The 120,829-nt window shown below is 43.6% G+C and overlaps 1 protein-coding gene across 3 annotated transcripts; it reads left to right on the plus strand.

Moving 5' to 3' along the window:
- Nucleotides 1-24,509: 24,509 nt before the first annotated feature.
- Nucleotides 24,510-120,077, plus strand: LOC129705894 (astacin-like metalloendopeptidase). Of its 3 annotated transcripts, XM_055649789.1 has the most exons (14): nt 24,510-24,575; nt 26,288-26,442; nt 26,519-26,546; nt 34,674-34,742; nt 47,774-47,929; nt 50,738-50,858; nt 66,948-67,126; nt 71,302-71,383; nt 76,947-77,071; nt 82,796-82,914; nt 100,679-100,901; nt 101,004-101,113; nt 114,297-114,516; nt 116,774-120,077. In XM_055649789.1, exons 2-14 carry the CDS (start codon nt 26,383-26,385, stop codon nt 116,875-116,877), a joined length of 1,596 nt encoding a protein of 531 aa, XP_055505764.1. In that variant the 5' UTR covers nt 24,510-24,575; nt 26,288-26,382; the 3' UTR covers nt 116,878-120,077. The 3 variants fall into 3 exon arrangements, with proteins under 3 accessions (XP_055505764.1, XP_055505763.1, XP_055505765.1); XM_055649788.1 differs by lacking the exon at nt 116,774-120,077 and having other exon boundaries at nt 114,297-116,224; XM_055649790.1 differs by lacking the exons at nt 24,510-24,575; nt 26,519-26,546; nt 116,774-120,077 and having other exon boundaries at nt 24,747-26,442; nt 114,297-116,224.
- Nucleotides 120,078-120,829: the final 752 nt, after the last annotated feature.

Below are 120,829 nucleotides of genomic sequence, written 5' to 3' on the forward strand. Positions count from 1 at the left end.
TGCCAGAGTGAGCAACACCGGAAATTGGAGGAACAGCACCTCATATTCCGCCTGGGCAGTTTGCATCCTGATGGCATTAACGTTGAATTCTCCCAATTTTGCTAGCTTTTGCTGTCTCCTCCCCTTCCTTAACCCTCGAGCTGTCTCCTCCCATCCCCCCGCCCTCGGGCTCCTCCTCCTCCCTTTTTCCTTCCTTCTCCCCCACACCCCCCATCAGTCTGAAGAAGGGTTTCGGCCCGAAACATCGCCTATTTCCTTCGCTCCATAGATGCTGCTGCACCCGCTGAGTTTCTCCAGCAATTTTGTGTACCTTCGATCTTCCAGCATCTGCAGTTCCTTCTTGAACAAGTTTGAGGAGTTGTTGCCTGCTGCTTACTAATATGTTCCCATATTTGTATGTATCTCTAATATTAATAAGTTTCATCTCAATTACCTTTGCACCTTTACTGCCACAGCATTTCAGCTGCTCATCCATTTCCATGTCTCTTTTACACATTCATCTAATGCAATTTTGTGATTAATTTCTCACTTTGTTCTGTAAATACGCTCATCTAAAACTTATTCCCCCCCCCCCCCCCCCACCCCAGTCTAGTTCAGTCCAAGAACCACTGAGTCAAGCACTGGAACAACTAAACTTTATTTTTAGATTGAACAGCAATTTCCCCAATACGATACCTAAACCATGGGTTCAATCCTTTTATCTGCCTGGCCAAGCCCTTCAGCCTCGTGCAAGCAGAAACACTCCAAAAGGTCACGTAGCCCAATCGCTCCTCCAGAAGACTGACACCAATCTAAGATGGCGTCACCTTTTATAGGTCCACGAATCTTGAGGGGCTGAACTACATAGGGGTGGTCTCTTTAAAATCCAATCAAACATATTAATTACATTAATACATTATTGACAGTTCCCCAACCCAATAACAGAGTCTCCCATACATTATTTCTAGGAGAAGCTTCTAGAAGGAAGTTAGCTTAACTGAATAATGCAACATTTACCCTGGAATTCAAACCAACCTTCCAGGGCTTAACACTTCTGACCAATCAAGAAATAACTGGGTACCTGTCTCGCAACATTATTTACATGATTTACAATTCGGTTGCAGTAATCCAATCAACTTCATGCATTTATAATTCTTTGGAGGTCCTATGCAGAAATCACATTCATTCTGTCAATTGAAGAAATACTCATACATTTCTTATCTGCAACATTGATTGGGACCAAGACTTACTGGCACCATTCAGCAGCTTGTCTTTTTACATACTGAAACAAAGACTTGACTAAAATAGCTGAGCAATGCATGAATCCTTTACTAAATTTTGGTTCTATTCCTACTCCTTTTTGGCCAGGATTTACAGTTCCTATTATCAACTTCAACTGATCCAAACTCTGTTGCACTAATGCTTATTTCCATTGTCTGCTGACCGGGTTCCTATCTGATTACTGACCCTCAAGATTTCAGCTGTAAAAATGTTCCAAAGAATATCATCCTCTTTGTATTCCGGTTCTTTACATAAAAGCTAATCTTTCATTTACTTTCTGATTTTTATAACTTTACATAGATTGTTTCAATTTCAACTTAATTTATGACATATCTGACATTTGCTAGGTGTCAGTTCTTATTTACATATAAATCAGTTCATGTTTAAAGTGAAATAAAGTAATTGCATAACATCCAGGGAACAATTTTGTTCAGACTTCTTTATTTGCTGCCAGAGGAACACATACATGAACTCTTTGGAAGGATGTTAATACCAGCCCTGATCATGGTCTCACACTGATCAATGCCATGATACATCATACAACTCTCCCCCACCCACTCCCAGAAAATGTTTCAATAGTTAGTCAAGACAGGCACCATGAAAGGGCATTATCTTGTACTATGCCGGCATCCGGCATAGCTTTCGGGATATATGATTGAGGAGATTCAATTTGTGAGATTTGTAGCTGCAGTTCAGATTATTGCACCTTTTGTTTGGATAGCATTGACAGTTTATAGTACCGCAAGAGTTCTGCATTTCAAAATAATTTCGGGCTCAGCCACCGCAATTGCAAGGCCCGGCTCTTACACATGGACGGCCTCGGCGATCGTAAGCCGTTGATGTTAATGAACGAGATGCTGCCGCTCATGGATGCCACCAAGACTTGTCTCCTGTTCGAGCAGGCTTTCCTGGAGCAGATGCCCGACAGCATCCGCCTGCTCCTCGCTGGTTGCGACTTCGCCGATCCCCTGCAGCTTGCCGAATGGGCGGACGAGCTGTGGCTCGCCAAGCAGCAGGAAGGTGTTTCCAACAGCCGGGTGTCCGTGGCTCCACATGCCACGATCCCTGCTCGCATCCTGGAAATGCCTCGGCCGAACGCCAGTAGAGGCTATCGTGGTCAGCCAGAAACATTGCATCTACGTCTTGGACCGCCATTCCGGGCTCCGATTTCTTGTGGACACTGGGGCGGAGCTCAGCATCTTACCTCCGTCTGGGGTTGATACCCGTTCTGGTAAGCGAGGCCCCACCCTGACCACCGTCAAAGACAACCCCATCCGCACGTATGGTACTCGCAACATTCCCCCCCTGTTCTCAACTCTCGCCGTTACTCGTGGCCGTTTACTATCACGGATGTCTTGCAGCCACTGCTAGGCGCCAATTATTTTACGGGCCTTTTCCCTCCTGGTTGACGTCCAGGGCCAGCGCCTCGCTCATCCCGAGTCCCTCCAGCATGCGTCACAGCAGCCCACGGTTTCTTCCGACCCGCATGTTGGATTGATGTCTGATGCAGTCGGCGTATATGTTATGATTCTGGCTGAGTTCCTGGAGATCCTGCCCCTCAGTTTCACTCGGCCGCCCCTAAGCATGGTGTCGTCCATCACATCCTCACCACCGGCCCTCCACTTCACACACGGGCATGCATGTTGCCGCCCGATAATCTGCGTTTGGCTAAGGAGGAGTTTCAGCGGATGGAGGATATGAGTATTGTGCGGCGCTCCGAAATCCCATGGGCTTCCCCACTCCATTTGGTTCTCATGTTGTCCAGCAGGTGGAGACTTTGTGGGGACTACCGCCGCTTTAAAACCGTCATAACCGCTATCGAGTCCTGCACATCCAGGACTTCACGGCCCATTTGGAGGGGCTAAAATATTCTCCAAGGTTGATCTGGTGCGCGGATACCACCAGATCCCGTCCACCCCGATGATGTGCACAAGACCGCCATCATTACACCGTTCGGCCTGTTTTAAGTGGTTGTGGATGCCGTTTGGCCTCAAGAATGCCGCGCAAGCTTTTCAGTGCCTTATGGACATGGTTGGCCGGGGGTTGAACTTTGTTTTCATTTGCCTGAATGACATTCCAGGAGCACTGTGTGCACCTCCGGGTGCTGTTCCAGTGCCTCCGGGACTACAGTCACGTCATTAACGTAGTCCGCCTGCCAACAGCAGCACCTGGCGTTCGTCTCCGAGTTTACTACCAATTTCCAGCACATGGCGGATAAGCTTAACCAGGTTGCCGACACCTTATCTTGCCCTGCGGTTCATGCCGTGCTGTCCGTGGCCCCGGGCATTGATTATTCTGGATTGGCTGTTGCGCAACGAGATGGAGACGAGATGCTTTCCAATCACGCTGCTGTTTCGGGGTTGGTGTTGGAGGATGTTCCTCTTGGACCCTCGAGTGTGACAGTCCTTTGTGATGTCTCCACCGGGCAGCTGCGGCCCATCGTCCCTGCGGTTTTCAACACCATCCACAGTCTGGCCCATCTTTCCATCCGTACGACTACTGCGTTGGTGGCGGCCAAGTTCGTCTGGCATGGCCTCTGCAAGCAGGTTGGGGTCTGCATTCCTTGCCAGACGTCCAAGATCCAGTGGCATGTACGTGCGCTGTTCCAGGATCTTGTTGACCCTCAACACCGGTTCGAGCATATTCACGTTGACCTGGTGGGTCCTCTGCCGCTATCTCGAGGTGTCACCCACCTGCTCACTATTGTGGACCGTTTCACACGGTCGCCCGAGGCCATTCCACTCCCAGACTTGTGCTCGGGCCGCACGTTTTGATGTTCCCGCCGACATCTCTTCAGACCGTGGTGCTCAGTTCACCTCTGCCTTGTGGTTGGCCATGGCACAACTGTACGGCGCTGAGCTGCATCATACTACTACGTACCATCCTCAGGACACCGGTTTGGTTGAGTGGTTGAGGCGGATTTTGACACGTCATCTGTTAGCAATGTTACAAAATTTTGAGATTTAAAAACTCAAGTCTGCAATTTATCCCATCAGATAAAGCATAACAATAAGTTTAATTTGACACCTAATTCACTTTCATATCTCAAGTAATAAAAAAGTTATGGCCATTTTCATACTCGGAAATTAGCATCTTGTTCCCTATTGATTTTCTATGGACATAACAAAAAAGCTGTGATCGTGGACAGTCAAAAGCCCATAACCTTCTTAAAAATTAAGAGAACTGAATGACATTTTCAGTTATCATGGATTGAAGCATTCTGAAACAAATATAAAATAATCTTACTTGGATGACCTGAAATTAAAGCATATAATTAGTTAGTTACCCAATTGTAGCTAATTTCAAACTTCAATTACTAGTCTAAACATCTATCCATTTCTTAATAAATGATTAACATTTTTAAATAGCCTAAGTGTCCAAATAATATTCACAAATAATTCACAATAAAACATGATTTTTAAATCTCATTTACATCAATTTATAGGCCAAATGGAAGGAATTTAGTGTTCAATTGCGGTAAATTAAAGTCAATTTAAATCGGCTTTCTAGTGGGTTCCTGTGAACGCGCTGGTTTAGAACGTTTCACATTGCGCTGGATTTGTGCCCTCAAATGCCCAGAAAAATACTGCGGGATATAAAGAGCCCAAAATGAGCTACTCGCTATAGAAAACTTTATATACAGGGTTATATACAAGCCCCATTTAATGTAAAAATAAGGTACATACCTTTAATTGTTTGCTTTATAAAACCCTGGGGCTGCGAGAGGTTGCGGAGTGAGAGAGTGATTTTTAAACTACTATAAATATTATACAAGGCCATAAAAACTAATAATACCTTTTGCGACAGGGTCTTTCAGCGATTTTCCGTTAATGATTTACTAGGCTGAACACTTTCGATTGGAACAGCCTAGTAAAAATCGTGTTTTAAACCCGCCCCCTCTAAACAGCGCCAAAATCACACACAAGGGGTGGGGCAGATGCTCAGCCACGATTCAGGTACGTTTTGTAACATACCTACATCTGTTGAACTGGTTTACGGCTCCCCTCTGAAGATGCCTGGTGATTTCCTTCCTGCGGCTTGGTGGCAGCAGGAACCCTCTTCGTCTGTGCTGGCGCACCTACACGGGAGAGTAGGTTGACTGGTCCCTGTTCCGACCGCTCGCCACGGTGTTGCTCCTTCCTATGTTCCGACTGCACTCTGTTTTCCTCCACAGGGACTCGCACCAGACTCCGTTGCAACGGCTTTATGAGGGTTCCTTCTGGGTGTTGCGGCCCGGCGTCGCAACTTTTGTTGTGGGTGTTGGGGGCCAAGAGGAGATCGTTTCGGTGGCCCGCCCATCTGGATTTCGACAGCCTGCTGTTGGTGGCCCAACCTCATCTTAACGGTTATCCACTGGCCATCCCGCTATCTCCGGTTGCACCTGTTGTGCCTGTTTCGCCTGCTGTGACTGTTCTGCCTGTTGTAACTGTTCCGCCTGTCCCTCCCGTCTTCATTCGGTCTGGCCAACTGTTTCCTTTCCTCTGGTTCTGGGGGTGGGGGGGTCCTGTAGCGGTACCTAGTGGTGGGGCTGGGAAGTCAGAACCCTCGTCATTGGTTGGCACGGTCACGTGACCGCAGGGGTTTATTCGGGGGCTTTTAGTTATCAGTGCTCCTCCCAGCAACAGGAGCTGTGTTCTTAAGCTCTACTAGGCACACGGTTTTACAAGTTTCTGTTTGTTTTTTGCAAATAAAAAACGATTTCACTCAACCTGCCTGGTCTCGCTTCAAAGGCTACACAATTGTCCTGCAAGAGGAAATAGCGCCTTTCTTCTTGGACAGTTTCTCAGGTTTGAAAATAGCTTGGCTCCACTGCTGTTATGAATGTCTTATGCTAATGTGGGACCAGTAGCCTTGTTAATCCTGGCTAAATTGTACCAGCTAGGACTTCAAAATGGGGTTAAGTTTCAGGGTTGCTCGGAAATTTGGTCAAATTGGAATTGCTCTCTGCAGAGCTGGGACAGGCTGCGAGAGGTGCCAGGGAGCCTGGAACCTATGTACAATTTGCAAGCAAAGAATGGGAAGCCTTGCAAACGCTGTAAATCTGGTGCTAATTGCATAGAATGGATTGGATGGCTGCAAACCAGACATACACCTTGTAAATAGTTTGTAAATAATGTTGCAGAGTCTGACTCCGCTAAGTGTTGATTGGATGGGGTGTTGAGCCTTGTCTGAGATTTCTGTTAATCAGGTTGAATGTTTCCAAGTTTACTTCATCTCTAAGTCCGTTGTGAATACAATGTATTGAACTGTTGTATCACTGGGTTAGGGAAATGTCTGTTACGTATGGGATTAATCGACATCTGTAATTGGGTGATTAAGAGACAACCTCCGTGTGGTTCGGCCTCTCAAGTTCCCGGAACATATAAAAGTCCATGGTCACGAGGCTCAGGGTCGATCTTCTGGAAGAGCGCTCAGGACCACGTACCCTTCTGGAGTTCCTCTGTCTGAGCGAGGCCGAAAGGGCTTGAACAGATAGACGCAAGGATCAAACCCACGGTGGGATAAGTAGTGTGTGATCTGTGAAGCGCTATTGGTAAAATAAAATTTTGTTAATTCAGTGTTTTTACTGAAACTAGACTGGGGGGAAACTTAGAAACGAGCAATTATCAGCCTCTACCGCAGAAGGGACAAATAGCAATGGAGGGGGTGGACAGGTGTGTGGTGTATAAAGTGATAATGCTGTTTCCATTGCATATGCTTTTATGAACTGATGAATGGACACATGACAGGAATTAAGTAGGGATACAGCATTTTTCAAAGAAGGCTTTAAAATCATTCTTGCTATTTTTCCTCTACCCATCCAGTGAACTGTTTTGGTTTCAGTGCTTGGAACAGAGTGCCTATTGTAGGAGCTGGTGTTAGGCATGGAAACTGCCCAGCGGAGCCCTAGTATAAATAGAACCACAGTTCTGGTGATGATTTCCTGACCAGAAAACTGCTGTCAGTTCATTACTCTGCCAGTGGATTTGAAGGATTTTGTGGAGACAGCATTGCTGAAATAACCCCTGCTGTAGGTTGTTGTAGGTAGCCCGTCTCCAAATCACTTGCACGGGTAGGGATCACTGCAAGTAAACCATGCACATTTTTCTATATTTGTGGTTTCTAAGGCCTCACTAGACTCCAGGATTGCGAATCAAGAACCAGAGGAAATCGGTTTGTTAGGGTGGGGGGGAGATTTAATAGGAACCTGAGGGGGCAACTTATTTTTTTGATAGGTATATGGAATGCGCTGCCAGAGGAAGTTGTTGAGGCAAGTACTATCACAACATTTAAAAAACATTTGGGCAGGTACATGCATAGAATAGGTTTAGGGATATATGGGCCAAACCTAAGTAGGTAGGACTGAAGGCTGAAGGCAAGGACCATTACAATTCAGGAGGCCTCACTAAAGACTACATTGGAACAACGTACCAAAGACTAAAAGTACATGCATGTTGACATACTTAGGGAGTTGTTCAGCCTAAGTTTCTGTAGGATGTTTAAAGGCAAATCCAACTGTAACCTTGCACATAATCTCATTTGGATCATGAAGCCCTAACTTTCCAACACAGAATTGGTAGCCAGCTACAAGTCAAAACTCAGGAAATGCCCACAGTGCAATACCTAATGGCAGATGCCACAACCTTCATTCTAGTATACACAGAAGTCTCTGAACATCTATGCTGCACTGAAGTTCTGACATAAACCATGCACGCTCAGACTATTACCATCACAGCTTTGGATCCCACTATTGGTATTGGCAGCAGCAGATTGCTAGGCCAAGTGAGGCTGAAGGTTGTGGTTAAAATAAACTTGTTTGCTGAATATTGACAGATATTCTGCTTTCCTTGGTGACTTCCTCTCCTGTTGCTCCAATTACATATTGTTGCAGCAGAAGCTATTTGCATCATAAGGAACTCAGCACACAATGCATTTTTGTTAAAATGGGGACTCTAACCCCAGCCAAATGTATTACCCAATATCCTCCCTTCATAATAGATCTTTGGTTGAACACCTGTTCATGCCTGTGCCCTTGTAGTTAGATTGCATTGCTGCAAGGTTACACTCCAATACGTTTCAAGTTTCATCTTCAGGATTGAGCACAATAAAGTCAACATCGTAAATCTCCACTGAACCCTTTCCAGCTTGACATCTTTCCTATAACATGGTGACCAGAACTGAACACAATACTCTAAATGCGGCCTCACCAACGTCTTATACAACTGCAACATGACCTCTCAACTTCTATGCTCACACATTGTCACCCATGTTAACTGGATACCCAGAGATGTTGATGATGTGGAAACTTAGTGGGTGAGGCAGCATCTATGGAGCGAAGGAAATAGGCAACGTTCTGGGCTGAAACCCTTCTTCAGACATTTTGTTTCGGCCCGAAAAGTTGCCTATTTCCTTTGCTCCATAGATGCTGCCTCACCCGCTGAGTTTCTGCAGCATTTTTGTTTACCTTCGATTTTTCAGCATCTGTAGTTCGTTCTTAAGCAAGATGTTGATGATGTGTGAGGATCTGTTTTCCAGGTTCCTGCCGTCAAAATATTGTTCAATGAAGAGACAGAAAAAATATATTATATCATTTTGGAAGAACCTCAATGTCACTCAGCTTTTTTAAATTAGATCACCAGATCTTTTGGTCAAGGTTATCCTTGAATGTCTTGAAGCTGAAGCATTTTTCTTTAATTCTTCCTGATGAATGTGCATGAGGGCATCCTCTTCCAAAATACACAGTCTCATCATCCATGTTATAGTTATTTAGAAGAGAAGCCCCCTGCATTGAAGGCAGTGTGTAGAGTCAACAAAAAATTATGACAGAAAACTCATGCTTGACAAATCTACTAGAGTTCTTTGAATATGTGATTGATAGGTTCGATGAAACCAGCGGATGTGGTGTAGGCTTTTGGTCCCACCGAGTCCACTCTGGCCACTGATTACACATTCACACTAGTCCTATGTTATCCCATTTACTAATCCAGACCCTACATTTCACAGACAGCAGCTTCCATTGGCGACGAGGATGCAACCGCAAGAACATTGCTAGAAAACTGTGCTTTCTGATGCCCGGGGCAACGAGGGGCGCGTGGGGGTTGGAGGCCGCTGCGAGGCAACGATGCAGGCGGGGGGAGGGGGGGCGCGAGGCTGCGGACCGGCGCCTCCCAGCGCCTCGCGCGCGGCCGGGTGTCGAGTGTAGGCGGCTACCGGGCGATCTTCTTCGGGCCGCGGCAGGTACGTTTCCCCAGACTGGCGGCTCGGCTCGGCCCGGCCCGGCCCCTCGGTTTGTTCAGGTGGTGCCGTGGACCTCTCCGCACTCGGGAGCGGCTTCAGTGCCGACCCGCCTCTCGGATGTGGGCGTTTTTCAGCGCTGCTGAAGATGGCGGGATTGGGCGTGGGGTGGGGATAAATAAGGAAGGGCACTCGATGACGTCGATGCCTCGTCCTCCACCTCCACCCTCGGAGTTGGTCAATATATTTTTATGTAGAGAGCAAAGATACTAAAGATGCTCCTGGAGTATCTTCGGTAGAATGGGACGTGGGATCTGTCTGTAGGTGCGGGTCGCCCATGACCTTTGGAAATAATGGAGCTGGCGCAAGGGCATTGATCAACTACTTTCCACGTCCAAGACCAAATAAATAGGCCGCCTGAACACTCTTACCATTCATTCCCCGTCCTTAGGTTCTGGAATTTGAACCAGATCCAGTCATCTAATCTTTCAGAATTTGCCAACTAGAAGTAGAAGCTATGTGCTACTCCCATATTCAAAAAGAGAGGAAGGCAGGGAAGTATTGGACCATTTAGTTTAATATCTGTTGCTGGCAAGGTGTTAGAGAGGGGTTGCACGTAAGGTCATCAGTCAAAGGGCGTGATGCATGGAGTAGCGCAATTCTGGAGTACAAGGCAGCCTCCGGCATACACTAGTAACTCACGCAACACATACGTTCTTACCTGTTAATAACCGTCAAAATTGTAAAGTTTTGCGCTGTAAAAAAATTGTTGAAATAGGGGTAACCTAATTGTGGAAATAGGGGTAATAGTGAAAACCACCAAAATCACTGCTGCAAACTGACTTGCGAAAAAGAGCAACGTGCCGATTGAAGGCAAGTCCCGGCCCACAATAGCCCGGGGCTGGAGGGTGACTGAGCGCGCTGAACCAAATGTTCTAGTATTTTTGCTCTGATCCAAAACACCAAGGTGTAAGCGGCCGAAGGGACCCTCGGGACAGCCCCCACTCTCCCCCCTGGGGTCAGCGCTGTCCGGCCACGGCCACACCCCGCCCCATCTCCCCCGTACGGCTGCTCTGTCACTGGCTGTGGGTCGGCAGCGTCCACACAAGGGGCCGGGTGGAGCGGGGCCGTATGGGGACGAAAACCCAGCAACGTCCCCGTCAGCTATAGCAGAGTCTCTCCGCCCACCCAGAGTCATTGACTGCACTGGCACCAGCACCCCGACCGCCTGGCAACATGCCCGTCAACTGTAGCAGAGTTGGGGACAGTCTGGTCCTTCCGCTCACCCAGAGTCACTGCACGTGCACCCTGACCCCCCGAAAACCACCCTAACCACACCGCCCCCTCCCCCTGACCCGGGATCCGCGAGTGTGGAACCAGTCAGCGTGGAGTCCGGATGCTGGACCCGCTGCACTGGCAGCCATAGTAATAGGCCTTTTTCACTGGGCGACTTGACGCAAGATGTAGCCAGAGTGAGGTGGTCGTGGTCTAGCACGATATCACACGATATAACGGGAGGGTAGACAAAGAGTTCCCACGGTACTCGGCATTTCTGTTATTTGTGCGAGTGACTTGTCCGTCTCCCGAGCTTTCCCGTTAAATCTTGAATGACATTGTAACTGTCAAGTGTAATTAAATCATCACGTGGCACAAATGATGTCACTTTTTTTTCACACACTATAAATATCCTCCCTTGGTTGAATTGGTATATACACACACAAAGCAGAGTTTTACTGTGTATGTAGGAGACACAGATGGAGTGAGCACAGTTACTGAGGCAGAGTCTCTCAGCCTGTGTGAGAGGGAGGGAGGGAGGGAGAGAGAGAGAGGCACACACAAGGTGGATATGAAATCTCACCTGCCTGTTTCAGTGACAGACACCCGCCGCCAGTAAATGAAGCCACCCCCATCTGTCTCCCCCTCCTCTCCCTCGACTCCCCCACCTTTCCATCCCAACTCCAGTCCCGTCCCGACCCCCTGGGAAACTGAAGGGAGCAACAATTAACTGCTGCCTGCCCGCTGAGTTAAAGAGTTCCCACGGTAAGACGATGTTAGTTGCGCCCAAGTTTAAATTTCCAACGTGTGTTTCAGAGTAAATCAAAAACTGTCTGAATCAGCAAGTTAGACACAAAATGCTGGAGTAACTCAGCGGGCCAAGCAGCATCTCTGGAGAAAAGGAATAGATTCCATTTTTGGTCGGGATCCTTCTTTGGGATGATTGTAGGGGGATCTGGAAGCAAGAAAAGACTGGGACAAATCAGGGCCAACAACAGATGACCTCGGCAGGGTATTTTGAAGAAGGGTCCTGACCCGAAATGTCGCCTAACCCTTTCCTCCAAAGATGCTGCCTGACCCACTGAATCACTCCAGCACTTTATGTCTATATTTGGTTCCCTGATAGGCCAATTGTTGGCTAGGGATAGTGTGATCCCAAGAGGGAACCAGCGTTGTAAACCTTGGACTGGTTAACCGACAATTACTGCATGGGGGAGGGGGGGCAGGAGGGGGTGGGCGGGGGAGAGAGAGAGAGAGTGTAAGTTACCTAAAATTAAATAATTCAACGTTCATAGTGTACACGGACACAAAATGTTGGTGTAACTCAGCAGGTAAGCCAGATCTGGGAAGAAAAACATAAAAAGCTGGAGTAAGTCAGCGTGTCAGGCAGCATCTCTAGAGAAAATGGAACCAATTCGAATCGGAACCCTTCTTCAGACATCCTAATCGGAATTGAGTCTGAAGATGTGTCTCGTCCCGAAACATCACCTATTTTTCTCCAGAGATGCTGCTTGACTCGCTGAGTTGCTCCAGCTTTTTGTGTCTGTCTTCGTTTTAAACCAGCATGTGCAGTTCACTCCTTTACACGGGTCTCTGGAGAACATTGATTGGTAGCGTTCCGGACCCTGCTTCGGAAAGGCATCGATCGCTGGTTGGCGAGGACTCCGAGCTGTATCTCTCAAAGAAGTACATGTGAAAAATTTCTCACAGACCATAAAAATGCGGGACCTTTCAGTAAAGTCCCTTTTAAAGATTATAGTTATTTTCTTGAATCTCATTAACATAACTCATGAATAAGTTGATGTCCATATGCGGATGCAAATCTTTATTTTTTAAATTTAATCCCACAGAAGACAATTTTTACTCGCCTTCTGTCCCCTCTGTCCAGCTTCCGGGTTCACCGTTCGCAGGAGTTCCCACGGTACACGCAAGAGTCAGTATGGATATTGCACTGGCCACTACGTGCATATAATGTTGCAATGTTCAACCACAAGTGTACAAGTCACTCTTGGAGAAATTCAAGCTTGTTTGAATTTTCTCCCGAGTCACCAAGTTACACGAGTACCTGCCGTTAGCACCATGGTGGTCCACGAATGCCGTATGGTTATCGTAAGAGGTTCCCACGATGTTCAACTCTGGTTAACTCTTGCGTCAAGTCGCCCCGTGAAAAAGGGGTTTAAGTGCTTACCTGACGATTGCCGCTTATGCTCCAGAAGGTTTGCGTGGCAACAATGCGGCTCACAGGTCGTGCAACCTCGTTGTAATCAGTAATCAGTGAATTAAAAAAAATTAGTGAAATAAAAATAATAAAACAATTATAATCAGTAATCAGTGAGGAAATAATCAGTTTGGAAAGCTGAATACAGGCCCTCCTCAAATTATGACAGGAATTTGGTGCCTGTGAACTGTACGGACCCCAAACAGTTGGCAAATAGGAGATGTCAGTTCCACATGGCAATTTCATCCCACCGGTCTCCCAAATGTATGGGCAGTATATAAACATGCATTCATTAATTGGGGAGGACCCATGGAAGCAAACCTAATCAACATGGTTGATTATGTGTAAGAAGGTGTGTAAGAAGTCTTAGAATAAAGGGGAGGCCATTTAAGACAGGTGAGAACAAACTTTTTCACCCAGAGAGTTGTGAATTTGTGGAATTCCCTGCCACAGTGGGCAGTGGAGGCCAAATCACTGGATGGATTTAAGAGAGAGTTAGATAGAGCTCTAGGGCTAGGAGAATCAAGGGATATGGGGAGAAGGCAGGCACGGGTTATTGATTGGGGGCGATCAGCCATGATCACAATGAATGGCGGTACTGGCTTGAAGGGCCGAATGGCCTCCTCCTGCACCTATTTTCTTTGTTTCTAAGGAACATTCAGATGCTGGTGTAAACAAAAGTAGCCACAAAAAGCTGGAGTAACTCAGCGGGACAGGCAGCATCTCTGGACAGAAGGAATGGGTGACGTTTTGGGTCGAGACCTTTGCAAAAAAGTAACGATGAAAAAGGAAACAGGCCATTATAAGCTGTTTGTAGGGTGTAAATGAGAATCAAGTGCGACTTGGGTGGGGGAGGGATAGAGAGAGAGGGAATGCTGGGGCTACCTGAAGTGAGAGAATTACAGCCACTAGGCTTTAAGCTGCCCAAGCAAAATATGAGATGCTGTTCCTCCAATTTGCGTTTAGCCTCACTCTGACAATGGGGGAGACTTAGGACAGAAAGGTCTGTGTCGGAATGGGAAGCAGAATTAAAGTGTCCAGCAACCGGGAGATCAGGTTGGTTCACGCGGGCTGAGCGAAGGTGTTCCGCGAAACGATCACCTAGTCTGCGTTTGGTCTCGCCGATGTACGAGTCCACATCTTGGAGGAACAGCATCTCATATTTTGCTTGGGAAGCTTATGGCCCAGTGGTATGAATATTGATTTCTCTCACTTCAGGTAGCTCTCTCTATCCCTCCCCCACCCAAGTCGCTCTAACTTCTCATTTTCACCCTACAAACAGCTTGTGTTGGCCTGTTTCCTTTATCATCGTTACTTTTTTGCATATATTTCATTCAATGTACTTTATCTCTCCACATCACTGTCTATATCTCTTGTTTCCCTTATCCCTAACCAGTCTGAAGGAGGGTCTCGACCAAAAAAAGAAACCCATTCCTTCTCTCCAGAAATGCTGCCTATCCTGCTGAGTTACTCCACCTTTTTGTGTATATGGTTTTATAAATCACTAGACTAAGTGGGACCTGTTGGATCCCATGTTCACACGGGAGGGCTGGTCCCCCGACGCAATGTTCCACCTCTCCACCAATTCCAATATTGGTGACAAGTAGGGGGGCTTTCTGGAGTGCTGGTATGGGTTCTTGGTGTGGCTGCTCAGTCCCTCAAGCCTGATCTGCTGGCAGCTCACTCACGGCTGGTGGGCTGGCAGTTGACTCATGACTATTCCGTGGAATTCCTTTTCAAGCAAGGTGCAAGGCCACCAAAATCAAATCCATGTTCCTACCATTTTAAGCAGGGTACAAGGCCACCAAATTCAAGTGCAGTTTCCTACCACTTCAAGCAGGGCACAAGGCCACCAAATTCAAGTGCAGTTTCCTACAGCTTCAAGCAGGGTGCAAGGCCACCGAATTCAAGTGCAGTTTCATACCACTTCAAGCTGGATCCAAGGCCACCAAATTCAAGTGCAGTTTCATACCACTTTCAGCAGGGTGCAAGGCCACCAAATTCAGTGCAGTTTCATACCACTTCAAGCAGGATGCAATGCCGCCAAATTCAAGTGCAGTTTCATTCCACTTTAAGCAGAGTGCAAGGCCACCAAATTCAAATACAGCTTCATACCATTTCATGCAGGGTGAAACCACCATAAAACCACACAAAACACCAAACTCACCCTTCAGTAGACATTCAGTGTGTTCAGTTGATTCACAGCTCAGACAGAGTTGTGACCTCCCCCCCCCCCCCCCCCATCCCCATCATGCAGAGACTGAGCCACACCCACACTTCCGGGTTTTATAACCCCCCACTGGAAAAGGTGTGGCTTTCATGGAGTGATTGACAGGAGAGAGATTCTCAACATTTTTGAAACACTAATAACACTTTTATTTTTCAATGATGGGAAGAATTCAAAAATCACAGCATTAAGTGGTAGCGTTTTATCTAAAATTAATATACAGTGCAAACAGGAAGTAAGTGCATTTGCAGTAGTGCCATTTAATTTCAAGCCAAAGCACCCAAGCCACCATTTGCAGTAAGTAGTGCCTTTCAACTTCATGCCACCATTTGCAGTAAGTAGTGCCTTTCAACTTCATGCCACCATTTGCAGTAAGTGGTGCCTTTCAACTTCAAGCCAATGCACCCAAGCCACCATTTGCAGTAAGTAGTACCTGTCAACCTCATGCCACCATTTGCAGTAAGTAGTGCCTTTCAACTTCAAGCCAAAGCACCCAAGCCACCATTTGCAGTAAGTAGTGCCTTTTCTACTTCAAGCCAAAGCTCCCAAGCCACCATTTGCAGTAAGTAGTGCCTTTCAACTTCAAGCCAAAGCAACCAAGCCACCATTTGCAGTAAATAGTGCCTTTCAACTTCAAGCCAAAGCTCCCAAGCCACCATTTGCAGTAAGTAGTGCCTTTCAACTTCAAGCCAAAGCAACCAAGCCACCATTTGCAGTAAGTAGCGCCTTTCAACTTCAAGCCACATCCAAGCCACCATTAGCAGTAAGAGGTGCCTTTCAACTTTGTCAAAACTCCCAAGCCACCATTTGCAGTAAGTAGTGCCTTTCAACTTCAAGCCAAAGCAACCAAGCCACCATTTGCAGTAATAGTGCCTTTCAACTTCATTCTACCATTAGCAGTAAATAGTGCCTTTCAACTTCAAGCCAATGCTCCCAAGCCACCATTTGCAGTAAGTAGTCCCTGTCAACCTCATGCCACCTCATGCAGTAAGTAGTGCCTTTCAACTTCAAACCAAAGCTCCCAAGCCACCACTTGCAGCAAGTAGTGCCTTTCAACTTCATGCCACCATTTGCAGTGTCTTTCAACTTATTGCCAAAGCACCCAAGCTACAATTTGCAGTAAGTAGTGCCTTTCAACTTAAAGCCAAAGCACCCAAGCCACCATTTGCAGTAAGTAGTACCTGTCAACCTCATGCCAAAACAACCAAGCCACCATTTGCAGTAAGTAGTGCCTTTCAACTTCAAGCCACAATTTGCAGTAAGTAGTGCCTTTCAACTTCAAACCAAAGCTCCCAACTCACCATTTTCAGTAAGTAGTGCCTTTCAACTTCAAGCCACAATTTGCAGTAAGTAGTGCCTTTCAACTTCAAACCAATGCACCCAGGCCCCCATTTGCAGTAAGTAATGCCTTTTAACTTCAAGCCATTGCACCCATGCCACCATTTGCAGTAAGTAGTGCCTTTCAACTTCAAGCCACATCCAAGCCACACCCAAGCCATCATTTGCAAGAAATGTTCAAGAAGGAACTGCAGATGCTGGAAGATCGAAGGTACACTAAAATGCTGGAGAAACTCAGCAGGTGTAGCAGCATCTATGGAGCGAAGGAAATAGGCGACGTTTCGGGCCGAAACCCTTCTTCAGACTTCTTCAGAAGTGGTGCCTTTCAACTTCATGCCACCATTTGCAGTAAGTGGTGTCTTTCAACTGCAAGCCACACCCAAGCCACCATTTGCAGTAAGTAGTGCCTTTCAACTTCAAGCCAAAGCAACCAAGCCACCATTTGCAGTAATAGTGCCTTTCAACTTCAAGCCAAAGCTCCCAAGCCACCATTTGCAGTAAGTAGTGCCTTTCAACTTCATGCCACCATTTGCAGTAAGTGGTGTCTTTCAACTTCAAGCCACACCCAAGCCACCATTTGCAGTAAGTAGTGCCTTTCAACTTCAAGCCACACCCAAGCCACCATTTGCAGTAAGTGGTGTCTTTCAACTTCAAGCCACCATTTGCAGTAAGTAATGCCTTTTAACTTCAAGCCATTGCACCCAAGCCACCATTTGCAGTATGTAGTGCCTTTCAACTTCAAGCCAAAGCAACCAAGCCACCATTTGCAGTTAGTAGTGCCTTTCATGCCACCATTTGCAGTAATGGTGTCTTTCAACTTCAAGCCACATCCAAGCCACCATTGGCAATAAGTAGTGCCTTTCAACTTCAAGCCAAAGCAACCAAGCCACCATTTGTAGTAATAGTGCCTTTCAACTTCAAGCCAAAGCTCCCAAGCCACCATTTGCAGTAAGTAGTGCCTTTCAACTTCATGCCACCATTTGCAGTAAGTAGTGCCTTTCAATTTCAAGCCACACCCAAGCCACCATTTGCAGTAAGAAGTGCCTTTCAACTTCAAGCCAAAGCTCCCAAGCCACCATTTGCAGTAAGTAGTGCATTTCAATTTCAAGCCAAAGCACCCAAGCCACCATTTGCAGTAAGTAATGCCTTTTAACTTCAAGCCAAAGCACCCAAACAACCATTTGCAGGCAGTGCCTTTTTACTTCAAACAAACCATATTTTCATTTTCAAACCACATTAAGGGGACTCACAGTTATGTAGACATTTGTTCAGTGTTATTCAGAGCTCAGAGAGACGTGACCCTTGGCTTGATCCATATTGAAGAGACTGAGTGAGGCACACCACTTCCTGGTTTTATAGTCCCTCTCCCTCCCTCCAGCAGGGGCAGCAGAGAGAATGGTGATTTTTTTTAAAAACATTAATATCTCTCTGATTTGTCATCGTTGGGAAAAATCCTCTGCTCCTTTAAGGCGGATGGGGGCTCTGAGAGGGGTGGACAAAAATGACGGCCGTAGGTGGCGGCGTTCTGTCGGAAATCGCAGCACAGTGGGCCAAAAGCGGCCAAGATCAGAGTTTTATAGTAATATATAAGATAGATAGATGTTTGACAAATTTGCTCAAATTCTTCCAAGATTGTATGACTGCATTTGAAACAGAAAATTGATAGAGGGAAACTGGTAGATGTAGTGCATTTTCCAAAAAGCATTTGATAGGAAACTATAAAATAAGCTGGTGCATATTGGAGGAAGTGTGTTAGCATGGATTAAAACCTGGCTGTCAGTGAGTTGGAATTTATAGACCTTTTTGAGGGTGGTTGGATGTAACTAAGGGAGTGCATCAGTCAACTATTCTTGGCTCTCAATTGATTACTATTTGCATTAATGACCTGGAAGAGGGAACAGAATGTAAAGTTTCCCAATTCAAATCAAGTCAAGAGAGTTTATTGTCATGTTTCCCAGATAGGACAATGAAATTCTTGCTTGCTGCAGCACAACAGAATATAGTAAGCATAAATACAGAACAGTTCAGTGTGTCCTCTTTGACATACCGACTCTCCATAGTCTTCTCAGAAGTAGAGGTGCTGATGTGCTTTCTTTATAATTGCATCAGTATGCTGGGACCAGGAAAGATCTTCGGAAATAAGCACGCCCAGGAATTTAAAGTTCTTGACCCTTTCCACCATTGTCCTGTTGATATAAACGGGATTGTGGGTCCCTATCCTACCCCTTCCAACGTCCACAATCAGTTCCTTGGTTTTACTGTTGTTGAAAGCCAGGTTATTGTGATGGCACCAAATGGTCAATCGGTCGAACTCACTTCTATACTCTGACTCGTCACCATCAGTGATTCGTCCCACAACAGTGGTGTCGTCGACGAACTTGATGATGAAGTTCGCGCTATGACCGGCTACGCAGTCATGAGTATAGAGTGAGTAAAGCAGGGGGTGAGCACGCAGCCTTGAGGTGCTCCCGTGCTGATTGTTATCGAGGATGACACATTTCCACCAATACGGACAGACTGTGGTCTGTGGATGAGGAAGTCGAGGATCCAATTGCAGAGGGATGCGCAGAGACCCAGTTCTGAGAGCTTGGTAACCAGCTTGGAGGGGATGATCGTATTAAACTCCGAGCTGTTGTCAATTTTTTTTTTTAATTTCAAAATATACTTTATTCAATTGATAAATATATACAATTCCTGAACCATTCAAACAAACAAAATTCATCCGACATTTTCGGAGACTACAGATTTTTTCAGTACAATTTTTTGAGCTGTTGTCAATGAATAACAGCCTCTCATATGAGTTTTTGTTGTCCAAGTGGTCCTGAGCAGAGTGGAGAGGCAGTGAGATCGCATCCACCTTTGATCTGTTGTGGTAGTAAGCGAACTGCAGTGGGTCGAGGTTCTTGTCGAGGTAGGGTTGATATGCACCATAATCAACCACTCAAAGCACTTCATCACCACAGAAGTTAGTGCCGCTGGTCGATAGTAATTGAGTTCAAGTTCAAGAGAGTTTATTGTCATGTGTCCCTGATAGGACAATGAGATTCTTCCTTTGCTTTAGCACACCAAAACATAGTAGGCACGAATACAGAACAGATCAGTGTGTCCATATACCATTGTATAAATATATACACACATGAATAAATAAACTGATAAAGTGCAAATGAACAGATAATGGGCTATTAATTAATGTGGGTCTGAAGAAGGGTTTTGGCCCGAAACGTTGCCTATTTCCTTCGCTCCATAGATGCTGCTGCACCCGCTGAGTTTCTCCAGCATTTTTATGTACCTTTGATTTTCCAGCATCTGCAGTTCCTTCTTAAACACAATGGGCTATTAATGTTGCACGTCACCTTGCTCTTCTTGTGCACCGGTATTGTTGATGCCCTTTTAAAGCAGGTGGGAACCTCAGACCTCGGAAATGTCTGTAAAAACACCAGCCAGTTGGTCCGCACAGGTTTTTAGAACACGACCGGATATGCCATCAGGTCCGGGCGCTTTCCGAGGGTTCACCCCCCTGAAGGATATTCTGACGTCGGCCTCTGTGACTGTGACTGAAATACCATCACGGCGAATGGGGGCTCAGGAAGGCACACCAGTGTTTTCCCTATCAAAGCATGCGTAAAACGCATTGAGTTCGTCAGGTGATGCTTTGCTGACCATTAAGCTGCCTCCTGATTTCACCTTGTAGGAGGTGATGGCATTCAAGCCCTGCCACAGTTGCCGAACATCCGTCTCATCCTCCAGCTTGGAGCAGAAGTCCCTTTTGGCTTTTTGATGGCCTTACCAAGGTCGTATCTGAACTTCTTGTAAACTTCTGTATCTCTACACCGGAATGCCCGGGATCTGGACTTCAGAAGAGTGCGGATTTCATGGTTCATCCAAGGCTTCTGGTTAGGAAACACTCGGAAGGTTTTTTTGGGATGCATTCCTCAACACATTTCTTGTAAGCCGTCTGGTGCTTGTTGACCATGGGTGCAGCTCCCCCAGCGCCAGATGAACATCAGTCTGGGGTGGGATGTAGACCATGTTCAGGATGGTGGAGGTGAATTCGCTCGGTACGTAGAAGAGATGGCACTTCACAGCCAGGTGTTCCAGGTGTGGAGAGCAGGAGTTGGATAGGACTGCCAAGTCTGAGTACCATGCCTTTCTTCTATCAATTTGCCAATGATACAAAAACATGTGGAAGGATGTATTGTGATGAGGGCAATGTGGTTCTGCAACAGGATGTAGATAGAATGAACATTTGGGCAAAAACCTGGCAAATAGAGTTTATTGTGGGGAAAGGATTTTTTTTTAAAAGGCGGGTTTATCTAAATTATCTAAATATGTTATCTAAATGTAGAGAGACAGAAAATGAATGAAGGCCAATGGGATCTCGGTGGGTGCATGAATTGAAAGGTTCAGGCAGGCCCAACTAGTTGTTAAGAAAGCAGGTTCGCCTTTATTGGAAGACCGTTGGAGTTTAAGAATAGGGAGGTTTTGTTAAAGTTGTGTAGTTTCGGGTTGAGTGCCTTCTGATTGTGGGCGGGGGAAGGCAGAAGAAAGCTCAAAAAAGGGGAGAGAAGAACGTTGGGAGAAGAAAGTTGGCCTATCAAGATTGGCCAGACAGTTTGTCTTTGTATTCCTTGGAGTTTGGAGGAATGAGGGTCATCTTATTCAACGATATAATATCCTAAATGGGCGTAAAAGTGTAGATGTTGAGATGTTTCCACAAGGGGACATAGCTACAACATAAGGGACCAGTCATTTAAACCTGAGGTGTGTAGAAATTTCTTCTCCCAGGGTAGTGAATCTCAGGAATTCACTGCCCCCGAGGGTAGTGGTGGCCAGAGCATTGGATATACTTATGGTGGATATAGATAAGTACAGTTATCTATATCTGATTTGAAACCATTATATTGAATGACAGAGCAGGGTTGAGGAGCCAAGTGGCCTATGCTTGTTCATATTTTCGTGTGTTCACTGGGGTCTGAACCATACCTCCTTTCAGCAGGAATTTCATTTGGTGCTCATCCTACGCAGGTTGACACAGTCACAGGGAGAACAGGCGAACTCAATGCTAGCACATCAGAATTCAGGTTGTTGAAACTGATAGTGCAGTAAAGCTTTGGACAAATTTCATGTTATGGAGAATAAAATTTGGGAGCCAGTCATGCATATGTTATCTATATAATTAATAGTCTAAACTTGACCACTTCCTGCATGCACTGTATATTGATTTTAGATAAAACGCGACCACTTACGGCTGTGATTTTTGGCCACCTTACTCAGAGTCCCCCACTAGCCAGAGGATTTTTCCCATCGATTAAAAATAAAAGACGTATTAACGTTTAAAAAATGTTGAGATTCTCTTTCCTGTCAATCACGCCATGAAGACCATGCCCCTTCCGGTGGGAGGAGGAGGAGCTATAAAACCCAGAAGTGTGGGCGTAGCTCAGTCTCTGCAAGTTAGGGGAGGGAGAGGGTCACGACTCTCAGTCTGAGCTGGAAATCTACAGAACAATGAGAATACTGACCTGTGTGTGCCCTTTATGTGTTTTTAAACTGTGCCTTTTGCAACTGTGTGGCTATTGAAATGTGTGCCTTTTGCAACTGTGTGCCTTTTGCAACTTTGTGCCTTTTGCAACTGTAAAAAAAGATGAAAATGTCTAAAATTGATTGTCCACCCTCTCCCCCTTCTCTCTCACACTCTCACCTGATTCTCTGTTGGGGGACCAGCCCTCCCGTGTGAAGCTGGGACCCAATGGGCCCCACTTAGTCTAGTAATCGTTAAATTGCAAGATACAATGGAATGATCAAGGGTTTTACCAGTTGATGAACTGAGGCAGGGAAGGCTCTGACAGTTTGATGGAACTGGAACAATTAATTAACTTGGAAGTGATTGATAATCCCTTTCAATACCGTCCACTGCAGACTTGAACATTCTACAAATTGCATACAATTCACTTTTAGTTCCTGCAAGGAGAAATGCATCTGATCAGTGCCACTTTGTGTACATCGTAGGTATAAACCAGCTTCTGCAGTTCTTTTCTGCACCTATCTATTTGGCAAGTAATGTTCACACTATTAAATTTTCAGTCATAGCAGCATTCTCCTAACTTCCACCCCTCCCTATAAGAGTTATGGGGGTCATCATTGACTGGAAACTCAAGTGGCAACTGGTACAAAAGCATGTTAGAGTTTTAATACCTTGTGGTGAATTTATCAATCCTCACACCATAATAAGACCATAAGACATAGGAACCGAATTAGGCTATTCAGCCCATCGAGTTGTCTACACCATTTAATCATTGCTGATCTATATTTCCATCTCATCCCCATTCTTCTGCCTTCTCATCATTCACACCCATCCATTCACCAACCATAACTCCAACAACACTCGAGAAACTCAACAACATTCAGGTTAAAGCAGCCTATTGGTTTAGCATCCGTGCATAGCCATTACACCTATGATAACTAAGATCACACTGTAAGTGATAGGAGCAGAATTAGGCCATTTGGCCCATCAAGTCTAATCCACCATTCAATCATGGCTAATCTATCCCTCCCTCCTAACCCCATTCTCTTGCCTTCTCCCCAGAACCCCTGCACCCATACAAATCAAGAATCTGTCTATCTCTGATTTAAAAATATCCATGGTATATCCAAAATATCCATCCAACTGTTTATATTACAGCCATTTGTTTAGGCTACACTGACAAACCCATACCCATCACGCCTTAGAGTGAAAAGCACAGGCACATGGCACTATTACCTGCAGCTGCTCCTTCAAGATGCGCACCATCCTTATTTGGAAACAAATCAATCTTCCTTGCTTGTCGACAAAGGTAAATCCTGGAACCCCATAGCCGATAGTATTGAGGCGCCCAGAAAGACAGCATAAGTGTACTGTGGATAACATCACTTCAAAGGTAATATGGCAAGCATAATAGATGGATTTTGCATTGATTTCTATTCACTTGTGCATTTTGAAGATAGACTATTAGTAAGATTGTGTAAGAAAGAACTGGAGATGCTGGTTTAAATCGAAGATAGACGCAAAATGCTGGAGTAACTCAGTGGGGCAGGCAGCATCTCTGGAGAGAAGGAATGGGTGACTGTCTGAAGAAGGGTCTCGACCCAAAACGTCACCCATTCCTTCTCTCCAGACATCCTGCCTGTCCCGCTGAGTTATTCCAGCATTTTGCGCTTATTAGTAAGTGTTAAACTCTTGTACCGAACTGTTGCATGTAATTAATATTACTCTGATGGCAATATTTTTTTGTTAACAGATGTTTAAAGTGAACTTATGTGCTCATTAATATGGTGGACGCATTTTGTGCCATACCTAAATCAGTCATCACTTTGGTACAAATTTAGCAAGTTTCAAGGAACCAAATATTGCAAGTAACAAATTGATGTAATGCATGTAACATATCTGACCTAACAGATGATTCTAGAAGTGGGTAAGTTTCCCTGTTTAGTTTTCTGGGATTCATGAGCTCGATGCTGCATAAGGATGTTGATAGAAACATAGAAAAATAGGTGCAGGAGGTGGCCATTCGGCCCTTTGAGCCAGCACCGCCAATCAATATTATCATGGCTGATCACCTAAAATCAGTACCCTGTTCCTGATTTTTCCCCATATCCCTTGATTCCTTTAGCCCTAAAAGCTAAATCTAACCCTCTCTTGAAAACATCCAGTGAATTGGCCTCCACTGCCTTCTGTGGCAGAGAATTCTCTGGGTGAAGATGTTTTTCCTCATCCCAATCCTAAATGGTCGACCCCTTATACTTAAACTGTGACCCCTGGTTCTGGACTCCCCCAATATCGGGAACATTGGCGTCAGACAACTCATGGCACAAGTCTGACTTTATAATAATTGAATTTATGACTAAGTAGTTTTCTGTCCAGCATCTGTTATAGAATTTTACACTCACTGTTGCCTTGCCAAACCTAGTTAAAATGTTCCCTGTTTCTATATTAGGTGTTGCCAAGAAAAACACATTTTATAATATGATGGGGTGCGTTGTCTTTTGGATCAATATAAAAAGCTGAAGGTATTTGAACACTAATTGATTTGAGAAGATAATTTGCCAGTTTAACTTTTGAATTTATTTCTACTGTGTTGTCCAGAATCAACAAATGGACAGCCTGATCATTCGTCATTTGTGCCAACATTTTGGTGTCTTTTTCAAAATATTTATTTTTTTGTTTTTCTTTAAGGTTTTAATTTACTTCTCTTGAAAAGTAACAGTTAAGTCATCTTTCTCTCCAACACTCAATCAGATCAAAACAAGACAATAGAATTAAAGTGCCTTCATGCGAGCAGTTCCACACAATGTAAATCCATACATGTGTGATTTAGAAAATGGAAGATTGAAAGAGCTATCACAAGAATAGTTAAGAAGATAATAAGTAGTGGATTAGATATGTAATGAGTGCAAAGCTGGTATTGTCCCATACGTATCAGAGAAGGACTATGAGTATTAGATTGTGATAGTGGATTGATATTGGATGTGTGTACTTAGAAAGAGTAGGCATCTCTTGACTTCAACTCTAGCATAACAACAACAATGTTAATAATGCAAATTGGGTCCAACTAATGTAATGTATTATAAGAGGCCTCGTATTCATCAGCAAACACACTTTCCCCCACCCATGCCATTTAAAGAAATCCTAATGACTTTTAAATATATTGCTAATTGAATTGGAAATCAAAATAACCGTTTTCTTTATTGGGATGTGGAACAGGAGAATTGAAATCATGACAACCAGTCAGAAGAGTCAAAAAGAGGTGGAAAGGTATCTGCCCAGTAGGACTTGTCTATAGACTTCATCAACAGGCATAAGAGAGTAGTAACTCAGTGAATGTATGACTGAAGAGCAATATCTTGAGAAACTGCTCTACAAAGAGGTAGTGACAATGACGTTCCATATCTTGCTATCCCAGCAACTGCAGAGCCGTTAGCCAGGAATATTCTTATGAAAGTAAAGGCCACAATTATCCAAATTCTTTTCACCTCAGGATCATTCCACATAATGCAAGTAATTCCAGCAATATGCCAAAGACCCGAAAGACACATGATCAGCTTTATGATAAGTGTAGAACACAAAGCGATGGAGTAACTCAACAAAGGAGGAAGATGACTGAACTTTATTGCCTTCCATCACAGTGAGGAATGTTGATTCCACTGTGATGGATGTTTATGTTAAATTTATTTTATGTGTGTATCGTGTTCTTTTCACTTAGTATGGCTGTATATAAATCACATTTCACTGTACCTTAATTGGTTAAGTGACAATAAATGCAAACTTGAACTTGATCAGGCAGCATCTCTGGAGGACATGGACAGGTGACGTTTTGAGTCAGGACCCTCTTGTGTTTACTCAATGTGACTGCAGCGAGGTGCATATAACCTCTCTCAATCTTGATTTGGTAATTCTGTTCCCAATTTTTCCCTCCTGAAACAGTTATAGAGTTAATATTTTGCTTTTTGATGTTGCAGTGTGAATTATTTTTTATCGTTAAGCTTTTGACAACTTTGTACAGATGACAGCTGCTTCGATAATTTCTCATAATAATTTTGCTTAAGAGTGGGATGGTGTAATTCATTCCATTTCCTCTGTGTGAAGGAAATTGCATTTTGGAATGTGAAGTTAAAGTGTACTTCAACTGATAATTAATCTTTGGTAACTGTTGTTCCATGCTTTGGCAATTTTATATGTTTTCTAGAGCTAATGCTAACTGATTATTTCTATTTTAATAAAGCTACTACACACTTTATTGCCTACAACATTTAACAAATGACATCTTTCACTCCATTCAACTGAGGCATCCTGCCTTAATAGCACGGAGGGGAGAAGATGGATTTAACAATTGCAGTGCTATTAACTTTAGCCCTGAGATGCATTCATTCTGCATTGGTAAGAGATGAACACGTTAAAATATTTAGTTCAAAGTATTTACTTGCACTTCTAACACAAATTTCTTTTAATGCAGATGGACTACAAGAATTCAACTTTAAAAGGTCTGGTTCTCGTGTTAATTATTCCGACTGTCAAATTTGAAAGCAGAACTAACACTATATTTACATTAATTCAAAAATGAAGGCAAAAGAAGATGTAGAGTTACAATTAATTAGACATTGGCCACTTGACATCTACAATCTAGGAATGTTTATTTTTATCTGGTTGCTGCTTAATCCACATACTCTGCAGAATGTTCTATGCCTTCTAAAGTTACCAACAAAATAAGCATTCTTATTGGCAGAAGCTCAGCTTGCTAAGAAGGTGGGGTTTGTATATTGGGGGTGCTAGTTTACATAGTGAGCGGAAGATTGTCTTCTCATACTCATACTTACTTTATTAGCCAAGTATGTTTTGCAACATACGAGGAATGTGATTTGCCATACAGCCGTACTAATAAAAAGCAACAGAACACACAAAATACATTTTAACATAAACATCCATCACAGTCTCAGATCAGAGTTGAAACGTGTTGACAAAATAAGTTTAAATTAAATTAATTAATTTAATTAGAGTTTGCTGTAGAATGAAAGACTCAAAATGCTGAAGTAACTCAGTGGGACAAGCAGCATCTGTGGAGAACATGGATAGGTGACAGGGACCCTTGTTCAGACTGATTGTAGGGGAGATTTAGAAAGAAAGCCAGAAGAGAGAAGGGGCCTGACAAATCACAGCCGGAAATAGATGACCTCAGGAATGGTGGTTCCCTGATAGCTGATTGTGAAGGCTAGAGATAGAAATAGGCGAGACAAAAGATATGCATGGTTGTAAATTGTGAAGCTAGATGAAGGACTACTGATGGAAGGGGTGGGAGGGTAGGGAGAAATCAATGCAAGAGCAGCCAGGGGAAGGGAGTGGGTGGGAAAAGCAAGTGGGAAGGGGTGTGGCACATGGAGGTGAATGGGTGTTTGTAGGTTACCTAAAATTGGAAACTTCAGTGTTCATACTATTAGGTTGTAAGCTACCCAAGTGGAATTGGAGGTGCTGTTCCTCTAATTTGCGTATAGCCTCACTCTGGCAATGGGGGAGCCCCAGAACAGAAAGGACAGTATGAGACAGACACAAAATGCTGGAGTAACTCAGCGGGACAGGCAACATCTCTGGGTAGAAGGAATGAGTGATGTTTCGGGTCGAGACTCTTCTTCAGACTGAAAGTCAGGGGTGAGAGAGACACAAATATATGGGAGGATCAGGTGTGAAAACGAGCCATCAAAGGGGACGAAGTTCAAGGAAAATGTAGAGTAGATTATTGTTAGCTAGGATAGACACAAAATGCTGGAGTAACTCAGCGGGACAGGCAACATCTCTGGATAGAAGGAATGGGTGATGTTTCGGGTCGAGACCCTTCTTCAGACTGAAAGTCAGGGGTGAGAGAGACACAAATATATGGGAGGGTAAGGTGTGAAAACGAGCCATCAACGGGGACGAAGTTCAAGGAAAATGTAGAGTAGATTATTGTTAGCTAGGATAGACACAAAATGCTGGAGTAACTCAGCGGGACAGGCAGCAACTTTGGAGAGAGGAATAGGTGACGTTTTGGGTCGAGACCCTTCTTCAGAGTGAAGAAGGGTCTCGACCCGAAACATCACCCATTCCTTCCAGTTAGCTAGGGGAAGGTGACTACAAAGCATACAATGATAAAGTTTTGTATCTGTATCAATATGGGAATGGGAAGGAGAATTAAAATCGTTAGCAACCAGGCGATCCCACAGCCCTTGGCGGATCGAACGTAAGTGGTCGACAAAGCAATCACCTAGTCTACACTTGGTCCCACCGATTTGCCTGAGGCCACAACGGGAACAATTGATGCAGTGGATGAAGTTGAAGGTGCATGTGAACCTCTGTCTCAAAGAATTGCTGTAGACCTTGGATAGTGGTAAAGGAACAGCTATTGGGTTAGGTGTTGCAACTCCAACGGCACTTTCCCCTGCAGCCAAATCTAGCACATTCAAGCCCAGCGATTACAGTTTTGTAACTTTTTAAATAAATAATTCAGAAGAATTATTGATGTTAAGGCAGTTGCCTAAAGGCTGGGCACAAATAAAGCTTTAAGGAGCATCCAAAGCAAGACCAAAGAGGCTGATGTGTTTTGGGATGGGTTCCAGAGTTTAAAGCCAAGAAGCTAAAGACTTGACTACTAATATGGTGCAGATAATAAAATACCTTAATTGGTGAGCATGGATATTAGACAGTTGCAGGGGTGGAGGAATTCAAAAAGAAAAATAATATTTTTAAAGCCAAGACACATTTTCAGAAGACACTGCGATTTGGTGAAAAGGGCCCAGCTAGGCAAATGAGGGTGATATTAGAGTTTTGAATTATGTTACAAATGCCTAGGAGATCAGGAAATATCTGTGGAGACAGATACAATACTTCTGATCATTGACCTTTAATTAGAACTGGTTTATCAGTATAGTTTGATGAACGGTTATCAACCTGAAACATTTGCTCTGGCGCTCTACTGAGGTGCATGACCTGATGAGCATCTCCTGGGTGTTCTCTTGTTATTTCTGATTTTCAGCATCTGCAGTTTAGTTTAGCCTTTAGTCCTACCATTAATCATTCAATATAAACAAGAGCTTTTTCAAAACTCCAAACAAAAGGCTAAACTAAACTGCAGATGCTGAAAATCAGAAATAAAAAGAGAACACCCAGGAGATGCTCATCAGATCATGCACCTCAGTAGAGCGCCAGAGCAAATGTTTCAGGTTGATAACCGTTCTGCTTATTGCACAGCACTACACCAAAAATGTAGTGTCGGGAACCAAAGCTGTGTCCAGAGTTGGTGTTGGAGTTCCAACATTTGGAATTAATTGTTCTCTGATAATTGTTCTCCAAATGTTACAAAAGCCTGGATAAGGGCCTTATGCATTAGTTAATACATATTTATATTTTTGGTTGTGTAATGTGTTTATTCCAAGAATGAATGAATGTGTTGGTGAGAATTACAGTTTTAAAATGTGCAGTTGTATATCATTACACAAAAGTATTACATTGAGGGTTTTACAACCTAACTCTTTGTTATTTGTAGAGGCTGGAAGAAGCTGCGTAAAATCCAAAAACAAGACTTCCATAACTCTTTCGGCTTCCTCGGGTTCTGGGCATTGCGACATGATTATGACCATTTTTAAATTTTCATAATTCTTTCGAAATTCAACCAGACATTTCCTCGAATGAGTCATACTTAAATATATGATACAATATGATATGACTCCAGACTCGGGCCTGCCTCAATTACCATCATGTTAATTTCCGTCTCTTTAGAGTAATGTGGATGAAAATGTGTCTACCTTGTCTCTGGAACACCCACTGTTGATTAATGCTTTTCGACTGGGACTTCACTGTTTAACTATTACTTGTTTTTGCCTGTTGATATCCCGCACAACCTCACTGATGACTCTGATCTCCACTACTATCCTTTTACCAGTAAAGGGCCTGTCCCATTTTCACAACCTAATTCACAACCTTTTTTACTCGTGGACATTTTTCATCAGGCTAGAAAAACGCACCGACCTACTGTATGCCACGAGTACCTACGACTAGCATCATGATTTCCTACAACCTTGTAAGAACCATGCTGCGAGTATGAGTCAAGGGAAAACTTGGCAGAGGTCGTGAATTATGTCGTGAAAGTAGGACAGGCCCTTAAAGTACCATTCACTGATCACTAGCTGACGAACCTTCCCTACAGAATCCCTGATCAGATCTGTTATAGACGTTTACACCATCACCCGTCTCCCTACTCTCTCTGCTCTCACCTCATCTCAACTCTGGACACAGCTTTGGTTCCCAACACTACATTTTTGGTGTAGTGCTGTGCAATAAGCAGAAGAAAAATAATAATAGGACTTCAGTAGCACTTGTGGTTTTAACACCACACATTAGTTTATAGGCATTGGGTTTGAAGTGCGGTTCTTTGTAAATTGAAACAGCTACTTTTCAGGTAAGTGGAGAGCACCAAATGGAGGGAATGAATCTTAGAAAATGTATTCAATAATTATTTTGTTTGGTTCCTGATATAGAGAAATGGGAATTGGAAATTGTGAAATTGTATTGTTTTTTCACTGCAGCATCCAGGATCAATGCACAACACTATTTTCATGTGCAGAACTACAGATGGTTCTCAGGCTCTGTCCTGTACACTGCTACCCCCTCCAGATTATACCAACAATCCAGGAAACCCCCCTTTTTTTTTTGTTCTTTGCTTCATTTGTAAAGGGATTAATATAGAAATACTTAATGAAAGAATTGTCCTGTTAAGGCTCCATCCATAACTCATTTTCTTCAAAGAAGCTAAATCATGATATACATATACAATATTATTTCTGATGTGAATCACTTAAACATAATTTATGTTTTTTGTACTGTGCCCTTGGGTAGGGACATACAGGTTGCAGAATTCTACTGTTGGGGAATTCCATTGGAGGGAACACAACTCCTATCTTATTGAGAATAGGAAGGAGATGAGTGTTGCAATCAATTGAGTAGAGGTTATCATTATGAAATATAAAATTATTCGCACAACTGATCACTGTGCCACAAATAATGATACAGTGGTTTTGGCAAATTATATGGAGATGGCAATCAATTAATCAACCTTTATTGTCATCTTGCAAAGCAGCAGTTGTACAGTGCAAAATGGGAAGACGTTTCCCAGGGAATACCGGAGCATCGCACATGAAACTTAAAACATTTCACACATACTAACAATAAAAACAATCCAGTCACTGATGAAACAGTATAAATAGTTAAAAGCAGGTAAAACAGCAATATTAAAATGTCCAGGGCAGCTGATTTGAGTGGCCAGTGCCAGAGTTATTAAAATGTCAGTGCAAGACCGCAGAATCAGGTGATTGTGAGTACAGAGTGACTGTTTAGCAGCCTCACAGCCTGTGGCAGGAAGCTGTTTAGCAGTCTTGTAGTTGGGCTTTGATGCTACGGTATCTCTTGCCTGATGGCAGGAGATCCAGGTGTGTGTGGAGGGGGTGCAGTTTGTCCTTAGCTATTCTCAGCATTTTTCAGACAGCGGCTCTGGAACAGTTCTTGTACTGAGGGTAGGGAGACGCCAATGATCCTCTCTGCTCCCCTCACTACCCTCTGCAGAGCCTTCCTGTCTCAGCAGTTGCAGTTGGAGTACCACGTGTTTATGCAGTACGTGAGTACAGACTCCACCGTGCCCCTGTAGAAAGTCCTGAGGATGTTGGTGGGGAGTGAGGCCTGTCTGAGTTTCCTCAGGAAGTGCAGTCGCTGATGGGCCCGTTTGACAATCCCAGTGTTGTTCCTGGACCAGGTGAGACTGTCTGTAATTTGCACTCCGAGGAACTTAATACTCTCCACTCTCTTCACTGTGGTGCCACTGATGTTGAGGGGTGGGTGTTTTGGCTGCGCCCTCCTGATGTCGACAATCATCCCCTTTGTTTTGTCGACATTTAATGCTAGATTGTTGTTGCCGCACCAGTCCACTAGTTGTTTTAATTCCTCCCTGTACATTGATTTGTCATCTCCGCTGATGAGTCCCACCACTGTTGTGCCATCCGCAAATTTTATGATCTTATTGTCCCTGTATCTGGCAGCACAGTCATGTGTGAGCAGTGTGAACAACAGCGGGCTGAGCACACAGCCTTGAGGAGAGCCGGTGCTCAGCATGATCGAGCCTGAGGTTCTTGCCACCACGGACTGACTGCGGTCTCTCTGTCAGAAAGTCCAAGATCCAGTGGCAGTTGATAGAGGTCGCACTTTAGTTCAAAACAGGGTACAACCCTGCCAACCACAGTTTAAAATCTATATATATTACTAAATCTCTGATCTTGACCGCTTTTGGCCCACTGTGCTGCGATTTCCGACGGAACGCCGCCATCTACGGCCGTCATTTTTAGCCACCTCGCTCAGAGCCCCCCTCCGCCTTACGGGTGCAGAGGATTTTTCCCATCAATGACAAATCAGAGAGATATTAATGTTTTTTAAAAATTCACCATTCTCTCTGCAGCCCCTGCTGGAGGGAGGGGGAGGGACTATAAAAACAGGAAGTGGTGTGCCTCACTCACTCTCTGCAAGATGGATGAAGCCAAGGGTCACGTCTCTCTGAGCTCTGAATGGCACTGAACAAATGTCTACACAACTATGAGTACCCTTAATGTGGTTTGTTTGAAGTAAACTGTCTGCAAATGTTGGCTTGGGTGCTTTGGCTTGAGGTTGAAAGGCACTACTTACTGCCAATGGAGGCTTGGGTGCTTTGGCTTGAAGTTGAAAGGCATTACTTACTGCAAATGGTGGCTTGGGTGCTTTGCTTGAAGTTGAAAGGCACTACTTACTGTAAATGGTGGCTTTGGTGCTTTGGCTTGAAATTGAAAGGCACTACTTACTGCAAATGGTGGCTTGGGTGCTTTGGCTTGAAGTTGAAAGGCACTTCTTACTGCAAATGGGTGCTTTGGCTTGAGGTTGAAAGGCACTACTTACACTGAACAAATGTCTACACAACTGTGAGTACCCTTAATGTGGTTTGAAAATGAAAATATGGTTTGTTTGAAGTAAAAAGGCACTGTCTGCAAATGGTTGTTTGGATGCTTTGGCTTGAAGTTGAAAGGCACTACGTACTGCAAATTGTGGCATGAAGTTGAAAGGCACTACTTACTGCAAATGGTGACGGGTGCTTTGGCTTGAAGTTGAAAGGCACTACTTAATGCAATTGGTCGCTTGGGTCCTTTGGCTTGCAGTTGAAAGACACTACTTACTGCAAATGGTGGCATGAAGTTGAAAGGCACTACTTACTGCAAATGGTGGCTTGGGTGCTTTGGCTTGAAGTTGAAATGCACTATTTACTGCAAATGGTGGCTTGGGAGCTTTGGCTTGAAGTTTAAACAAATTACCATTCTCTCTGCTGCACCTGCTGGAGGGAGGGGGAGGACTATAAAACCAGGAAGTGGTGTGCCTCACTCACTCTCTGCAAGATGGATGAACCCAAGGGTCACGCCTCTCTGAGCTCTGAATGCCACTGAACAAATTTCTACACAACTGTGAGTACCCTTAATGTGGTTTGAAAATGAAAATATCGTTTGTTTGAAGTAAAAAAGCACTGCCTGCAAATGGTGGCTTGGGAACTTTGGTTTAAAGTTGAAAGGCACTACTTATTGCAAATGGTGGCTTGGGAGCTTTGGCTTGAAGTTGAAAGGCACTACTTACTGCAAATGGTGGCTTGGGAGCTTTGGCTTGAAGTTGAAAGGCACTACTTACTGCAAATGGTGGCTTGGGTGTTTTGCTTGAAGTTGAAAGGCTACTCACTGCACATGGTGGCGGGTGATTTGGCTTGAAGTTGAAAGGCACTACTTGCTGCAAATGGTGGCTTGGGTGCTTTGGCTTGAAGTTGAAAAGCACTACTTACTGCAAATGGTGGCTTGGGTGCTTTGGCTTGAAGTTGAAAGGCACTACTTGCTGCAAATGGTGGCGGGAGCTTTGGCTTGAAGTTGAAAGGCACTACTTACTGCAAATGGTGGCTTGGGAGCTTTGGCTTGAAGTTGAAAGGCACTACTTATTGCAACTGATGGCTTGGGTGATTTGGCTTATAGTTGAAAGGCACTGCTTACTGCAAATGGTGGCTTGGGTGTTTTGGCTTGAAGTTGGAAGGCACTATTTACTGCAAATGGTGGCCTGGGTGTTTTGGCTTGAAGTTTAAAAAAATCACCATTCTCTCTGATGCCCCTGCTGGAGGGAGGGGGAGGGACTATAAAACCAGGAAGTGGTGTGCCTCACTCATTCTCTACAAGATGGAATTTCAAAGAGTAGTCATGAGTCAACTGCCAGCCCACCAGCCGTGAGTTAGCTGCCAGCAGATCAGGCTTGAGGGACTGAGCTGCCACCCCAATAACCCATACCAGCACTCCAGAAAGCCCCCCCACTGGCCACCAATATTGGAATTGGTGGAGAGGTGGAATATTGCGTCGGGGGACCAGCCCTCCCGTGTGAACATGGGACCCAACGGGTCCCACTTAGTCTAGTATTATATAAAATCCAACTGTTAAAAATTAGAAGAGTGCCGAAATACCCCTCACCAAGGGCCAAGGAGTCCATTTGTGTAAACATTTCAAAATATGATTATAAAATTAATTACATTTTAACCTTTGATTCATTTTCAGATGGCATGAAAAGCGAAGAAACTGAACAAGATGTGTTTCGTATAATTTTAAAACAGAACAAAGAACTATGTAAGATATTTTGGATTAAAGTTTGAAAAGAAAATAGATCTTTAAATGATATTAATGTCACACTTGATGGATTGAAGATAAAAAGCTAGTTATTAAGGGAAATGAAATGCTGGGGTGGTTTCCACAAGGCTGAGGTTTTATAGATTTTTGTGAATTCAAAAATTCTGACGCATTTAATAATGTAACTGGTCAAATAATATTGCCCTGTGAATCAGTATCAAGAAGGCATATTAAGAAATAATTGAAAGGAAAATATTACAGTTTTTTAAATGTAGAAGGATATTTAGTGATGGAATATCCTGCTTAAACAATGTTAAGGTTGTAATGGTTTATGAAAAGTAATGAGTGAATGTTGAAATTTATTGAGACATTTTGGAGGAGCCAAATGGGACAAAATGGTTTCTCAGAAATAAAAGCAGAAAATATGAGAACAGGTTTGATAGCATCAGTGGAAAAAGAGAGATCATGTTTCAGGCTGAAGACCCTTCATCTACAATCTGAAATATTAATTTTTTATTTTTTTTTCATCTATACTGCCTGAACTGAAAACTGTTTCAAGACTTTTTCAGAATTCCCTTCATCCGCTTTTTGATTTTCATCAAGTTATTTGGAGAACTATCTTATGACACAAGATGACCTATTTTTGTACTGGATAATTCACACAAGAATTATAAAATTAATTAAGTTAAACATTGATTATAACAATTAAAAAATATATGAGCAGTATTTATTCATGGAAAGCACAGCAATGATTAATTGTTTCGCATCTCATTTTAAACCCCTCACTCCGTTCTTCTGCTACATTACTATTGGTTTGACATTGACTTTGAGCCAAATGGCTAAAACTGGTAAAGGAATAAAATAGAAATAGTGCAGTTTAAGAATGCCATCATGGCCATCAGTTACCCTTTGGAATCAAATTTTCAGAAGACTTCTGAACTGCTCGTTTCAGGTCCTTATTTACCGTGCCCATGGCTTCCATTGGGATTGTACTTCATTGAGCAGTAGATTATGCAAGATCACTAACAGATAGTCACTAAAATTAAATACGACAATGAACAGTTTAAAATATATATTGTTGGAAATGCCATGAACAGGAAACTACCAAAGTCATCACTAGAAGATCCTGGTAGGAGATGGCTCAAGATGTTTCCTGCAAGATTCAAAATCTGCATACAAACAACCTACAGCCTGAAGAGACTTGGATAACTACAATTGGGATATTTTCATGAACAAGCTGATAGTTTGTTCTTTGTCAGGTCTGTCAGTCCAAGAGGCAGAAGATATCAGGGGCTTTGGAGGATTCTCATGCCCCTGGAAAGGGCTGCATGGCGCATGATCTTAACAGTGGCGATGCATCTCTCAAGAAAGTGGAGGACTTCAAGTACCTGGGAGCGACGATGATGAGCTCGGAGAATGACATCAAGGTCCGGAAAGTGCTCGCATGAAAAGCCCTCAATAATATGGACGTCTCGGATGTCTACCACATCACCAACGCCCACCTCTGACCGAGAAGGTCAGGTCGAGAAGGATGAGGCTCGTTGGTCACTGTCACTGCCACCCAAGAAATGCCAGCAAGCAAGGTTGTGTTGTGGGAACAGCCCACATGACCCGGTATGGCCAATCAAGACGATGTTGAAGACGTTGATGGAAGACGCATGTGCAGAGACAAAAGAGCTTACCAGCTGCATGGAGGACAAGGATGTGTGGTGCGTCCGGTACTGTGCCCGTCAGAAACCAGCACCACAAGGGAGCTCATTGCTACCTTCATCGAACAGCAAGATACTATTTGTAAACATTTAGCAATTTACAATGGGCGCAGATACCATCCATGAACACTTCAAAGGAACAGAAGAGTGCTACTTATAAAGAACTCCACTGCTACAACAATGTTGGACATGAGCAGATTGCTATTCTGCATGAGTTATGCATATCTGCGTGTCAACTATAAATTTACTGAATGACAGAGCAAACTTGAGATGCCACATTGCCAAATCCTGCTCACAGTCATTTTGTTATTTTATTATGTATCACATCTAGTGGGAACAATGATAATATTGGCCATTTTAGTGTGTGACAAAATGGAGGAATTTTGCTTTTACAAAACCTGCATGTTTTTGCAAAGGCTGCAAAGACCATGAGATTTATGGCTCCAGAATGTCTGGGTCCTGGGAGGAAGCCAAGCACTGATGTCCAGATGTCCCCTCAATTGTTAATATGTATGAGGATTTTGCAGAAAGTGCTGAGCTTTGCTGTAAATGCATGATCAGGATTGGTTGGGGAATGGTATGTTATAATAGCACTGGTATCTATGTTGCTTGGTCTTTGCATTGTTATCTTGTGATCTTGTGATTGGTCAAGGCAAGGGGCCTTTCCCGAATTGTTTATATTACCTGATAAAACGTTTCTTTACTTAGGGGAACTGTCTTCCATTAGAAACTTTATGTAGAAACAAGTAATGGGGTATTTTGTGATTGGGTTAGGGAACTGTCAATTAATGTATTGTATGATCTTTATTTATGATTGGTTTGTACGGGTTGCCCTTCCCATGTATTTCGCGCCAGGGGTCCGATGCAATATATAAGAGGTGACAGCACATGAGTCTGCGTCGATTTTCTGTTGGAGCACTTGGGACCTTGCTGACCTGCTCGAGGTGTCTATTCGCGCGAGGCTGAAGGGCTTGGATGAGTAGAGACAAGGATCGGGCCCGCGGTGTTGGTTAGGTATCGTATAGGAAGTGTGCTTGTGTTGGAGAAATAAAAAAGTTTAGTTGATCCAGTGCCTGACTCAGTGGTTTACTGAACCAGACTAACGGGGTGAGAATAGGAGCAGAATTACATTGGGGGCTCGGCCGGGATCTCAACAGCGTGCCAAGCATAAATGTGCGATCAGGGAGTTGAGTCCTTCCAGATTGCAAGAGGAGAAATCGGTGCCACGGTGCGGTTTTTGCATCGATTTTCCCCGCTTCGCTGATCGGGACAAATCGATCATTCGCACGCTTGTGTTAGGACTCCCGACGAGAACAGAGAATTATTAGTCTGGCAAGTACTGAGGGTGAGAGTTCGAGTCCTTGCCTCGGTTGTATGGTGGGGGTTAGGCTCACAAGGCTTTTCTCTAGTGGGTTCAAGTCCCACAGCTTAGTTAAGACGATAGCTGTTGTGGTCAGGTACCATTGAGTTAGCCTGACACCAGAGAGCTTTAGGGGTTGGAGCCCCCGGCTCAGACTGGGATGCCAGAATTGCCTGGGGTATCGTAAGAGACAGGGCTGAGTAGGAGACAGTGCTAAGAGAGTAAGTACTGTGTCGGTGCTGAGGGTGTAATTGGAAGGACACTTTTAAAAATCGGCATTGAAAACCAGCATGAAGCGGAAGACGTGCTGAAGCCCAGGTACTTAGCTGGTTGTAGGAAGAAGCCTAGCGGTGTTGGAGTCCCCGCCTGCGTGAGTAATATAAAAACTTTGGATAGGTTTGAAGACTTCGAAACAGTACTGGGAACTGTGTGTAGTAGAATTGGCTGAAAATACTTCCAAATAACACTGAGAGGATTTGAAGCCTCATCTGTTATTAGTACCTGGATAAGGGGGGGAAAGGAATTAAAGTAGTGGAAAGTTATTTATGGGAGTGTAAAGGTCTAAATTCTTCGATCCAAATTTAACTAAATTCAGGGCTTCATATTGAAGGACTGGCTATTGTATAGAGATCCTTTATTGATCTATTCCGGACTTTCATATTTAGGGCACTGGCTACTATCTATCTTCTATCTATATTTAAAACTGTGTGTGTGTGTGTGTGTGTGTGTGTGTGTGTCTGCCTGACTTGTGGGTGCCAGCGTTTAATTCGTTGCTACGCCAACACCAGACGCAGAATCGCCGAGATTTTTTTCCATTTCGGTAGAGATTTCACTTTTCATTCCAAGTATCCACTCCTGATTAAATTTCGTCGTGTTTATGTACACATTTTTAATCAAATCCTTCTTTCCCCCCCCCCACCAAAATAAAAAAAAAAACTACTTCTCATCCATAGAATGTTAGTGAAGGTTCCATCGTGTGATGTCACAATGCCCAATGCTCACAGATGTCCAATCGGAATGGATCTATTTACATATGCCTTTGCACCAGCCCCAGCCCCAGCCCCATCCCCGCAGCCTGTGTCGAAGCGTGTCATCATGTGTGTGGGAATAGAGAAAGAGGATTGGGGGTGAAAGGGAAGGGGGAACAGATGGACTGTCCCTACCCCTCCCCCTTCCACTCTCCCTCCCCACTATTTCCCCTCTCTCCCCCCCCCCCCCTCTCTCCCTCCCCTCCACACTCTTACCCCTCCCTCCCCTATCCCATCCCTTTCCCCCCGTCCCCCATCCCACCCTCTCCTCCCCCATACCTCTCTCCCACACCCCATTCCCTCTCTCCCCCACCCCCCCCCCTCCCCCCCACTCTTCCCCCTCCATCCACACTCTGCCCCCTCTACCACCTACCCCATCTCCTCGCCTCTCTCCCCCTCCCCCCCACCCCTCTCCTCTCTCCCCCCCCATCCCCATCCCCTCTCTCCCCCTCCCCCATTCCTCTCTCCTCCCCCCATCTCCCTCTCCAACTCCTCGCCCTCCTCCTCCCACCCCCATCTCTCTCCCCCACCCCCCCCACCCCCCTTGCTCCCCCCCTTCTCTCCCCCACCCCCTTCCCTCTCCCCCCCCCCCCCTTCCCCCCTCACCCCTTTCCCTCCCTCACCCCTTTCCCTCCTCCACCCCCCCCCCTTTTCCCCTCCCCCCATCTTCTTCCCCCTACATCCACACTCTTCCCCTCTACTACCACCCAGCCCATCTCCCCCCTCCCCCACACCTCTCCCCATCCCTCTCTCTCTCCCCGCTCCCCCCCCCCATCTCTCCTCCCCATCCCTCTCTTACCCCCTCTCCATCTCCCTCTCCTCCCCGCCTCCTCCCACCCCCCCACCCCCTCTCCTCCCCCCCCTCTTCCCTCTCCCCCCTCCCCCCTTCCCTCACACACACCCACTTCCTCTCTCCCCCCCCCCCCACCCCCCCGTCCCCCACCCCCTTCCCTCTCTCCCCTTCCCTCTCCTCCCCCACTCTCTTCCCCCCTCCCACCCTCCCCCCTCCCACTCTTCCCCTCTCTACCCCCGCCCCATCTCCCCTCCTCCCCCTCTCTCCCCTCTCCCCCACACCCCCTCTCCCCATCCCTCTCTACTTCCCTCCCCCACCCCCCTCTCCTCCCCCCCTCCTCCTCCCCACTCCTCTCCCCCTCCCCCCCCTCCTCCTCCTCCCCCTCCCCCCTCCCTCCTCTCCCCCCCATCCCTCCCTCCCCCTTTCCCTCTCTCCCCCCCCCCCCCCCTTCCCCACCCCTCTGTCCCTCTTCCACCACTCCCCCTACCCCTCCCTCCCCATTCTTCCACTTCTCTCCCCCCTCCCCCTCCCACTCTCCCTCCCCACTCTTTCCCCACTCTCCCCCCACACCCCCCATCCATCCCAATCCACAATCTACCCCCTCTCTCCCCTACCCCATCTCCCTCCTCCCCTCCCCACCCCCCCCCCCCCACACCTCTCCCCCTCTCCTCCCCTCCTCCTCCCACCCCCATCCCTCTCCCCCACCCCCCTTCTCCCTCCCCACTCTTCCCCTCCTTCCACACTCTTACCCCTCTCCCCTACCACATCTCCCTCCTCCCCTCCCCTCCTCCCACCCCCACACCTCTCTCCCCCCCTCCCCTCTCTCTTCCCCTCCCCCAGTCCAATCTCCTCCCCTCTCTCCATCTCCCTTGCCAATAACATTCTTGCCATAGAGGGAGTACAGAGAAGGTTAACCAGACTGATTCCTGGAATGTCAGGACTTTCATATGAAGAAAGACTGGATAGACTCGGCTTGTACTCGCTAGAATTTAGAAGATTGAGGGGAATTCTTATAGAAACTTACAAAATTCTTAAGGGGTTGGACAGGCTAGATGCAGGAAGACTGTTCCCGATGTTGGGGAAGTCCAGAACAAGGGTTCACAGTTTAAGGATAAGGGGGAAATCTTTTAGGACCGAGATGAGAAAAACATTTTTCACACAGAGAGTGGTGAATCTCTGGAATTCTCTGCTACAGAAGGTAGTTGAGGCCAGTTCATTGGCTATATTTAAGAGGGAGTTAGATGTGGCCCTTGTGGCTAAAGGGATCAGGGGGGTATGGAGAAAAGGCAGGTACAGGATAATAAGTTGGATGATCAGCCATGATCATATTGAATGGCGGTGCAGGCTCGAAGGGCCGGATGGCCTACTCCTGCACCTAATTTCTATGTTTTTGTGTTTCCCTCTCCCTCTCATCCCCCTCCTCCGTTCCCCCATACTGCTCTGTCCCTCTTCCACCACTCCCCCTACACCTCTCCCTCTCCCTCCCCATTCTTCCACTTATCTGTCCTTCCTCAGATTTGGAGACCAAAACTGTACGCAATACTCCAGGTGTAGTCTCACCAAGACCCTGTACAACTGCAGTAGAACCTCCCTGCTCCTATACTCAAATTATTTTGCTATGAAAGCTAACATACCATTCGCTTTCTTCACTGCCTGCTGCACCTGCATGCCTACTTTCAATGACTGGTGTACCATGACACCCAGGTCTCGCTGCATCTCCCCTTTTCCTATTCGGCCACCATTTAGATAATAGTCTGCTTTCCTGTTTTTACCACAAAAATGGATAACCTCACATTTATCCACATTATACTGCATCTGCCAAACATTTGCCGACTCACCCAGCCTATCCAAGTCACCTTGCAGTCTCCTAACATCCTCCTCACAGCTAACACTGCCCCCCAGCTTAGTGTCATCCGCAAACTTGGAGATATTGCCTTCAATTCCCTCATCCAGATCATTAATATATATTGCAAATAGCTGGGGTCCCAGCACTGAGCCTTGCAGTACCCCACTAGTCACTGCCCACCATTGTGAAAAGGACCCGTTTACTCCTACTCTTTGCTTCCTGTTTGCCAGTAAATAAGAAATTAGGAGATGATTTATGGCCCGAGGGAGGTGTTGGAAGATTGAAGGGAGTTGAATACATAGAGAAGATTATTTGGTAGTGCAGTAACAGTGATGCAGCAAAGGCACTGATAGGATTATGGCGAAAGTATTATGAAGAAGTAAAAGCACGTAGAGAGGCTGCAACCAAGGCTAAATGGAAGGAGGCAGCTTTGAAGCTTGGAATAGAGTTAGACGATAATGAAGGAAACAGACCTCCAGATACCTTGAGGAAGGAATGTGGGTGTATTAAGGAACAAAAGGAACGGGAGAAAAAGAACAATCTTGAAGGGAAACCGACGTTTGGAGATTTAGAGTTCAGGGACCCGTTGGTTGGCTTTGGCTTTGAAGGGGGAGACGATGAATATTTGGAAGATTGTGAAAGGCCGTGTGCGCGATTTTGGCGCCTTTGAGGGGGGGGGGGGGGCAGGGTTAAAGCGCGTTTTTTTCCTACCTTGATTATATTTGGTTGGAGCGCAAGATTTTGCTGAAGAATCCTTCCGACGGGCGTTCTGTGTATTTATTTTTTTAATCGCCCGACAAGTTCAGCGCTGAAGCCATTTTAAAATCAGCTTCTAAAGCCGTCAACGCCAACAACGAGGACGGATTTCAGGTACAGGACAGGTAGATGAAAGCAGTTAATTTTATGTATAAAAGTGGTCCTTAAGGTGCCTTTAGTTCACATTTTAAGTTGCGAAACGGTGCCAATATGGGGGTCTAAATTCACCGCAAACCGTAACGTTTCAAATGATCGCGTTCCAGAAAAACCCACTCGCAAGATGATTTAAATGGACACCCAACTCATGAAGCACTGGCTTTGAGTATAGAAGTTGGGTTGAGTATAGAAGTTGGGATGTAATGTTAAAATTGTACAAGGCATTGGTGAGGCCAATTCTGGAGTATGGTGTACAATTTTGGTCGCCTAATTATAGGAAGGATGTCAACAAAATAGAGAGAGTACAGAGGAGATTTACTAGAATGTTGCCTGGGTTTCAACAACTAAGTTACAGAGAAAGGTTGAACAAGTTAGGGCTTTATTCTTTGGAGCGCAGAAGATTAAGGGGGGACTTGATAGAGGTTTTTAAAACGATGAGAGGGATAGACAGAGTTGACGTGGAAAAGCTTTTCCCACTGAGAGTAGGGAAGATTCAAACAAGGGTGCATGACATGAGAATTAAGGGACTGAAGTTTAGGGGTAACATGAGGGGGAACTTCTTTACTCAGAGAGTGGTAGCTGTGTGGAATGAGCTTCCAGTGAGGGTGGTGGAGGCAGGTTCGTTTTTATCATTTAAAAATAAATTGGATAGTTATATGGATGGGAAGGGAATGGAGGGTTATGGTCTGAGCGCAGGTATATGGGACTAGGGGAGATTATGTGTTCGGCACGGACTAGAAGGGTTGAGATGGCCTGTTTCCGTGCTGTAATTGTTATATGGTTATATGGTAATGTGATCACTGATAATAATGTAAGAGAAGGTGCAGTTTTAACTGCCCTTGCTAATACTTTACAAAAGCTGATAGATATTGCTAGGATTCTGGATGTAAGACAAAAGAAAGGAGAGGGAACATATGAGTTTTTAGAAAGATTCTCGGAGTTGTATATGGACCAGTCAGGAGATCTACATTTTCGGTATGGGGCAAATTCTCCTCAGTATTGCGCAATATTGTTGAACTGCCAACTAACTAATGTGGCCGAAGCAATTAAAACAAACAACATGGACTTTTCAGATGGCTCGTGCAGTGAGGTATCAAAGGATATTAAAAAGCAGGAAAGTCAGGACCAGACCATCTTGTTTGTATGGAAAGATATTAAAAAGCAGGAAAGTCAGCCTGCAGTAAAAGCAAAAACAAAGTATATGGTAAAGAAGGAGGCACCAAGGCCGGACTTAGAATTATGCAGTCCTAAAACCAGAGCAAGGCATGGGGTGACAGAATGGCCAAGGGTATCAGAATATCCAGATCACTATTATGATAACATGCTTGCTTTAGAACCAATTTCCCCAAGACCGAGCAGGAGAGGCACTAGAATACCGGGACCAGACCAATGATACACTTGTGGAGGGTTAAGTCATTGTAGTAGGGCGTGCCCAAACAGGGAACGAAATGAAGGAGGGGGTCAGCGAAGAGATTTCAGAGATCAGGGGGATCAGAGATTTCAGAGATCAAAGAGATCATAGAGAGCAACGTGGGAACTGCCAGGGAAATCAGGGGCAGCGAAGACAAACACCCTTCTCGCAAACCAATCCATTTTCACAGTCCTAACCAGCCCAGAGCCGTTGGACAAAATTGCTTGACCCCTCCCCCTGGACTGATCAAAATAATGTACCAGTATAAGGAAAACAAACAGACCATTACAATACTTACCAAAAATTGGCCAAGAAAAGGAATGAAAAGCACTCCCAAATCATGGGAAAATAACGGTCAACTCCATTCTCCTCAGATGCTTGCTTTAATTGTGGTCAGCAGGGCCATTGGAGCAGGGAATGCCTATCGCGAAGACAGAGGAAGAGAGATTGTAACAAGACCAAAGGGGGGGCTACAGAGAAACTGCAAAGGGAAACAAAGTAACTGCTATTAACATGAAGGAAAAGATCTGACAGTAAAAATTTTGGCACTAGTGACAGGAAAATAAGAAACTGCAGAATACGCTGAAATACCTGTAAACCTATGGAAACGAACTGCAGAGGTTGCTCCGCTAATTACCAGAAAAGTAAACTTTCCAGCAATTGCAAAAGTGCAGGACGCGTGCCATGTCCGGCAGAGGCACCACCCCCTGTGGAATTGCGCATTGGCCGAGGAGGTCGATAGCCGTCACCCCAAAAAGGCACTTGGACGAGTTGATGGACAAACCAAAATCGCTGAGATGCTGACACAGCCGACGGAGGTGAATGCAGTGCTCCTGCCGCGAGCAACTGGCCACAAGTATGTCATCCAAGTACATGAATACGAAGTCAAGGCCATGGCACACACAGTCCATAAGCCGCTGAAAGACCTGTGCAGCATTCTTAAACCAAATGGCATCCGTTCAAATTCAAACAATCCAAATGGTGTTATAATGGCTGTCTTTGGGATATCGTCGGGGTGGACCGGAATTTGGTTGTACCCTCGCAGGAGGTCTATCTTGGAGAACACCGATGCTCCGGCCAGATGGGCATTGAAGTCTTGAATGTGCGGGACCGGGTACCTGTCGGCGACGGTTGCATCATTCAGGCGACGGTAATCCCCACATGGGCGCCAGCCCCTCCCGCTTTAGGGACCAAGTGGAGCGGTGATGCCCATGGGCTATTGGAGGGGCACGCGATGCCCATCGCCTCCATCAGGCGGAACTCCTCCCGAGCCAGACGAAGTTTGTCTGGCGCGAGACGACGCGCCGGGGCATGCACCAGCGGGCTGTAGTAGGAATATGGTGCTCCACCCCGTGCTTGGGGGTGAAGGAGCGGGAGTGGGGTTCGAGGATGTCCGGAAAATCCGCCAGGATGCGTGCGAAAGTCGCATCCACGGACGACGGGGCCATCAGGGCATGATACGGGATCACCAATGCAGAGGAAGACCGGCTCCAGCGTGACGGAGTTCTCCATGCACCGCGGCTTGACACCCACGAGCAGTGAATGGGCTCGAAGGAAATCGAAGCGGCTGGGAAACGTCGGCGATGACAAAATCCCACAAAAAGCAGCTGCGGCCAAAGTAGAGGGAGATGGTGCGAACCCCGTAGGTACGAATAGCACTCCCGTTCGCCGCGGTGAAAAGGGAGCCCCGTTTGCTTGCACGGATGTCAGCGATGGAGGGAGGCAGAACACTCACTTCCGCACCAGTTGGAATCGACCCCCAGTGCGGCGATCCCAGGCGAAGCGGCGATGAATATTTCCGGCTGCCGAAGGAATCACTGACGACCAGCCCCTTCGTTTCCCAGGAACGAACAAGGTGGGCAACATTGTCTTGCTGCAGCTCCCCAGCGACGATGATAATAGCAGCAACCCCCTCTACTGGCGTCTGGTGGAACTGCAGGTGAATTTGGCTGGGTTAAACACCAGAGACCTCTGCAGGCATTGGGTGGAACTGCAGGCGGGCCGTGCTGAAAAGGCGTGCTTGCAGTGGAATGCCCGATGGCGGCCGGATTTTGCCATGGGGGCCGACTGGGAGCAGCGGAGACGGGGTGGATAGCGGCCCCGACCTGCTCCGAGCCTTCCGACGCCGCGGGAAGGACGGCCTACGCTTCCAGGTCCTGCCTTGCGGGACATCCACAGCTCGTCGGCATGCTTGGCCAGCGCCTGCATGTCGGTAAAAGGATCCCTGGCGAGCTGCAGGCGGATGTCGGGCAGGAGCTGTTAGAGGTAAGCGAATTTAAATAGGAAACAAGGTTCGTGGTCCCCCATTAGGGCGAGCATGTCCTCCAGGAGGGTAGACGGCCAGCGGTCGGCCAGGCCGTCCATTCGGAGAATCCGAGCTGCCCGCTCAGATTCACCAAGGCCAAATGTCCTGATAAGGAATTCCTTAAGGCCCCTATATTTGTTAGTTAACGGGGGGGGGTCTAAGGGTCACCAGTTGTAGTGGCCTGGATGAGGTCAGGAAAAGGCCAGATGCCAGGCAGGTTCAAACAGTAGTCTTTAATAACACAGCGTGAGCACTCACACACACACACCCGAGAGGGACCTCGGGAAACCAACGTGATAAACCAACGCCCCTGTCCGTCAATAGCTGAGGGGGATGATCCAAGGAGTGGCCTAACCCCCAAGGACCGCCACAGCACTGTTAAATATGTTACATGGTCTTTGCACTGTTATCTTGTGATTGGTCAAGGCAAGGGGCCTTGCCCGAATCATTTATATTACCTGGTGAAATATTTCTTTACTTAGGGGACCTATCTTCCATTAGTAACTTTATGTAGAAACAATGTAATTTTGGTACTTTGTGATTGGGTTAGGGATCTGTCAATTGATGTATTGTATGATCTTTATTTATGATTGGCTTGTAGGGGTTGCCCTCCCCATTTATTTTGCGCCACGTGTCCGATACAGTATATAAGAGGAGACAGCACATGAGTCTGCGTCGATCTTCTGGGGGAGCACTTAGGACCGTGCTGACCTACTGGTGGTGTCTATTCGCACGAGGCTGAAGGGCTTGGATGAGTAGAGATAAGGATTGGACCTACAGTGTTGGTTAGGTATTGTACAGGAACTGTGTTCGTGTTTGAGAAATAAAGAAGTTTAGTTGATCCAGTGCTTGACTCAGTGTTTTACTGAACCAGACTAACGGAGCAGAATTACAACACCACAGTGGAAACACTACGATAACATCCAAAGAGTTAATACATGGGGAAGCTCTTTCAAAGTAGTTTTTGGACATTGCCTCTCTCTATCCATGGGGTCTGCAAGTGTCAAATTTCTTTGCAGTGGATGAAATAACTTCAATAAATTGGTGAGTAGCTTTTGAAAAATCATGTGCTTGCTTGAAATAGACATTTGCAGCTCAAGGGATCAGTTGGCCCAATCCTGCTCCTGATTCTTTGCCAGGATTTCACTAGATAAGATACCGGTGTATGGGGGTGCCTTCACATGCGTCTTCGGTCTGTGTACACTCAGTTGGAATAGCCTTCTCAGAGGAATTCTTGGTAATAAAGCACTGGGCCAGCTTGATGAGGTACAGCTTTCCAATGCTTGACATTAAGGGAAGATAGTTCTGATGGAATCATGGGAAATTAAAAGTTTGAAATACACTCATTTTTAATTAACACTGAAATGAGTATTAGGTGATTGGTTTTGAAAATGTCGATCTAAGTAAAAGTTAATCTTCAATCCCTCAATCATTCTGCAGAATTCTTGCAAAGTTCAGTCATGAGGACTGTAGAGATGCTGCTTATTATCAGTACTTTATGTTCTCTTCAATTTGGAGACAATCGGAAGTGATAGTTTTGACTTTTAATTGGCATTTATAAGATTGGATCAACTTGCATAACAGATATGGTGATTTTTTTACTACAGCTTGGATAAAAAGTATTTAATGTTTAACGTGCAATTTACAGCTTTTTTCTCTTTTTGCAGTAAAGCAGACAGGAAATAAAAAAATTCATTTTGGCGATGTTCTAGTTGATAAATCCAGAAATGCTATGGTCTGTAATTGGGAACCAAGAAGTTGCTTATGGCCCGCTTCAGAGGATGGGAATGTTTATGTACCATATAAAGTATCTAGCGATTACAGTAAGTTATTCTATTAATATTTGTTTCTAAAGTGACAATTAAGCCAGTGACTAATTATGCTATTCAGACCAATTTCAGACTTGTCTGTATGGATTAGATATTTGTACATAGAGTTTTAGCAGTGGTTGTGAATTACTTTTTACATATTTGCTTCAAAAAAGAGAGCTGACAAGGAATTATATTTTGTAAGATACAGGAGATTGATCAGTGTTCCTGAATGTATACTGTAGCTAAGAATCATATTTTAAGAATTTTACTGAGCTAGTTTTGGGGGTAGTTGTTTGTATGAAAAGGGAATGAGTAGACTGGGACTGGAAGTGAAAATCACATTAAAAATATAACATTCTTACAGGGATTAACAGGCTGCTTGCAGGGATGATGTTTCCCCTAGATGAGGAATCCATGACGAGGGGCACAATTTTAGAATAAAGCATAAGTTCTATAGAAGAGAGATGAGGAGAAATTTATCACCTGGAGGGTAGTGAACCTTTGGAATTTTCTACCCTGGAGGGTTGTGAAGTGAAGGCGGTCATTCAAAACAGAGACTGGTAGATGTCCAGATTTTAAGGGAATCGGGGACATAGAGTAAGAAAATATAATTGCTGCAGTTTTTATCCAAATCGTGATGAATGGTGGAGCAGATTTGAAGGGCCAAATGGCAGATTACTATTCCTAATTATAATATTCTTACTTTGCAACCACCTCGTTTAGAATCCAATAATACAGAGTCAAGCCCAGAGGACTTTTTGTTTTTTAGGCTTTCTAATTTCTACAGTACATTACAGTTTTTGTACGTTAATTATGTTGCTCGTTGTTTTTGGACCCATGGTTCCAACTATATCTTTGGTATAGTTATTATATTTTCTGCCACAAAGACTAATACAAAATATTTGTTAATATTTCAGCCATTTCATTATTCATTATAATTCCTTCTGGATCTACTCCAAGGGAACATATTTGTTTTTGCATCTCTTTCCCTTTTCACAAATTGAAACTCGTTTATTTTTGTCTTATTGGTTGATTCCCATTTTTAACTTCTTCCTTTTTATTAAATGTTTTGGTCATTCGTTACTATTCCAAGAACTCTCCAAACATTAGACTTACAACTCTAATCATCTTTCTCTTTAAAGTTGATGCTATCCATAACTCCTTTAATAGCCATGAATAAATCACTTCTCCTGATGGGTTGCTATTCTAAATACAATGTATATTGGTTGGGAATTAAAAAATATATTTTTAATTGCTATTGTTTATTGAGCAGCAAGCCTTTGAATCTAATTTTCTAATCTACCTTCATCAACATTTCCCACATCCACTGTTGCCTTTATTTAAGTTCAAGACTTAAGTGGATTGTCTCGTTCTCCAATACAAAATAAAATTATATTGTATGATGATCGCTATTTTACAGAGGATCATATGTGACATTGCCCCTGACAAGGTAGAACAAAATCAATGTTCTGGTTGACTTTGTGAGTTATTGTTCTAAAACAGCCCCATTTACATTTCTGACCTCAGTTTGATGAATCCCATTGATATAAAAATTATAGTATCGCACTATAATTTCATTGCCATCTGCTCTTTTGTTTCCAGAATGTTTACCTCAGAGTACATAATTGCCCATGCATCCACATTTCTGTAATTTCTATCAGATCAAATCCATTTATAAGTTTTCAATATTCTTTATTTTCACAAATGCTTCCTGTATTTAAATATAACACCTCTACTTATACCTTTGTATAATTTAACCTTATATTGTCTATACGTTAATATTTTTGAAAAACTTGTTCCTCCCTATTACACTCCTCTTATTGTTGGCATTTTTTCTTGACCTAAACGAAGGCTGCTAAGTCACTGCATCCTAGCTCCTCTCTGCTTGTCAGGCTTTGCCCCACCCACTTCTCTTCCAGCTTTCTTCCCCCTACTACAATCAGTCTGAAGAAGGGTCCTGACTCAAAATGCCACTTGTGCATGTTCTCCAGAGATGCTGCCTGACCTGCAGAGTTACTCCAGCTCTTTATGTCTTTTTTTTGTAAACCATCATCTGCAGTTCCTGTGTCCACAATCTCTATAGCTCCAGGTCATTAGCTTGGAGGCAAGCTTCCTCCTTAAAACATAATTTTCTTGTAGTTGTGATTGGAGAAATAATACATTTCTTGTTTTAAATGCTTAATTAGAAAAGTTAGTGATATGACTTTGATATGAGATTTATCTACCCATCAAATGGTAAAAATGCATTTTATCTTGTGGCCTAATCCTGAAAAAAAAGGAACACATTTTTTTCTTTCAAATACAAATCTAGCCTAACTCTCTATTGTGTTACACTTCAGCGATTGACTTGTTTTATTTTTGCTGAGTTAATAAATAAAAATGCTTTCATTTATTTAGTGTGAGCATGTATTGCTCAGCCTGCATTTGTGAGCTATTCCTAATTGTTCTTGTGAAACTGGTGAGCTACTTTTCTAATCTACTTTAGATAAGGAGTTCTAGGATACGGAGTCATGTATAAGCTTGGCAAATTAGCCATTTTATCCTTATTTATGCAGCAGACTCATGTTGAAAATATGTACAGGTTGAATCAAGAGCAAGGGGTGCTTCCACGTTGATTTTAAATCAAGTAGAATTCCTTGATGGACCTAATTATTACTTAAATCAGATTTACTTTCTGAGTATATTTACATATTTCTTAGTGTTTATTAATTCTATATTTGTAGTTTCATCAGATTCATTTTTGTAAATTATGAAGAATATGACTAATATTGATTAATCTATAAATATGCATTATAATAATTGTTCGTGTTTTTATTGTAGATGAACAGGATAAAACGAAAATTCAAAATGCGCTGGGTGAAGTCAATTCTTTAACATGCGTGAAATTTTACTACAAGCGACGTAATGAACGTGCATATATTTCTGTTACACAAAAAGTAGGGTACGTTTAAAAATGCAGGTATTTGTCATGACATTGTCAACTCATTCACTGCACAGACTGCAGAGAAGATTTACAAGGATGTTGCCAGGACTTGAGGGCCTGGGCTATAAGGAGAGATCTGGCAGGCTGGGACTTTATTCCCGAAGAGCAGGAGGATGTGGGGGTGATCTTATAGAGATTAATAAGATCATGAGGGGTGTAGGTAGGGTAAATGCACAGAGTCTTTTATTCAGAGTGGAGGAATCAAGAACCAGGTGACTTATGTTCAGGGTGAGTCTGGAAAGATTTAATAGGAACTCGAGGGACATAATTCTCATATCGTGGTGGTTGACGGAGAAGGTAGGTGAGATATGTGCTATAGTAACATTTAAAGACATTTGGACGGGCACTTGTACAGGAAAAGTTTAGAGGGATATGGACCAAACATGGGCAACTAAGGCCAGGATCGGGAAAGCCAGCAGCAGAGTGAGAAGAGACGAGCCGACACGGCGGGAGTATCCCGGGGGAGCACCGCGGCCCATAGACCGAGGACATGTCGAAGGTCCAGCTCGCCGCTAGAGGCCAGGGACTCGCCTGGTTGGCCCGACTCACCTGCCGCGTCACAAACCACCCAGTAAGGCCAGTCCACCCCACCCACCGCTGACCGGGTACTCACCCACCACCGACGGAGGACCCATGCCGCAGACCAGAACCCACCCAAGAGGCCCGGCTCACCCACAGCGGATTGAGGATCCATGGTAACCCACCTGGAGGGCCAGTAAGCAGACTGACTGCAGGAGGGAACGCAGTGCCTCGATGGTGGAGTGGGCAGCTGGAGGCCCTGCAACAGGCTGGAGCTTGGCTGGACTGGCTGCCACCCCAAGTGGCTGAGCACATGGACCAGATGCGGCCTACACCATGGCCACACCTGGCCAGACCCCCTGCTCCGGCTACAGAAAGCTCTCGTTGGCCCCCACCTGAAGCAGTCCCCCTCCCAGTCCCCAGCTGCAGGACAAGCCCAAGAAAAGTCTATTCAGCCCACAATATCCATACTAACTCTCCGGAAATCTGTCCCTTTGGCCCACAACACCTGTATTAGCACTGCTGAAAGCACCCCCTCTCTGGCCGCCACCTGAAGCCGTCCCCCTCCCCCAGCTGCAGGATGTTGCCCCCCCCCTCCACTTGCCCCCTCCTGAAGCCATCCCTCTTCCCAGGCTACAGGACACCACCCCCCCACCTGAAGTCGTCCCCCTCCATCGGCTACAGGACGTTCCCGACAGCTCCCGCCTGAAGCCGGTGGGGAGCGGCCGTGGCCGGTCACGGCAGCGGATGGCCAGAGTAGTGGTACGTCAGCGGCGGTAGGACACAGCAGCGCTCCCTCTCCCCGCCCCCACTGCGCCCCGACAGCCCTGCCTGAAGCCATCTCCCTCCACCAGCTGCCGGACGCTCGCGCCTCCCACCGGCCCAAACAACCCCAGCCTGAAGCCGTCCACCTCACCGTGCTGCAAGATGCTTCCCCCCCCCCCCGCCACCGGCCCCGACAGAGCCCGCCTGAAGCCATCCCTCTCCCAGCTGTAGGACGCTCCCCTCCCTCCCACCGGCCACCGACAGCCCCCGTCTGAAGCCATCCCCCTCCTCCGACTGCAGGGTGCTCCCGCCTCCAGGGCCGGATTTACGTACAAGCTTTACAAGGTTAAGCTTAGGGCCTCGAGATCTAGGGGGGCCTTGGCAGGGCCGGATTTACCTATAGGTTTCATAGGCTGAAGCCTAGGGCCTCAAAATCTAGGGGTCCTCCGGCCAAGGTGTTTTTTTTTTTCCCAGAATTAAAAAATCCAGAGGAAAAAAAATTGGAGCGCTATTAGCGTATCCGCTTTGACGGAAATCACCCGAAATTCTGGTTCCGGCCTGCTGGAAGTTTTGGGGGAAAAATTTGCGACCTTCCTCGCCGGCGCAGTTGGTGGAAGCCGGTGACGCAGTAGCGATGCAAAATGACGCTGTCTCTCCGTGCGTGCGCAGTGGGCCCGGGCGGGTTTATGTCTCCATTTGCACTCCACACCTCGATGCCTCGTGTCTACCAAAGTTCCTAGGTGCCTACTCCAGGTAACTAGTGGAATATCGCGTTGCTGGAGTGCCCGTTTCTTTGGGCCGGGGGGGGGGGGGGGGGGGCTGCGGTGTCTGCGGCGCGGAGTCGAAGCCTCGCTGCGTGGGAGGGGGAGGGAGGGAGAGGGACGAAGAGGAAGGGCAGGACAGAGAGGGGCGGGACAGCGGGGGGGAGGGGGGGGGGAGAGAGAGGGGGACGGAAGGGGAGGGAGGGAGGGGGGGGGAGGGGGAGAGAGGGAGGGGAATGAGGGAAGGGGAGAGAGAGATGGGGAGGGAGAGGTGGAGGGAGAGGGAGGGGGAAGGAGGAGGGGAGAGGGAAAGGGGGATTATCTTTAGTGAGATTGCAAAATTAAAGTAGGTTTTAGAGCAATTATATTTTCTCATCCATATGAATAATATGGAACTGCTGTCTTTTCCTTGATAATAATACTGAAAAATATGTATTCCATAGTTTGCGACTTTCATTTTGCATCATATTTTTAATGTGCACACACTAACACATTCGAACAGTTAGAGGAAATCAAATCAACACACAAAACATTTTCTAAAAAAGGTTTTATTTACTGCAAAAACATACAGTATTTTATTTGCAGTGTTTGCATGCTCCTTTATAACATTTTGCATAACATTTGATTAAATAAAATGTATACAACAATGACCCCAATCATCCCATTCCAACCACTCATTACTCTTGACTCAACCAAAATTATTTCTGAAATATTTGTCATAGATTTGGTGCAAAAATGCTCCAAAATAAGGTTCAGAATGCACCAAAGAGCATCTAATACCTCAGAGCTTCCAGGGCCCTTAAGCGGATCTTTGAGCCTCGCACTTGTGATATGCGCTGCATGCACTTACTTCACATAACATTCCACCCCCAATTTTTGAAAAGCTTCGTACGGGCCTGGTGCATAATACTTTTGACTAGTCTCTAAACAACACTTCAGTAATTTTCCTTGACCTCCTTTTCAGAATAATAGTGTTTTAAGCCGATAACTCGACATTAGCCCCCACCTGCCCCGGCCTGAAACCGTCCACCTGCCCCGGCTGTAGAACACTCCCCCCTACCCCACCGGCTTTCGACAGTCCTCGCCTGATGCCGTCCCCCTGCCCCGACTGAAGGACACTCCCGCCCCTCCCCACCGGCACCCGACCGCTCCCGCCTGAAGCCGTCCCTGTCCCCGGTTACAGGACACTACCCCTACTTGAAGCCGCCCCCCTTTCCTTGCTACAGGATGCTCCCGCCAGTTCCCAACTTAAGTCATCCCCAGCTGCAGGATGCTTTCCCCCCCCCCCCCCCCCCCCACTGGCCCACACCTGAAGTGGTCCCGCCCCCAGCTGCTGGACGCTCCACCAGCCTCCACCTGAAGCCATCCCCAGCTGCAGGATGCCGCCTGAAGCACGTGGGCAGCGGTAAGCCACGGCAGCGGCCGGCTGCAACAGCATAGGCCACGGCAGCGGCAGCGGTAGGCCACAACAGCGATACAACATGACAGCGGCAGGCCACGTCGGGTAGGCAGCTGTGGGCCACGGTAGCGGTAGGCCACAGCAGTGCCTCACCCCACCACCAGCCCACGACAGGCCCCGCCTGAAACTGTCCCCCTCCCTTGGCTGTAGGATGCTCCCTACCAGAAGCTGTCCCCAACTGCAGTCCATTTGGCCCACAACACCCGTACTAGTCAATAAAAGTCTGTTCGGCTCGCAATGTCCTACTAGCCCTCTAGAAACAAGTCCCACAGGCCCACAACACTTGTACTAGCCCAGAAAAGTCCCTTTAATACTTGCAGTGAGTTAAAAGAACCGAAGAAGCAATATAAGGAATTTGATTAAAAAAAACTAAAATCAGAGTGTGTTAGAATCGAAAATAACTAACAAGAAATTTAAAGATGTGAAGGATGAAATCGGAAAACTGGATGAAATAATGGAAGAGATGGAGAATGAGATAAAAGAGATGGTCATGGAAATAAGGAGTTTGAAAAAATCACAGAAAACTGAAGAGGAAAAACTTGGAAGAATGACTGACAAATGTCTGGACTTAGAGGCAAGATCTAGAAGACAAAATCTGAGAATTCTTGGAGTGGAAGAAGGACGAGAGGGACATGAATCTCAAGCATGTACTTTCGTTACAGATTTACTCAAAGATGTTTTTGAACTGTCGGAAGAACCAAGAATAGACGTCGCTCACCGAGTTGGGCGTGTTGCAAGAGGGACAAATTATTCAAGACAGATAATTGTGAAATTCCGTGATATCTCTTCAGTGGAATTTATATTGAGAAAGATTACCCATGGGAAGAATCTGCATACCATGGGGATAAAATTCGAATTTTCCGTGATTACCCACCGGAGGTTGTCCGGAGAATGAAATTGTTCACACCGGCAAGACACATTCTGAAGGACGTCCCCGGTGTGAGATACGGGGTAGTTTTTCCTGGCAGAATGAAGATTTCTTATAACGGCACTGAACGCTTATTTACAGATCCCGAAAAAGCTTTTAAGTATGCAGAGGATAAAGAAAACATCGGGGGAAGCTGTCGACAAGGAAGAAGATTGAACTTTTTAATTCTTATGATAGAGTTTTGAACTGGTTAAGATGGTGGAACTTTCCAGACAGTTACAAAGCTTATCTGTCTGGAATGTGTTTTTGAGAGTGCTGGCCATGTTTCACCTTGAACGAAAAGCTCAAAGTTTAACCCCTTGGTACCTGCTTGTATAGTAGTTAACCCCTTGGTACCTGCTCGTATGGTGTTTAACCTCTTGGTACCTGCTTGTATGGTAGTTAAAGAATGGGATATTATGTAAGAATCCTGGGTGGATATATAGGGTAAAGTTTAGATTAGATTAAGATTAGATAAATTGGAAAGGCATATATACTTATATAACTGTGTATATGTTGTGTTTTATATTTGTTTTTTTACTTCTTATGTCTCTTCCTGATTTCTTTCGGTTTTCACTGGTGCTGGTTTGATAAATTCATATAAGAAAAGACAAAATATGAAACGGTCTGTAACTTTTTATGGGGCTCTACTAAGGAGGAGGAGCTCAATGTATAACAACATCAACGGAAGTCTATAAATTTTTTCCATCATGGGTGGCTATTCGTCTTTAAGGTATCTTTTCTTAGACTGGCACTTTTTTTTTTTAAGCACCATCAAGACTTATTTGTTTATGTTTTTTGTAATTAATTGTATATCACATTTTTTCTTTCTTTTTTTTTAAGGCACTATATAAGAAGGAGATGCAATATAAATCTAAAAATTTGGGATAACCACCCAACTCCCAGAATTCCGAGGTATTTGGTTGCACCATATGATTCAGGAATACTATCTTGATTTACAATGCAAGACGATAGACAAATAAAGAATGAAGGAATTACATTTTGTAGTTGGAATATAAGGGGTGCCAATGAACCAATTAAGAGGGGTAAAATTTTTGCTCAACTAAAATCTTTGAAAAGCGACATAATGTTTTTGCAGGAAACTCACATGAAACAACAAACACAAATGAGATTAAAGGCGATATGGATAGGTCAAATATACTATTCCCCATTTACTACTAAATCTAGAGGTACGGCTATTCTTATTCGAAAAGGTATACCTTTTAAATTAAAGAATACTATATCAGATAAAGAGGGAAGATATTATAGTTTCGGGAGAATTTTATGCAACCCCACTAACTATGATAAATATTTACGCTCCGAATTTTGACAACCCCCAATTTTTTGATAAAATCATAGATATAATATCAGAGTTTAATTACCAAAATGTGATAATAGGGGGGGACTTCAACTGTGTTTTAGATTCATATCTAGATAAATCAGCAAAACAAAGGAGGAGTAATTTAAAATCTAAGACTAGTGAACTTCTAAATATATATATAAAAAATACTAATATAATAGATGTATGGGGATCTGCTAATCCAGTTGGAAGGGAATACTCGTTTTAGTCTTCGGTACATAAAACGTATTCAAGAATTGATTATTTTTTAGTGGATATGAAATTAATGCCATATACAATCAATCCAACATACCACATTAGTAGTATCTCAGATCACTCTCCGTTGACAATTTCAGTAAAATTTGAGGGACTGCCGGGTAAAAAATCATTTTGGAGGTTTAATACACATATTTTAAATGACTTACAAGGCTATCAATATTTAAAACAACAAATGAAACTTTTTTGATACAAATGATACACCAGGTACCTCGCCTTCTTTATTATGGGAAAGTTTTAAGGCATTTATTAGAGGAATTATAATTTCATATCAAATTTTTCAAAATAAAATAAGACAGAACAAATGTTGTTAGAACAAGAAAGCAGACAGTTAGAGTTAGATAATGCTAAAGATTCCACGACAGATAAACACAATAAGATAATATTATTGAAATTGAAACTTAATCGAATTTTATCGGCAAGAGTAATAAGATTATTCCAAATTACAAAACAGGAACATTTTGAGTTTGGTGACAAACCACATAAGCTTTTAGCTCGCCAATTGAATAAACAAGAAAAGGAAAATACTATAACTAAAATTAAATCAGAGAAAGGTGAATTACTAATACTACCTAAAGATATTAATAATAGATTTGCTCAATTTTCCCAAAATTTATACACATCTAAAACTAAAATAGAAGATAGTAAAATTAAAAATGTTTTAGATAACTGTAATCTTCCAAAACTGGACCTTTTGAAACAAGAAGAACTTGGAGCTCAAATTACAATCAAAGAAATAGGTGAAACAATAAAATTGTTGAAAAATGGTAAGACACCGGGACCAGATGGTTTTAGTAATGAATTTTATTAAAAATTCCATGAGATAACAACCCCTTATTTATTTAATTTATACTCCCACTCTTTTAAAGAAAACAAACTACCTGAAACACTAGCAGAATCAACTATTACGCTTATTCCAAAAAAAGATAAAGATTTAGAAGATACGGGCTCATACAGAGCTATATCACCTTTAAATACAGACCAGAAAATCTTAGCAAAGACTTTAACAAGAAGATTAAGCAAATATATTAGTAAATTGATAAACCCTGATCAAACGGGGTTTATACCCAAAATATACTCATTTGATAATTTGAGACACCTGTTTAATTTAGTGTACTCACATGAAGTAGAGGAAGAAGATATTTGAGTATTGAGTATAGGAGCAGGGAGGTTGTACTGCAGTTGTACAGGGTCTTGGTGAGACCACACCTGGAGTATTGCGTACAGTTTTGGTCTCCAAATCTGAGGAAAGACATTATTGCCATAGAGGGAGTGCAGAGAAGGTTCATCAGACTGATTCCTGGGATGTCAGGACTGTTGTATGAAGAAAGACTGGATAGACTTGGTTTATAATCTCTAGAATTTAGGAGATTGAGAGGGGATCTTATAGACTTACAACATTCTTAAGAGGTTGGAGAGGCTAGATGCAGGAATATTGTTCCCGATGTTGGGGAAGTCCAGGACAAGGGGTCACAGCTTAAGGATAAGGGGGAAATCCTTTAAAACCGAGATGAGAAAAACTTTTTTCACACAGAGTGGTGAATCTCTGGAATTCTCTGCCACAGAGGGTAGTTGAGGCCAGTTCATTGGCTATATTTAAGGGAGTTAGATGTGGCCCTTGTGGCTAAGGGGATCAGAGGGTATGGAGAGAAGGCAGGTACGGGATACTGAGTTGTATGATCAGCCATGATCATATTGAATGGCGGTGCAGGCTCGAAGGGCCGAATGGCCTACTCCTGCACCTAATTTCTATGTTTCTATATATCAATTATTTCTTTGGACGCAGAGAAAGCATTTGATCAGGTAGAGTGGCAATTCTTATTTAAAGTACTGCATAAAATTTAATATGGGAGAGAATTTTATAACATGGGTAAAATTATTGTATGATAAACCGATGGCAAGAATTTTAACTAACAACATCTCAAAAATTTCAATTATCATGGGGTAATAGGCAGGGATGTGCGTTATCACCCCTGCTATTTGCCCTTATGATAGAACCTCTGGCTGAAAGTATAAGAATTCATCCAAATATTCAGGGACTCAAAGAATAAAATGTCATTATATGCAGACGATATACTTTAATATATTACAAAGTCACAAACGAGCATATCAAATATATTAAATTTAATAGAGGAATTCGGGTCTTTTTCTGGATATAGAATAAACTGGAATAAAAGTCAAATCACGACATTAAAACCTCAAGAACCTACACACTTACTGAAGTTCCCCTTTAAAATTGCAACAGAAAAATGTAAATAGTTGGGTATTCAGATTACTAAAAAATATAACGCATTATTCAACGCTAATTTTATACCTTTATTAAATAAACTTAATACACTGATTAAATTTTGGAAAATACTTCCTTTATCATTATTAGGTAGAATAAATGCAATAAAAATGATCTTCCTACCACAATTACTATACCTATTTCAGTCTATACCGGTATATATACCAAAATACTTTTTTTTAAATTAGACTCTAATATTACTAATTTTATTTGGGACAATAGATCACATAGAATTACAAAAAAACACTTATGTAAACCAAAAGAGTTTACTTTCACTCCCGAATTTTATGTATTACTAGACTAAGTGGGACCCGTAAGTGGCACACAGCTGGTCATCCAAAGCAATATTCCACCTCTCCACCAATTCTAATATTCATGGCCAGTTGTGGGGGGGCTTTCTGGAGCGCTAGTATGGGTGTTGTGGGCTGAAGGGACTGGTTTCCAGAGGGCTAGTATGCAAATTGTGTGCCAAATGGATTCTTGGGCTGGTGTCTCAGTCAAGATTCTTGGGCTGGTGCCTGTTGTGCTGACAACTCACTCACTCACGGCTGGTGGGCTGGTAGTTGACTCACGGCTAATCCTAAGGCCACAAAATTCAAGTGCAGTTTCTTACCACTTCTGGTAGGGTGCAAGGCCACCAAATTCAAGTGCAGTTTCATACCATTTGAAGTAGGGTGCAAAGCCACTAAAGACAGCGAGTCATGACCTCTCCCTCCTCCATCTTGCAGAGACTGAGCCACACCCACATTTCCGGGTTTTATAACCCCTCCCCCCCCCCCCCCCCCCACCGGAAAAGGTGTGGCTTTCATGGAGTGATTGACAGGAGAGAGATTCTAAACATTTAAAAAAAAACTAAAAACCCTTTATTTTTCATTGATGGGAAGAATTCTCTGCACCTGCTCAGCAGAGGGGGACTGAGTAAGATGGCCAAAAATCACAGCCGTAATTGGTAGTGTTTTATCTAAAATCAATATACAGTGCAAACAGGAAGTGCATTTACAGTAGTGCCTTTTAACTTCAAGCCAAAGCACCCAAGCCACCATTTGCAGTAAGTAGTGCATTTCAACCATGCCACCATTTGCAGTAAGTGGTGCCTTTCAACTTCAAACCACACCCAAGCCACCATTAGCAGTAAGAGGTGCCTTTCAACTTCAAGTCAAAGCTCCCAAGCCACCATTTGCAGTAAGTAGTGCCTTTCAACTTCAAGCCAAAGCAACCAAGCCACCATTTGCAGTAAGTAGTGCCTTTCAACTTCATGCCACCATTTGCAGTGCCTTTCAACTTAATGCCAAAGCACCCAAGCTACAAATTGCAGTATGTAGTGCCTTTCAACTTCAAGCCACAATTTGCAGTAAGTAGTGCCTTTCAACTTCAAACCAATGCACCCACGCCCCCATTTGCAGTAAGTAATGCATTTTAACTTCAAACCATTGCACCCCAAGCCACCATCTGCAGTAAGTAGTGCCTTTCAACTTCAAGCCACACCCAAGCCATCATTTGCAGTAAGTAGTGCCTTTCAACTTCAAGTCAAAGTTCCCAAGCCACCATTTGCAGTAGGTAGTGCCTTTCAACTTCAAGCCAAAGCAACCAAGCCACCATTTGCAGTAAGTAGTGCCTTTCAACTTCAAGCCAAAGTAACCAATTCACCATTTGCAGTAAGTAGTGCCTTTCAACTTCATGCCACCATTTGCAGTAAGTGGTGTCTTTCAACTTCAAGCCACACCCAAGCCACCATTTGCAGTCAGTAGTGCATTTCAACTTCAAGCCAAAGCAACCAAGCCACCATTTGCAGTGTGTAGTGCCTTTCAACTTTAAGCCAAAGCAACCAAGCCACCATTTGCAGTAATAGTGCCTTTCAATTTCAAGACACACCCAAGCCAAGCCAACCAGGGGGGGGGGGGGGTTTTCTGGAGGAGGGGTTTAAACGCTTTCTGGAGCGCTTTCTGGAACGCTAGTATGAACCAATAGACATTTTTTTTGCAAGCTTTAGAACCAATAGACATTTTTTGCAAGCTTTAGAACCAATAGAGACATTTTTTTTTGCAAGTTTTAGAACCAATAGACATTTTTTTTGCAAGCTTTAGAACCAATAGAGATTTTTTTGCAAGCTTTAGAACCAATAGACATTGTTTTGCAAGCTTTAGAACCAATAGACATTTATTGCAAGCTTTAGAACCAATAGACATTTTTTTGCAAGCTTTAGAACCAATAGACATTTTTTTGCAAGCTTTAGAACCAATAGACATTTTTTGCAAGCTTTAGAACCAATAGACATTTTTTGCAAGCTTTAGAACCAATAGACATTGTTTTGCACGCTTTAGAACCAATATACATTGTTTTGTAAGCTTTAGAACCAATAGACACTTGTTTTGCAAGCTTTAGATTCAGATTCAGATTCAATTTTAATTGTCATTGTCAGTGTACAGTACAGAGACAACGAAATGCATTTAGCATCTCCCTTGAAGAGCGACATAGCAAACGATTTGAATAAAAAAAAATAATAAGTGTCCGGGGGGGGGGGGGTGATTGGCAGTCACCGAGGTACGTTGTTTAGTAGAGTGACAGCCGCCGGAAAGAAGCTGTTCCTCGACCTGCTGGTTCGGCAACGGAGAGACCTGTAGCGCCTCCCGGATGGTAGGAGGGTAACCAGTCCATGGTTGGGGTGAGAGCAGTCCTTGGCGATGCTGAGCGCCCTCCGCAGACAGCGCTTGCTTTGGACAGACTCAATGGAGGGGAGCGTGGAACCGGTGATGCGTTGGGCAATTTCCACCACTCTCTGCAATGCCTTCCGGTCGGAAACAGAGCAGTTGCCATACCATACTGTGATGCAGTTGGTAAAGATGCTCTCGATGGTGCAGCGGTAGAAGTTCACCAGGATCTGAGGAGACAGATGGACCTTCTTCAGTCTCCTCAGGAAGAAGAGACGCTGATGAGCCTTCTTGATCAGAGTAGAGGTATTGTGGGTCCAAGAGAGGTCATCGGAGATGTTGACTCCCAGGAACCTGAAGCTAGAAACACGTTCCACCTCCGTCCCGTTAATGTGGATGGGGGTGTGCGTGCCGCCTCTGGACTTCCTGAAGTCTACAATGAGCTCCTTGGTCTTCTTGGAGTTAAGGGCCAGGTTGTTGTCAGCGCACCATGCTGCTAAGTGCTGGACCTCCTCCCTGTAGGCCAGCTCATCGTTGTTGCTGATGAGGCCAATCACCGTTGTATCATCTGCATACTTGATGATGGTGTTAGTACCATGTACAGGTGTGCAGTCATAGGTGAAGAGGGAGTAGAGGAGGGGGCTCAGCACACAGCCCTGAGGAACGCTGGTGTTCAGGGTGAGGGTTGAAGAGGTGTGCTTGTCTAACCTCACAGACTGGGGTCTGTTGGTTAGAAAGTCCAGTATCCAGTTGCAGAGGGAGGGGTCGATGCCCAGGTTACCGAGTTTGGTGATCAGTTTTGATGGAATAATGGTGTTGAATGCTGAGCTGTAATTGATGAACAGCATTCTTACATAAGTGTCTCTGTTGTCAAGGTGGGAGAGGGCGGAGTGAAGTGCCGTTGAGATGGCATCCTCCGTACTCCTGTTCTTGCGGTAGGCAAACTGATAGGGATCCAGTGTGGGGGGTAGGCAGCTTTTGAGGTGTGCCAGGACCAGCCTCTCGAAGCACTTGGTGATGATGGGGGTAAGTGCAACTGGGCGGAAGTCGTTGAGGCTTGCCGCAGTGGAGTGTTTTGGCACTGGCACGATGGAGGTGGCTTTAAGGCAAGTGGGGACAACTGCTTGGGCAAGTGACAGGTTGAAGATGTCAGTCCAGACGTCTGTCAGCTGCGCAGCACAGGCACTGAGCACGCGCCCGGGGATGCCGTCAGGGCCAGCAGCCTTACGTGCATTAGTCCTACTCAGTGCCACGTATACGTCGTAGGGGGTGAGTGTGAGGGGTTGGTGATCGGCAGGTAACACAGCCTTGATGGCTGTCTCTAGATTGTCCCTGTCGAAGCGGCCATAGAAGTGATTAAGCTCCTCAAGGAAGGAGGCGTCGCTGGATGTGGGGGTGATGTTGGAGGGTCTGTAGTCCGTGATGGCCTGGATGCCTTGCCACATGCGTCGGGGGTCGGAGTTGTTGTTGAAGTGCTCCTCAATCCTGAGCTTATGGCAGTGCTTGGCCTTCCTGATGCCCCTCTTCAGGTTAGCCCTGGATGAACTGTAGGCTCGAGCATCGCCTGACCTGAAAGCGGTGTCCCGTGCTTTCAGCAGTAGCCTGACCTCGCTGTTCATCCATGGCTTCTGATTCGGGTATATGGTCACCTGTTTGAGGGAGGTGACACTATTGATGGTGGAGTTTATAAAGTCCAGAACAGAGGATGTATAGGAATCAATGTCCATGTGAGAGTCAAGGGTGGACTGGGCTGCAAACGCCTTCCAGTCAGTGTTTCCAAAACACTGCTGAAGTGTGAAGTCCGCTTCCTCTGACCAGACTTTAACTGTCCTTACAGTTGGTTTAACCCGTCTGATGAGTGGGGAGTACTTAGGGAGCAGGAACAATGAGACGTGATCAGATTGACCAAGGTGGGGGAGGGGGATGGCTTTGTAAGCTTCAGCCATGTTGGTGTAGACTTTAGAACCAATAGACACTTTTTTTGCAAGCTTTAGAACTGATGGACATTTTTTGCAAGCTTTAGAACCAATAGAGACACTTTTCTGCAAGCTTTAGAACCAATAAACATTTTTTGCAAGCTTTAGAACCAATAGACATTATTTTGCAAGCTTTAGAACCAATATACATTTTTTGAAAGATTTAGAACCAATAGACATTTTTTTGCAAGCTTTAGAACCAATAGACATTTTTTGCAAGCTTTAGAACCAATAGACATTTTTTGCAAGCTTTAGAACCAATAGACATTTTTTTGCAAGCTTTAGCTTTAGAACCAATAGACACTTTTTGCAAGCTTTAGAACCAATAGACACATTCTGCAAGCATTTTAGAACCACTAAGGGCACTTACATTTGAGTAGATATGTGTTCAGTGTTATTCACAGCTCAGAGAAACGTGACCCTCTACCTTCCTCCATCTTGAAGAGACTGTGTGGCACACCACTTCCTGGTTTTATAGTCCCTCCCCCCTGCCGCCAGCGGGGGCAGCAGAGAGAATGGGGAATTTTGTAAAAACATTAATATGTCTGTCATTTTTAATCGACGGGAAAAATCCTCAGCACACATGCGGCGGAGGGGGGCTCTGAGCGAGGTGGCCAAAAATGACGGCCGTAGGTGGCGGCGTTCTCTCGGAAATCGCAGCACAGATGGCCAAAACCGGTCAAGAACAGACTTTTAGTAATATAGATAGATTACTGGGCAGTGCATATTAAGAATATAATTTATTGGCTGGATAGTTCTACCCAACAGACAGAATGGATAAAAATGGAGAAAGAGGATTGTCGTCCTTGTAATATAGGAACGATCTTCTTCTCCCCGAAAAAACTGAACAACACAATATATAAGAAGAACCCAATTATATATGTTACAATAAGAATTTGGAAACAAATAAAATTATCTTTAAAATTAAGAAATTTATCATTGTTAATGCCAATTGCGAATAACCTTTTATTTAAACCATCTCTTATTGATAAAACATATAACCAATGGAAAAGTCTCGGCATTAGAAGGATCGGGGATATGTACGAAATGGGAAATCTACTATCATTCCAACAATTACAATTAAAATTTAAACTGAAAAACAACCAATATTTTAAATATCTTCAGATTTGCGATTTCATGAAAAAATATATACAAAGATGTCAAAAAATAACTCCTGAATTATTGGAAGAAGCAATGAATATTAAAGCTCTCACAAAAATTAATATCATATTTATATAATAGTATTTTAAATATAGACCTACCATCGACAGAGGTACTTAGAGAAGAGTGGGAACGGGAACTAATGATAAAAATTACGAAGGTTACATGGGAAAAGCACTTGATATATATTCACAAATGTTCGATTAATATAAGACATAATCTAATTCAATTAAATATTTTACATAGATTATATTATTCAAAAACAAGATTGAACAAATTTTATTCAATGTTTATAAATGTTTATCCCAAAATGCAACTATAACACACTCCTTTGTTTCCTGCATAAAACTTCATAGATTTTGGAGTGATATTTTTGAAATATTTACAAAATTATTCAAGATAAGAATGGAACCTAATACTGAAATTATTATATTTGGAGTAATGGAAGATGGGAATAAATTGAACACATCTCAAAATTTATTTTTTAATTATGGTTTAATAATAGCAAAAATATTAATACTTACATTTTGGAAAAATACATCAATACCAACGCTTAAATTGTGGATTGCAAGCATGTTGGACACCACACATCTTGAGGAAATGCGATTCATCCTAATGGATAAATCAGACCAATTCATAACGAGTTGGTCTCCATTAGTTGTCTTTTTGGAATCATATGGTGCAACACAATTGTAAAAGCTAACTGTTTCAGGACTGGACGAGGGATGGTCAAGATTATAAACAATGATCTCCTTACTTTTTTTTTCTTTATGACTTATTGTCTTTTTTCTATTTTCTTTTCCTCAACTTTCTTCACTCATTCGTCTTTTTTCTTTTTCTTCACACACTATATATCTCATGTCTCTCTATCCTTTACTATCTAATTTATTTTCTTATTCTCATCTTTCTTTATTATAACAAAAAAAATAAGAAGCTGTACATAAAATGTATTATGAAAATATATATTAGGCACTTTGGTGCCATATGTTTGTACTTTTAATAAAATAAAATATTTAAAAAAAATGTTTTAAAAAGATTGTGGTAATCTATTCCTTAAAAAGGCTTCTTTAAATACCCTGCATAGCCATGGAGACAATACATTTGAAAGATACTTTAAAAATTCTACTGTAAACCCATACAAACCAGGAGCTTTACCAGAATTCATTGTAAAAATTGCTTTCTCTATTTCTTCTTCCGTGATGGGTTCATCTAACAACAGACTCATTATATGGTCAATTTGGTAAGTTCAGTTTCTTTAAAAACTCATGCATTATATTGGAATCAGTAGAAAAATCTGATTGGTATAGGGAGGTATAAAATTCCTGAAAGGATTTATTAATTTTGTCATGGTCTACAGTTACTGTACCACCCCGTTCACTCACTTTAGTAATCTGACGCTTGGCCGACACCGCTTTCAATTGATTTGCGAGTAATTTACCAGATTTTTGGGCATGTATATAAAATTGACTTTTGGTTTTAAGTAGCTGGTTCTCAATCGGTGATACTAATAACAAATCATGTCTCAATTGATTTTCAACTCTATTCTTATAGAGCTCTAAACAAGGAACTTTTGAATATTTTTTATCAATTTCTTTAATCTCGTCAGCCAATGTACGTATTTCTTTTTGTGTTTGTTTTTTTAATCCCGCGGAGTATGAAATAATTTTTCCACGAATATATGCCTTAAAGCATCCCAGACTACACCATTCGATATTTCTTCAGTAGAGTTTGTCAAGAAGTAAAAAGCAATCTGATCTTTCATAAAATTTATAAATTTTAAGTCTTGAAGCAAAGTACCATTAAATCGCCATTGTTTAGCACTAAACTTGGAATCAGGTAGTTTGATTAATAGTTTCAATAGTGCGTGATTAGAAATAGTAATTGCATCATACTCACATTTAATTAATAGAAAGTTAAGTGCAATTGTTTTCAATTCATTGTTTTCGCAGGTGCTTTGCACATGTAGGTTACGCAAAATCGGAAAGGGGGATGTCATTGCAAAAACCAGGTTGTATACAGCACGCTGTAATAATACATGAATTTTTGCATTCAATTGGTTTTCAGCATGAGCAATCCAGAACTGATCGTGATAAATATATCACAGTCTTTCCTGAAAATATTTGTCCCGGTAAGATATCTGAAAATATCTATTTTACTTTTGCATAATTACTGCTGTTTTTGAATTAAATTTACCTTAATATCATTTCATTTATTAATTGAACCACTTGTGACGTTTAATTGAACCAACATGATGTTTCAATTGTATTTTTATTTATTCTGATTGCAAGTAATTTATTGGTTTAACGGGGGTGTGATATTTCATTTGCTCTTTTTCTGCTTTTGGAGGAATTGGCTGCTTATTGCAGCGATGGAGAAAATGAAGGATTTTATGATCATACATATTGCCCCGAAAGGTTGTGTTACTTTGCTCAGAATAAAGGAATATTGTAAAGGGAAGCTTGCTGAAGGGGAGCACCGAGTGATAGGCTTCTTGAATTATGGGGGAATTAGAATGTTGGAATGATTCAATAAAATAATAGTGTTGGCCGCCCATGATGTAGGCAGTGAAAAATATTTGACTGTTGACTGACACAATAGCTGTACAGAACAGGAGACTATCCAAGGGAGTTTTTGAAGAGGACCAATATAGTGGGCATAAAGATTGCATTTATTAGGAATAATGAAAGTACTTGTATTAGGACACCTTCTTTACTCTGATGTGGCCCTGTGTCCAACGCAATTAAATAAACTACTGCAGTATTCCTGGAGCATATCAAGCAGAAAGGAACCTTCATCTAGGCTGTTTACTCTGATCGTGCCAAATGTTAGTTTGGGTATTTTATATTAGTTTCTACTTAACTTCTGACCCTTTCTGGCATAACTGAAAGATGGTATTGCCAAGTAAGATTTCACCTTGCTGCCTGATTTCTAAACGGTTTTCAAAACAAAGAATGCTGGAAATACTTAACATGTAAATGGATTAGGAACAAAAAAATTAACATTTTATTTCAATAGCCTTTCTTCGGAACTCATGAAAGACAATAAAAGAGCTATAACAGGAGGAGGTGGGAAGAGGGCATCATGCAAAATCCCCTTAGTGCATTGTGACTTATTTTAATGCATTGATTTTCTGAGGATAAATGCCTAAGATTGCTTTATTGAGGGGATTATCACCAAGGTTTATTAACTGTATAGCTAAATCCATAAACAGCTTATGGAAAGTGGGACATGATGTCGAAGGACATTATGGATGCAGGAAAAAAGTTACTTTAAGTTTCACCCTAAAGTTCCAGGGTGTACGGTTTGCAGACTACACATACATTGTTTTCTCTGATCCCTAAAAACCAATGGACGTCAATGTCAATTGCAGCAAATTCAACTCTCCCAGATAACAACTGAGTTCTAACCATAAATTGCTTAGCATCTACATCTGATGTATAATCTGCATCAGAACTCTTTTTTTTCCTGCCCCACTCTTTCCTGCTACTGATCGTCCAACCAAATGGACAGATTGGAGACAAGCTAATAGTTGACAAATCTATACAAGCGTTTGCTTTTAAAAAAAAAATTACTTTTGGGTTGCAGGCATCAATGTCAAGGCCAACATTTATCATTAATTTTCCTTCAATGTTTGATGGCCAGTTGCCATCTTGAATTGCTCTCTTTGTAGAGATGGTAAAAAATATCAGATGGGGAATTCTAAAATGTTGGCCAAATGTTCCTTGTGTAACTTTGGTGAAGTGAGAAGAACTTGTTATTCTGGCTTTATCTTTCTAGATTGTATTTTGCATGTCGGGGAGGTGTCTTGATGAGTTGCTAGATTGCACACTGCAGCCACAATCCATAGGTTCTGCAGGGAGTAAGTGTGTAATCAGATGTATTGGTTGCCAGACAAATCAAATGCTTTATTATCCCAGCCTATTGGAAGATGGAGGCATTTTTTGAAATGTTAACAAGAAAGGCAAATGCCGATAGTGGATGCTATGGAATCATCATAGCTTTTGACATGGTTCCGCATGGCAGATTGCTCAAGAAGTGTAAATCTGTGGGATTAAAGAGAGATTTACACACTGAATTCAATTTTGGCTCAATGGCAGGAGGCAAAGAGTAATTGTTGTCAGATAGATTATTACCATTGGGGTTCCACAGGGTTTGGAATTTGGTCCCTTTTTGCATGAATTAATGATTTGCACTTAAATAAATGACGACATGATAAGGAAGCTTGTAGTTTATATAAAAATAGGCCATGCAGTGACGGTGAAGAAAAAAGGAAGACATAGATGGTGTGACTACGCTCCTTCCCTTGGATGCCGCTCTGATCCATATCATTGGCTGACAGGCCAGGAGAGGCTAATCCCCAGCTTCATTGGTGACAGCTGGGTCCAATTAGCTGATTTTGGTTTGGCCACCCGTACCTTGTCAGCCCTGTAAATCCCAGCCAGAGGGAGAATGGGAAAGCTGCTAAGATAAACCTGAGACTACTAACACCTCCTCTTGAGGCATGGGTGAACTGCAGGGAGAAACCAGGAATGTCATGCCTCCTCGTTTGTAGTCTGGCAATTTGGAAACTATTAAAAGTAAGGGAGTGTTCAAGGGAAGCATGCTCTTATAAGAAGGTAAAGCAAGGAGGAATAGTGAACATGTTGATGAGAGATATTGAGGCTCTGGTCAGGAGAAAAGAAGGTGTATGTCAGGTATAGCCAGCTGGGATCAAGCTAATCCCTCAAAGTATAATACATTGTAGGAATTCAGTTAAGGAAATTGGGAGAGCAAAAAGAGGACATGAGATAGCTCTGATGGGTAAGGTAAAGGGGAACCCTAAGAGATTCTACAAGTATATTAATAGCAAAAAGGTAACAGGAGAAATAATGGGTCCCCTTAAGGATCAACGTGGTCATCTGTGAATGGAGTCACAGTAGATGGGTGAGGTCTCAAATGTATATGTTTCATCTTTATTTAATGTGGAGATGGTCATGGAAACTAATGAATCAAGGTAAATGAATTGCATGTCTATTAGAAGACTGAGGGTGGATGGACAATATTCTGGCTGGAGTGAACTATGCTGGGTTCTTGTGAACTTGTGACAGCGAGTTGGAATAAACAGATTTTTTCAAGCTGGAAAGATGTAACGAGTGGAGTGGAGTGTCCCATGGATCATTTCTTTGTCCCCAATTCATTACTGCTTATTTTTAATGATCTAGCGAATTTTTCCAACCAGGAAGGCAAGTTGTGACATTTATAATAGAATGCCTATCGGTTGAGTCAGTTGGTGAAAATTTGGCATATAGAGTGTAATGTAGGAAAGCACGAGGTCATGCAGTTTAGTAAGAGGAATCTAAAAGCAAATAGGAAATAGTGTTCAATTTGGTCAGATAATTGGTGAGGCCACACCTGGAGTACAAGGCACAATTTTGGTCCCCCTATATAGCAAGGAGACTCTTACACCGAGGAAATCCAGAGAGATTCACTCAAGTAATTCCTGGGATTAGAGGGTTGTCCTATCACTAGCAGCAAAATTCATTAGATCTACGATCTTTGGAGTTCAGAAGAATGTGGGTTGATCTTACTGAAGCACACAGATCCTAAGGGGATGTGGCAAGGTAGATGTTGAGATGTTTCCACTAAGAACATCAAAGGGATAAAGTTAAAACCCAAGGTTTATAGATTGTTTTCTTGCAGAAGGTGATGAATCTTTAGAATTCTCTACCCTGGATGGTTGTGAAGACTAGATCTGAAGATATTTAAAGAAGTAGAGAGGTTATTTGAATTCTGAGAGTTGAGGACAAGGTGAAACTGACATTGGTAGGGAGATGATGATTGGGGCAGATCTGCTGTGATCATATTGAATGGTGGGACCTAATGGCCTACTCCTCCTATTTTCTTGTTATTATACAATTTGTAAAAGAATTAGAGGTGAGTTAAGATTCTTTTCATCGGGAAGTTCGGAGGATTGATTACCTAAAAATGGCAGAAGCAGAAATCCTTATTACATTTAAAATGTACGTGAAGAGAATAGAAACAGTCTGGGAAAGTGTAATAAGGCTGGGCTGTTCCTTTCTAATCAATCAATAGTCCTTCTTCTGTGTCATATATTTTCTAGGATTTCTATTTCAATTATGGCGATTGGCCTAAATGTTTTGTGTAACTCTACACCAATTTTTAGTTTGCCAAATCTTCCACCAAAATGTTTCTCTTTCTTAAATATAGTACATAAATGGTAGTTATTTTAAGACTGTCAACTGACTTTTCTAGTTTGGTCTTCATGGAACAGTACAATTAATTTTGTATGCATTATGTTTACAGGGCAGGAATATAACTTTAAACTACTAAATACAAATAATCTAGGCACAAAATATGACTATGGATCAGTCATGCACTACGGCAAGTGAGTTTGAGACCAGATGCTTGCACATATAGTTTTTTTATGTGTTCATGGAGGTGGTCAACATCAGCAAGGCATGCATTTATTCATCATATCTACCTGCCTGTTGTACTTTCTTTGGCCATTTCAGAGGATTGTTAGAGATGATCATTCCATGGGTCAAAAATCACACATAGACTTCCTTCTACAAAGGAACAGATGATTTTTTTTTTTACAAAGTTACCATGTCTAATGGAGACTTAAATTAAATAAAAGCAATTACATAGATATGAAGGGTGCATTAGCTAAAGTAGATTGTGAAATTTGATTGACAGGCTGGATGATCAGGAAATTGTAGCAGTCTTCCAAATAAAGATGCCTTTCTTGTTGATGGAAATAAAAAATTGAAGACTGTATGGAGAAATTGATTCATCCATGACTAAATAGTTAAGAATAGTGTAATGATTATATTGAATGAAAAGGATAATAAAGATACTAAAGGGAGAATTTTAGCAAGTGGAAAAGGATAAATTAAGAATTTATGAAGAGAAGAAAATAGAATATGGACATAACTAGTAAGAAGCATGAAAACAAATTTAAGAACTTCTACTGGTAGGTAACAGAAAAGAGCATAGCCAAACTATAGGTTGTTTCCTGAGAAGCAGAGACAAGTGAAGTAATCACAGAGCAAAGAAACCGCAGGAACATCAAGCAAATATTATGTATATTTTTAAAGGGTAATTAAATGTTGGCTCAGCCTTCAAAACCCATACCCCTTGAAAGAAAATGTATTATAAAAAGGTGGGAAAATACATTCTGAATACACACTGAATCTGTATATGCAGAATGAATAGACATAATGCATCAATGCTTGCTCTGGCAACTACTTTACCAATGCCTGCAAAAAATTACAGAATTATAGATATTGTCCAGACCATGATTCAAACAAATCCCCCTCCCCATCAACTCCATCCATACCAGGAAAGCAGCCAACATAATCAAGGACTACCATTCCCTCAACATTCTCTCTTATCTCCTCTCCCATTAGAAAAATGATACGAAAGCTTGATACCTTGTATCACCAGGTTCAAGACTAGTTCCCAGAATGCGGGAACTCCGCGCGACCATGAAGGGGACTCCCCGGCAACTGCCCGTGACCATGTGGTGACCGCAGTGTCTCCTGTAGTCGCCTAAAAAGTCGCCTAAGTGGGACAGGCTGCATTCTGGGACCTAGTCGCGACCTCATTATTGTCGCCGCAAATTTTTCAACATGTTGAAAAATTAGCGCCGACTAGAATGAAGCTGCCATGGAAAGTAGCCAGAATTCTCGTGGCGTAGATGGGTCGCCAGGAGGTCCTAGTGGGTTGCCAGGAGGTCGAAGGTTCTCGTGGGTTATAGCCAGTGCTGACCAGTGAATTTCATTGGCTCATTGGGGAAAAAAAACGTAAGTAATAGTTTCCAGAACCAACCGGTAAATACCGACCGGTAATGTTAATGACCGCCCAGCTTCACAGCCATGTATCTCTGGCTTCTTAAAAGTTGGCTCCACTCCTTTTCCCCCTTTCCCCCTCCCCCCCCTTCCCCCCCCCCCCCCCCCCTCTTCGCCCCCCACCCCCCTTTTAAAAGGACTTACTGTGCTTTTACCGTCTTAATTACAGCATTATTATGGCTTAATTCCTGTACGATTGTGGTGTGTGTCTATCACATTGGCTTTGCACTGTGTGAATTTCACTCAGACAGCGCTCCCCCCACTTGCCCTGTCCCCCGCCTGCATAACGGGCTGGTGAATGAAGCGATGTGTTTGTGTGTGTGTGTTCCACTCTGACAGTCGCCGTTCCAGTTCCCAGTTTTTCAGGCGGCTGCCGGCAACTTGACAGTCGCCGGCAGTGGCCTGAAAAATCGCCTGTGGGACAAGCCCATTACTCTGCAATTTTCTGCTGACCTTGGGCAGAGCATTTGCCATTATCAAGCTGCGATGGATCCAATAGGGGGGAGGTGGAATCTGCAGAATTCCAGTGGGGCATCTGCAGAAATTAGTATTGTCATTGGAGACTATCTGAATTTCCTTATCCTTCTGAGAAAATAAATTGCATTGATTTTGGCTAGAGCATCAACATGACTGGACCAGAACAGATTGTTGATGATTTTTACCCCGAGGCACATTAAGCTCTTGACCTTCTCGACTTCAGCTTCATTGATATAGCCTGAGGCATGTACTCCACCTTGTTTCCTGAAGATGATGACTAGCTCCTTCGTTTTGCTGACATTGATGGAGAGGTTACTAAACGCTCTAACTACTTCTTGCACTCTAGAATTTTTGACAGCCCTACTCTCAGTACATTATCTTTCATTGTTTTTATATTACCAGTTTAGATTGTGGCATTAGTCCTGTGAAGAAACATAATTGTTTCCATGAATGTTATAACATTGAAACTGGCCTTAAAGAGTGATGAATAGATTTAAACAGTCAAGGAAAAGTGCAACACATGCAAATGAAGCTCTGGATTTAAATAGAATTTTCACTTTGTTCGGCCATCACAGTGCAAATAAGAGAAATTAGTACACTTTACTCATTTGTGCAACCATACAGCAAATCTATTTAATGTATACTTTTTAGTCAGAGAAAGGTCCCAACCCGGAACGTCACCTATCTAAGTCCTCCAGAGTTGCTGCCTGACCCACTGAGAATCTCCAGCCCTTTTTGTAAACCACCATGTGCAGTTCTTTGTGTATTCATGTAATACTTTGTTGTGCAAAGACCAGCATTTGCGTAGAGCATCCAAAATTCTTCCCGTTCAGCTGTAACACTCGGGGATAACAATTTAAGTGTGAAAAGCGTTTTAGACACAAGTGATCACAGTAATGTTAAATGATAATAAGAAATAATGGAGAGATAGTTGATAAATGCGGATTTTTTTTGACAAGTTGATTTTCTTTATATATGATGAAGTCCTCTCTAGCATGTCAAACAAAATTTGTGGGGCGAGAAACAGTTAATGTAACACACTTTGTTTCAGCTACCTTAACTATCAGAGCAATCCTACCTCTTTTTCCATTGTCTATGTCCATCTGAAAGTCAACTACTCCCAGAAAATGCTACTCCCAACCTTGTTCACCATGGAACCATTCAATAATAGGCATTTACATCAGTTTATATAATTAATTTTATAATATTAACAAAAATGCTTTATGCATTTAGATACCTGTAATTGCTTATAAATTTGACGTCCCTACTTTGACCTTTTTTGCTGCCATGCTTGTATATTTGTATGTTCTGTTCCTTCGTATTACACCATGGTTACTATTAATCATATAATTTTCATACATTATCACCTTTTTTCACTTGAACCCAAATACCAATTTCTACCCCACTTCTACAAATTTAGTGTAATGTCCTCTCTATAGACCTAGTCATTTAATCTGTCAGAATAGTGACCCCTGCGTGAATCAGGTGACGGTCCTCTTTTCCTATTGCTGGTGCCAGTGTTCCACGAAGTGAAAACACTTTCTCACATATCACTTTGGGCAACATGTTCAAGTCACTAATTTTATCAATTCCATGCCAATTTATACATGGTGACGGTAATAACCCCAGGATTATTACACACATGAGGTTTATTTATTTAGGCACCAACATGTCATACTCACTCAGCCGAACCTCCTTAGCCCTACAATGTCATTAGTTCCAACAAGGATCCCAATAGCTGGGTAGCTCTCACTTCCTGAGGAACTACCAATAATCCTAGTACCAGCAGGCAACAGCAACCGTCTGGACTCAATGCTCATAAATATAGAGAGTACTGTCAACTATCTCTATCTATGGTCCCTCTACGCAGGGATTTCCCCCCTCTACATTAGGGACCTGGAGTGAAGGGTATTGCATTGAGGAGTTCCCTGCAACCTGTCTCTCTCGCGGTTCCCACTCACCAGCCGCCTGCCACTTTTGCAGGCTGGAAGAGTCTGTGTGCCACATGTGTTTGTAGTGTGTGAGGCTGCAGCCACCGTTTGAATACCTAAAGGGGCTGCTCCTTGCCTTCTGGCTGCATTTATCACCCACCATCCTCATCTTTGGACACCCTGTGTGTAGGGGAGAAGGTAGGGCTGAAGATGTCCTGTTTGGGTTGCTCCTGGGCCTGGCCAAGCTGGCCATCTGCAAGTCATGGTGCCAGGTGGTGGAGGACTTTACCCGTGCCGGCTGCCTGCCCCTTTTCTGGGGTTATGTCCGTGCCCGGGTGGGGTTAGAAAGGGAATATGCCCTGTCCACGGGCACTCTGGGGTAGTTCCGGGACCGCTGGGCTCTGCAGGGTGTTGAATGGATCCTCAATAAGGATTGTAACATAGTTGTATAGTAGTTTATTAAGGAGATTTGTTTGTATTGTATTATGGTGGTGGGTCCTGGTTTGTTTTATTGTAGTGTCATATGTTTTAATAATTGAATATATTTTTTGAAGAAAAAAAACTATCTCTATCTATATAGATCACTGTCACTGTTATATTCCATTTTGTTCCCATAATTTGAACAGCCACTGGTACAAGGGTACTGTGGTCGGTTTGCTCATCCTTTTTGCAGTTTTTCTCATCCAGGCGTACTGCATGGGTCACCACTGCTGAGCAAATTCAAGGCTTATGACACCTCCAATGTTGCCTTCTTGGTCAACATAACTTCCTGACTTGTAACAAATTCCTGTCCCAACCACTGACTAAATATATAGCAATTAACTTATCAGTGAGAAGAAGGGTTCCAACCCAAAACATCACCTATACATGTTCTGGATGTGTTCTGCTGCCTGATCCGTCAAATTTGTGTCTCTACGCACTTTGTGTCTTTTTTTTTGTTTATTATAACCAGCATCTCTAGTACCTTGCTTAACCTCGGGTGCATGATTACCTTTGGGAATCAAACTCCTAAGCATGCCATGATTAACTGAGTTTTGATGCGTTAAAGTTAAAGTATTGCATTTACTGCACAATGTGCTTCAGCTATATTTGGGAGACTAAGCTTCCAGTTAACTATTCTTAATTGTCAAACCCAATCCTATTTCGATCCCCATTGTTCCAAAGAATTTCAAACAAGATTAAGGAAAAGCAACTCATCCGCTAACTACTCATACTCTCTGCATTCAATCTTAAGTTTAACAATTTCTGATAATCAGCAGTTCTCTCATTTCCAACAATCATAGTTTTTTCTTCCTAATGTTGATAATTATACGTTGTAGGGGAAAGTACCTGGGGAGGGGGTGGTTTGGAGGAGAAAGAATGAGTGAACCAAGGAGTTGCAAAGAGAGCGGTCTCTGCAGAAGGTGTGGAAATGGGAAGATATGATTAGTGGTGGGTTTAGATTGGCATTCAGTCTTTTATGATTGCTCTCTGTAACTTTTGTTTCACTATTAGCTGTGGAATATGGCATTTAGAATATACTTTGAATTACCGTGTGAACATTCAAAATAGATGACCCCACATTCAACTCCATTTCCCCGATTTTTTTTTTCCATTCAACCAACCAAATATAAAATTTAAAATTTAGCCACTGACCATCCAACACAAATAAAAAGTGATACCAAGATAATTTTATTATTTTTTATTGCAGAACCGCTTTTGCCAAAAAAGGAACATTCACTATGCTAGCAAAGCCAAATTCAAGCATTGAACTAGGACAATATTTAGGCCTTTCCACCACAGATGTTTATAAGATTAACAAACTGTATAACTGTGGTATGTGTAATATTTATAATATATTTAAGATTATCTTTGTGATCTTTGGAAAAGCTATAATTAAAGTGGAAATGGCCTGATACTATTGAAGATTGTAAATTTCAATGAATATATATATATATATATATATATATATATGGTGGAATCTGGTGGAGTGCTGTCAGCGCACCTGTCAGTATCTGGAGAAAGAAGGGACATATGACGTTTTAGGTTGGGACTTTTGTTCAGACATTGTAGTAGGGGAGAAAGCTGGTAAAAAATAGTTGGGGAAGGACAAAACCCAACAAGTGATAGGTGGATGCAGGTGTATGGGGTTTGATTGACAGATGGCAATGGTAGTAAGTCTGGGTCCATACATTGTCCACAGCAGGGAGCATTAATGGGCATGTTTAAACTCACACTGCTCTGCTCTGAGATACCTACTTGCTCCAAGAAGACGAGAAAAGCAAGCTCTCATGCCTTAATAACTACTGTCCTGTGGCTTTGATATCCACTATCATGAAGTGCTTCAAGAGGCTGGTTATGGCATACATTGACTCCAGTCTACCAAGCAGCCTTGATCCACTGCATAACAGGTCTGAAGCTGATGCCATCTTCCTGGTCCTAAACTCATCCCTGGAACACTTGTTTAAGAAGGACATCCACATCAGATTCCTATTCATCGACTGTAACGTTGCTGTCAATATCATTATCCTAACCAAGCTCATCTCCATACCCGTGGAACTTGGTTTCAGCAACTGGAACTGGAAATGGAACCTCTGAAACTGGATCGTCTACTTCCTGACCCATTGACCACAATCAGTGAGGATAGATGACAAAACATCCTCCATGATAATTCTCAACATTGGTGCTAACAAGGATGCATTCTCAGAACCGACTATACTCCTTATACACTGACAATTGTGCATCCAAATACCAATCTAACTCAATCTACACCATTGCAGATGACAGCACTAGAGTGGGCCGGATATCGAATAATGACGAGTGCAGAAAGCTGATTGAGAACCTTGTAACTTGGTGCCAAGACAACCTCCCACTCAATGTCATCAAGTCAAAGGAGATAACGATTGATTTCAAGTTCCTCGGAATAAAAATCACCAGCAATTTGTCCTGAACCAGCCACATTGAAGCTATGGCCAAGAATGCTTCTACTTCCTTAGAAGGCTTAAGAAGTTTGACACTCAACACTTCTACAGATGTGCCGTTGAAAGTATCTTCTTGGGATGCATCATTCAAGACCACAAGAAATTGCAGAGATTGTGGCCATAGCGCAGACCATCATCCAAACCAGCCTCCTTTCTATTGATTCCATCTACATTTAATGCTGCCTTGGCAAGGCCATCGGGATAATCAAAGACCAGTCTCACCCTGGTTACTCCCTCTTTTCCCCTCACCCACCAGACAGGAGATCCAGAATTTGAAAATGCGTACCTCCAGATTCAGGAACAGTTTCTTGCTGGTGTTATCATGCCACTGAATAAGTTATTTCGCCAGATAGAGTGTGGTCCTAACCTCCCATCTATCTTATCGGCAACCTTTAAACTTTCTTTAATTGGAGTTCAATGTAATATCTTTGCCCTAAATATTGTATCCTTTATTTGTGCACTTTGGATGGCTTGATAGTATTCATATATAGTCTTTTTTGTTTGACTGGTTAGCATGTAAATCTTTTCATGGTATCTCTGTACACGTGACAATAATTACAAACTAAAGAAAGTGGCTCAGTCCCACATTCTTAAAGACAATTAAACTTAGACAATAGACAATAGGTGTAGGATTAGGCCATTCGACCCTTCGAGCCAGCACTGCCATTCAACGTGATCATGGCTGATCATCCCCAATCAGTAACCCATTCCTACCTTCTCCCCATATCCCCTGACTTCGCTATCTTTAAGAGCCCTATCTAGCTCTCTCTAGAAAGTATCCAGAGAACCGGCCTCCACCGCCCTCTGAGGCAGAGAATTCCACAGACTCACAACTCTCTGTGAGAAAAAGTGTTTTCTCGTCTCCGTTCTAAAGGGCTTACCCCTTATTCTTAAACTGTGGCCGCTGGTTCTGGACTCCCCCAATATCGGGAACATGTTTCCTGCCTCCAACGTGTACAAACCGTTAATAATCTTATATGTTTCAATATCCTTCTCATCCTTCTAAACTCCAGAGTATATAAGCCCAGCCACTCCATTCTCTCAGCATATGACAGTCCCGCCATTCCAGGAATTAATCTTTTAAACCTACGCTCCACTCCCTCAATAGCAAGAAAGTATTTCCTCAATTTAGGAGACCAAAACTGCACACAATACTCCAGGTGTGGTCTCACTAGGGCCCTATACAACTGCAGAAGGACCTCTTTGCTTCAATACTCAACTCCTCTTGTTATGAAGGCCAACATGCTATTAGCTTTCTTCACTGCCTGTTGTACCTGCATGCTTACTTTCATTGACTGATTAACAAGGACCCCCAGATCCCATTGTACTTCCCCCTTTCCCAACTTGACACCATTTAGATAGTAATCTGCCTTCCTGTTTTTGCAACCAAAGTGGATAACCTCACGGATCCAAAGTACCTGTTCAGCTCATCTGCCATTTTCTTGTTCCCCATAATAAATTCACCCTTTTCAGTCTTCAAGGGTTGAACTTTGGTCTTAACTAATTTTTTTCCTCTTCACATACCTAAAGAAGCTTTTACTATCCTCCTTTATATTCTTGGCTAGCTTACCTTCGTACGTTATCTTTCTCCCCGTATGCCTTTTTAGTTATCTTCTGTTGCTCTTTAAACATTACCCAATCCTCTTGCTTCCCATTCATATTTGCTATGTTGTACTTCTCTTTTATTTTTATACTCTCCCTGATGTCTCGTGTCAGCCACAGTCGCCACTTACTCCCCTTGGAATCTTTCTTCCTCTTTGGAATGAACCGATCCTGCATTTGTGTTTTTAAAAAAAAGCTGGACTAAAATACAAATATAAAGGCAAAGAGTGTCTCTGATACCCATGAAGCATTATTCCTCTCATTGAAACATGTGACCCTTGCTAAGTCTAGCACTGTCCCCATCTTGCTTTCTTTATGCCTGATATGTTTGGCTCTGTCTCCCTTCTTTCCTTGATTTGTCATCTATAACATACTCCTAAAACAGGAAGGTCAGTGATATATATTCCATGTGCCAGATAGTGCATGCAATGGGATTCATCTGACCACTGTGTGTAAGGCTCAATATTGCTGGGCATTGTTAAATTAAATATAAATCTTAAAGGTCCTTTAAAATCTAATTACACCTTTTTAAACTTTGTGCTGCAGCATTGTTGCCCAGTTTGTCCCATCAAACATTGCTTCTTAACATTCTCCCATTTACTGTAAATTTGTGTGCATACGGACAAAATTCCAACGTTAACCAGTAAAATGTTCTGCTTGTTTGCAAATAGGAATTTTATTAGGAGGATAGTAAAGTGCTTCTGTATTGTGATATTCTTACGATTGAGACCGAGATCAAAAGTTCAGATAATGGCATAGGAAGTAGAATGGGACAGGTTCTTGGAAGATCCTGATGGGGTTGGAAATGAGAATGTTGCTTCTCTGGAATGGAACTGAGGCCTGTAGTTACAGTATTGGTTGATTATTGTCACATTTACCGAGATGCAGTGAAAAGCTTCAGTTTGCATGCTATCCAGTCAAATTAAATGATACTATATATATGTTTACTCAAGCCATAAATCAGTACAACAGGCAGTGCAGCGAGAAAATTACCATAATGCAGAATATAGTATTACAAGTGTTGTAGTGTTACAGTTAGAGAAAAATTCCAGTGTCCACAATGAGTAGGTTGGAAGATCCTAGCTTATGGGAGGATTGTTCAGTAGTCTGATAGCAGCAAGAAATAAGCTATTGCTGAATCTGATGGTACGTGCTTTCAAGCTTTTGTTTTCTGCTAGTCAGGAGAGGAGAGAAGAGGGGAAAAACTAGGGTGAAAAAGGTTCTGTTGACTTCTTTCAGAGACAGTACTGTAGATGAGTCAATGGTGGCTTGTCTGTGTGATGGACTGGGCTGCATCACAATTCTGCAATTTCCCAAACAAACCTGTCATGCAACATGAAAATATGCCTTCTATATCATCTGCCATGGACCTGCTGCATCAGCAGGCACAGTGGATTAATGCTGGCCGTGAGGCTGATATTACTGTGCACCATCAGTAGATGTTGGTAAGAGTTGATGGAGCAATGTTGAATGTCCGTAGTTTTCTGAGGAAATAGAGGCATTGGTGTGCTTTTGTTGCCATAGGTTGAATGTGGTTCATCCAGAATAAATTGGTGATATTTGGACCCTGGTGGTATTTTGGAATTTGAAGCTATTGGCCATTGCTATTTCGGCACCATTGATGCTGATTGGAACATCTACTCTACTCTAAAGTCAATAACGGTGTTGTTGACATTGAGGAAGAGGTTGCTGTCTTGAGACCATGTTACAAAACCACCTCCGTATATTCCATTCCACTACTCCATCTCATCACTGTTCGAGATCCAGCCCACCACAGTGTCTTCTGAAAATGTGTAAATGGAATCAAAGCAGAATTTGGCTGCACAGGTTTGAGTATATAGGGAACATAGTAAGGGGCTGGAAATACATCCTTGTGTGAGAATTATTGTGGGGGATGTTTTATCACCTATCCTCACTGATTGTGATTTATGGGCCAGAGTCAAGGTTCCAGCAATAGAAATGGGTGCTGATTCCCAAGTCCAGAAGTTTGGAAATTAGTTTGGTTGGGATTTGTCAAAAATGGGCATCTTACCAGGCTGCCCTTGTTATGGAGAGGAGTTTAAGGCCAGAGAGATGGCATCTGCCATGGCCTGCTGTGACAGTAGGCAAACTGCACTGGATCAATGCTGGCTGGGAGGCTGTTGTTATTATGCAACATCACCAGCCTCTTGAGGCACTTCACAATGGTGAATGTCAGAGCCACTGGACAATAATCATTAAGGCCCACTACCTTGTTTTTCTTTGGCACCGGTGTATGATAGTGATCTTCTTAAACTAGGACCTTAAAATTGAGCAGATAGAGCTTAAGTTTATCAGTGAATGCTCTTGCCAGTTGATCCAGCCAGGTCCTGAGGAGGACATCTGGGGCAGTTGTTCTCTGCGGTTACACCGTCAGGAATGCTGATCTGGCATCTCCCACAGTGACCATGGAAACAGGCGTACCCAAGGCTGTTGGGGCAGTTTATGTCATTCCACCGACCTTATGTTCAAAGTGAGTATAGATTGCATTGAACTCATTTGGCGGGGACACACTCCTAGAGATACTACCCATGTTCACTTGGTGGCTGATTATAGCATTTTAGTCTTGCCACAATCAATGGGTGTCTATGTGGTTATCTCAGGACTTCAGCTTGGTTCAAAATTCCCTCATGGCAATTTAATGGCATTGAGACTGTCAGAAATAGATTTCTTGTACAGCTGTGAGACTAGAGGAGACTATTTAATACAATTTACAAGAAGGAAATATAAATAAATAAGAATAGTTTGAACAGTGAACTAAATCAAATTGATGGGGGGATTGGGCATCGTAGTGTATAGCACTCCCATGGTAGCTGTAAGTATTTTAGACATAACGTTAACATCTTTCTTTTCTATTCTAGATGCGCCTTAAATTATTCTAGCCAAGAAATTTGTTATATATTGGTAATGTATGTTTGTAATATGGGGTATTAAAATTCCTCTTTTCAATTTTTTCCAGTTATTTGTGGAAATATGTTAATTAAGATGTCTGGAAGTTTCACCTCTCCAAATTTCCCAGCGAACTATCCCAATAATGCTGACTGCCTGTGGATAATTAGATCAAAACGCAAATACAAGGTATGTAAACACTCCTGGAAAGGGGCCAACAGAAGTAGTATTTCTCTAAGCAAAATAAATATTCACAGACATCTTTAAGTACATTTTCTTTCAATTTGTTTTTGCTTTTCACAGTGAGTGCCAACAGTATTAGAAAATCAAAAATTGGTATCTTTGCTCTAAACCCAGGGTGGGGAACCTTTTCATGTTGGAATGCCGCATTAAGTTAGCTGTAATCTAATAAGGCCGCATCCAAGAAACTTCAATTAGATATTCTTCAAATTGTATTATTTTGGAGAAATCTAACTACTATGTACTAACTTCAACAAAATGAAGAAAATTGTTAATTCTAAAGTTAACTAACCTTTTAATGACTTTGTTGTGACTGTTTTTTGTGGGAAAGCATTTGAATATTTGGTTGCAACATGGAGGTATGTAGAAACATAGAAACATAGAAATTAGGTGCAGGAGTAGTCCAACCCCTTAATAATTTTGTAAGTTTCTATAAGATCCCCTCTCAATCTCCTAAATTCTAGAGAGTATAAACCAAGTCTATCCAGTCTTTCTTCATAAGACAGTCCTGACATCCCAGGAATCAGTCTGGTGAACCTTCTCTGCACTCCCTCTATGGCAATAATGGCCTTCCTCAGATTTGGAGACCAAAACTGTACGCAATACTCCAGGTGTGGTCTCACCAAGACCCTGTACAACTGCAGTAGAACCTCCCTGCTCCTATACTCAAATCCTTTTGCTATGAAAGCCAACATACCATTCGCTTTCTTTACTGCCTGCTGCACCTGCATGCCTACCTTCAATGACTGGTGTACCATGACACCCAGGTCTCGCTGCATCTCCCCCTTTCCCAATCGGCCACCATTTAGATAATAGTCTGCTTTCCCGTTTTTGCCACCAAAATGGATAACCTCATATTTATCCACATTATACTGCATTTGCCAAACATCTGCCCACTCACCCAGCCTATCCAAGTCACCTTGCAGTCTCCTAGCATCCTCCTCACAGCTAACACTGCCCCCCAGCTTAGTGTCATCCGCAAACTTGGAGATATTGCCTTCAATTCCCTCATCCAGATCATTAATATATATTGTAAATAGCTGGGGTCCCAGCACTGAGCCTCGCGGTACCCCACTAGTCACTGCCTGCCATTGTGAAAAGGACCCGTTTACTCCTACTCTTTGCTTCCTGTTTGCCAGTTCTCTATCCACATCAATGCTGAACCCCCAATGCCGTGTGCTTTAAGTTTGTAGTTTTAGTTGATCTTCCAGATAGGTATCCGTCATTTGTGACCTTAAGGGAGACTTGATTTGGGTTAGGTAGGAGAATGTAGATTTGCAGCAATAAGTGGTTGAAAAGCAAGAAAGCATTTTTCGTGCATGTTGCTGAAGACGTGGGTATTCTATTGCATTTTTCCATATTTCAATCGGATCTTTCTTGGCATCAAATAAGAACTTTAAAATATCATCTTCTGAGAGCTCAATCAATTCCATCTGTAGTTCCTTAGGAGCCTTGGAGACATCAACATGGTGAGGTTGAAATGCTAGTTTGTGTGTGGTCATGTTTCTCAAAGTCAGTAAACCTTTCATTGTATTATTTAAAAGACAACAGACAATAGGTGTAGGAGTAGGCCATTCAGCCCTTCAAGCCAGCACCGCCATTCAATGTGATCATGGCTGATCATCCCCAAACAGTACCCCGTTCCTGCCTTTTCCCCATATCCGCTGACTCCGCTATCTTTAAGAGCCCTATTCCAGCCCTCTCTTGAAAAAATCCAGAGAACCGGCCTCCACCGCCCTCCGAGGCAGAGAATTCCACACACTGACAACTCTCTGTGTGAAAAAGTGTTTCCTCGTCTCCGTTCTAAATGGCTTACCCCTTATTCTTAAACTGTGGCCCCTAGTTCTGGACTCCCCCAAAATCGGGAACATGTCTCCTGCCTCCAGCGTGTCCAAACCCTTAACAATCTTATATGTTTCAATAAGATCTCCTCTCATCCTTCTAAACTCCAGAGTGTACAAGCCCAGCTGCTTCATTCTCTCAGCATATGACAATCCCGCCATCCCAGGAATTAACTTTGTAAACCTATGCTGCACTCCCTCAATAGCAAGAATGTCCTTCCTCAAATTAGGGGACCAAAACTGCACACAATACTCCAGGTGTGGTCTCACTAGGGCTCTGTACAACTGCAGAAGGACCCCTTTGCTCCTATACCCGACTCCTCTTGTTATAATGGCCAACATGCCATTCACTTTCTTCACTGCCTGCTGTACCTGCATGCTTACTTTCATAGACTGATCAACAAGTATCCCCAGATCCCCCTGTACTTCTCCTTTTCCCAACTTAGAAACATAGAAAATAGGTGCAGGAGGCCATGCAGCCCTTCGAGCCAGCACCGCCATTCATTGTGATCATGGCTGATCATCCCCTATCAATAACCTGTGCCTGCCTTCTCCCCATATCCCGTGACTCCACTAACCTCTAGAGCTCTATCTAACTCTCTCTTAAATCCATCCAGTGATTTGGCCTCCACTGCCCTCTGTGGCAGGGAATTCCATAAATTCACAACTCTGGGTGAAAACGTTTTTTCTCACCTCAGTCTTAAATGACCCCCCCATTATTCTAAGACTGTGGCTCCTGGTTCTGGACTCGCCCAGCATTGGGAACATTTTTCCTGCATCTAGCTTGTCCAGTCCTTTTATATGTTTCTATAAACTCCAGTGAATACAAGCTTAGGCTTTTCAATCTTTCCTCATATGACAGTCCCTCCATCCCAGGGATCAATCTCGTGAAATTACGCTGCACTGCTTCAATCACAAGGATGTCCTTCCTCAAATTAAGAGACCAAAACTTTACACAATACTCCAGATGTGGTCTCACCAGAGCCCTATACAACTGCAGAAGAACCTCTTTCCTCCAATACTGAAATCCTCTTGTTATGAAGGCCAACATTCCATTAGCTTTATTCACTGCCTGCTGTACCTGCACGCCAACTTTCAGTGAACGTTGTACAAGGACACCCAGGTCTCGCTGTACCTCCACCTTAGCTAACCTAACCCCAGTGAGATAATAATCTGCCACCTTGTTTTTGCCGCCAAAGTGGATAACCTCACATTTATCTATATTATACTGCATCTGCCACGCATCTGCCCACTCACTCAACCTGTCCAGGTTACCCTGCAACCTCCTAACATCCTCTTCACAGTTCACACTGCCACCCAGCTTAGTGTCATCCACAAACATGCTAGTGTTGCTCCTAATTCCCCCTTCCAAATCATTAATATATATGGTAAACAGTTGCGACCTCAACACCGAGCCTTACGGTACTCCACTCGCCACTGCCTGCCATTCTTAAAAGGACCTGTTCACTCCTACTCTTTGCTTCCGGGCTGCTAACCAATTTTCTATCCATGTCAACACCCTACCCCCAATACTCTAATTTTAGTCACCAGTCTCACATGCGGGACCTTATCAAAGGCTTTCTGAAAGTCAAGCTAGATACATTACATCCACTGGCACCCTTCACCCATGTTACTTGTCACATCCTCAGAAAATTCCAGAAGATTAGTCAAGCATGATTTCCCTTTCATAAATTCATGTTGACTTGGACTAATCCTTTTACTGCTATCCAAATGCCCCATTGTTACCTCTTTAATAATTGACCAGCATCTTTCCCACCACCGAAGTCAGGCTAACTGGTCTGTAATTCCCCGTTTTCCCTCTCGCCCCTTTCTTGAAAAGTAGGATAACATTAGCTATTTTCCAATCCACAGGAACTGGTCCTGAATCTATTGAACATTGGAAAATGATCACCAATACATCCACTATTTCTAGAGCCACCTCTCTGAGGACCCTGGGATGCAGACCATCAGGTCCAGGGGATTTATCATCCTTCAGTCCCATTAGCCTACCCAATACTATTTCTCACCTAATGAAAATTTCTTTCAGTTCCTCTACCCCCATAGATCCTCTGTCCTCCAGTACTTCTGGGAGATTGTTTGTGTCTTCCTTAGTGAAGACAGATCCGAAGTACCTATTCAACTCTTCTGCCATTTCCTTGTTACCCATAATAATTTCACCCGTGTCTGCCTTCAAGGGACCCACATTTGACTTTGCTACTCTTTTTCCCTTAACATATCTAAATAAGCTTTTACTGTTCTTCTTTATATTCCTGGCCAGCTTCCCCTCGTATTTCATCTTTTCAGCCCGTATTGCCCGTTTTGTTTCCTTCTGTTGTCCTATGAAAGTTTCCCAATCTTCTGGCTTACGGCTACTCTTTGCTGTGTTATACATCTTTTCTTTTAGTTTTATTCTATTCCTAACTTCTCTTGTCAGCCACGGTTGCCTCCTACTCCCCTTAAAATCTTTCTTCCTTTTTGGAATGAAATGATCCTGCGTCTTCCGGATTATGCTCAGAAATTCCTGCCATTGCTGTTCCACCGTCATTCCTGCTCGGATCCCTTTCCAGTCTACTTTGGCCAGCTCCCCTCTCATGCCTTCATAGTCCCCTTTGTTCAACTGCATCACTGCCACTTCTGAATTTTAGTTCCCCTTCTCAAATTGCAGATTAAAACTAATCATATTATGATCACTACCTCCAAGCGGTTCCTTTACCTCGAGTTCTCTTATCATATCTGGTTCATTGTTACGACACTAAATCCAGAATTGCCTTTTCTCTGGTCAGCTCCATTACAAGCTGCTCTAAGAATCCATCTCGGAGGCATTCCACAAACTCTCTTTCTTGGGGTCCTGAACCTGTCAGGTCTCACGTTTGATCTAGTTTCTGTTTCTTATTGATTTTATTATTATTGTTTGCATTCTTGTTTTATTTTGGTGTCTCACATCTCCTCTCGTTTCAGGTCCCATTTCCTGTCATGTCATTTCCCCTCGTGTGATTGTTGGCCCCGCCCTGATGTGTTCCACCTGTGTCTCGTTATCCCCTGTTAGTCTGTGTATTTAAGCCCTTTGTGTTTTAGTTCTCATTGCCAGTTCGTTGTGTATGTTACTTCGTATCACCTCGTGCCAGCTCTAGAAATCTTTTGACCTTGTTATCTCGACCATTGCCTGTTTTTCGACTACTGTTTTGCCTGCTCCTTGATTGTACTGTTGCCTCCGTTTTTGCTTACCTGTGTACCGACTTGGACCGATTAAACTCTGAAAACTGATCTGCCCTGTGTCTGAGCCTGCATTTGAGTCCTCCTCGTTCAGTTCCTGATAGAACCAACCTAATTTTCCCAGTCTACCTGCATATTGAAATCCCCCATCACCACATTGGCATTACCTTTGTTACATTCCAGTTTTAACTCCTGCTGCAACTCCTGCTGAATATTAAGTTCCCAGGCACGATCATCCTGCAGCCACGTCTTGGTAATCTCCACAATGTCATATCTACCAACCTCTAACTAACTGAGCCTCAAGCTCATCTACTTTACTTCTTCTACTTCGCGCATTCACATACAATACTTTTAATTCCTTACGCATCTCACCTTTCATATCGATCCCCATTACATTTGGCCATACTTTCCTATCCCTTTGTGAGCTTCCTTTCCCGTTAATTCTGGGGTCATTAACCATCCCTTTACTCTTTCCCTTTAACTCCATCCTCGACTACCCCATTTGACACCCCACCCCCCTTATTCAGTTTAAAACTGCCTGTGTAGCAGTGGCAAACCAGCCTGCCATTTAGATAGTAATTAATTAATAAGTCTATAACAGCTGCGTATTCTTCAAATAATTTGCATGAATCCTCCTGCTCATCAATGACCTTGGCTATTGGGAAAATGTTCATCCGAAATTTCATTTTGAAGAAGAAAAGCTTTGAAAAAAATATAACTTTTTTTGAAATACTTGGATTTTTTGCCATATTTCATATATAGACTTAGTTTTACCTTGCATAGAAACATTCAAGTCATTTTGCTTTGACATGATATCACACAGAAATGCAGTATTTCTATAGAAATCCTCTTTCAATAATTCACATTGCTGATTCTGTTCTTTATAAAATTTAACTGTCTGTTCTCGCAAAGATAACAATTTCGCTAACACCTGTCCCTGCGATAGCCAACGCACTTTACACTGATACAGCAAATCCACACTGAATGCCTCATCTGTCATATCTATTCTCAAATTCAACTTCAAACGGAAAGCCAGGTGCACCGCTATCAAAAGTTGATATTACTGAAGACTGGACTGGCCAGCGGACTCTCCCCGACATTTCCCCTCTCGTCAACCAGCCTCAGCCGGTGGTGGCGCCAGTCAGGCAGGGAGGTTAACGTACAGTCTAGAGTCGCATTAGAACTAAATCATGAGCATAACAGGTGTTAAAATAGCCCTCATGACTTATGAATGTTTTAATTGTGGCCGTCAGTCGGGGAGGATTATTTCGTTGAATTTTCTTTTACTCTTTGGTATTTTAAATACGTTCATTTTAAGATTAAAATTAAAATAAAAGACGAACAAAATCATATTAATAAAAATAAAAGGATTTGTTCAACAAAATATGGATTCATTCAAAAGGCTGCACTTAATGGCCTAGAAGGCCGCATGCAGCCTTATGGTCAAGTCAAGTTTATTTGTCACATACACATACAAGATGTGCAGTGAAATGAAAGTGGTAATGCCTGCAGATTGTGCAAAAAATACAGAGCCGCTCTAAAACAATGCTTCCAGACTGGATCCCTTATGGAAAGTAAAGGTCCAATTGCATCAGGTATTCCCAAATGGAATAACATCGACCACCCATTGGAATATAAAGATTTTATTCGTCTAATAATATAGGAAGAAGGGAAAAAATGGATTGACCTTTGAAGGAGATACATTTGCAGTTCTATATTGTTTCTAATAATTTTACCAAGCTATATTGAGATCTAAAAAGAACAGGAAAGACAAAATGCATAAATGTATAAAAATGAGATGGGACCCAATGGTAGCAATTGATTGGATCACTTGAGCAGCATAACATTATTGATCTGAAAACGCAAAGGGCACTTAGAAAGAATGTATGAAGGGTCATAAAAAATAAGAAGAGAGAGAAGTGGTAGGGAAGGGAAATTATATATAATCAGAGAATGTAACCAAGACAAGTTTTCATATTCCACGTAACAAGCAAGTTTGTGACATTACTGCATCTAGACTTGGTAAGATAAATAATAACGTTTAATGAATATATTTAGCAAGCTCTACATTTCAGTGATCTAGTGAAATTTAAGCCACTAACCCAACAAGAACCAACAATTATAATCAGCAGTTACTTACCACAATTCACACATTCCCTCTCCTGTTGATTTTAACGTCAAGGGTTCTTTAGGCACAGATGTGTTTAATTAACACGGAGAGCAGCATAAATTTATATCAATTGATATATTCCACTATCAATGGGAAAATGTATGTGCTTGAACAACAATGCCATGACAGTTTTGGCAGTAAGTGCAATGTTTGACTTGCATTTAAACACATTTACCTTACGACTGCAATGGTTCATCACCACCTTCTCAAAAGCAATTATGGATAGACAATTAAATGCTGGCCCAGCCTGCAAAGCCCACATCCCTTTAATGAATTATAAAATGTGGTATGTCTACAACACAGGGTTTGTAATCATGTTAAGCAGCATGCTAAAATCCCACAACTCTTTCTCCACTACATTGACGACTGCATCAGTGCTGCCTCCTCCAGCAGAACTCATTGATTTCATCAACTTTGCCACTAACTTTCATCCTGCTCTCAAATTCACTTGGACTATCTCTGACATTTCTCTCCCCTTTCTCGATCCTTCTGCCTCCATCATAGGGGACAGACTATCGACTGACATCTACTATAAACCCAGACTTTGACAATTAGCTTGCCTCCTCCCATCCTGTCTCATGCAAGGACACCATCCTTTACTCACAATTATGCGATCTCAACCCCAACTGTTCACAAGATGACGCTTTCCACTCTAGAACATCTGAGATGTCCTCTTTATAGTCAAAGAGTGATACAGTGTGGAAACAGGCCCTTTGGCGCAACTCACCCACACCGCCAACAATGTTCCAGCTACACTAGTCCCACTTGCCTGTGCTTGGTCCATGTCCCTCCAAACCTGTCTGATCCATGTAACTGTCCAAATGTTTTTTAAACGATGGGATAGTCCCAGCCTCAACTACCTCATCTGGCAGCTTGTTCTATACACCCATAATCCCTAATTGGCCCTTGCCCATCCAAAAGTTACCCCTTGGATTCCTATTAAATTTGATAAGAGAACTCGAGGTAAAGGAACCGCTTGGCGGTAGTGATCAAAATATGATTAGTTTTAATCTGCAATTTGAGAAGGAGAAGGTTAAATCGGAAGTGGCAGTGATGTAGTTGAACAAAAGGGATTATGAAGGCATGAGAGAGGCACTGGCCAAGGTAGACTGGAAAGGGATCCCAGCAGGAATGACGGTGGAACAGCAATGGCAGGAATTTCTGAGCATCCGGAAGATGCAGGATAATTTCATTACAAAAAGGAAGAAAGATTCTAATGGTAGTAGGCAACCGTGGCTGACAAGAGAAGTTGTTGAAAACTCAAAGAAAAGATGCATAACACAGCAAAGAGTATCCGGAAGCCAGAGGATTGGGAAACTTTCATAGGACAACAGAAGGAAACAAAACGAGCAATACGGGCTGAAAAGATGAAGTACGAGGGGAAGCTGGCTAGGAATGTAAAGAAGGACAGTAAAAGCTTCTTTAGATACGTTAAGGGAAAAAGAATAGCAAAGTCAAATGTGGGTCCCTTGAAGCCAGACACGGGTGAAATTATTATGGGGAACAAGGAAATGGCAGAAGAGTTCAACAGGTACTTCGGATCTGTCTTCACTAAGGAAGACACAAACAATCTCCCAGAAGTACTGGAGGACAGAGGATCTAAGGGGGTCGAGGAACTGAAAGACATTTTCATTAGTCGAGAAATAGTATTGGGTAGGCTAATGGGACTGAAGGATGATAAATCCCCTGAGCCTAATGGACTGCATCCCAGGGTCCTCAGGGAGGTGGCTCTAGAAATAGTGGACGCATTGGTGATCATTTTCCAATGTTCAATAAATTCAGGATCAGTTCCTGTGGAGAATAGCTAATGTTATCCCACTTTTCAAGAAAGGAGCGAGAGAGAAAACTGGGAATTACAGACCAGTTAGCCTGACCAGTGGTGGGAAAGATGCTGGAGTCAATTATTAAAGAGGTCATAATGGGGCATTTGGATAGCAGTAAAAGGATTAGTCCAATTCAGCATGGATTTATGGAAGGGAAATCATGCTTGACTAATCTTCTGGAATTATTTGAGGATGTGACAAGTAAAATGGATGAAGGGGAACCAGTGGATGTAGTGTATCCAGCTAGACTTTCAGAAAGCCTTTGATAAGGTCCCGCACGAGAGACAGGTGACTAAACTTAGAGCACATGGTATTGGGGGTAGGGTGTTGACGTGGATAGAAAATTGGTTGACAGACAGGAAGCAAAGATTAAGAGTGAACAGGTCCTTTTCAGAATGGCAGGCAGTGGCAAGTGGAGTGCCGCAAGGCTCGGTGTTGGGGCCGCAACTGTTTACCCATATATATTAATGATTTGGAAGAGGGAATTAGGAGCAACACTAGCAAGTTTGTGGATGACACAAAGCTGGGTGGCAGTGTCAACTGTGAAGAGGATGTTAGGAGATTGCAGGGTGACCTGGACAGGTTGAGTGAGTGGGCAGATGCGTGGCAGATGCAGTATAATATAGATAAATGTGTGGTTATCCACTTTGGTGGCAAAAACAAGGGGGCAGATTATCTCAATGGGGTTAGGCTAGGTAAGGGAGAGGTACAGTGAGACCTGGGTGTCCTTGTACACCGGTCACTGAAAGTTGGCTTTCAGTTAGAGCAGGCAGTGAAGAAAGCTAATGGAATGATGGCCTTCATAACCAGAGGATTTCAGTATAGGAGTAGAGAGGTTCTTCTGCAGTTGTATAGGGCTCTGGTGAGACCACATCTGGAGTATTGTGTACAGTTTTGGTCTCCTAATTTGAGGATGGACATCCTTGTGATTGAGGCAGTGCAGCGTAGGTTCACAAGATTGATCCCTGGGATGGTAGGACTGTCATATGAGGAAAGATTGAAAAGACCATTCTTGTATCACTGGAGTTTGGAAGGATGAGGGGGGGGGTTTATAGAAACACTAGACTAAATGGCCCATGAGGGCTGGTCCCCCGATGCAATATTCCACCTCTCCACCAATTCCAATATTGGTAGCCAGTGGGGGGGCTTTCTGGAGCGCTGATGTGCTGGCAGCTCACTCACGGCTGGTGGGCTGGCAGTTGACTCATGGCTATTCCTTGAAATTCCATTTCAAACAGGGTGCAAGACCACCAAATTCAAATCCATTTTCCTACCATTTTAAGCAGGGTGCAAGGCCACCAAATTCAAGCAGTTTCTTACCACTTTGAGCAGGGTGCAAGGCCACCAAATTCAAGTGCAGTTTCACACCACTTCAAGCAGGGTGCAAGGCCACCAAATTCAAATGCAGTTTCATACCACTTTTAGCAGGGTGCAAGCCCACCAAATTCAATGCAGTTTCATAACACTTCAAGCAGGGTGCAAGGCCATCAAATTCAAGTGCAGTTTCATTCTGCTTCAAGCAGGGTGCAAGGCCACCAAATTCAAGTGCAGTTTCATTCCATTTCAAGCAGGGTGCAAGGGCACCAAATTCAAATGCAGCTTCATACCATTTCATGCAGGGTGAAACCACCATAAAACCACACAAAACACAAACACAGTTCAGTAGACATTCAGTGTGTTCAGTTGATTCACAGCTCAGAGTCGTGACCTCTCCCTCCCCCATCATGCAGAGGCTGAGCCACACCCACAAAAATCCTCCGGTCCCGGAAGGCGGAGGGGGGCTCTGAGCGAGGTGGCCAAAAATGACGGTCATAGGTGGCGGCGTTCTCTCGGAAATCACACCACAGCGAGCCAAAAGCGATCAAGATCAGACTTTTAGTAATCTATATTACTAAAAGTCTGATCTTGACCACTTTTGGCCCACTGTGCTGCGATTTCCGAGAGAACGCCGCCACCAACGGCTGTCATTTTTGGCCAGCTCGCTCAGAGCCCCCCTCCACCTTCCGGGGCCGGAGGATTTTTCCCATCGATGAAAAATCAGAGAAATATTAATGTTTTTTTAAAAAATCCCCATTCTTTCTGCTGCCCCCGCTGGCGGCAGGGGGGAGGGACTATAAAACCCAGAAGTGTAGTCCCTCACTCAGTCTCTGCCAGACCCAGGAAGCGAGAGGGTCACAGCTCTCTGATGATGAGTCCCCTCGATGTGGCTGTAAGGTGGCTACTGCCCAATTGTTTGCCTCACCTTTTTAAAAATTTGTGTTCACAAAATGAATTTTGGTTGTCGGGTGGCTGCTGCCCAACTGTTTGCCTCGCCTTTTTAACAACTTTGTGTTCACAAAATGATTTTTTGTTGTCGGGTGGCTACTGCCTAATTGTTTGCCTCGCCTTTTTAACAAGTTTGTGTTCACAAAATGAATTTTGGTTGTCGGGTGGCTGCTGCCCAATTGTTTGCCTTGGCTTGGCTTTTAAAATTGTTGCAACAGTAGGCTGCCAGCCCAAGAATCCATTCGGCCCACAATGTCTATACTAGCCCTCTGGAAACCAGTACCTTCGGCCCGCAACACCCATACTAGCGCGACAGGAAGCCCCACTCCCACTGGCGAGCAATATTGGAAGTGGTGGAGAGGTGGAATATTGCGTTGGTGACCAGCCCTCCCGTGTGAAGCTGGGACCCAACGGGTCCCACTTAGTCTAGTATAGATATACAATTATAAAAGGACTGGACAAGCTAGATGCAGGAAAAATGTTCCCAATGTTGGGCGAGTCCAGAACCAGTGACCACAGTCTTAGAATAAAGGGGAGGCCATTTAAGACTGAGGTGAGAAAAACCTTTTCACCGAGAGAGTTGTGAATTTGTGGAATTCCCTGCCACAAAGGGCAGTGGAGGCCAAATCACTGGATGGATTTAAGAGTTGGATGGAGTTAAATAGAGCTCGAGGGGCTAGTGGAATCAAGGGATATGGGGAGAAGGCAGGCACGGGTTATTGATTGGGGATGATCAGCCATGATCACAATAAATGGCGGTGCTGGCTCGAAGGTCCAAATGGATTCTTCCTGCACCTATTTTCTATGTTTCTAAATCTTTTCCCCTATGTCCTCTGGTCCTTGATTCCTACTGGCAAAAGACTGTGCATCTACCCAATCTATTCCTCTCATGATTTTGTATATCTCGATAAGATCTCCCCTCATCCTCCTGTGCTTCATGGAATAGGGACCCAGCCTACTCAACCTCTCCCAACCTCTCCTACTGAACCTCTCTGTAGTCCTGGGAACATCCTTGTAAATCTTTTCTGACCCCTTTTCAAGGTTGACAATATAACAAGGTGCCCAGAACTAAACATAATATTCTAAATGCGGTCTCGCCAATGTCTTATACAACTGCAGCTTGACCTCCCAACTTCTATACTCAATACTCTGACTGATGAAGGCCAAAATGTCAAAAGCCTTTTTGACCACCTTATCTACCTGCAGCTCGACCTTCAAGGAACCATGCACCTGTACTCCTTTATCCCTCTGCTCTACAACACTACCCAGAGGCCTACCATTTACTGTGTAGGTCCTACCCTTGTTCAACATCCTAAAATGCAACACCTCACACCTCTCTGTATTAAATTCCATCAACCATTCCTCCACCCACCTGGCCAATCGATCCTAATCCTGCTGCAATCTTTCACAACCATCCTCACTATCTGGAAAACCACTAACGTTTGTCAAACTTGCTAATCTTGCCCTGTATATTATCATCCTAATCATTGATGTAGATGACAAAGAGTAACGGGCCCAATACCGAACCCTATGCACACCACTAGTCACATGCCTCCAGTCCAAGAAGCAACCCTCCGCTTTCTTCCATGGAGCCGATTTGCCATCCATTCAGCCATCTCTCCTTGGATCCCAAGCAATCTAACCTTCCAAAGCAGCCTACTATGTGAAACGCCTTACTGAAGTTCATGCACAGCTCTGCCCTCATCAATCTTTCTCGTCACATATTCAAAAAAATCAGATTTGTGAGACACGACATCCACATACAAAACCATGCTGACTATCCCTAATCAGCTCTTGCCCATCCAAATGCCTGTATATCCTATCCCTCAGAATACTCTCCATCAACTTACCAACTACCGATGTTAAGCTCACCGGCCTATAGTTCCCAGCATTTTCCCTGCAGCCCTTCTCAAAAAGAGGCACAACATTTGCCATCCTCCAGTCTTCCGGCACCTATGTATTTAAGGACGGCTTGTAAATTTCAACCAGGGCTCCTGCAATTTCCACTAGTTTCCCGCAATGTCCTCGGATATATCTTTTTTTTTTTAATATTTTGTTTTATTAGAAGTAAGTACAATCACATGGCACCAAAGTGCCTAATATATATTTGCATAATACATTTTATGTACAGCTTCTTTTTTTTTTTTGTTATATTAAAGAAAGATTAGAATAAGAAAAAGAAATTAGATAGTAAAGGATAGAAAAGCGTGAGATATATAGTGTGTGAAAAAAAAGAAAAAAGACGATGAGTGAAGAAAGTTGAGGAAAAGAAAATAGAAAAAAGAGAGAAAAAATACTAACCCTCAAACCATAATACATAAAGAAAGAAAAAAAAAGGAAAAAAAAGGAGATCATTGTTTATTATCTTGACCAACCCTCATCCAGTCCTGAAACAGTTAGTTTTTACAATTGTGTTGCACCATATGATTCCAAGAAGACGACAAATGGAGACCAACTCGTTATGAATTGGACTGATTTATCCATTAGGAGGAATCGCATTTCCTCTAGATGTGCGATGTCCAACATATTTACAATCCACATTTTAAGCGTTGGTATTGATGTATTTTTCCAAAATTTAAGTTTTTTTTTTTTGCTATTATTAAACCATAGTTAAAAAATAAAATTTGAGATGTGTTCAATTTATTCCCATCTTCCATTACTCCAAATATAATCATTTCAGTATTAGGTTCCATTCTTATGTTGAATAATTTTGTAAATATTTTGAAAATATCACTCCAAAATCTATAAAGTTTTGTGCAGGAGACTAAGGAGTGTGTTATAGTTGCGTTTTGGGATAGACATTTACCACAAATGGGGGATATATTTGGATAAAATTTGTTCAATCTTGTTTTTGAATAATATAATCTATGTAAAAATTTTAATTGAATTAGATTATGTCTTACATTAATCGAACATTTGTGAATATATATCAAATACTTTTCCCATGTAACCTTCGTAATTTTTATCCTCGGATATATCTGATCAGCCCCTGGAGATTTGTCTACCTTAACATGACAGTACCTTCAGTACTTCTCTGTCGGTAACCCTGACTGCTCTCAAGACACTACCAGTGACCTCTCCAATTTCCTCCATCCTACTGTCTTTCTCCTCGGTAAATACAGGGAGTAATACTCATTTATACCTTGCCCACCTCCTGCTGCTCCACACAGAGATGACCGCTTTGATTCCTGAGAGGTCCCCCTCTCTCTCTCTCTCTAGTTACCCTTTTCCCCCTTATGTATTTATAAAATCTTTTGGGATTGTCCTTAATGCTACCCGCCAGAGCTATGTCTAGGCCCCTTTTTCTCCTTTTGATTTCCTTTTTTAGTTTACTCCTTAGTTCCCGAACATTCTCCAGGGATGCAACTTTTTCCCAGCTGCCCATACCTGTCCCATGCATCCTTCTTGTGTTTGACTAATGTCCCAATTTTCCTCGTCACCCAAGCTTCCTTACGTTTGCCTGCTTTGCCCTTCACTCTAACGGGGACGTACACATCCTGAGCTTTCTTCAGTACAATTTTAAAGACATCCCACTTGGCCGATGTTCCTTTCCGCTCAAATAACCTGCTCCAGTCAACTTGAGCTTGACCATCTCTCATCCCCTCAAACTTGGTCTTACCCCAGTTGAGCTTTTTAACACGTGGACCCTCTCCATTCCCTATCCATAACTATCTTAAATCTAATCGAACTGGTCACAGGTCCCAAAAGGCTCCTCCACACACACCTCATTAACTTGCCCTTCCCAATTTCTCAATACTAGATCCAGCGTTGCCCTTGCACGTGTGGGGGCCTTCACATACTGCTTAAGAAAACTCTCCTGAACACATTTGAGGAATTTCACCTCATCTAAACCCTTCACCCTATGATTTTTCCAGTCTATATTGGGAAAGTTAAAATCCTCTACAACAACAACCTTATTTGACCTGCAACTGTCTGCAATGTCCCGGCACATTTGTTCTTCTAATTCCCCTTGACTATTCGGGGATCGTTAGTACACCCCCAACAATTTGATCATCCCTTTCTTGTTCCTCAGCTCCACCCAAGTAGCCGCACTAGACAAACCATCCGTAATGTCATCTCTGAACACAGCCGTGACATCCTCCTTCACCAATAATGCAACCCCCATCCTCTTGTTCCTTCACCCCTGTCTCTCCTGAAGCTCCTGTGCCCTGGAACATTGAGCTTCCAGAGCTGCCTGTCCCTTAACCAGGTTGCAGTCATGGCCACAATGTCCCAGTCACTCGCACCTATCCATACCCTAAGCTCATCTACCTTACCCATCAGGCCCCTTGCATTAAAATACGTGCAGTTTAAACCATCCCTCCCTCCTCGCTCTCCGCATTTCACCTGCCTATTCTGTCCACTAACCTTCCCACACCACCCTCCATACCAACTTCTAACATCTCACGTGCCTCTGTCCAGCACAAGATCCCACCCCCTGCCAATCTAGTTTAAACCCATGTAGCATTAGCAAACCTTTCCGCTAGGATGTTGGTTCCCCTCCAGTTTAGGTGCAACCCGTCCCTTTTATACAGGTCACCCCTGCCCCGGAGGAGATCCCAATGATCCTGAAATCTGAATCCCTGCCCCCTGCACCAACTCCTCACCCACACATTAATTTTCCCTATGATCCTATTCTTACCTTCATGAGCACGAGGTACTGGAAGCAATCCTGAGATTTCTACCATGCAGGTCCTGTTTATCAGTCTTCTGCCCAATTCCATAAATCCTTGTTGCAGAAACTCCTTCCTCTTTCTACCTATATAATTTGTGCCATCAACCTGCAGCTGCACCCCCTCTCGAGGATGCCGTGCAGCCACTTCAGACGTCCTGGACCCTGACACTGGGGAGGCAACACACTATCCTGGATTCTCGCCTGCTGCCACAGAATCTCTGTCCACACCTCTGACAATGGAGTCTCCCACCAATAGGCCTTTGCCTGACGTCACTCTTCCCCGTTGAGCCTCGGCACCAGGGTTAGGATCACATCCCTGGCTACCACTCAATCTTGTCATGTCATCCACTCCCAAGAGGGTGTACCTGTTAGGTACAGCCACCGGCGACTCCTGCACTCCACTGCACTGTTTTCTCTCCGCCATTCCAAGGGTTTCTCCAATTTTAGGTTACATGCCCCTTTTTCCCCTCCTTCCATTGCCTGTCCCCCCTAATCGAGTGTACACCCATATCTCCCACTACACCATACCCCCGCCCCCAAATCCCACTGTCTAAGTTTATATTTAATATGGTTCTGACTGAAAATGTCATCTATCCCTGCTTTCCAGAGATTTTTGCCTGACTTGCTGAGTTACTTCAGCATTGTTTTTCTGAGGTAGTCAACAACATAATTATCATCATATTGCCATTATCAATATGTTGGGTGTTACCATGACTTACCATCGGCCGCCGGGGGCTTTAACATCAGGAGAAGAATAAAGTTCATGGGAGAGACAAGACTGCCTTCCATCACAGTGAGGAGGTGTTTGGAGATTCACTGTGATGGATGTCTGTGTAAATGTTGTTCATTCTGTGTTCTTGTCTGTATGACTGCAGAAAGTAATTTTGTTTGAACTTAGGTTCAAATGACAATAAACATTATTCTATTCTATTCTATTCTTCTATGCTATTAAAACTTTACAAGACCAGATACCAGAATGGGGTTATAAGGTTTATTTGAGACCAGGTTTTCTACAGTGAATCACTCTCCTCCTGAATCCCCAAACGCAATCCCATCTATAACTTGTTATCAAGATATGTCTGAACTTCCCTGGAAGATTGCTGCGTCAATTGCACTTGCAATCATTATCCAGCACCAAGAAATCCATCGGATTAGTTTCCCATCACCAACTGACATATTCACTCATTCTGCCATCAGCTCATTTCATTGTAACCCATGTCAAAAATGCCCTGCAAGAATTCATCAGGATTTTAATCCATCAGGATTTTATCTAATCTCTACTACCTAAAGGATGAGGGCGCATGGAAAAATAAGCTAAACTTGAAAATATCTTTCATTTTCTTTATCATTGTGAAATTCTGATAGCATCATGGGGATGCCTTCGCCACATGAACTACAGTGATTCACAAAGATGGCTAACCATCAATTTTTCATCATTGTTAAGATGGGTCCTGACCTGAAACTTCCCTTATCCATGTTCTCCAAAAATGCCTAACCCACTGAGTTACTCCAGCACTTTGTGTCCTACTGTGAGCTTTTCATAAGCAATAGTTCTTGGCCTTGTCAATGACCATGACATCCCATTTATCATTTTTTAAATAATAATTTTGTATATTGTACAGAAAAGAGGTTCATGCATCTATGAATTGTGCCAAATCTCTAATATTAACTCCTAGTAGAGACTGATGGCTTTGCTTACGTGATTCCATTATTATTTTTAATTTAGATCCTTTTGGAATTCTCTTCATTTGCAATAAAAGAATTTGCAGCTTGCCTTGGTGATCACGTAACAGTTTACGATGGTGCAAATAAGCTTGCAAAAATCCTTGTAAGACCAGCTTGTGGTGCAGAAAGTCCAGCAGCTCTGTCATCCAATAATGAGTTACTTATTACATTCCGCTCTACCTGGAGATTACCAGCCCGTGGTTTCAATGCTAATTATAAATTTGGTAATATTCTTAAAGTGCATATACTTGTGTTCTCAATTCAAATCATAGTTGTGTTATATTTATTGATGGTAATCTTATTTTATACAATATTCTTTCTTCTAGTTGAGTGTGGGTTTATGATGAAAAGCAGAAAAGGAAATTTTCTCAGATTCGCTACCCCCTTCAGGGTCACACACTGCTTTTGGGTCGTGCTCGCCAGAATGAAGCGCCAGGTCTGAAACTAACTTGCTGAAACATTTGATTTCAAAGAGCACTTTTGCTAAGTATGGCCATGGAGTTGGGTAATTTTACTTTGGAACAGGTTTCAGAAGGAACTGTTTACCAGCAAATTGATTTTCCATACACAGTGACAACAGTATACATTTTACTTGTTCATCCAAAAGAGCCACAAATGAACAAAGCTGCCTTCTAGGTATCGAGTCTGGCATGTATAATTATGCTTACATTTGGATATTAGCTTAATGTTGTCCTTCAGTTACTGCAGAATCTATCAACTTAAGATGGCAGAAAAAGAAATGGGTACAGCCTGTGGATTAAACAGCATTCTCAATTTAAATGGTACTTAACTGAGTTTTTTTTAAATAGACAGATTTGATGCTTTCTGACAAACAGAACACGTACCTCACTCTGGGAAAATCACAATTATTTTAAGCATGTTCAATTCCTGTAAATTATTTGTTTTCATGATGGGATTGGACCGAAACATGGGCACTATGTCAGTAAGCACTGTCAAAAATGTTAATACTACCATCATGTTATCACATGAAGAAACTGTTTGAATAGGAATTAATGATATTGTGGCGGTTCCTGGGAAGTAGGCTACTCCCTGGTTCTCCCCGTTGCTCGGCACTTAATGGACTGGTCCTGGGGCAGGGCCCAGCTACGAGTAGAAGAGGTCTGGAAGTTGGTGCAGCAGTTGGTCTTCAGTCTCCCACTGAAGCAGCGAGTAGTGTGCTGTCCTAATTAAAGCCTTTACAGAATTCACCTGGCTCCTCGCCTTCATTCTGGGCTTTCCACGCACCAGCTACACTGGTGACCCTCGACATTTTGTCGCAAGTCGCGATGGACCCGAATATGCTTCAGGACGCACAACCCGGTCAACCGCCCTTGGCCCAGGCCGGCCCTGCCGATCTCCACGCCATCGCGCTGAAGCTTCCTACCTTGCACTTGCTCATTTCACTTGCACTTTATGTGCAATGTGACAAATAAAACTAATTGTATTGATTGTACCCTGTGAACCGATGAGCCTGAAATATGGTTTGACCAGGCCGAGGCGCAGTTTGCACTGCGGAGCGTGACGGCAGATACCACTAAGTGCTATTATATTATCAGTGCCCTCGATCAGGCCTCTGCACGACGGGTTAAGCCTTTTTTCTGCGCCCCCAGTGGCTAACAAGTATGAGGCCCTTAAAGCCCTGCTCGTTCGTAGGTTTCGCCTCAGCGAGGCTGAGCAGGTGACCCAAATCCTGCGGATGACTGGCCTGGGTGACCGCAGGCCCTCGGCCCTACTGGGTGATATGCCAGCCCTTATGGGCTACCACGAGCCCTTTTTTCTTTTAAGAGATGCCTACCTGCAGCAGCTCCCGTCGGACATCCGCCTGCAGCTTACCAGCGATCCCTGCACCGACATTCAGTCGGCGGGCAAGCATGCCGATCAACTTTGGATGGCCCGTCAGCAGGCCCTGAATGCGCTGGAGATCCCCCCCCATCGGCGCAGGGGGCCGCACAGCAGGTTGGGGATTAAATCAACCACGACTCCGCCGCACCTAAATGCCCTCCGCGGCGGGATCTGGCCAACATTACGCACCCGGGCACCAGCACATCGTCCCAGCATGGCCCGCCATCAATTCCTTTGGACGCCACCAGCCCTATATGTTCCCGGGAAATGGATGGGCCGGCCGTCAGTGATCGCTTTGGCAGCCCGCAAGATTCATCGCGTGTTTGCGTGCGATCACCGCACTGGGGCTTGTTTCCTCGTCGACACCGAGGCGGAGATAAGTGTACTGCCCTCTTCTATTGGCGACGTCTGTGCCAGTAAACATGGGCCCCTCCTCACCGCGACAAATGGGAGCCCAATCTGCACATATGGGTGCGCACGCTCTCCCTCAACCGGGGATAGCCACTTTTCATGGCCATTTGTCATTGCTGACGTTTCACAGCTGTTGCTGGGTGCGGACTTCCTACGCGCACATTCCCTGCTGGTGGATGTCAAGCAGCAGCGTCTGGTGCACTCTATAACATTGGAGCCTGTTTCCCTCCGCATGGGTGATCTGGTAGTGTGATCCTGTCGTTGGATGTTACATTCTCACGGGTACGGGCCGACAGCCCTGAAATCCTCAACCCGCAGTTCCGCTCCTCCACCCCGAAACACGGGGTGGAGCATCACATTCCCACTACCGGCCCGCCCCTGCACGCCCGGGCACAGTGTCTTCCACCGGGCAAACTCCGTCAAGCTCGGGAGGAGTTCTGCCTTATGGAGTCGCTGGGTATCGTGTGCCGCTCAGATAGCTTGTGGGCGTCCCCGCTCCATATGGTCCCCAAGGCGGACGGTGGCTGACGCCCTTGCGGAGACTATCGTCGGCTCAATGATGTCACCATTGCTGACAGGTACCCGGTCCCACACATTCAAGATTTCAGTGCGCAGCTCACCGGGGCTGCAGTGTTCTCCAAGGTCGACCTGGTGCGTGGATACAATCAAATTCCCATCCACCATGACGACGTGCCCAAGTCGGCCATCATAATACCATTCAGCCTTTTTGAGTTCCTACGCATGTCCTTCGGGCTTAAGAATGCTGTGCAGGCCTTTCAGTGGCTTATGGACTGCACGTGCCGTGGCCTGGACTTTGTGTTTGTGTACCTCGATGACATTTTATTGCATCGTACCCATCTCGGCCAGCTATGCCAGCATCTCAGCGATCAAGTGTTCAAGTCTCACTCCAATCTCTCCCCCCCGAACGCACTGCCATTGAATCACTCTGCAAAAACCCAGATTGGGTTATCAAACCAGCCGATAAGGGAGGTGCCGTGGTAGTCTGGCGCGTCGATCTCTACAAAGCTGAGGCCACGCGCCAACTCTCGGACACCTCCTCCTACTTACCCCTGGACCATGACCCCACTGACGAGCACCAGACCACCATATCTAGCACCATCACCGACTTCATCAATTCCCAAGCCCTGCCCGACCAAGCTTCCAACCTCATCGTTCCCCAGCCCCGCACAGCCCGATTTTACCTTCTCCCCAAAATCCACAAACCCGGCTCCCCCGGCAGACCCATTGTCTCTGCTTGTTCGTGCCCCACCGAACTCATCTCCACATACCTTGACTCCATACTATCCCCCTTGGTAAAATCCCTTCCCACCTATGTTCTAGACCTCAGACACTCTCCGCCGCCTCCGCGCATTCCACTCTCTAGGCCCTCACCCCCTCATCTTCACCATGGACGTCCAGTCACTCTACACCTCCATCCACCACCAGGATGGCCTCAAAGGCCTCCGGTTCTTCCTCGACCAGAGGAGCAACCTATACCCAGCCACTGACACCCTCCTCCGCCTAGCGGAGTTGGTCCTCACCCTCAACAACTTTATGTTTGACTCCTCCCATTTCCTCCAAACACAAGGCGTAGCTATGGGCACACGCATGGGCCCCAGCTACGCCTGCCTTTTTGTCGGATACGTTGAACAATCCTTGTTCAATACGTACCAGGGGCCCATCCCCAACCTCTACCTCCGTTACATTGACGACTGCTTTGGGGCCACCTCCTGCACCCACACACAACTGACTGACTTCATCCACTTCACCACCAACTTCCATCCGGCACTCCAATACACCTGGACCATTTCCGACACTTCCCTACCATTCCTTGACCTCACCATCTCCATCGCAGGGGACAGACTTCTGACCGATATACACCACAAACCCACTGACTCACATGGCTATCTGGACTACACGTCTTCCCACCCTGCCCCCTGTAAAGACTCCATCCCCTACTCCCAATTCCTCTGCCTATGCCGCATCTGTTCCCAGGATGAGACGTTCCACACCAGGGCATCGGAAATGTCCTCGCTCTTCAGGGAATGGGGATTCCCCTCCTCCACCATAGATGAGGCTCGCACCAGGGTCTCTTCCATACCCCGCAACACTGCTCTCTCTCCCCATCCCCGCACTCGCAACAAGGGCAGAGTCCCTCTAGTCCTCACCTTTCACCCCACCAGCCGGCAAATACAACAAATAATCTTCCGCCATTTCCGCCACCTCCAACGTGACCCACCACTCGCCACATCTTCAAATCTCCCCCCATGTCTGCCTTCCGCAAAGACCACTCCCTCCGCTACTCCCTTGTCAATTCTTCCCTTCCCTCCTGTACCACCCCCTCCCCAGGCACTTTCTGTTGCAACTGCAAGAAATGCAACATCTGTCCCTTCACCTCCCCCCTCGACTCCAATCAAGGACCCAAGCAGTCGTTCCAAGTGCGACAAAGGTTCACCTGTATCTCCTCCAACCTCATCTACTGCATCCGCTGCTCTAGATGTCAGCTGATTTACATCGGTGAGACTAAGCGGAGGTTGGGCGATCGTTTCGCCGAACATCTCCGCTCAGTCCGCAATAACCTACCTGAACTCCCGGTGGCTCAGCACTTCAACTACCCCTCCCATTCCCAATCCGACCTCTCTGTCCTGAGTCTCCTCCATTGCCAGAGTGAGCAACACCGGAAATTGGAGGAACAGCACCTCGTATTCCGCCTGGGTTGCTTGCGTCCGGATGGCATGAACATTGAATTCTCCCAATTTTGCTAGCCCTTGCTGTCTCCTCCCCTACCTTAACCCTCGAGCTGTCTCCTCCCATCCCCCTGCCCTCGGGTTCCTCCTCCTCCCTTTTTCCTTCCTTCTCCCCCCCACCACCCCATCAGTCCGAAGAAGGGTTTTGGCCCGAAACGTCACCCATTTCGTTCGCTCCATAGATGCTGCTGCACCTGCTGAGTTTATCCAGCATTTTTGTGTACCTCCCAGCGATCATGGGCTGGCCTTCAATGTAGCCAAATGCCGTTTCGGGGTGACATCGACTGAATTCCTGGGACACCACGTAACTCCACAGGGAGTGGTGCCACTCCCGGCCAAGGTAGATGCTATGCGCCAGTTTCCATGGCCTGCCACCGTGAGGGGCCTCCAGGAATTCATCGGGATGGTGGCCTTCTACCACCGTTTCGTACCATCCGCTGACAGGATCATGCACCGGCTGTTTCACCTCATGACGGGCAAACGGAAGGAGGTCGAATGGACTGACGAAGCGGTGGTGGCGTTCCACCAGGCCAAGGAGGCTCTGGCTAAGCCCAAGATGCTCATGCACCCACGGGAGTATGCACCAATTGGGTTGACGGTCCAAGGTAGCGGTTGGTGCGATGCTCGAGCAGCTGATCAACGGCCTTTGGCGACCTCTGGCCTTCTTTAGCAGGCACCTCAGCGGCGCACAGCGGCACTACTGTGCCTTCGACCGTGAGCTCCTCGCCCTTTACCTCAGCATGTGCCACTTCCGTTATTTTTTGGAGGGGCGGACATTTACAGCTTTCACGGACCACACCATTGTGTTCGCCAAGCTTTCCGACCAGTGGTCCGCTCATCAGCAGCGGCAGTTGGCGCTTGTCTCCCAATACACTACCCCCATTCGTTTAATCGAGGGCAAAGACAACAGAGTAGCCGACACCTTGTCTCGTCCCACGCCGTTTTGCAGGTTTTCGCCGTTTTGCGGCTGCGACCCGACTTTGGAGCTTCTGAGGCTCCGGCCGCAGGCCCGGTGGACGGTAACATCGGGAGCTCGTAGGTCCCTGGTGGGAGACCGCTTTTCGGAGCTCCCGCAACGACAACTTCCCAAGCTGGAATTGCGGGGTTTGAAGAACTTGGAGCGGGGCCTAACATCGCCCAGCGCGGCCTAACGGCCGCGAGACTTACCATCATCCACCGGGGGCTTTAACACCGGGAGCCCCAGTCGCTTCAATGCTGCAGTTGGACTGCTGGACCGCGGGAGAAGAACAAGGGAAGAGATAAGACTTTTGCCTTCCATCACAGTGAGGAGGTGTTGGAAATTCACTGGGATGGATGTCTGTGTAAAGTGTGTTAAGTGTGGGTCTTGGTTTTTTTTGTAATTGTTAAGTGTAGAAAATGCAATTTTGTTCAATCCAAGCTGTTTGAATGACAATAAATGGCATTCTATTCTATTCTGTCCGATGGCATTGACTACTCAGCCCTGGCTGCTGCCCAGCTGACAGATGAGGAGAGGTCCGCCTATCGTACCGCAGTTTCAGGACTGTGGTTGGAGGACGTTCCATGTGGCCCCGGAGGTGCAAGGCTGCTCTGCGATGTCTCGACAGGTCAGCCGCGGCCCATTGTTCCCATCGCCTGGTGGCGCAGAGTTTTCGAGGTGCTCCACGGGCTTGCCCACCCTTCCATTCGGGCGATGACAATCACCGTGGCTTCCCGTTTCATGTGGCATGGGTTGTCCAAGCAGGTTGGACATTGGGCGTGTACCTGCATCCCGTGCCAAACTGCCAAGGTACAGCGACATGTGCGGGCACGGGTCCAGGAGTTCCGCGTCCCATGCCAGCAGTTTGACAATATCCACGTGGACATCGTGGGGCCGCTGCCACCTTCTCGGGGCTTCACTCACCTCCTGACCGTGGTCGACTGTTTCACGCTGTGGCCGGAAGCGGTTCCATTGGCACTAGCGCCCTTGCTTTGGCGGCACACTGGATTGCCCGATTTGGAGTGCCGCTGGACATTATGTCCGACTGGGGGCCTCAGTTACATCTGAACTGTGGTCGGCCATGGCCCGCCTCCTCGGGGTTAACCTGCACCGCACCACGGCATATAATCCGCAGGCGAACGGCCTGGTGGAGCGTTTCCACTGGCAACTCAAGGATGCCCTGAAGACTCAGGTCACAGACCAGGACTGGGTCGAAGCATTGCCGTGAGTTTTGCTGGGTGTCCGCACCACGCCCAAAGAGGACTTGGCCACCTCCTCAGCTGAGTTGGTGTATGAGGCCCCACTGACGGTGCCCGGTGAGTTCATACCATCAGCATAGGGCCAGGCAGAGCAGCCATCAGCCGCCCTGCAACGGCTTTGAGACACGTTGGGCAAGCTGGCACCGGTGCCAATGTCTCGCCACGGTTCGTGTAGGCCGCACACTCCTCCCGCTCTCCAGGACTGCCTGGTTGTTTCCCTGCGTCAGGACGTGCACTGGAGGCCTCTTCAGCGGCCGTACGAAGGACAAAAATCCTTAAGCGTTGCTCTTCCACATTCGTTTTGGACATGGGGGCTTATCGTGAGACGTTCTCCGTTGCGCGGCTGAAGCCGGCACATGTGGACATCAGCCAGCCATTGCTACTTGCGCGGCTTCACACTCCGTTCCAGCCCCTTCCCCAAGTGCCCGCGCCGCCACCTTCACCTGGCAGTGTGTCTCCAGTTACTGCGCCTGCCGTGGTACGCACACGGGCTGGTCGTATTGTACCTCCCCCTTTCCGTTTCATGCATCCGGTTCTTGGGGGGGTGGGGGTCCTGTGGCGGTTCCTGGGAAGTAGGCTACTCCCTGGTTCACCCCCCTCGGCACTTAATGGACTGGACTGGGGGCGGGGCCCAGCTACGAGTATAAGAGGAGTGCCAGTTGGTATGGCAGTTGGTCTTCAGTCTCCCACTGAAGCAAAAAGTAGAGTGCTGTACTATTTAAAGCCTTAACAGAATTCACCTGGCTCCTCGCCTTCATTCCAGGCTTTCCACGCACCCGCTACAATATAATAATACATTTAAAACTTTTTAGGAATAGCATTTGTCATTAATATTTGGAAGGTCATAATCGTTTCATTCTGGGCTAATGAAACTATGTAATAAAAATTGTAACGTGTACTTCATAGAGTAATGTATATAATATAAATATAATCTCTCATGAGACTATAATATACTGTTACAGATGCAGCTCATTATGGTCTACATCTGTAATGTGCAGAGATGGAAAGAAAATGCATGTAATTGCTACATTTATACATATACAGGGTACATATTTGACAATTGCACTTTATGCAGAAATATAAAGGCCCTGCCTTCACCATAAATATATTGAATGTATTTACAATAAGTCAATGATGATGCAGGAATGGCTGTAGTGGCTCTTTCTCAATTATTGGCAATGGAATGGGAATGACTAATCTCCTAAAAAAACTTTTCAGACAGTGATCCAGAAATACAGGTATAAAATTAGAAAGGTCATAAGTGATTGGAATAGAATTAGGCCATACAGCCCATCAAGTCTACTTCACCATTCAATCACACCTGATCTCCCTCCTAACTCTATTTTCCTCCCTTAGTCCCATTTATTTATTTATTTATTTATCTATCTATTTATTTATTTATTTATTTATTTATTTTATTTATTTATTTATTCCGAACAAGTAAAGACATTAAAGACATTAATAGTAACAAAAATCGAAATTATCAAACAATTGGACATTACAATCAATATTTACAAGCAATGAAAAGAACAAAAAGCAAATTTCCAATGTCCAACTCTGTGTCTGTACAAGCTCGAAAAGGAGTGAGAAGAAGAATAACTTATTAAATCGCACCCCTTTTCCCCAACACTTCTACCATATTTAAAAATCAATTAATTAATAATAATAATACTACCCCAGGCAATTTCCCATAATACCTACAGACATATATATACATACAACTATTATACACATACAAACTTCATATATGAAGTAACCAAACATAAGTAAACAATTGTAAAGCAATAGACAAACATTAACCCCCACTTGTCAACCACTGACCACTGACCCATAACCACTGACACCTGTACTAATCAAGAATCTATCTATCTCTGCCTTAAAAATATCCACTGACGGCCTCCACAGCCTTCTGTGGCAAAGAATTCCACAGATTCACCACCCTCTGACTAAAGACATTTCTCTTCATCTCCTTCCTAAAATATGTCCTTTCATTCTGAGGCTATGACAACTTATCCGAGACGCTCACACCAGTGGAAATATCCTCTCCAGATCCACTATCCAAGCCATTCACTATTCTGTACGTTTCAATGAGGTCCCCCCTCATTCGTCTAAACTCCAGCGAGTACAGGCCCAGTGCCACAAACACTCATCATAGGTTAATCTACTATTTCCTGGAAACATTCTTGTAAACCTCCTCTAGCCACTCTCCAGAGCCAGCACATCCTTCCTCAGATATGGTGCCCAAAATTGCTCACAATTTTCCAAATGCAGCCTTATCAGCATCTTATAGAGCCTCAGCATCACATCCCTGTTTTTGTATACAAGCCCTCTTGAAATAAATGTTTGCTTTCTGGAAGGCTGGAAGAACTCCGTCTCTCAAGCAACATCAATGGAAAGAGAAACCAATTAACGTTTTAGGGTGAAGATTAATCATGACAATTGAGAAAGAGAAAAAGCAAGTTAGTCTAAATAACAAAGTAGCAAAGTGCAACAAAAGGAATGTCTGTAATATGAAATGGTGTACAGCCAATAAATGAAGCTCTTTTGTGAAATGTATTGCTAATATTATGAAGTGCGGCTGATGTTGTATTGTGTCCTCTACTGGAATCTGCTAAACAGACCAGAATATAAATTGAAAATAAAAAGAGGGAGAGAATGGCTGTACAATGGAGGAGTTCTGGTTCAAGCAGAAAGACGGAGCAATTTCTTTGATGTTGGACAATTCAATATTGATTCATACAGGCTGCAATGTGCCCAGATTGCAGGTGATGTGTCATTTCTAGAGCTTGCATTGAGCCTTGTTGCAGTTGTGCATGAAGTCGTAGAGAGAGGATGCAGACTGAGCGTGGGATGGTGAATTAAAAAGTAGGCAACCGGACACTCAAGGTCACTTCTGTGTTTAATCTCTCCAATGCAAAAGAAGCCACAGCATGAACATTGAATACAGTGGACAAGATTGGCAGATGTACAAGTGAAACCCCATGACTCAATTGTTTAAGGCATAAGTGTAAGATGAGTCTCAATAACTAAGAGGATGAAAGATTACTGCAAATAGAGGGGAATATGGATTGAGTTTACAATCCAATCAGCCATGATCTTATTAAATTGTGGAACAGGTTTGAGGGGCTAAGTTGCCTACTCCTTCTCTTAATTCATTGGTTTATATTTTCCAAGTGTGGAGCAGGGTGCCATAGGGAATTTCAATGATTTGGATAAGGGTCCAAGTATCTAAGTGTTCTGGTGACACAAAAAGTGGAAAAGGGAGTTAGAAGTTTAATATATTCATGAGTTTTGTAAAATTCCTGAAACTCATTATGAAAGAGTGGATGAATACAGTGGCATTGTGGAGGGGGCAGAAGAATCTGACAGTAAGTAATGGAAAATCAGCTACTTTTGTGAGTGACACTGTCAAAGCATTGTTCACAGAATGTTTTGGTGCAAACATTAGCAATAAGCTTGTAAATATTGCAGCTAAGTTTAACATCGCACTTTAATTTCCAAAATTTAAAGATTATGATGGATTTAATAGATGCTCCTTCTAATCCATTACTTTGTAAGTCAGGCCACCAGAGAGTTGATGAGTCATGTGATTTGCCTTTGCCTCAAAAACATGCAGTTGCATTGGAAGGGTGGGATCAATGAATAGTTTTGCAGCAGCCACAGAGCTACAAATGCCACAAGGTGCATCGATGAAGCAAGAGCTCTCCTGACATTTCTGAGGACTAATGTTGAGGTGGTTGAGGGTTTGTCAGTTGGTTGTAGGTATTTGCAACACCGTCTATTGGTCATGCTTCTTCAGTCATCACTACCTTCAATTATTTGGGTTCTGAACCCTGAGGTTCTGTTTGAAATATCAGCAATACTGTAGTGAGGAGCAGGCACATTTTATTTGAATCCCACCTTTAATCTCTTCTGCAACGCAAATTAATGTTTTTTTTCCTATCAGCATCCAGACTTCCAGATGCCAAAATCTTAACCATATAACCATATAACAATTACAGCACGGAAACAGGCCATCTCGGCCCTTCTAATCCGTGCCGAACACTTATTCTCCCCTAGTCCCATCTACCTGCACTCAGACCATAACCCTCCATTTCTTTCCCGTCCATATACCTATCCAATTTATTTTTAAATAATAATAATAATAATAATGGATGGGATTTATATAGTGCCTTTCTAGATACTCAAGGCGCTTTACATCGCATTATTCATTCACTCCTAAGTCACACGGTGGTGGTGAGCTACTTCTGTAGCCACAGCTGCCCTGGGGCAGACTGACGGAAGCGTGGCTGCTAATCTGCGCCTACGGCCCTTCCGACCACCACCAATCACTCACACACATTCATACGCAGGCAAAGGTGGGTGAAGTGTCTTGCCCAAAGACACAACGACAGTATGCACTCCAAGCGGGATTCGAACCGGCTACCTTCCGGTCGCCAGCCGAACATTTAGCCCATTGTGCCACCTGCCGCCCTAAATGATAAAATTGAACCTGCCTCCACCACTTCCACTGGAAGCTCATTCCACACAGCTACTGCTCTCTGAGTAAAGAAGTTTCCCCACATGTTACCCCTAAACTTCTGTCCCTTAATTCTCAAATCATGTTCTCTTGTTTGAATCTTCTCTACTATCAATGGAAAAAGCTTATCCACGTCAACTCTGTCTATCCCTCTCATCATTTTAAAGACCTCTATCAAGTCCCCCCCTTAACCTTCTGCGCTCCAAAGAATAAAGACCTAACTTGTTCAACCTTTCTCTGTAACTTAGTTGCTGAAACCCAGGCAACATTCTAGTAAATCTCCTCTGTACTCCCTCTATTTTGTTGACATCTTTCCTATAATTTGATGACCAAAATTGTACACCATACTCCAGAATTAGCCTCACCAATGCCTTGTACAATTTTAACATTACATCCCAACTTCTATACTCAATGCTCTGATTTATAAAGGCCAGCAGACCAAAAGCTTTCTTTACCACCCTATCTACATGAGATTCCACCTTCAGGGAACTATGCACAGTTATTCCTAGATCCCTCTGTTCAACTGCATTCCTTAATTCGCTACCATTTACCATAGACAACATCCACCGCTTTACCATCATCAATTTCCCTAGTAACCTCTTCAAAAAATTCAAGAAGATTAGTCAAACATGACTTTCCAGGCACAAATCCATGTTGACTGTTCCTAATCAGACCCTGTTTATCCAGATGCTTATATATTATCTCTAAGTATCCTTTCCATTAATTTTCCCACCACTGACTTCAAACTAACAGGTCTATAATTGCTAGGTTTACTCTTAGAACCCTTTTAAACAATGGAACAACACGTGCAGTACGCCAATCCTCCCGCACCATTCCCATTTCTAATGACATTTGAAATATTTCAGTCATAGCCCCTGCTATTTCTACACTAACTTCCCTCAATGTCCATGGGAATATCCTGTCAGATCCTGGAGACTTATCCACTTTTATATTTTTCAAAGGTGTCAGTACTTCCTCTTCTTTGCATCTCCTAGTTTTCATAGCTACTCTACTTGTTTCCCTTACCTCACATAATTCAATATCCTTCTCCTTGGTGAATACCGAAGAAAATAAATTGTTCAATATCTCCACCATCTCGTTTAACTCTGCAGATAGCTGTACAATCTGACTTTCTAATGGACCAATTTTATCCCTCGTTATCCTTTTGCTATTAATATAGCTGTAGAAACCCTTTGGATTTACTTTCACCTTACTTGCCAAAGCAACCTCATATCTTCTTTTAGCTTTTCTAATTTCTTTCTTAAGATTCTTTTTACATTCTTTATACTCCTCAAGCACCTCATTTACTCCATGCTGCCTATAATTATTGTAGATCTCTCTCTTTTTCCGAACCATGTGTCCAATTTCCCTTGAAAACCATTGCTCTTTCCAATTATTACTATTTCCTTTCAACCGAACAGGGACATAAAGATTCTGTACTCTTAAAATTCCACCTTTCAATGTCCTGCATTTCTCTTCTACATCTTTCCCATAAAACAAAATGTCCCAATTCACTCCTTTTAAATCCTTTCACATCTCCTCAAAGTTAGCCTTTCTTCAATCAAAAATCTCAACCCTTGGTTCAGTTCTGACATTCTCCATAATTATATTGAAACTAATGGTATTGCGAAATGAATCTTGAGAATCTTTTCTCAAAACCATCCTAACGGTGTAACAAAACGATTACCATGAATGACCCTGGGATATATTACTGCAGAGTGTGTTAGTTGTTAACAATCAGGGTAGAAAATGCATTCCATTCTCCCAATATATTAACACAACATAGCTTAAAGCTTACTTGAACTTTTCATAGAGTTGTGCTTATTTTAAGTAAAATCTTGGTTAAATATTGGCATTTTCTCTTTACATTTTTAATTGAACAGTTGACCTTGAAAATTAAAGACCTGAATATTCAAAAGACAAAAAAGTGTGAAAATCATCTAATCATTCATGGCAATGCACAAAGCCCTCCAAGAAAATACTGTGAACAATCCTTATATCCAATAAATATCACCTCCTCTGGGCGTGCAATTGTGTTGGAATTTCATCATGCTACGTCAATTAATCAACATGGATTTAAGGTTTCTTACAGCAGTGTTTTCAGTAAGTATTTGAACGAAAGGCATATTGAGATCTTTGTTATGACAGAAATGAATGAGTATTTTTCCATCCTTGCATGCAAGGTTTTTTCATTACTTATCTCCATTAAATGATTTCTATCACTCCTTTAAATGTGTTTTATTTTACAAATCTCCAAATTCAGATACCAGGAATCCTTTGATACCAAGCAGGTCATTCTCAAATAGGTTTGAATGGAGTGTCTACCATTAAATCAGCTCTGTTCCACAGTTCATAAGGAATCGTGGGATGGTGACTGAAAGTAAAAGGATTCCTCTTCATAATTCAGACCATCTATAGGTGAAAGTTCTTCAGCTTTTAGTTTGGCCATAGTTGTAAGCAATCTTAGTATGTATTTGATATTTTAACAGGTTTCTAACATTGAGGAGAATATCATTGGATGGACAGAAATATCTTAATACTACACATTCTTTAGATTTGTGGCAAGCTCCATTCATTTTACCTCAGACAGGAAGACCCTTTTTAATTATCAAGCTATATAATTGAGATTTACTCACCAGTCACCTTCATTTATTGCGTGGAGAAATTTGAATTAGATCCCCTCTTCAGCAGGGAAACAGACCCTTTGGCCAAACCTGTTCTTGCCAACCAAGATGTACTTGAGCTAGTCCTATTTGACTGTATTTGGCCCATATCCCTCTAAACCTTTCTGATCCAAGTACCTGTCCTAAGCTCCCTCTGCCATATACCCAACACTGCATGAAAAGGTTGACCCTTGGATCCCTTTTAACTATTTCCCCTCACCTTGTATCTGTGCCCCCTGGTTTTAGAATCCCCTACTCTGTGACAACCCACCTTATCTCCATCGTTCTTGATTTTACATATATCTATGATTATCCTTCAACCTTCTATGCTCCAGAAAAAAAAATATCCCAGCCCATTCAGTCACTCCTTTTAACTCAAGCCTTCCAATCCCAGTTCCCTCTTGATTCTTCTCTGCACTATTGCCATCTAATGACATCCTTCCTATATTTTCACCCAAAATTGCTGGAAATTTAGTAAAGTAACATGTCATGAAATTTCTGGATGGGCTAAAATGAGTAAAAACAATGCACATAAAAGATAATTTAAAATTGAGCTTTAAAATCAATTAATATTGTGGGATGGGATTCATCCTGGAATGTAGAAATTGCAGAGGCCCTGGCTCTGACCCTCTGGATTCCGGGATTGTGCCTAAAGGCAGGAACATTGTAAAGGTTTTCTTGTTCAAAAATGGTGTAAAGATAAACCGAGCAATATAGAACAATCAGTTTAATTATGATTGTGGGGAAAGTACTAGAAAGTTGTTTATCAGACTGCTGGATTTCCTCAAGGATTGGTACTAAATCCATAACTTTCTTTTGCTACTTACTCATTGGACCTAGATCTACAGGGCACAGTTTTCATTTGCAGAAGGTATAAAACTTGGAGGTGTAATGAACTGTGGAAGATAATAATACTTCAGGAAGTATGGACTGGCTGGTGGAATGGATGGGAAGATGGCAGATGGATTTTAGTGTTAGTGAAGTGTTACATTTGGTAATATGAATAAGAGCACAACTTTTAACAAGGTATAAAAGCAATTGGGTGTGTATAGCTAGTTGAAAACTGAAGGGAAGAATGAGAAAAGGTGATTAAGAGGTGGAGAGCACAGGAGCAAGCAGGTCAAGATGAAACTAAATGCTCTTTCAGCCATAAGGGCAATATTCTTTACTAATCTGGGTGCCACATCTTAGAAAATAAGTGAGGACTGTGGTGTGTGGACAAAGATTTACAAAAATGATTCCATTGATGAGGGACTTTAGTTATGTGCACAGAATGGAAGAACTAGGGTTGTTTTTGGAACAGTAGAGATTGGAAGAGATCCGATAGAAGAATTTTAAAAGGTTATAGAAAGACTGGTCCCATTGGCAAAATAGTCATGAACTGTGGAATGCACAATGAAACCGATGTACAGAGCAGATGGTCAGGAACCAGGAGGCACTGAAGTTAGTAGCAATGAGGGCAGATTTAATTGTTCCATTCAAATACTGCAAGTCTGCACATAGTTTTTTACTTCATATATGTGTATACATGTTGCTGTAAGTACAGTTGATCAGGCAATGTTTGAAAGTGAGGACATTGCACAGATGGGCTATTATGGGTTTCCGATTTTCTTCATTGTGCCTTTTTTCGCTGCTGAAAAGGTTCTGTCTATATACAACTGCTAGAAATTGTTTAAAATATTTATTTTATTTTGCAGATAAACATCCGCCTGTAGTGGTGCCTCAGGCCTCTCGTGGAAGTTACTACAACAGTTTTGGGCTTGCACCAGGCATCTTACTGACATTTTTATGGAAAACATAATTGTTGTGAAAACCAGAATACCATCAGTTTTTGGATTTCTCTGTGCTCTGCCTCCAGATTAAAGAAAGTTTACACCAGTATATTTGGCCAGTGATCAACTTACATACATTATATATCCCTTTGAACACATTCATCTGCAGCCTTAAACAAAAGCCCTGAAATCGAAGTCTGAGAAGGTAGACGAAGAACAAAATAAGTTTATCTGAAATCAATATTCATCTGAAATTACCACCTTGGCCTTTTCAATGATACATTGACTGAGTTAACTGCTGTTTTCTAATCGTCTGAGGTAACATTTCAGAGTGGTCTAGTTTGTATTCCCATAATGCTCTCACAACATATTCCCCATATAAATGGAGTATAAATTTGTCTTAGTAACCTGTCTTATGCCCAATGCAAAAAAAGGTTTGACTTGATAAATGGTATTTTTAAAGAAAAGGATTTTTTCAAAATTACTTCAGAAATATTTTGATATGTTAGCAATAAGTCTATAGGTTATAAACATTGAAGGTTTCTACTACAATTAAAAAAGTGTACAATCTTTACACTTTCATAGACAAGTAGATGCTTAATTTGCCATCATGGAATGAGCTGGCCTTGATTGAGGGCATCCTTCTTGCATTTACATTGCATTGATCCCTTTCATAGTGGCTGACATTGCATATGATATTTTTTTCTGAAGTATTTTAACAACCGTTCACTGGTGGGAAATCTACCACAAATCATCAGTTGCCAGATAATAATTACTAACTCAAGAAATTGAGTCAGACATACCTGAATGAGAGTTAAAAGGCTTCATTGTCGTTTTGGCATTTCTCAATGACTCATCTTTTCATTAATTACAGTAGTTAAACACACCAGATACATTTTGTAATTCATTTTTTGACGTTATGCCTTTTTTCATTTGCGTTTCTCCCAAAAGGAGGAAGGAAAAAATATAGAACCTCTTATTTTCATTGCATTTCTCTTGCATCAAACTGAATGAGCAATGGGTTCCAAGAATTCTGCAGTTGGCATTGAATCAGAAATTCTCTTGTTGCTGGAGTGAACAATAACTGCAAGGTTGAGGTGAAACTAACTCCATTACTCTGATTAACTAGCATTGCTCTGTTCATTTGTTTCCCTACAGATAAACGGTTTGGATATTTTAGTTTGAAATTATTTGCTAATAAAATGTTACTTTAAAAATGACATGGTCCCTTACATTTTACTTTGGAAAATTCAAAGGAATACAAGAAAATATTAAATATATGCAACCCGTTAAGAACTGAGGTTCTCTGCTGGAGGAAGGATCTGTATGTTCACATAAGGATATGACCTTTGAGTACTGGGAACTTGCTTGTGTAACTGCTCAAGGTTACTTATTAAGGTAAATATATTTTGGGGCAAATAGCAGGTATGGGACATTTTTATATTCTTTTTAAGAATGTTGACACTCCTGACTGGATGAATACCCTTGATGACGTTTCTCAAATTCCTCCTATTTTGGTGTGCAGGAGACATTGTGAGACTACCAGCCTCCATCCCACCCCACTTTGTACAGCCATTTGTTGGCAATCTTTCCTCTTCTCAGTTCTGATGCAAGGTCTCAACCTGAAATGTCGACTTGCAATTTTTGCTCCCACAGATCCGGTTTTATCCAAAGAGTTCTTCCAGTGTTTTTTGTTGTTTCAGAACCACATAACTACCTCAATTGTAGAGAAAATGCCATATCCTCAAGATGAGATCCTGGTGCCTAAATCAATCCGATATATGCGAACTAGACATGTGGACTTCATCGTTGCATGCAACTGCAGATGCCAAAGGAAAAGTAATACATACACCCATAGACTGAGTGACATGAGGTGCAGTAGCAAAGTAATGGGAGCAGGAGGACAAGAAAGGAAGATGGATGATTTGACATTCAACCTCAGCAGAACGAAGAAGGGATGCTTGATTTGACTCGACAAATGAGATGATAGATCATACTCCCTGATAATATCCAATAATCTTTGTCACACAATAAACCTTATCACCAATAAACCACAGCAATAATCACCTGTGGGACACCAGATTCCCTCACACTCTGCTGAGCATGCACATCTGCACTGAACATAAAAAGATAATTGACTAATTAGTCATAGTCATCGAGTGATACAGTGTGGAAACAGACCCTTCGGCCCAACTTGTCCAAATCCCATACTCTGGGCAAGAGACTCTGTGCATCTACTTGATCTATTCCTCTTATGATTTTGTACACCTCTATTAGATCACCCCCATCCTCCTGCGCTCCAAGGAATAGAGACCCAGCCTAGTCAACCTCTCCCTATAGCTCACACCCTCTAGTCCTGGCAGCATCCTCGGAAATCTTCTCTGAACTCTTTCAAGCTTGACAATATCATTCCGATAACATCGTGAGCAGAACTGAACACAATATTCTAAATGCGGTATTCTACAACTGCAACATGACCTCCCAACTTCTATACTCTACACTCTGACTGACTCAGCCAAAAGTCTTTTTGACCACCTTATCTACTTGCGACTCGACCTTCAAGGAACCATGCACCTGCACGGCTAGATCCCTCTGCTCTACAACATTCATTGTGTAGGTCCTGCCGTTGTTAGATGTCCCAAAATACACCTCAAACTTGTCTGTATTAAATTACATCAACCATTCCTCAACCCAGCTGGCCAATCGATCCAGTTCCTGCTGCAATCTTTCACAACCATCTTAACTATCTGCAAAATCACCCACTTTTGTATCATCAGCAAACTTTCTAATCTTGCCCTGTATGTTCTCATCCAATTCATTGCTGTAGATGACAAACAGTAACGGACCAGTACCGAACCCTGAGGCCTGTCCCACTTGGGCTTCATTTTCAGCGACAGCCTGAAAAGAGGTTGTCGTGGTCGAGTCGTGATGCATGTAATGACGCGAGGTGTTTCCCAGTCGCCCCTGGATTTTGGAATGTTCAAAATCCAGGGGCGACATCTGGGTGTCTCATCATGTTGTGCGCCGTGTCACACGCTGACGTATGCTGTCCTGCAGGTGACGCCTGGTTAGGGTTATGGTTGGGGTTAGGGACCACAGATGGGCTGTAAAATATTCTTCCTTTAATGCATGGATTTTAAACATTAATGTATTAAAATGAATACAATAAAATCAATTGTGCAAATGAAAAGATGTCTGAGTCGTTCAGTTTTATTTACAGATGTATTGGTCCGCTTCCAGATCCAATTGACATCTCTAACTTTTCACAGGGATGGATTCAGTGAGTGTAGACTGAACTCCCCTCTCCCCTCCACACCCTGCTTCCCCCCCTCCCCTCCCCTTCCTGCCACATCCCTCCTTCTCTATTCCCCCCTACCCTTCTCCCCCTCCCCTCCCCTCTTCCCCCTTCTTTCCTACCCCCCTCTTCCACCCTTCTCCCCGCTCCACTCTTCTCCTCCTTCTCCACTCCCCCCCTCCCCTCACATCCCCTTCCCTCCTCTCTCCCTCTCTTCGCTCATTCTCCACCCCCCCCCCCCCCCCCCCCCCCACTTGGATCTGGAAGTGGAGTGGACCAATACTTCTGTAAATAAAACTAAATGACTCAGACATCTTTTCATTTGCACAATTTTGATTTTATTGTATTAATTTTAATATATTAATGTTTAAAATCCTAGCATTAAAGGAAGAATATTTTACAGCCCATCTGTGGTCCCTAACCCTAACCGTAACCCTAACTGGGCGTCATCCGCAGGTCAGCATCCGTCAGCGTGTATGTCATACAACTTGACGGTTTTACGGGCGTCAGTCGCTGATGCTCGCATTCGTTGAAAAAATTGCAAAGTGGGACAGGCCCAGCACATAACCCTGAGGCACACCAGTAGTCACAGGCCTCCAGTCCGAGAAGCTACCTTCCACCATCACCCTCTGCTTCCTTCCATGGAGCCAATTTTCTGTCCATTCTGCTATCTCTTCTTGGATCCC

This window comes from Leucoraja erinacea, chromosome 18 (assembly GCF_028641065.1).
Source record: "Leucoraja erinacea ecotype New England chromosome 18, Leri_hhj_1, whole genome shotgun sequence".
Lineage (NCBI taxonomy): Eukaryota > Metazoa > Chordata > Chondrichthyes > Rajiformes > Rajidae > Leucoraja > Leucoraja erinaceus.

Bases quoted from the DNA above. Each gene is read 5' to 3' on its own strand.
- LOC129705894 (XM_055649788.1), top strand. From the start codon at position 26,383: ATGGATTTAACAATTGCAGTGCTATTAACTTTAGCCCTGAGATGCATT. The intron at 34,743-47,773 runs GTAAGATATTTT...CTCTTTTTGCAG, and splicing joins AAAACAGAACAAAGAACTAT to TAAAGCAGACAGGAAATAAA. The intron at 71,384-76,946 runs GTGAGTTTGAGA...TTTTTATTGCAG, and splicing joins TCAGTCATGCACTACGGCAA to AACCGCTTTTGCCAAAAAAG.